Genomic DNA, 144,179 nt, shown 5'->3' with positions numbered 1-144,179 from the left:
GCGCCACAGGAGCATCTCAAAAAAGTGATGCTCCTGTGGTGCTAGGGGCCTATGAATACGCCCCTAAGTCATTTTGAACACAGAAGAATGACTGCATGTAGGAGGGTGTGTATAATGTGCTGGGAGAGCCCATTGGCCAGTGCCTTTCTTTGTGCTGTCTGGAATTATCAACTGAACCATTCATAGCCTCTGGCCTTCAAAACCCTGCCAGGTCTGGGGCGTGGTGCTCAAGTACTTTGGCACAGTGCTCCAAGTGCTAATGTTAGGCTCTAAATTCGGTGCACTACCTTCGGCTTGCAGCTTCTTTCATTTTATTCTTTCAAATCTATGAGAGGAATCGGGCATAGGATCTGAATGCCAGTGGTTTTATTTGGTGCTCTCCGATCCTAATACTTTCACAGTGCAAGTCGGGTCTTTAAAGGTCCCAAAAATGCACCACCCACATTCCCTACATTCTGTGCAAACTGGCAAACGCTGTTTCTGCAGCGTAACAATGGGCGGTGGTGCCTTTGTCTGTGGTGTTTGTAAATATGATTTGAGAAGTGAAGTGTAAGCAAGCAAATGTATATTTAACTGACAGTTCATAAGTAGTACACTAATTATTAGCTTGAATAGTCTGTCATGCTATGTCACCCCTAAGCGCTGTAATTGATGAGTGTTATGATAACTCAAGTCACATGGTAAACACACTTGCTTGAGTCACAGTTGTGTGTGATGTTAGAACTGGAATGCAGGTCAACTACTTTTACTTTAAGTGCGCAACATGTTCTACTTTATTCTGTTGGGTGTTTTTTGCTGTCTTACAGCCAACAGAGGCAGAGTCACATCGTAGGAAAGACACTACCCAGATTTACTAACACTTCATGCCAACTAGGCATCACAAAAGGGCCACAAAACTGGTGCAATGTGTTGTGATGTGATTTACTTTTTAATGCATATTATGATTTGCATTTGAAAGTTGCCTGGAGTAACGCAAAGCAACGCAATGCACAACGTTGTGCTACTTTGCATCAACACGGTGTACCATTGCTTGTATATTGAGCATTCCCATGCAACAGTCCTTAGGTTGTGACACAAAGTCCTCTCTACAAACAGTTGTAGACAGGGGTTTGTGCCAAAACAACATACCTTCTCTTGGCAGGCATTAAAGTGTAGTAAGTTTAAAACGCTCCAAATTGTACTGCTTTGTATGTGTGCTGAATTGTTGAGTAAGCAAAAAAAAGAGGGAAAGCATTAAAGTTTAGTTTTTGTACTGTAAGGGTTACCTTTTAGTACAAAAACATTGCTTTACAGAACGCATGCACACTTACACTATGGTGCAAGTATGTGTGCATTGGCACACGGGAGCCTAAAATGCATCAGCTCTAGAAAACCAGCACCATATCTTAATAGATATGGTATTGTTATTTTCTCACTGTTTAACACAGTGCAGTAACTTTAGTTGTTGTGCAACGTTGTAACAAACTTTGGTAAATCTGCTTCCCCTTCATGTTTATTGGTTTCAGTACCTCCTGTTACTCGAGTATGACTCCCTCAGTGAACAAAAGCCAATGATCCCAATTATTTTGCAGTATAGGGACTCTCCATGGTGTTAGGTGATGGTGCTGCTCCATCAAAGTGATTTAGGGCCTTATTTATACTTTTTGGTGCAAAACAGCACTAAGGCAGTTTTGCCCCAAAATGTTTTGCACCGGCTTGCACCATTTTTTAGCACCAGCTGGGCACCATATTTATGGAATGGTGCAAGCCGGTGCAAAGGCTAGGCTAGCTAAAAAAAAAATGACGTTAGGCAGTTTTGAGTCAAAATAAATGATTCTGACCAGATTAGCATCATTTTTTTACGCTAAGGGGCATATTTATACTCTGCATTGACTTAGCTTCATTTTTTTTTACTCTAATTCAGTGCAAAACTAACTCCATATTTATATTTATGGAGTTAAAGTCATTTTTTGAAAGTGGAAACCTAACTTGCCTTAATGAGATGTAAGGTAGGCGTTCCCGTGCAAAAAAATGACTCTATGGCCTTAACACCATATTTATACTCCCATGTAAAAATGGTGCAAGGGAGGGGGGAGGGGTCAACAAATGGGGCAAAGCTTGCTTTGCCCCATTATTTAAGACCTGGGTCAGGGCAGGCGTTAGGGGACCTGTGGCCCTATTTCCATGGTGGAACACCATGGAATAAGCCCAGAGGTGTCCTCCCTAGGCCCTAGGGGCACCCCCACCCACACTAGAGGGACTGCGAGGATGGGGGACCCCATCCCAGGTAAGTACAGGTAAGTGCATTTTATTTTTGAAAGTGCCATAGGGGGCCCTGGAATGGGACCCATACATGGCACAGGGTGCAATGGCCATGCCCAGGGGACCCCTGTCCTCTGTGCTGGCCATTGGGGTGGTGGGCATGACTCCTGCCTTTTCTAAGGCAGGAGTCATGTGGCATGGTAGGTTTAGCACCATAAAATGACGCTAATCTGGTTAGAGTCATTTTTTTTTACTCTAACCTGCCTAAAGCCATTTTTTAGTGCTAAACCCTCTTCTTCTACACTGCCAGCCCCACCCGACTAAAGTAATTTTTTAAAACTCTAGCCTACCCTTTGCACCGGCTTGCACCATTCCATAAATATGGTGCCCGGCTGGTGCACAGAAATGGTGCAAGCCGGTGCTAAACTTTTTGGTGCAAAACTGAGTTTTGGAGCAAAAAGTATAAATAAGGGCCAATATTACGTTAATGCGGTGCAAAAAAAAAGTTTAAATCAGGGCCTTGGTGCTAGATGGGTCTAGCACCAAAGTATAAATATGGAGTTAGATTTGCAACGAGTTAGAGTAAAAAAAATGACGCTAATTCGGTGCAGAGTATAAATATGCCGCTGAGTATAAATATGCCCTAAATATGGCGTTAAGGCCATAGAGTCATTTTTTGCACGGGAACACCTACCTTGCATCTCATTAAGGCAAAGTAGGTCTCCACTTTAAAAAAATTACTTTAACTCCATAAATTTGGTGCTAGAGGGGTCTAGCACCAAAGTATAAATATGGAGTTAGTTTTGCACTGAATTAGAGTAAAAAAAATGACACTAATTTGGTGCAAACAGAGTATAAATATGCCCCTTAATGTTTTATGTTTCCCAGGAGAAAGATGTGGTAAGCATACAAAGTCACATATTTTTTTTTCCTCTCAGCATGTGCGCAAGCAGAGCAACTCCAAGCGCATCAGAATCAAAGTAATTTCCACACATCAATCTACATGTGGATCCATATGTGCACAGGTGTAAACATACACATGCATGCATTCACCTATGCACCATAAGCATACACAAAAACCACACAAAGTACAATTAGGCCACCCAGGCACACATACACTGATAGTTAGACCGGTCAGCCTTAGGGCTGTCTTCCCCATAACTTTTACCTTCACCCTGGCACTTTACTAAATTTGTTTTAGTTGGCTTTAGGACTCTGCACTTTACCATTGCTAACCACTGCTAAAGTGCTTGTGCGCACGCCATAAAACATTTTAAAATTGTGTTACAGTTAATTGACATATTTAATTTAATGTTTAGTAAAGTGCTATACCATAAACTGAGGGCTTTGAAATTAAATGTGACTAGTGGTCCTATAGTACTTATCATGCCAACTACTTAAGTAGCCCTTTAAAACATCTCCCAGGTGTTCCATTGTAGCCTGAACGGAGTTTTAAACTGATAAATTGATTCGGCAAGATAACCCCCTTGCCAAGTCTTAAATGCCCTTTCTACTACATAAACATCATCCTTACGATAGGCCCTGGGAAGCCCATATGGTGAAGCCTCAGGTGGCTAAGGTGACCGCAACATGTTTAGCTGTGCTTAAGTGGCTGAAAAATATTATCTGGGTGATTCTCTTTGCCCAAAGGGCAGTGATTCAAGCCCTAATCTTTTCTATATTGGACTATGGCAATGTCTTTTATTTAGGAATTGATCAAGCATCCATCCGTCACCTTCAGACAGTTTAGAATGCTGTGGTGAGACTTCTGTTCCGGCTCCCTAAGTCTGTCTCAATTTCTCACCTTTTCAAAGAGCTTCATTGGCTCAGGGTTATAAAGCAGGTTCAATTTAAAGCGTTGTGCTATATCTTTAAAGCCAGAATTGGAACAGGCCATGTTAAATACAGGATCTGGTGGTGCCCTATTAGTCCTCATGTGTACTGAGATCACAGAATCCTGCCTTTTGCACTGTGCCCGGGTTTGGCTTGGCTCACACGTGGGGCTGCTCTTGCTCAATTCTGGGTCTGAAACTATGGAATTCCCTCCAAGTCTTCCAGAGAGACTGCACTTATCCTACTTGTGTTCCGTAAAGGCTGGAAGACCTGGCTGTTTTAAACTGATAATCTGTCATTGTTTCCGTTTGCTCAGAACTCTGAACCCTGTTTGGGTAGCTGTGTGCTCTATAAGATTATATAATAATAATAGGGCCAAGTGCGTAGGTTTTAAAATATTGGACATTTATTTTTAAGTTTAACATATTGTGGTAGTGAAGAACTTACAAATTTGTTTTTCACTACTGTGAAGCCTAGCTTTCCCATTGGATAACATTGTGTTAATTTATTACAATTAATATGTACTAACTTTTGTGTGGGAGCAAAAAGAAATACCATGTTTGGTGTCTAAAGAATAATAAGTTAAAATCCTCTTATGATAAAGTTGGATTTTAGGTCAAAATTTGGAAAATGACACTGATAGCAAGTTGCAGTTTTCATGCTCTAACAATTTGGTGCCTGCAGCCTGCTTCCTGGGTCAACTGTATTCATGTTTTTGATATTAGACTTTGTTTATTCCTCCCAGGCAGCCGTACAATAGAGCGATTAGGTGTGCCTGGATGGGCCATCACTGGCAGAATGGAGTGGGGGCAGAGCTGGGCACCACCACACTTGCAATTCAATATCTTTACACGAGGGACTTCACACTACCTCATTGCTCATGCACTCAGGCTGTTGATAGGGCAGGAGAGTCAGGAAACTCCAAGTACTTCGAAGGGAATCCTCTAGAAACTTCTCCTACTTCAAAGAAAGTACCAAGTATAAAATAAGACTTTCAGGCCAATTCTTCAGTTCACTTCCTGGACCTGCGGAACTACTCTCAGAGGACTGCTTGTTGCTGTGGCCTGCTGTGTAATTCAGAAGACTGCTTTGCCGCACCTAAAAGGATTGTTCTGCTGCCTGAAGTCTAGTTTGAATCCTCAGAGGTCTGCCCTGCTGCTTGAGCCCTGTTCCACTGCTTCAACCCAGGACTTCCGGAATGATTTTCAGTGACTAGTTGTCTGGCCTCCTGAACAGAGCCTGGGGGACAGAAAAGGCTCCTTCCTTGTTGAACCCACACCTGGATCCAGTCTGAGTGATTCCATACTATTCAAGTGATGCCTCCTCATTCTTAGACTCTTGGAAGTGGTGCTAAAGGTGCCCAGATATCCATAATCCAAACTTGGGATTAAAAATTGCTCTGAGAACTGAAAGATGATTGAGACCTACCTGTGCATCGATTCCCCAAGGTGCATTGCCAGTCACCCTGACTTCATGCCAGTATCCACTACATTCTTCTCTGCTGCATACAATCTTGTTTAGCAGTCCTTTGATGAAGGGGTATCTGGGCTCATGGAGCCCTTTTTGGCGCCAATTTGCAACTGTGTTCCATTGCGTATTTTTGACATCCAAAAAAGACTAGGCCTGAATGTAGAAATGTTCACCCCAACATTGTCCAGTGGATCAATGACTCCTTGAATTCTGCTTGCAGCCTTTCCCTGCTAGAACTTTACCTTTTCAGTAAATTTTTGTTGAGATTTCTTTTGAGTCCAAGGGGAAGTTCCACCCAGGCCCAATCTACTTTTTGTATCCAATCTGTGCTCCATCCTGGTCTGTCATATTATTTTTACTTTGACCCAGTCCTGCATAACTAAATATCAGTGGTTGGCACTTTTGTTTTAGGACACTCCATTGTACCTTAAACTTTAATAAATCATAATTCTGGTTCTACTTATTGGATTTTTGTCATTTTGGTGTCATCAAGTTTATTAAAAAGTACTCTATTTTAGTGTGGGATTTTGTTGTGTTGTGTTTTTATTCTGTTGCTGCATAAATACTTTACACATTGCCTCTAAGTTAAGTCTGACTGCTTTTGTGCCAAGAGACAGAGGTTTAAGCACAGGTTGATTTAGTGACTGTTGTGGTTCACCCTGACAGGGATTGTGCCTGCTGCTTACGAAGGGTTAACACCTCACTTAACGAAAAAACCTACAAACAGAGAGGGAGGGTTGCATGAAGTTGGTGTGTTGTACGCCTTTCTGTGAAGATAAAAATTTAGAGCAGCTGATACACATGGTGTATCTATTCAGTAAGGGAAGAAAACATGCCTTGCTGATGTCCAGCTGTACATATTGTTGATGGACACTTGCTGTGCTGATGGTGTGTTTACTCCTATTATGAGACTTAGGAAAACCTACACTGACGTTCACTTCAATTGTCTCAGAAGCATTAGGAACATGAAGAACATGAACATATTCAGGGTATATCTGCCCACTAGGGCCAAGGATTAGCATCTGAGTATTGGTTCTAAACAGGTGAACTTGTTCTTCTTTTACTTGAAGACAGGTAGGAAGGGTTGCCACTTTTCTCAGAGAACAGCAGCAGATATTTTGTGTTTTGGGGTTCTGGAAGGGCCTGGACACGGTACTTAAAAAATATCTAGTATAAAATTATCCAATTTCTTTTTTCAACATATCAATTTGCAATAAACCAATTTAAAATCATTAGCTTCAAAGTACGTATGACTTCTTTTCATCTTGCAGTTGCCTCTTCAGATGTAAATGCAATATCTGGATTGGCATGAATATACTGGCTTGGTGCCGCTCTGGTCAAAATTCAAACTTCATAAACCAGTTTTGTGGGCTAATGTGCCTGCAACACAGGCTTAGTAGGTTATTGGTTTTGTTACTGAGATTCTTGTGTAAAATAGCTTAGTGAATTAAGCGCCTACTATAAAAAAGCTGCATCTTTCAATCAAGGTGTAAGTTTAGATCCTGCAAGGTTCTACCCTATTTTTTCATTCTTTGTAGATTTAAAATAATTGATTCAATTGGGTATTCATGAACATTAAGGGGGTCATTACATTAAAAGCCGCTTACCGCCGTGCAGAAGACCGCCAACACACCGCCGCAGAAATCCGCCACAGCTATCATGACCCACAACTCGGAATCCGTCAATATTCAGACACCCACACAAGTCCGCCACACCAAATGTCAGTGATAAACTGGCGAAAACAAAACCTCCACCGTCACGCCAACAGAAATACGGCCACACCATCACGACCCACGAACCCACGCGGCGGTCTTTCAACCGCGGTATTCCATTGGCGGTACACACCGCCGCGCTCAAAATACACACACATCTCCAAAACCCAGCCACATTGGACGAATTGAAAAACGCACACCTGATACACATACACACACCACTCCCACACACCCAATACAATATAAAACACACACCCACATCACCCACAACCCCCTACGACCATAATTACTGAGAGAAGGCCAGAGAGAGACACCACCATCAACAATACTAGCATCCACAGGCACACAACACCATCACCCACATAACTTGTACGCACCTCACACTACACACCACTACATATCAGCACACTTATCACCCCACACCCCACCCCACACATCACCTACACCACCCCATGGCACGGCAAAGACACCCCAGGTTCTCAGAGGAGGAGCTCAGGGTCATGGTGGAGGAAATCATCCGGGTGGAGCCACAGCTATTCGGACCGCAGGTGCAGCACACCTCCATTGCAAGGAAGATGGAGCTATGGCGAAGAATAGTGGACAGGGTCAATGCATTGGGACAGCACCCATGAAATTGGGAGGACATCAGGAAGAGGTGGAACGACCTACGGGGGAAGGTGCGTTCCGTGGTCTCAAGACACCACCTTGCGGTTCAGCAGACTGACGGCGGACCCCCACCTCCTCCCCCACAACTAACAACATGGGAGGAGCAGGTCTTGGCGATTCTGCATCCTGATTGCCTCACAGGAGTAGGTGGAGGAATGGACTCTGGTAAGTCAAATCTTAACTATTACATCCCCCACCCTACCTGCATGCCAGCACATACCCCCACCCTCACCTCACCCCATCACTCTAACTCCTCACAAATGTCCCAACACCACAAACCACACATCCTAACACCAAGCCCTGCATGCAACAACAAAGCATGGACACCCATCACTAAAGCATGGCCACTGCACATACCCATGCACCCCCCTAAACCATCATCACACAAGGTCCCACACAGGAGTGCAAGCACTGGGGTACACGGTCACCCACCCATTGTACACCATGCCACACACAGATGTAATAAACATCCTTTTATACCCCTGTAGAACCCCTACCCAATGTCAACGGACAGGACGGTCCACACGTGTCCACACCACCAACAGAAGAGGCCCACAGGGATGGCAGCACCTCTGTCCAACTGGATCTAGATGACCAGCCCGGCCCATCGGGGACCTCAGGACAGTCGGTTCCCCTTACACTGGCACAGGCCACCACAGAGCTTCCCCCCTCTGGAAACACCAGCACAGCACCCACCCAGCGGGCCCATACCTCCGTCCCCAGGACACGTCAAGCAGCAGTGTGTCCACCACTACAGGGAACCCAGGCTAACCCACCACCCCAACAACAACAGGGACCTGGGGGCAGTGGTAGTGGGCACACAGTCCAGGGGACGGTGGCCCAGGAACACAGGGGAACTGGGAAGGCTGCTGTGCGACAGGGGGAAGACTGGCCAAGGGAACCCACTCTCCATGAGGCCCTCTCCAACATCATGGGAGCCTACCACCACTCCCAGGAGACGATGGCAACGGTACTGGCCAAGTTTCAGGAGACCCAGCACCTGCAGGAGGAACAGTATTTGGGATTCAGGGAGGAACTCAGAGCCATCAATTCCACCATCGGCACCATCGTAGGGGTGCTGAAGGAAGTAGTCAACACCAGGAGGGACACTGTGGCACTACAAGGGGCCCCTGACACTATCCTGGACGATGAACTGCCCACCACCTCCGCCGACGCTAGTGGACAGGAGGCACCGCCACAGGACCACCACACCAGCACCCCACCCCCTGCAGAGGGAGAACCACCTCACAAACGATCCCTGACATCCGGTACAAAGACAGAGAACGATGCCAAGACCCCCGCCAAGAAATGAGACCACCCTGAATGTCATCCTTCTGTCCCACTTTGTCACCCTGTCCATCCTTAAACTGCCCCAGCCCCACTTCCTATGCCCATATGGGCAATGCACCTGTGAGACTAATAGACTGGACTCTGCCATGGCCATTCCTCCGCCATCACCCCTCACCATTTTGCTACCCCCTCCAATATTGAGCACTAAAATAAACACCCTTAAAGCACAAAACAATCTGGAGTCAGTCTGTGATTTCGAAATAGTGTATTAGCAATTACTGTGGCAAAAAGCTCTTTCATTTGTAATGTCAACATACCTATGTCACACAGCTCTAGTCCATGATGAATCAAAGCAGAAGTCACACTGTGGGACACACATCTGTGAAATCGTAAGGGAAAGTGACAACTCAGTGACGATATACTGGGTGAAAATGACAGACAGTAGAGAGGTAGTACTGTTAAAGTACATGTAGTAGGTAGGTTTGTATTCTTACCTGTGTTTCACTGGACATATTGCTGGATCACTGAGTCCCTGTTGTGCATGTCTTCTTCTTCCGCTTCCTCGTCTTCATTGTCCACAGGCTCCACAGCTGCAACAACACCGCCATCTGGACCATCCTCCTGCAGAAAAGGCACATGTCGTCTCAAAGCCAAGTTGTGAAGCATACAGCAGGCCACGACGATCTGGCACACCTTCTTTGGTGAGTAGAATAGGGATTCACCTGTCATATGGAGGCACCTGAACCTGGCCTTCAGGAGGCCGAAGGTCCGTTCGATCACCCTCCTAGTTCACCCATGGGCCTCATTGTAGCGTTCCTCTGCCCTTGTCCTGGGATTCCTCACTGGGGTCAGTAGCCATGACAGGTTTGGGTAACCAGAGTCACCTGCAAATGGTGAGGGACAACTGTTAGACACACACTAACCTGTAGGAATATCCCCAGACCCAGACAACCATTCCCACTGTCTTGCTTCCAGGTGCTCACCTAATAGCCACACACAGAGCCTCTGGAGTTGACCCATCACATAAGGAATGCTGCTATTCCGCAGGATGTAGGCATCATGCACTGAGCCAGGGAACTTGACATTCACATGGGAGATGTACTGGTCGGCCAAACATACCATCTGTACATTCATCGAATGATAACTCTTCCGGTTTATGTACACCTGTTTACTCCTGTGGGGGGAGGGGGGGGCAAAGCCACATGGGACCCATCAATGGCACCTATGATGTTGGGGATATGTTCCAGGGCATAGAAATCACCTTTCACTGTAGGCAAATCCTCCATCTGAGGGAAAACGATGTAGCTCCGCATGTGTTTCAGCAGGGCAGACAACACTCTGGACAACACGTTGGAAAACATAGGCTGGGACATTCCTGATGCTATGGCCACTGTTGTTTGAAATGACCCACTTGCAAGGAAATGGAGCACTGATAGCACCTGCACTTGAGGGGGGATTCCTGTGGGATGGCAGATAGCTGACATCAGGTCTGGCTCCAGGTGGGTACACAGTTCCTGGATTGTGGCACAGTCAAGCCTGTAGGTGATGATCACATGTCTTTCCTCCATTGTCGACAGGTCCACCAACGGTCGGTACACCGGAGGATGCTGCCATCGCCTCACATGTCCCAACGGACGGTGCCTATGAAGGACAACAGCGAGCACAGAGTCAAACAACTCAGAGGTACGTACCCACAGCTTACACAGAACACGAATCATAATCCAAAAAGTGGCCTGTATGTGTGTTGAGTCTAGGCCTAGGTATGTGTGACGCAGTTAAAAATGAAGCCATGTGGGCCCCTGAAATGGCGGCTGCCTGACCTGTAGAGTGGGACAATAGGATGTGAGGTAACTGCGCTGGCATTGTACACTGCAATGCTGCATTGGTTAACATTGGACCCTATGGGTCCCAGGAGGCAATGACGATCTACGCCGGCGGTGACGGTACGCACCGCCGCGGACATGACCGCCATTTTCAATCTGTTCAATCACTCGATACCTGATCTTCGACAGGAGAGGACCTACACTGAAGTGCTGCTGTGACCTCGGTCGGGAAGAGACAATGGCTCCAGTGTCTGGGGAAAGGGCCCCTGCCTTCACATCAGAGGAGTTGGAGAAACTCGTGGATGGGGTCCTCCCCCAATACACACTACTCTACGGTCCTCCAGACAAACAGGTAAGTGCTCTGGGAAAGGGGTGGATGTAAGAAGGAAGGGGGTGGAGTGCGGCGTGCATGAAACAACGGTGAGTGCATGTGCCACATGCCAATGGTAGGGATGGGGGCCAATAACTGTGACGGTGCAGTTGGTAATAAGTTTCTCTTTCCCCTGTACAAATCATGTAGGTCAGCGCCCACCAGAAAAAATATATTTTGCGTGCCATCGCCAAGGACGTCCGGACCCTGGGGGTCTACCACAGATGGAGCACCCACTGCCGGAAAAGAGGGGAGGACATTCGCCGCTGGAGCAAGAAGACGGCGGAGGCTCAGCTGGGGATGGCCTCCCAACGTGGAGGGGTGCCCGTCGCACCATGACTCCCCCGATGTTCAGGATCCTGGCGGTGGCGTACCCGGAGTTGGATGGGTGCTTTAGGGCATCACAGCAGCCACAAGGGGGTGAGTCCACTCTCATCCTGCTGATTAAGCGTGCATTGGAGGTGTCTGGGTGGGGGAGGTGGGCTGTGGGTTTCCCTAGGCCAGGGCGAGTTTAGTAGGCAAGGTCCCTCCATAAGGCAGGCCATGTGGCACCCCACACCACCTCTGTAGAGTTCCAAGTACACCTAGTCATGCCCCTGTGTCATCCATGTGTGCAGATGTCGTCCATAGCCTAGTAGGCCATTTCCCTGGAATTGAACAGTGGAGCCCAAGAGCGCGGCGTAGTGCAGGGGGTTTCTGTGTCTAATGTGTCCGCCAACGGTAGCAGTAATGCATGCACTCAACATGTCTTTCTTCTGTCGTCGTCCCCCCTTTTTGTGGTCTCCCTGTTCTTGTGTGCATTAGCATCATCAGGCAAAGGAGCAGTGGCACCGGAGCACGAGGGGGCTGCATCCCACATGGCCCTGGAGGGCAAAACTACAGACTCGGAGTTCACCAGTGGGACAGAGGGCGAGGGGAGCTCCACGGCAGGGACAGGAGCTGACACCAGCGACACGTACTCGTCCTCTGATGGGAGCTCCCTTGTGGTGGTGGTAATATCTGTGCCCCCCGCATCTACAGGTACAGCCGCCAGCCCTCCTACCAGCACTGCCCTCCCAGCAGCCCCTCAGCCTTTGCCCCATGCCCGCTCACCCAGGAGGGTGGGCATCACCTTCACCCCAGGCACCTTAGGCCCTGCCGCAGTCACCCCTGCTGCCCTCAATGAGGAGGCCATTGACCTCCTTAGGTCCCTCACTGTTGGGCAGTCTACCATTTTGAATGCCATCCAGCGTGTAGAAAGGCAGTTGCAACAAACAAATGCATTCCTGGAGGGCATTAATTCTGGTCAGGCGGCCCTTCAGTGAGCTTTTCAGACTCTGGCCTCAGCACTGATGGCAGCCATTGTCCCTGTCTCTATCCTCCCCCCTCCAACTTCCTCCACCCATACCCAATCCCCTGTACCCCAGCCTATCCCAAGCACACCTTCAGACCAGAATGCACACACGTCAACACACAAGGGAAGCTCTGGCAAACATAAGTACCACACATCCCACAGGCACTCACGGAAGCATCACACACATGCAGACACACCAAAAATCCACTGCCTCCACTGTGTCCCCCTCCTCCTCGTCTCCCTCCTCCCTCCCAGTCTCGTCTCCACTCACACCTGCATGCACTACATCAACAGCCACTACTGCCATCACCAGCACACACACCACCACACCCGGCTCACGTGCAGTCACCACCCCCACTACCATTCACACGTCCGCTGTGTCCTCTCCCAGTGTGTCTGTGACGCCCCCTTCCAAGATACACATACGCAGGCACACACCCACCCAACAGCCATCCACCTCACGACAGCCTCCAGCGCAAGCACCTTCACCCAAAGTCAGCAAACGAACACCTCCTACAACCACAACCTCTTCCTCTTACTCAACTCCCAAACCCCCTCCAGGTTTCCGTCCCAGTGTCTCCAAAAAACTTTTCCTGTCCAACCTTGACCTCTTTCCCACACCTCCCCCACCCCGTCTCCTAGGTCCCGAACTAGCACCTCAGCCACAACATCTCCGGGACCAGTGGTGCCTGTAGTCACCGGAATCTGGAGTGCACCGGCCACTAGGGCAGCCAGTATGGCACGGAGCCACAGCACAGACAGTCCCCCACCTGTGAAGCATCAAAGGTCGGCCAGTGCCCGGCGGGAGAGGGGGAAGACTCCAGCCACCAAAGCCGCTCCCAGGGGTCCTGGTGGGAGTGTGGAGTCAGCTGCGACACCTTCCAAGATGGGGAAGGGACACAAGAAACCAGGAAAGTCTGGGAAGAGCAGCACGGCGGAGGAGACAGCCATCATCCCCGCTCCCCAGGAGGCCACAGCCGTCATCCCCGCTGGCCAGGAGGCTACAGCCATCATCGACGCTGCCCAGGAGGCCACAGCCATCATCCCCGCTGCCCAGGAGGTCACCGCCATCATCCCCGCTGGGCCAGAGAGGACCGCCAACACAAGCCCTGCTGGGCTAGAGAGGACCGCCAGCACAAGCCCCGCTGGGCTAGAGAGGACTGCCAGCAGCTGAGTCACTGCAAAGGAGCCCGCCACTCCAAGCACCGCTGAACAGGGCACCGCCGCTCCAAGCACCGCTGAACAGGGCAGCGCTGCGTCAAGCCCCACTGAACAGGGCACCACCGCCTCAAGCACCGCTGAACAGAGCACTGCCGCTCCAAGCACCGCTGAACAGGGCACCGCCGCCTCAAGCACCGCTGAACAGGGCACCGCCGCCTCAAGCACCGCTGAACAGGGCACCGCCGCTCCAAGCACCGCTGAACAGGGCACCGCCGCCTCAAGCACCGTTGAACAGGGCACCGCCGCCTCAAGCACCGCTGGCCCATGAGCGCCAAGGGCACTGGCGCTACTGAGTCCGTCACGGGCAGGATGAAGCACTCTGGGCACAAAGCCCCCTCCAGAACCAGTGGAGAGATACATCCACTACCTCTGTCCTTAGCAGGATGAAGCACTCTGGGCACAAAGCCCCCTCCAGAACCAGTGGAGAGATACATCCACTACCTCTGTCCTTAGCGGGATGAAGTACGCTGGGCACAATGCCTCCTCCAGAACCAGTGGAGACTACTGTTAACCACTTGAGAGACTGCGGCTTTGCACTCCCCAGGATGCAGAAGACCAACGTTTGGTAGGTGTTACTGTTGGATTTAGGGTGGACACCACGAGGTGTATGGCAACTTTTGTTTTGTAAATTTTACACATTATTTTTACTAGCTGTCTTTGTTTGTGTTACACATGCAAACAAGAGTGATTGTAATTCACCTATTATATTTACAGAGCCTTTTTCTTATTTGGTCACGATCTTCGGGATATTTATTTTTCCTGTGTTATAACTATATAGGTATGTTTTGGATTTTTATGCCTTATCTTGGGTCACTTGGTTTTGAATTGTGGATATTGTACATTTATTGTCCTTGTGTGAGAACACAGTTCGGTTGAAGGGTTCCTTTCTTCTTTTTACACAATATGGAGTCCACTTTTCACTCTCTTTGCGGTTTATGCCCTTTACTTTTTTCCCTCCCTTTATTTCCAGACCAGTTGGCGTTATACTTTGGGTTCACTATGATATTGTATTATTACTTTCACTTGGATATTGGCATTTCAGTTTAACTTTTAATGTGGGGATTATACAATTACAGGTTCATTTTTTATTTATGGCTTTTGGACATTGGATTGTGTGTGGGTTGTGGTTCATATATATACTGATCCATGTGTGTCAATATGTTTGTCTATATTTGTTTTTTGGTATTCTTTACAGCCTTGAAAAAGTGACGGGGATTATTCACTCCCAAGACGAATTACGCGTTGGCTGGTTTCTGACACATTAAAGATGAATTCTTCACCTAAAGGACTTTTTCGGAACTTACTTATTTGATGTTCTTATTTCAATGGGATCATTGAGTGATTAAGGGCCAGATGTAGCAAAAAGCTAAATTGCGACTTGCAATTTGCGAGTCCATCCGACTCGCAAATTGCAAGTCGCAATTTGCTATGCAGTACGGTGTCTCAGACACCGACTGCGACTCGCAATGGGGTCGCAATGACCCACCTCATGAATATTCATGAGGTGGGTCGCAAATTGAGGCCCCATTGCGAGTATAGGCACTCGCTAACATGGAGGCCTGCTGACGTCAGCAGACCTCCATGTTCGCGACCTGCTTTTAAATAAAGCAGTTGTTTTTTTTTTTAAGTGTAGCCCGTTTTCCTGACAGGAAAACGAGCTGTACTGCAAAAAAAACGAAACCTTTTGTTTCGGTATTTTTTCAGGGCAGGGAGTGGTCCCTTGGACCACTCCCTGCCCTGAAAAAATATTTTGGGGTCAAGTCACAAACTGGAAGGGGTCCCATGGGGACCCCTTCCAATTTGCGAGTGGGTTACCATCCACTTGAAGTGGATCGTAACTGCGATGCCATTTGCGACCGCGTACGAGGTCGTAAATGGTATTGCATCCCACAGCGACTCGCAAATAGGAAGGGAACACCCCTTCCTATTTGCGAGTCGCAAATGAATATTGCGAGTCGGTAACGACTCGCAATATGCATTTCTGCATGCCAAACCCACGTTTGCGACTTGCAAACGGCGAATTTCGCCGTTTGCGACTAGCAAACGGGTTGCTACATGTGGCCCTAAATCTTTAGTTACGCATACAGTTTTTGAATTATCTGTTATATTACGTGTGCCTTGGTCTTTGGATATATATATTTTTGCCTTCTTGATTTTAATATATTACAATGGTTCCACTAATTTGCTTTTGTCCTTGCATTCTTCCAAGGGGTTTGGGGGGTGTGACTATCATGTATCAATATGTATTAGTGTGTGTGTTGTAGTGGGTGAGGGTGGGGGTGGGGGTGTTGCGTGTGTGTATCCCTGTTTTTTCCCTCCCCCCTTCCCTGTGTCGTAGGTGCAGTACTCACCGTGGTCTTCGCCGTTGGCGTTCGTGCTCCTGATAGAGGAGCAGGAAGACTATCTCAGGGAGAATTTGGAGTTCCGGCTCCATGGTGTCCTAATTCCTTGTGGAGTGTGTAGAGGTGAGTGTTTTCCCTTCAGAATCTTGTTTCCGCCGTGTTTTTATCCACGGTGAATCTGCCCCGGAAAAGGTGGCGGAATGGCCTGTTGTGATACTTTGGGCGGTATTTCTGCTTGTCTGTTGGCGGTGACCGCCAAGCTGTTTGTTTGTACCGCTGTGGTGGTCGGAGTGTTAAAGTGTCTGTCTTTGTTGGCGGTTTCCGCCACGGTCGTAATTGCACATTTTATACGGCCTGCCTGTTGGCGGTCTTACCACCGCTTTAACACCGACCGCCAGGGTTGTAATGACCACCTAAGTGTATTAAATATCAGTTTGTATAAGGCTATATAATAGACAGTTGTTGTTAAAAACGGATACATATGTTTTAACAAGGGCTATTGGGTTATGTTCCTAGCCTGGCCTGTCAATGTTTTTATCATGCGTCCCTTATGTCCTGTCATATATGTGCAAAGCAAGGCCTGCCCCATGTTTCATTTCCCTTGCTTACACCTGTGGCGTGGAGATCAGTGGTCTGCTTCTTTTCTGACATTTTATCTGGTTGCAGTAGGGTGAGGAGTTATGTTTTAATGCCGTCTACCACACTACCATTGTAGCCTTCCATGAGAAACTGGGTTGAGTGGGATGTGAGCCCTCCTCAGGTGACCGCCTCAATATGTGTCAGAATGAACCATAAACAGTCACTAAATTAACCTATGCTTACCTTTCTGGAAGCTTGCCACAAAATCAGTCAGGTTTAAATTAAAGACCATATATTTTTAATGTATGCAGCATTTAAACCACAATTAAGTAAAAACATATCATAATAAAATACCCACAGCAATTTAGAAAAATATAGTAAAAGTTATTAAATTATTTGCTCTAAAAGGATGAAAATCCAGTCACTAAAGTCAGAGAAATGTTATTTCAAAGATTTCAGGTAAATATAGCAACTAATGGCACACAGCTCCATTCCACTCATGTTTATCTGGTTGTGTGAGACTGGATGAAAGTCACAATACAGGGATCAGGTTAATATTGCTGAAAAAGCTATGTTCCTACGTCCACGTCAAAAAATTCAGTTTGTGGTGGATGAGGCTGTGTGGAGCAGGGAGAGCGTTGTGCATGGTCATCGCTGTCATGCAAAGAGCCGGCCTGGTGTTGCAGATGGACGTCACTGTAGCTTAAAGATCCTGCCTGGCATTGTGGAAGGGTGTGACTGCAGAATCACATTGGGGGTCACAGTGGACTGTCAATGCTCATTATAGCATGAAGAGTTTGGTTCACAAGAGCTTTGTGTTGGTGGGCACGCAGACAGCTGTGAAGAGCACAAAGCTTCACTATATCCCCTTTCCTTCAAATAGATGCTCAACTGAGGTGACAACAAGGGTCCACAAACAGGGAGGCACCTCTTGGGGATAATGAACTCCCTTCAGCAGAGGTCAGCAGTGCTCAGGCAGTTCCATTTTCAGATCTAGGCAGGACCGGTTGCAGCAGGTCAGTTGAGCAGTTGCAGAGAAGCCTCTGAGGCTTGTGGTGTTCCTGTAGATCGGACACTTAGAGTCACTTCCGCCTAGGATGAAGGGTTCAGGTCCATTCTTCATTGTCAGAAGACAGAGCAGGTCTCAAGCAGCAGGACAGCAAGGCGTCCTTCTATAATCCACAGGTCCAGGAGTGTACTGAAATGTAGGGGTGAGAGTCTCCTATTATACCTGGTGCCCACCTTGAAGCGCCAGAAGCTTCTGGAGATTCCCCCCTTAGAGGTGTCTGGAATTTCGTCTCTTTCCCTGACCTGGCCCCAGCCTTTGTAGTGCAAGTGTGGTAGGTGACAGCTATGGCCCACATTAAGGCAGGATGGCCCATTCAGGCAAAACCCAGTCCCATATTTTGATGTTGTTCAAGAGGACACAAAGGCCAACTGCTAACTTCATCTAGTCATGTGACATAAGAATAGCCTTCGGGTATGAAATGGTTAGGATAAAACATGCTAACTTCTAAAGGTGCTATTTTCTGAATTGTGACTTTAAACCAAACTTTACCTTTAAAGACTGTTATAAATTACAATTAGTCAGATGACAGCATGCCTTACTTACCTGCTCCCAATCAAATGCTATCACTTATTAAGTGTAGTAAGGTAACCCAATGTTATCCTGTGGCAGACATATACCTTGCAGTAGTGAGGAACTAATTTAGTAGTTTTTCACTACCAGGACAGATAAAATCTAAAATATAGAATGCACCATGTCCTAAGGGTTGTTTAGGGCCTACTCTAGGGGTGACCTATACTTATTTAAAAAGGAAGGTTTTGGTCTGACAAAATGTTGATTTTACGAGGAGGAAATGACAGTTTAAAACTGCAATGGCAGGCCTGAGGGATGCTTAAAATGGCTTAAAAGGCTCATTTAGTAGGTGGCACAGTATGTGCTGCAGGCCCATTGGTAGCATTTAATTTACAGGTCCTGGGTACACACTTCTGAGGGTTACAAGTAAAATTAAATTGGCCAATTGGGTGCAAGCCAAATTTACCATGTTTACTGGAGAGAGCACAAGCACTTTAGCATGTGTCAGAGTCCTAAAGACAACAAAAGCATGTTGAAGGCTAAACGTTTGGAGGTGACCCTGTAGAGAGCCAGGTCCACCACCTTTCTTTACTCTCTACGTAAGGACTCATCTACTTGGCATTTGGTGGTATGGGTGGAAGGGGGTTGACTTGAACTCAGTGCCATCTATCTTCTTTCCACCTCTGCCACATCTAGCCTTTTCTCCTTTAAAGGAGTGTTCTTATGAATAGTCTGAAGAATAGCTTATTTAAGGCTTGCTTTATTGCTTTGAAATGAGAAATCCCAATTTTTGGAGCCATTTCGCTGGCTCAGTGTTTCTTTCCTGAAGGGAAAATCCATATCAAAATATATTTGCATGTCACCTTACATGATTAATAGATATTACACTCCACTACCAGTTTCATCAGGTGAACAAATTGCTTGTGGCCACACAACTGGCTATGTCTTTACTACTTCAACAGCACATCCAGGTTAGGCCACACATACACATTGTGCTGTAACAAATGTACACATTAGACTCAGGTTTTGTCACCATAATATGTACAATACCACTCCAAGCCATCAGTAAGCTAACAGTTGTTTGCCTTAATAGTATGTCCTTCCAAATTATAACCTTTCACCAATCTATACACCACACTACTATGAATGTGTGATAATTACTATATACATTTCTACTGAAATTGAAAAAGAAATAGAGGAGTCACTGGTTCCTTGTTGTGTAGATCCCCACAGTGTAAAAAGATATCTGGCTCAGGTAGCATAAACCTTTCTTCTATTGGAGTCCCTCTTTTCTTTCAGACATAGCCTGTTGCTGGGTCTGGGCTCTTACAAGGCCTCCATAAGCCTGTTTTGCTGATGCCAAATCTGGGTTGGCAACTAGTCTTACTTTTAATTAACCAATAAATAATGTTTCCAGCTATATCCTTAAACCCATACAGCAGCCCCACCCACTTTCTAGTTAGTAGGATGCACCATGATTCTTGTTGGGAAACCTCCATCTCATACCACACCCCAACATTATTTACTAAGCTATGGCCCTGTGCATTGCTATACTTTTTCTGCTCAATGATCTAGACTCTTGAAGTCCTCCCGAAACTTCCTAACTCAATTAAGGCCTGATTTGGATTTTGACAGCAATAGTCCTGACACTGATTTTTCAATAGAAAACCCATCCGCCTACTAGGCGGTCCACCCTCCTGATTTAGATCCTGGTGGGACCATGGGCAAAGGATTACCTGAGTCCTGCTGACTCCGCTGAGAATCTCCAGCTACCTCGACAGTGGCATTGAGACTAAGGGTTGACTGTGGTACTCCAGCCAACTGCTGAGCAGATTTGGATGTGCCTTAACACAAAGCCAAATGTGGCAGGCCGACCTCCACACCTGAGTTGGCGGATTGGAGCGGGAAGTGGTACAAAAACCTATCTCTTTCCATGTTTCCACTTTCTTTTTGTACTGGACCCAACTGGACATCACCTGCTGTCACTGGTGCTACTGGACAACAGAGGACACAGTACCCCGCCGTTGTCAGAATCAAAGTCAGGGATACTGCATGTACTGTGTATGTTGTGTGGGCACTGCACACAAGCTTGTGACCTCTTCAGAAATATACATGCCACAGGTATATTCCTACGTCTGGAACAGACTTATGTCAGTAATTGATGGGGACACACTGATGCAAGCCCAACCTTGGCTCCTCACTGCAATGCTGGGATATTATGACGGCCAGGGACGATATGGCAAAATTCCTTGACATGCTGAGAAAAAGGACCAGGCACTGCGTTGATCTAGTAGGCGATGCAGCAGATTTATAGCCACGAGGCAAGAGATGAGTTGATTTCTGCAGGTGTTGCATTGATTTTCCGACACACTGGGATTTCTCTAGGTTGAAGACTTTGTGGCCCTGTGACTTCAGACAGGAAGCAAGCTCAATCCAAGTCCTTGGAGAACACTTGTGGGGAAGATAGAGTCCTTCCAAGTGAATCAGAGGCCAGCGGGCAGCAGGGCAACAACCAGGGCAGAAGTCCTTCTCAGCAAAGCAGTCCAGAGGAGTCTTCTGGGCAGGCACGCAATCCCTCTGACAGAGTCCAGGTGTAGTTCCAGAAGTGTCTTATTTGGTGGGGTCAGAGACCCAGTATATATACCCAAAATTCCTTAAAAGTGGGGGAAACCTCAAAGAGTGGTTTTGAAGTGCACAAGTTCCTCTTTCAGCCCAGTCCTGTCTGCCAGGAACCCTGGTGGGGGGTTATCAATCCTGTGAGTGAGGACAGGCCACAGACCTTTGAAGTGTAAGAGCGCCCCTTCACCCTTCGTGCCCAGTGAGACCCATTCAGTATGCAGATGAATGCAGATATGACTGAGTCTTCTGTGTTTATAGCTGTCTGGATGGAATGCATAAGGGGAGCTGTCAACCAGCACAGACGAGAGGTGGATTGGAGACAGGCTGTAAGGCACAGATGGCAGTAAGCACAGAGAAATGCCCACTTTCTATAATTGTAATATTAAACCCAATATCACCAGTATGCAGGATCTTCAATTATCATTCTGGCCATACTAAACATGACAGGGCTTCTCCTTCCAGATTAGAATATACCACTTAAAAGTATTTGAGGACAGTTCTAATGCTAGTCTGTGAGAGGAGCAGGCCTCACAGTAGTGGAAATTGAATTTGTGAGCTTTGCGCTACCAGGACATTTTAAACACATAAGACCATATCCTGACATTTACTTACATAGCACCCTGCCGTATGGGTTACCTAGGTTACAGGAGAGAAGAATAAATAAAAGGCAATTTAGAAGGCACTGTTCCTGATGTCCTGAGAAGGCCAGATTTATAAAGGCCGAAACGCGTCGACTATATCTGTGGAGGAATGTACATTTGAATTTCTGAAAAAACTAGATGATATAAATTAGACTGTATCGGATGTGTACATCAGCATAGAAGTTTGGCTGATGGACGATACATTACTTACATTACCTCAATGTAATACTGCTCGCCAATGAATGGCTAAGCAGCTTACAGATTAAAGCACAACAGTGCATAAAGGAACTACTCAGTTATTGTTTCTTCAATGTTTTTTAATATTGTATTGTTTTGTATGTGTAGAGCATTTTTATCATTTGTTAATAGTCTTTTTGTTTTATGTTTGTACTATGGTCTTAAATACACCTGGTAGCATTACTATTTGTTAGTTTGGCACACAGCCCATGAGAGTGGGACCTGGAGACACTAAGCATAATTTAATAGATTTAATTGTGAATAAAGAAATAATTTTCCAGTGATTAATTTATGTTTTCACTATGTTATTTTGTTTTAAATTCATCCCCACTGTATATTTGTATTCAGTTTGTGTTTTCGGCCCTGATACAGTGGGGTTAAAGGGCTTCCCCTCATAGTTTATATATTCTATGGGTTACCTAGGGCCTATCTTAGTGGTGACTTATGTGTAAAAAAGGGCAGTTTAAGGCTTGGCAAGCCAAGTAATTTTAAATGCCAAGTTGAAGTGACAGTGAAACTGCACACACAGCCCTTCCAACATGGTTAAGGGGCTACTTATGTGGGTGGCACAATCAGTGCTGCAGGCCCATGCCACATGTAGTGCACTTTACTAGGGACTTACAGGTAAATTAAATATGTCAATTGGGTAGGAGCCAATGTTATAAAGTTTAGGGGAGAGATCACATGCCCTTAATCACTGGTCAGCAGTGATGAAGTGTGCCGAGTCCTATAACCAGCTATAACAGTGTCAGAGATATGGAGGGAGGCAGGAAAAAAGTTGGGGGATGACCACCCTAATGCTGTCAGGTCTAACAAGATGGGTTTGTTCGTATGTATGCATACTCCTTTAATTATCAAAAATATTACAATTGTTTTAAAAGATGTTCCTGTGTTCCACTTTGATTACCTTTATCCTGATGTACAGTGAACTAAGATATTTTCCCATTTAAAAGCATTAAATTGCTTGGTGAAAGTTTATTTAAGAGTTGGAATTTTTGCTGGTATTTCCCGTAATGCTTTTGATATTATTTTTATGATTAACTGTATGAAATACAGCAGCCATTTAGAATTGTATTTCTTCTCCACAGATCGCTTTCTGTCTATGTCCAGCATTGTTTTGAGGTTGGGTCTAAGACCCTGTATTTTTATGCGAGGTTTCAATATTCTTCCAGAGTGCCAGCTTGCACTTTTTTGTGAGTCTCATTGCCTAATGAATATTTTAACCATTTTTGTTGATGTTCAGGTTTAGTTTTTTTTTCAGAAACTCGAAAGAAACAATACTTAAGAAGCTTTAAAATGTGTTTATCTTCATCTTCAAAGTCTACTTTGTCTCTTCGCTCTTGGGCTAGAAACAAAAAAAAAAAAGTTGCCAGGAAAGTCCTCTGCCTTCCAGAGGTCAAGAGTTCTGAAGCAGAATCATCCACATTGATACATTACAATACAATGCTTTCAATCATCCTTGTGCTCTTCTCGTGAATTACTTTAACAGCTCCAAAGGTGAGACAGCCCTTTCTTCTGCAGCTCTTTGCTAAAATATGGAGTCCCAACATTTCTGAGTGCTGGAAGAGCCACTCCTTTTCACTCTTGTCTCTCTTCAGCCCCAACAAAACAGGACACTGTCATGGGTCCTAGCTCCCTCTCCAGCCACAGCTCTCACAAGGGCCAGTGTAGTTCACTCATAACTGGCCAGCAGCATTTATGTCACAGGATGGAGACCTTCTCTGTTTTATGTCTCTGTAAAGGTGCACAGAAAGCTTGAAGAGTATTTCAAATCCCGGGGTACCAATGTAAAGTTGTTCAGGCATCTTTTCCCACCAATTAGGCAGAATACAACCTATTGTTTTAGGGTCATTTTTATCAGTGTTCTGGCTAGTATCTAAATAATGTCCTGTGACAACAGTGACAAATTTCTTAAATAAACTCAGGCTTCTTTGTAAGCCCTTCCTCGTTCATCTTATTGTGAAACCGTTACTGAGTTTCTCACTCAGTCTGGCAGTAGACAGGTTCCCCTGTCAGAACCTCTGTTTCAACTTTCATGTTGACCATCTAGAAATGAGAGAACTCCTGACTCTCGATCTTAAAATCGCTTCCACTTCTGCCATTGGCAGAGATTAATGTCTGAGAGACCTCTGGCTGAAAAGAGATATGGTCTTGCTACACCTGGATGGCTCACTGCAGCTGTAGCTGGGTGGTTTTCTTGCATTTCCCACCAAAACAGATTGTTGATTACATCCATGAGAAGAAAGGCAAAAATAAAAAATAAAAATACTTTTCCACTATGGTCACCAAAAAGGTACTTGCACCACTGAGTTAGATTTTTGACAACAAGTGGAAAATAGCTTTCATTGAAATTTCTATCACTGTCTCAGTCTAAAGTTTAAAACGTGACTTTTATTTGCAACTAGACCTTCTCATTGAATATATAACTTTGCCTAACAAGTGACAAAAACGTTTGGCAATTTTTCACTGTAGGGACTTTCTTATCTGTAATATTTAGTAACCCCGACTTTTGTAAAATAATCAATCTATGCTTTGGGGTTACCAACCATGAAAAATCTATAAAAAAAGGGTTACTACGTGACAGACCACTTTTGACCAAATGTTCTCTGTAGCCATATATTTGAATCATATACCTGTGTGTAGTGTAAATACATACAGCTACACATAGATCATCTAAATTCCACTTTACTGGACCATTTCATATGCCAACTAATATGCACAGTGGGGAATGCCTCTGAACAAGGGCTTACCCACCGGAAGGGAGGGGGAGACCTTTATTTGGAAAAATGGGCCAAAGGGATAATCTCTCTAGAGTACACTACAGGGAAACCTATGGGCTATCCCTTATCTAACATAGACCTTTTTCTGTCCTGTCACACTTCAAGAAAAGGAAAGAAGAAATATTTTATTAGGACCTTCACCCACTCTAGTAGTGGCTTGCTTCATCGTCGGGTCTCATCCTGGCCCCTAAAAGCCAGGATGGGCTCAACTGTTTTAGGGTGCATTTTGGATATAATATAAACATATATCCCCCAGACCCAGGTATCCCTTTATTAGTGCTCTTGGGGGACATAGATAAAAACATATCTCCAAGGGGTTTTAGGATGTAATGGTCCTATGACCCTGTGTTCATTGTTGACATGTTTCAGACCCTATCATATGGCTTCTTTGGTCCAGGACTTTCATCAGGACATTCTCTGCATACAGTGCCCCAGTGAGGAATATTGCTTTTCTGTTGGCATGCACCACTACTTTGCATGCAAAGTGAGTGTATTTATTCACCAAGTTATAAACCACTGCTCTCACTTTTCAGTAACAGTCCCACTACTCAGGGGGCAGGGTGATCATCCATGTAGTCATACAGTCGTCATGGATATGGAGACACTGATTACTTAATCATTACACTCACACCGTTGATAACTGTGACTACAGGGATGAGCCCCACACCCCCTGGGTAGGAGGGCTTTTATCTATATCACCCCACACCATTAATAAGGAGATACCTGGGTCTGGTGGTGATAATTTTAGCTTTCTGGATCCCCAGGGTCACATAAGATATCCAAAGTGCTTCCTGTAATACCTTTGAGACCATTTTGAAGTGTGAAAGGACATCCACAATGAATAAGGACTACATAAGGCAAGGGATAACCTGTAGGTTTCCTTGCATTTCATATAGCAACCTGTCATGGCGTTAGTGGAAAGCTAAGTTAACAAATTGGTTGAACCAGTTTTAAAGTCCATTTTTAATGTAAAGTCACACACTGGACTAGTGTACTTAATCGCTACAACAGCACTATTATGTTATGTTATGTTATGTTATGTTATGTTATATTGATTTATATAGTGCCTGACTGCCCAGGGGCCTCGCAGCACTCAGAACCGCCGAACAGTAACATCACACAACAATACCCTGGAAATCAGGCTCTGAACAGCCATGTATTTATGGCCTTCCTGAAAGAGAGTTCTTGTGTCATTGCTTGAATGTTGAGAGGGAGGGAATTGCTCAGTTTCACTCCCTGATACGCCAATGATCTTCCACCCCATCTTGCTTTCTTCACTTTTAGAATCACTGCTAGCAATGCTGAGGAGGATCTAAGTGGTCTGTTAGGGGAATAGAAAGAAGCTAGGGATCTGAGCATCTCAGGACCTCGATTATGCAGTGCTCTGTATATATGGCATAGTGCCTTAAATTGCATCCTCTTGGCTACCGAGAGCCAATGTAGCGAGGAGATTCCGGCCTTTATAAATTCTTTCTTAGGGATATTCAATAGCAGACGAGCCGAAGCATTCCTAACCCTTTGCAGTCTTTTGATAACATAGTTTGGTGAGCCAATGAACAAGGCATTACCATAATCAATCCGAGACCCAATCAATGCCTGAACAATTAATCTTTTAGCAGCGAAGGAAAGGACAGTGAAAGCCTTCCTCAACATCCTAAGAAGGGCAAAGGAGGCTCCCGCTATCCTATTCGCGTGTTGAGACATTGAAAGTTGAGGATCCAGCCAGACCCCCAAACTTTTCATGAGTTCATTAGGAGGCGGGAAAGCACCCATGCCATCTATTGTTGCTGGAATTACAAAGGGCTTTGCAGGTATGCCCAAAGAACATCACCTCCGTTTTGTCATCATTGAGTTTTAGTTTGCTTTTAGTCATCCAGGCAGCAACTGCTTGAAGGCAGGGCTCAAGTGTTGTCCCTGAGTCCTGCAAATATTTTGTGAATGAGACAATTAGTTGTGTATCGTCTGCATATGACACCACTTTCAAGCCAAAGGATTGAACAATTTCAGCCAAAAGCAACATATGGATATTAAAAAGTGTGGGGCTAAGGGAAGACCCCTGTGGGACTCCACAGCAGCCCATGGTGCGTTTCGACAGGTGGGCTATATCTAAAACCTGAAATGACCTGCCATTAATAAATGAGGTGATCCTCATCCATTCTAAGGCTGGCCCAGAGATTCCAATCTCTTGTACCCTATTCTTTAGGATGTCCAGGCCACCGTGTCAAAAACCGCACTAAGGTCCAAGAGGATAACCGCTGTTTGTATCCCACTATTTAGCTGCTTTTTTGCCTCTTCCGTAACAGCAATTAGCACAGTCTCAGTGCCATTAAATGATCTGAAACCCATCTGAGTGGGGTGCAGAATCTTGTTCTCCTCAATAAACTGATCAGTGCTAAAGTGCATGTGCTCCCTGTCTAAATTGTATTGGTGATTGATTTATCCATAATTGGCATATTTGATTTACTAGTAAGTCCCTAGTAATGTCCACTATGCATGCCCAGGGCCTGTAAATCAAATGCTACTAGTGGGCCAGCAGCATTGATTGTGCCACCCACAGGAGTAGCAATATAAACTTGTCTCGGACCTGCCACTGCAGTGTCTGACTGTGTAGTTTTAAACTGTCATTTTGACTTAGCAAGTGCACCCACTTGCAAGGTCCAAACCTTCCCTTTTACTACATGTGAGTCACCCCTCAAGTAGGCCCAAGACAGCTCCATGGGCAAGGTGCAGTGCATTTGAAAGGTAGGACATTAACTGGTGTGCTTTACATGCCATCATAGTGAAATATTGCTAAACTCATTTTTCACTATTGCAAGGCAAATCTCTCCCGTAGGGTTACATGGGGATTGCCTTGAAATATATTTTAGGTGTAATTTGTCATTGGGAGCAGATAGAGATGTGGAGTTTGGATGTCTGAACTCACAATTAAAAAATGCATCTTTTGGTGAAGTTGGTTTCTGAACTGTGAGTTTGAAAGTGCCACCTTTAGAAAGTGGAGATTTTCCTGCTAAACCACTCTATGCCTCTGCCTGTCTGCTGAATACACGTTTAGTATGACAGTTGGGCTGTTTGTGCATTCACTCTAGGCAGTCACACGGAGAGGTGGTATGCCCTGCATATCCTGATGGCCCATCACCAGGCTAATGGATCCTCATGAGCTACATTGGTGGGAGGAGCTGGCACTTGCATCTTAATAGGGCTATGCCTGTCTTCACACAAAGCAGTCTGAAACCCCATGGAGTGTGCCTGGGGCAAGGGCAGAGAATAGCAGGGTCTTGTGGACTGCAAAGACTTCTGTTTGAAGTTTGCCTGCTTCAAAGGCAAAAATGTGTATAAGTACTGGACCTCTGACACCACATAGTTAGATTCCTTCTGAACTGAGGAAATTCTGCTATGAAGAAGGGCTGGATGCTGAAGGACAAGCTGCCACTCTCTATTGCTTTGCTGTACTGGCCTGCTGCTTGCTGCTTCTGTCCAGGGAGTGAAAGACTGGACTTAGCTTTCTACATCCTGCTTCCATAGGTTCTCCAAGGGCTTGGACTGAAAGGATTGGGGATGAGCTTGCCTCCAGTTAAGAAGTCTCAGGGACATCAAAGGCTTCACCTTCCAGCACCTGAGCTCTCTTGTTGAGAGTCCTGACTTGCCATGTGGTGCCAAATCCAGTTCCTGGGCCCTTGGGAGTGAGTTCTGGTGCAAAAAGGAAGAAATAAATGCATCGACTTCCAGAATGACTTCAGAACTGGTGCCACTCTCTGACCCCATGCCGTTGCCTGCACTGGTGCTGTGGTCCCCACTGAGTGCAACGACTGCAACCTACAATGTAGGCAAATTGCCACCCTACAACTCTGAAGTCTTGCCACAGTCCAAAAGCTGTGCCATTGATGTCCATGACAACCGACTGACTCTGCCACAGGGCCATGTGATCGTGACACTGCAAAGTCGATGCCTGATATCTTGACCTGCTGGATTCTTTGACCCTGCCTCGTCGTAATGAACCGCTGCCTCGCCACCAATGCCACATCACCTTTTCTGCAACCATAAGGAATGGACGCCTCACCTCTCCTGTCTAGCAATAAAGAACCAATGCCTCATCTCCCCGTTGGCAGTAAGGAACCAACTCCAAACCAGCTATAGCAACGCTGCACCTCTCTGACTCTGTGCAACCTTGGTTTCCTCATCATTTTCCGAGGTACTGTAACCAGGGTCTGTACGACTCTGTGGCGGACCGCGCTTCCTTGCGGGTGGTGCTGGGCTGTTGGAAGTGACTCTGTCAAGTCATTTTAATAGCCCTAGTTAGAGCTATTGTGTTTCTAAGTGCTATACCACACTAAGGGGGTCATTCTGACCCTGGAGGTAAATACCGCCAGGGCGGAGGTTGGCGGTAGCACCGCCAACAGGCTGGCGGTGCTCCGCCGGGCATTCTGACCGCGGCGGTACAGCCGCGGCCAGAAGCGGAAAGCCGGCGGTGTACCGCCGACTTTCCGCTGCCCATGGGAATCCTCCATGGCGGCGCAGCTTGCTGCGCCGCCATGGGGATTCTGACACCCCATACCACCATCCTGTTCCTGGCGGTTCGCCCGCCAGGAACAGGATGGCGGTATGGGGTGCCGTGGGGCCCCTGGGGGCCCCTGCAGTGCCCAGGCCAATGGCATGGGCACTGCAGGGGCCCCCGTAAGAGGGCCCCACAAAGGATTTCAGTGTCTGCTTTGCAGACACTGAAATTCGCGACGGGTGCAACTGCACCCGTCGCACCTTCCCACTCCGCCGGCTCCATTCTGAGCCGGTGTCCTCGTGGGAAGGGTGTTTCCCGCTGGGCTGGCGGGCGGACTTTCGGCGGTCGCCCGCCAGCCCAGTGGGAAACCCAGAATGACCGCTGCGGTCTTTTGACCGCGGTACGGTCTTCTGGCGGTTCCCGCTTGGCGGGCGGCTACCGCCGCCCGCCAAGCTTAGAATCAGGGCCTAAATCTTTGAAAATTCATATCTTTACTTGTATGTATTGGATGTTTGTCATTTTGGTTTTGTTTTACTAAGATAAATATTGGCTATTTTCCTAAACTGGTGTGGAATACTTTTGTGGTGTTTTCTCTGTATTTTAGTGTGTGCTGTGCATTCAAATACCTTACACATTATTTCTGAGATAAGCATTACCATGTCTGGAGTGAGGGTCCTTGCTTGGACAAGGTGCAAACTGCTGCCAACTAGAAACCCCATTTCTTACTTCCATTGATATAAATACAATGTGGACATTTATATCAAGGCTTTGTGTTGCCCTTACGCCACATAGGTGATATTTATGAAGCCACTCATTGTCTCCTTGCATGGCCATGCATGGATTGATAAATCTAGAGTAATGCAAGGCACTGCAATCACTGTCTTGCATTATGTCCCCAGGAGACGTCCCATGGGTGGAGTATGAGTGTTCCCACAAATCCACCCAATGATTTTGGCATATTTCCAGATTTACCATTAGTGGTAGAACTGGGAGTGTGTCAAAATGCTACGCCTCCCCATGTGAGGCGTAACATGAAAAATTTTCCATATTTTTCTTTCATTCCACAGCACACATAGAAAGAGGAAACTGCCTCTCAGGATTGTTTTTGTGCTAGAAGGTGCAGGCACCCTGGTAACATGACACAAATGTGCCTGCATTGGAGCTAGTCATCCAAGGTGCGCCCGTGCTAGGTAAGGATAGAGATGCACCATATAATGTTAAATACAGCTCATTCCTGTGCTTTCCCTTCCACGCAGCAAAATGCAAGAAGATGGCTTGCTGTTTTGAGCTGCTTGAAAGATTGTTACATTCGTCCCAGTGTTTGTACATTTATGGCTTCCTGTGGAAAACACTCAAACGTTTTCTTCTGCATCAAGTCTGCCAGATTTTTCAGTTTTTTTAAGTAGCAGCTGGAGAGAAATGTAAAATAAAGACACCACGAGGTAAGTTGGGGCAGAACTGCATTATGCCTGAGAGAAGGCATGATAGCGTCCTCACGTACCCTGTGCCAGGGTGCCACCCATTTTCAACTAGAAGGGCAATGATGAGTAGTGGATGTGAGAAAATAGAGATCAGAGTGCTCTCCTGGTTGTGAGTGATCTACGAAAGTGTGTCTCCTTTGTTTATTTCCAGAGGAGGAATTTGTATCACAGACTTCTAACAGTCAAGAGCAGTGCTTCCCAGAAGCTTCAGGTGCTGCAAGAGGGTCACTTCCCTTGGAATGCTCACAGTGCACAACACAATGCCACTGTATAAAAGTCAATGTGCAACATTAAAGTGTACTGTGAAGATATTAAACCTATGAGAATTTGGAATTACACTCCCTCACCAAAATAGGTTTATGACAATTTATTTAATGGTGTTGTTTTAAGGCTACCTGCATTCACAAAATGACTAATAGCTATGGGTTCTAGGCTGAGGTTATCATGGAATAAAAAGAATTAATAAATAATTCCTAAATATTTTGCGAGGTCTAGACATTACTCTAGTAAGGAGGCAAAGGCCACCTTTTCCACCCTGAAAAGAAGCTTCACCGAAACTATTGTAGCAGCCACATTTTCTCCAAGCAAAAACTATCATTTTAATGTTGACTTCACCTAAAGTGTAAATATAAGTTAGCATAGGCTTTGGTTTGTTTTAAAAAAAGAATTTTTTTTTATTGCTGCTAAATTTATTTGTCATTAATTCATAAAATGTAATTGCCATTCAGCAGATTATATCAAATATGTGCAATTTGGCCACAGGCCATTGGTCAAGGACTAAAAGTATGAATGAAGTAATCATAATTTGTGTATGTCCTGAAAATATTGTTTTTCTTCCTTTAAAACTATAATGTTCTCTATGATCCATAATGCTCATGATACGCATTTTATACGTGCTTATATATCTAGTGGGAGGGCAATATAAAGATTACTGTATGCACCCTCTCATTAAGAATTAATGAGGTCCCATCAACATGTAACAACATCTAAGATGGGAGAGAAGAGACAGGATGCCAGACACCAATGCAACTTCACACCTTTGGTTGCCCAACAAGTACCACAAATAATAGGCAGTGAGGAAGGTCAAGATTTAGGAGCCTTTCAGAGGCATGCTTATGTACAAATGTTCCTGTTACTTACCAGTAATCTTCATTACTCGGAGTCCAAGTCTTCCCAGAAACAGCCCTCACCTGTGAGATACCATTTTTGTTCCGCAAAACATTTACCCTAGCTGATTAGCGGCTGGGTACTGGCTTCTGTGCCACAAACTCATTCAATACCTGAATCTTTTACATTTATCTTCCTCCTTTTGAACATTTAAAGTCAGTGTCTCTCAAACTGTTGACACAAAAAGTACTTCTTTTGGTTGCCATATGTTCATGAAGGCAAGTGCAGGAGTTAGGTGCTTTCCTGTCAGTTTCCATTTTATAAAAAAAAATTCCAGACACATGGTCCTTGGTCCCAGTCATTCCTTTTTGCTTAAAGTCCTATTTTATTTTTAATGATTTCAGGACATTGTCCTGCCTGTATTTTTTCCAGAACCTTCTTCGGCTGAGGAAGAAGTCTTCATACCCTGGACTTGCATTGAGCCCTAAAGGTGTATTTGTTCAGGACAGCTGATTTTTGCAAAGTGGATTCTCTATTTGTGACCTTTGGGTTACCAAATAAAGGGTCTCATCCTTCTCAGTTAACTCTCCCTAGGTGGATTAAATCCACCATTGCCCACTGCTATGAAATAATTCAGGTTCCTCTTCCATTTGTCATTGAGTGGAAACCCACTAGAGGGTTGTCGGCTTCTTGGGCTTCTTTTAAAGGGGCTTCTTTGAGGGACATGCGTTGTGCTGCTAAGTGGCAATCTCCCCAAACTTTCCTTTCCTACTATCAGTTTCAGTTGGATGAGGGCTCTATGAGTGTAGGACAGTGCCCTCTTTCTAACATGGTTACCCCCACTTTCGGCCTGTTTGTCAGTGTGTTTGCCTGTGTCTGCTGGGATCCTGCTAATCATTACTCCAGTAGTTATGCTCTTTCCCTTAAATTATGGTTATTGTATACTGGTAATCCAGTATTTCACCCACAATTGCCATACTGGTGCCCCCTTATAAGTCCCTAGTATATGGTACATAGGTACCCAGGGCACTGGGGTTCCAGGGGATCCCCAAGGGCTGCAGCATTTATTTTGCCACCCATAGGGAGCCCATGCAAAGGCTTCTGCAGGACTTCCTATTGCAGCCTGCGTGAAAAGGTGCATGCACTGCCATTCACACTGCACCAAGTCACTTATAAGTTGCCCCTATAGCAGTCCCTCCAGCCCTGAGGGCAAGGTGCAGAGTAACCATGTGTGAGGGCACCACTACACAACCATTTTACATGTGTACTGGACATAGGTCAATACCTATGTCCAGCTACATAATGGTAACTCCGAATATAGGCATGTTTGGTATCAAACATGCTGGAGTCATACCCCAATGATTTTGCAAAGATTTGTTGTATGATTCCATGCACTCTGGGGGCTCCTTAGTGAATCCCCTATGTTGCCATTTCAGCCTTCTCAGGTTTTCCTGTCAGCCCCAGCTGCTGCCACCTCTCAGACAGGTTTCTTCTCTCCTGCTGCTTGAGCAGCTCGAGCCCATGAAGGCAGAACAAAGGATTTCCTTTGGGAGAGGTGTGTTACACTCTTTCCATTTGGAAATAGGTGTTACAGGCTTGGGAGGGGTAGCCTCCTCAAGCTTCTGGAAATGCTTTGAAGGGCACAGATTGTGCCCTCCTTGCATAATCCAGTCTACACCTGTTCAGGGACCCCCAGTCCCTGCTGTGGCATGAAACAGGACAAAGGAAAGAAGAGTGACCACTCCCCTGTCCATCACCACCCAAGGGGTGGTGCTCAGGGCTCCTCCAGAGGGTCCCTGGGTTTTGTTATCTTGGATACCAAGTTGGCAGGGCACTCTGGGAGCATCTGAGGGGCCAGTGCCAGCAGGTGACGTCAGAGCCCTCCCCTGATAGGTGCTTACCCGTTTAGCTGACCAATCCCCCTTTCAGGACTATTTAGGGTCTCTCTCTTGAGTGGTTTTGGTGTGTGTGTGTTGTGTGTCTGTGTGTGGGTGTGTGAGTGTGTATATATATATATATATATATATATATATATATTTTTATATATATATATATATATATATCTGTGTCTGTGTCTGTGTGTGTCTGAGTCTGGTTTTGTGTGTGTGTGTGTGTGTGTTAACTTAGTTGTGAGGATCCCTACTTGGACAGGTTGCAAATGACTGCCAACTACAGATCCCACTTTTAACATCTAGTGTCAGTGGTTTCTGACTTGGACACAGAACTAGTGGGGTGTAGCAGGGTGGTGGCCAAGATGCTGTTTACTAATTCTTTGGTTTCTTGTCTCCCTAAAGCTGAATGCTTTGCTCAGGCCCTCACTGCAGAGAAATGACTGCCTGCACCAGTCTTCAGTTCTTGTGGACAAGGATGGAAAACAGTGTTAGGGAACTCTGGGAGCATCTTCAGATCCTGCCGGCAACTGCAACTGTTTCCCTATTGTGCATCCTCAGAGGACAGCCTGTCTTCAGTCTGCATCAGAAGAACGAAGAATCTCCCTTGGAGTGAAGGAGTCACTTCCCCTGATTCAGCAGGCACCTCTCTGCATCGATGACCGGCGGCATGGGTCCCCTCTATTGACAAGTTGCACAGATCCAGCATTGCAGGTGGTGGACTGAAGTGGTCCAGACAGTCCTGAAATCCAACAGTCCAACTTTGGTGTAGTTAAGAGCTTCCCTCCCCACGCAAGACAGTCTGTTTTTTGCAGTTGCCAAGGATTGTTGGCATCCTTCCATGATGTTCTTCATGCACCATGCAGGCCCCAGCACTCCTTCCTGCTATGCACAGCTTCTCGCGTGGTTCTCCGGCAGCATGGCACCCTTGTAGTGCTACGTGAGCCTCCTTTTGCACCTTCTTTGTCCCCATGCTGTGGGACTCCTGGGCCGGCTGCCTTGTCTTCTGAGGGCTCTCTGAGTTGCTGAGAACCCCCTGTGTCTCCCCCTCCTGAGTAGAGTCCACCAGGTCCCTCATGGTCCTGGGCAGCACCATTTTCCACTAATCGCAAGCTTTGCATGTGCCAAGGTTTGTTGGTGGAATCCTGCAACACAAACCAGACTGCAATCATCCAAAGGGCGTGGGACATCTTCTGCACTAACCAGGAACCTACATCCATCTTATTGGGTGCAGTACTGACTGCTCTTCTTCACCGGTGGTTCTTCTTTCGCACCTTCATCTGGGTTAGCAGGGGCTCCTGTTCTCCTTGGACGCTTCAGTGCTTTTTGGACTTGGTCCCTTTCTTTCACAGGTCTTCAAGTCCAGGAATCCATCGTAGGTATCTTGCGGTCTCTTCTAGTTCTTGCAAAATCTTCTTTCTCGTGTTCTTGTGTGTTCTAGGAAAGTTACTGTGATTTACTCCTGCTTTCCTGGGCTCTGGGGTGGGTTCCATTACTAACCTTTGGTGTTTTCTAATACTCCCAGTGCCCCTCCACACACTACACTTGCATAGGTGTGAATCCGACTTTCACATTCCACTTTCTTACTATATGGTTTTTGTTCTCCCTAGGCCCATTTCTAACTATTGTGATTTTCACTATTTGCACTGTTTTCTAACTGTTTTATAGCAATTTCTGAAGACTAGTGTATATAATTTGTTCATTACTTACCTACTAAGATAGTATAGTCTCTATGGTATTTTATTTTTCTAACATTGAGTATTTTCTTTCATGTGTGTGAGTACTGTGTGACTACAGTGGTATTGCATGAGCTTTGCATGTCTCCTAGATAAGCCTTGGCTGCTCAGCTACAGCTACCCCTAGAGAGCCAGGCTTCTAGACACTGCCTACATTTCATTAATAAAGGATAACTGGACCTTGTAAAGGTGTAAGCACCTTTGTTACCCACTACAAACCAGGCCAGCCTCCTACAAAGAGGATTTTTCAACTTTTTCGGGGGATTGTGTTTTGTCAGCTGTTTCAAACATCTAAATTGAGCTATTATATATATGTAAAAAAAAAAAATGTCTGATATTTTGCATTCACGTGGTGTGTGATGTGATCTTCTATAATCAATCCTGTGCTGTTTGGGTATTCTCTAACAGATAAGGACTGTATTGAGGAAGATGGACATGGTGGTAATTCCCTGGTTACTTACTGTAAACTTCATTACTTCTGGTCCAAGTCTTCACTGATTCAGTCCTAGTTTCCCATCGTCCCTCCTGTGTGTGAGGTTGATTATGAAGTGGCTTGATTTTTTTCATTCTAGTAAGCTGGAATATAAACAGAAAAACATGTTGTTGTACCTCCCTTTTCTACTGACTGCTGGGTAATGACAGCTATGTTGGGAGGTATTTTTTCTTTAATCAGCTAGGAAATAGGTTCTGCAGGATGGAGATATCATCTTTTGCAGGTAAGGACTGTTTCGGGGAAAATGGACGAGGAGGTAAGGGCAAGTGAAAGTGAGAGGCAATAGGGCATGGACGCCATTTAGGGGTTGCCTTGGGTCGCAGACGTGACCCCTGGCTTGCTGTTTGCGACCTTTGGCAATGCCTTTGCAATCCCTGGCCTCAGAGGTGGCAATTAGTTGTAGCTCACTTTATCAGCATCAGACACCAGCCTCCTTCTCTGCTCATTGTTTATTACATTAAAAGTGAAAAGTAATCTATCATTTACTATTAATGTAATAAAGAGGATCAGCAGGACCAGGAATGGAACCTCCACTGGTAACTTAAGTGGCTTAAAATACTTTTCAGTATATTTTATAGGCATGCATGGGGGTGAGAGAGAGTTCATGTATATGTGTGAGCATGAATGTTAGTATGTGGGATAGTGTGTGTGAGGGAGAACGTATAAGTGGTTTAAAGTAAGAGTAAGTAGAGTGATAATGAATGAGTTAGGTTGAGTTATGTTAGGAGTGAGTGCAATTATTGTGATGTCATTGGGGTTAAGGTCGTGTGACATCACTTCCTGTGACATCATTAAGGTCAAAGGGTGTATGATGTCACTAACCCTGGCATTTTGATGAATCACCATCCACGCAAGAGGATAGTAGTTGAGCCTCAACACAATCTCCTTCCTCTGGCATTTCTCTACACATAATGATGTCAAGGGCAAGTGGGGCAAGTGGGGCAAAGAGGCATAAGGCCATTGTCCATCCTGGCATTACTCCGTTCCCTTGATGAACCTTTTATCTATTGTGCGTTGGAACATGGGAAACTGAGCCTCTAGCTCTCCAGTGGGACCCTGAAATACCAGCATGGAAAGCTGCTGCAGGGTTAACCCGTCAAAGCAAGCAGTTCTTTGCAAACCATTGTCCTAAGTCATCAGTGCACAGTGCACAACCAATCAAGCAACAATATAATGGCAAAATTTACATAGTTCAGAGATATGCTTAATTTGTAAAATAAGCGTTGGTGTCCGAGGCTTTATCCAAATGCCTGCGGCCATGCAATTAAAGGTGGCAATCAAATGCATAGTTCTGAATCCACCTAATTCCTCTTAAACCCACTGCCAGACACACACCAGCCTACTTTCTCCCTTTGTGACAGTTCTTCTGTCTTTGCCCTCCTTCTTCTTTCCCCTGTTTGTTTTTCTCTCGTGCTCTGTCAGTTTCAGATGAGCTGAAATATGGGCCGGTTTAAAAAAATGACATGAACATTGGAAAACCTATGAACGTTTCCATTACTTTTGTTAGTTAAACAATACGTGGATGAGCAAACTAGTTTGATGTCAAACATAGATCCATCTCTTGTTTATGAAAAATGGAGAACATGTATTTTCTCTGCCTTTTGCAATGTGAATACAGTAAAATATGCCAAATCTGTTGCCGTAGTTTGCCTATTACAAAACAGTACAAATGGGTTTGCGCTACGTCCCGTGTTGTTATCTCTCTTTGGGCTTCAAACCACGCCCATCTCACGTCAGTGTCTTTCATTGGTTCGTGGGCTTGCCTTTTAAAATCTGCTTGCTTTCATTAGTGGAAGGCATGCATACGTCATGCTTTTTCCGGTGTTTAGCACTCCTTGAGCGCAGCGACCAAGTACTGGAAACCTACGAAGCTTGCTGTTTTCCGTCGGGTTTCTGGACTACTTTTTCTCTTTTTTCGCAGTGCGATCTCGCTGGGCAGAAGTTGAGCGCTTTATATGACATCGATCCTGTTACATAGTTAATTGCACTTTTGCAGGTTACATGAATAATTTAACTTTTGCCGACAAGTTTAACTACGAGTGAACTTTCATTTCCGTTTGTGTGTCTGCTTTGCACTGATGGCAGCCAGCAGCTCACTTATGTGAAACTTTTACTTTTCAGTTTATATGGCAAGAAAAGTCCAGTTAGTTAAGTGAAACTGTTTTATTTTCATTTTCAATTTATGTGGCAAGAAAAGTCCGGTTAGGAGTTTACAATGCTAATTTCTCGAGCTCAAGCAAACGCGAGACTGGTTGCATTGCAAATGCTTGTTTTTCTTGTGCTAGTAATGTTGCCATTTCCTTAATGTTAGCACACACTTACCAAGGGTCCCTAGTTGCTAGACAAATGCATGGACCATTTGTTAGAATTTCACTGTGCTGTACGTGCTTCGGGTGTGCAATGCTCTACAGCCCGTGAAAGAAATACCATTTTAATCTTGTGAAAAGGCAGACGAAAGAGCTATTAGACATGTATAATATTATTTTAAACTGTTTCTCTTTCAAATCGTTATTTATTTTTTAAATTTCACCACATCTGCTTTGCTGACTAATATTTTATCATACTTTTAAGATAAGATTTCTACTGACAATTTTTCATGTCTGGGAGACAACTGCAGATCCAGACAGGATCAGGATCAAGGCACAACCTCAATATTTTTTTGTATTTTTTCTTACATGTTGAATATTTTCGTTACAGCCATATTCTTAGGTATTCATTCTCACCATTTTACCTAAGCGAATAAACGGCATTTCTAAGCAGCATCTTATTCTGAGGTTGCATCCATGAATAAAACAGTGTTTTGCTGTCTTGCATTTTTTAAGTTTGAACACCTCGGTTGCTTTTGCCCTTTCCATCCTCAAATGTAAAATAACAGGTTTGTTTGTAATTTATGTGCATATAATAATGCTACCAATTAGAGCTGCTATACATTTAAAATGTCTTACAGAGATGCATTTCCTAAGAAACAAGTGAGGAAAATGTAAGAGAATAGGCGTGTGTGTAGGAAATTGGGTTGTTGGCTGACTGGGGTGTGGTCCTGGTCAAGCAGCAACCCCAATCCTTATTAGAGTAGGCACAAGCCAACCCCAAATTAACCTGTGCTCAATCCTCTGGTAGCTTGGCAAAGAACAGTCAGGTTTAACTTAGAGACAATATGTAAAGTTTCTGTGCAACACTCCACACTGTACTAAGGTGAAAAAAACACCACACAAAAAGGACCCCCACACCAAGGGCCAGATGTATCAGTCTTCACAATAGAGATTACCTAATTGTGATTTTTATGAATCACAATTAAGTAATCGCTATTGCAATGTATGAAACTCCATGAGTTTCATACTGAGATTCGCAAGGGCTCACAAATGGACCTACCTCATTAATATTCATGAGGTAGGTCGCAATTTGCGAGCCATTGCAAATGGCTACAATCATAAGGATGGTTACCTGCTCGGCTCAGCAGACCACCATTTCTGTGATTGCTTTTCAATAAAGCAATCTTTTTCTTTTTTTTTTAAAATGCAGCCCTTTTTCCTTGAAGGAAAACGGGAAGCGTTTAAAAATGAAAAATGAAAAGTTTTATTTTTATTTTTTAAGAGTAGGCAGTGGTCCGTGGGACCACTGCCTGCTTTTAATTTTTTTTTCCGCATGCATTCACAAAGGAGAAAGGGGTCCCTTGGGGACCCCTTCCTCTTTGCGAATGGGTTACCACCAATTTCAAATTGGTGGTAACTGCGATTGTTTTGCGACAGCCACAAAACAATCATACATATCTCTGCAATTCGGTATTAAGAAGGGATGCCCTTGACACGCCCCTTCCTATAACCGAATTGGTATGTGGTCGCAAATCCAATTTGCGAATCGGATACAAGTGACTGAATCGCAAATTGGATGTTTGCGATCACAAAAATGTTTGATACATCTGGCCCGAGTTAGCAAAATAGTGATGTTTAACACATAAAATAAGACCAATACAACAGAAATGTAATCAGTAGAACTGGGGATATGCATGCTTTAAGATTTCAGTGAAAATAGTGACTACAAATACAAGGCCCCAACTGTGGCTATCAGGTCGTGCCAGGCCGGGACAAAGTCACAAGATCAGGCCTTAAATCCTGATTTGTGGAGCATTGTCAGTATCAGGGTTAAAGATGCATTGCACAGCCGAAGCGATGCGCCGGTTCCCAGTTGCACCAAGTCTGTAATGCCGAGGTCCTAAGTCTTCGTCATAGATCCCATTCATTTGAGATTGCAATGCAAAGCCCAGCATTAAAGATGCATTCTGCAGTCAGGCCATTCATCGGTTCTGTGGAGCTGCCAGTCTGCCATGTAGAATCCAGCTTCTTGGTTTAGGCTATATTTGAAGAATGTGAGGAAGGATGCATTATGCAGCATCAATTCCACTGGGGTGATGGGCTGCGATGTGGGCCTTTGGGGTGGCACAGATCCACAAAGCAGCGGCGATGCATTGATGCTGCTTGGTGTTACGCAGCATAGCAGAATATCCAAAGAGGCTGCCAGTGCACCTTAGGCCTACATATAAGCGACTAGGACTATTTTGGCACCACTTGACAGGGTAGGACTAACAGATGGCAGGGTTCAGGTGTTGGGTTCAAAGATGTTGGACCCTTCTGTCCCTGAGGGTTAAGACAGGAGGCCAGCTAACTCTGCTTGGAGTATTTTTTGAGTTGGGGGTCCATCCTTCTCACCAAGGGTAGAAGGCAGAAGGGCAGCGCAGCAGGGCAGCAGGCTTTCAGATTAGCAGTCCAGCAAAGTGGCAGTCCATTCTGCAGCATCTTTCCTTCTTCCTGTCAGTGTCCACAGATCCAGAAATGTACTGAAGAGTTGGTGTCTGAGGTTCAGTATTTATAGCCAGATGTGGCTTCGAAGTGGGAAGAAGCTTCTAGAGGCATGACTTTGTAGTGCACAGGTGCCCTTCTGTCCTTGCCCTGGCTCTAGACTAACTACAGGAGGTATGCAGCCCTTGGTGTGGAAGCAGGGCACAGTCTATTCAAGTGTAAGTGGGGCTATGCCCAGCTTCCCCCTCTCATCCTGCAAGTGACGGCCTGCACAGACACACTTAAGCTCCTTATCAAGCCCCTATTTTGTGTGGCTGTGTAAGAGGACTATATATAGTCCAACTGTCAACTACATCTTGTCATGTAACCCAGAGACAGGCTGCAGGCACCAAATGGCTAAGTCAGGAAAATGCCAACATTGTAAAATTGACTTTTTCCAAATTGTAATTTAAAATCCGACCTTATTAGAAGTTAGGATTTCTTGTTACAATTCCCAAGACAGCAAACATAAATGAGTCACCTATTTTCAATTAGAAGTTGCAGCAACTTATTTAATTTAATAAGGTAAATCCACTGTTATTCTATAGAGAGGTATGCCTTGCAGTAGTGAAAAACTAATTTAAACGTTTTTCACCACCAGGACATGTACAACTTAAAGGAAACTGTCCTACTCTTTATAAAATGCATTGCAGCCTGCCCTCTGGGCTGTCCAGGGCCTATCCTCAGGGTGACATGTATGTATTAAAAAACAAGGTTTAGACCTGGGAAACATTTCGCTGTGGTAGGTCGAAATCGCTGCTTAAAAACTGCACATACAGGTTGCAATGGCAGACCTGAGATATGTTTAAAGTGTTACCTAGTTAGGTGGCACAAGCAGTGCTGCAGGCCTACTACTATATATATTTTTTTAATTTGCAGGCCATCTGCATAGTTAGTGCCACTTTACTAGGGACTTATAGGCACATTAAATGCGCCAATTGGGTTTAAGCGAATCCTACCATGTTTTAAGGAGAGAATACAAGCACTTTAGAACTGCCTAGGAGTGGTAACATGCTCAGAGCCTTAACAGCTACTCATCAGCTGTTGTTCTCTGAAGCACTAGCACATGACAAGAAACTCGCACTGGAACTGCAATTTTCTTGACAGACCTTACATTGGACAAAATCCTGCAAGAAATTTAAACATATTGCATTACAACGGGAAATATTTAGGCGAAAGTTACTGAGGATTTCCATAAAAATAAAAACAACTAGAATGGACATAACCACTTTTCATACTTGTCTACAAATGGCTGAACATAGGATACTAGGTGTGGAATACAGAATGATCAACAACCTGGATTGGGGGCAAGACATATTATACCCGTTAGAAACTGGGTTGGCAGAGATATGCAGCCTGTCCAATTAGGTACCATAACCCTAGTCAGGAAATGTCTGTTATGCCCATTCTGTAGCTGAGAGCAAGGCAGTCAGGCTTAACTTAGGATGCAATGCATAAAGTATTTGTCTAACACTTAAAGCAGCAAAACAATGTAAACATGACACTGAAAGGGACCACACCAGGGTAGAAAAATTGATCTTAATTTAATGTACCAAACAAGACCATAACAACAAAAATCCAATTTCAAGATATCAATTTTTAAAGAATATCTGCAATTATACTACTTAGAACCATAAAGCACCAACCAGGGATATCTGGTCACACTAGACTTCGGTAAAGGGAAAAGTTTAGGCTGGCTGCGATAGAGCACAGGTTGTCTACAGGGACTAACCTTGTCCCACTGACACAGTCCCTTGTGTGTGGAGAGTTACATCGACAATCCCATGCGAGGAGTAGGGGAGATGATGAGACGGCAATGCATTGGTTATGATCTGCACAGTCAGGGATACTTCTTTGTTGAGCTGCATAGTAGTTGTTGCAATATCCTTGAGGTGTGGCATCGAACCCTTTACAGAGAAGGCACTGGGTTGTCGTGAAGCAGTGCAGCAGGAGATGCAAAGGCAATGCCTCGGGCCAGGGGTGATGCATTGATTCTGAGCCACGCAGTTGGTGCTGTGATGTCCTTGTCCTCAGCTGCGACGGGTCAATGTCAAGGAGAGATGAGTTGGTTCTAATTGGCGCAGTGACAACGATGCATGGATTTCTGTAGAGGGCAGCTGCAGAACTCACATCCAAGGGTCCAGGACTGGATTAGCAGCATTTGGCAGGGTAGGACTCAGTTTGTCGGATTTGACATCGAAAGTCTGTATACCACAAAACACAACCCTAGAGTCAATTGGAGGTATACTTTTCAGAGAAAATTGGAAGTACAACGCGTAATGTTCCAAACTAGCACTGATGGAAATCTTTTTTTGAGTTTGAAGGCTGTCTGTTTCTCCAGACCCAGGGGACTTGGATAGGCAGCATATTTGCCCCTAGCTCAGCAGGTCTGTATGTCATCAGTTTTGAAGAAACTTACATCCTGGGTGTCTCTAAACCTTTTAAACAGAGGATACTCTTTTGGAAATGGTATATCAATGATATAATCATCATCGGGAAAGAGACTGAAGAAACAGTTTAACATTCTGAGCTGGCTGAACACACAGGATAACTATTTAAAATTCACTTGCTCCAAACACAGGAACCAACACGCTTTTTAGATGTGACCATCTTCTCAGATAGATCAGGACTAAGTACTAAGACGTAATATAAACCAAAAGACAGAAACAGTTTGCATTCATTTAACAGCTTTCATATTTAACAGCTTTCGCCCACACCCCCTGAGGAAGAATGTACCCTACAACCACATTTCAGGAATCCATTGCATTTGTAGTAGCACCCAAGACTCTAGCAACCAAACATGAGACCTCACAAAGAAATTAAAGGATGAGAATATCCAGAACACATCATAAGTAAGTGTAAATAACTTGCCAAGAATCAGAATCCAACAGATGTCCGGGGAATAATGTCCTACATGCATTACTACATACTGCACGGCATATAACCACATACAAAGTAATCAACAAGCACAAATGTTGTCACATCAGGCACTTTGAACTGGCCAAAACCCAGATTTGCTTACACATGAGGGAAAACCATCCAGGACTACCTAGTGCACACACGACTTCCCAGAGCACAAAAAAACATTAATTCTATGTCCACAGCTTGAGGCCTTCATCCAGTTACCAGTCATTACCCAGGTTGCACCTATTCAGTGTGTCACCTGACACAGATAGTTAAAAACCTAGGCCTTAATGCAAATCTAAAATGGACCTGGAGGTAGCACAATAATAGCAATTCGAGACATAAAATCTACATGATCAAATGTCCTTGCCATCTGAAACAGATGGGCATGATGTATAGAAAAATCAAAACCCAAATTGAGGAACATCATAGCAACATCAAGTGCTGTAAGATAACCTGGATGAGTCCTTACAAGTAAACACACAGAAAAGGAATTGGAATGGGTTGCCGTAAATACATTAGATTACACCAACAAGAACCCTGAAAGAGTCCTCTTTCAAAAGGGACAAAGCTTTATCAACTTAAACTTTCCACACAGGCCTAAACGATATTATCCCGTGGTTGCTGCACTGAACCAATAGCTACAAAATAACACTGCCTCATAATCTGAACCTTAAAACCCAGTGGAGCATAGAGATATTACTCTTCAACCCACAACTATCATGAGAGTTTAAAATGGCCAATTTGAGAGACACTGAGGGCCTGATTCTAACCGCGGCGGGCGGCGGTCGCCGCCCGCCATGCGGTTCCCGCCAAATGACCGCACCGCGGTCACAAGACCGCGGCGGCCATTCTGGCTTTCCCGCTGTGCTGGCGGGCGACCGCCAAAAGGCCGCCCGCCAGCACAGCGGGAAAGACCCAGCAACGATGAAGCCGGCTCCGAATGGAGCCGGCGGAGTTGCTGGAGTGCGACGGGTGCAGTAGCACCTGTCGCGAATTTCAGTGTCTGCTAGGCAGACACTGAAATTCTTTTTGGGGCCCTCTTACGGGGGCCCCTGCAGTGCCCATGCCAATGAGCTTTTCATTGTGGATGGTAAAATTCGTAATGGGGAACTCGTAAGGGCACGACGTAACTGCAGTATGGATGACGAGTTTTTAGACCATGTTGATGATATGGGTAGGAGATTTAGAGCACAAGGCTACTCGAACAAGGTAGTTAAAAGAGCCCAGTCTAAAGCTAAACAATTGGATAGGGGAGATACCTTGAGAGGTAAAAAACGAGATAATGTGGTGGATGAATCCAACAAGGTTCGATTTATAACAGACTTTAAAGATGCATCTTTGATTTTACAAAAATTTATGAGTAAACATTGGAACACACTACTTCAGGACGAATCACTTAAAAATGTAATATCAGAAAGAGTACCTACAGCATATCGGAAGGGTAGAACTTTGAAAAGTATTTTGAGTCCTAGTTTTACCACTACTTCCTCCGTCAAAACTTGGTTATCTACACGAGGAACAGGATTTTTCAAATGTGGCTGCTGTGGAGTATGTCTTTGGGCATGCCATAATACTAAGGAATTCTCCATTGGTGGGAGAGTTTTTACAATTTATCCAACGATTGACTGTAATACCACTTATGTCATATACATAATACAATGAAAATGTACTCGAACCTATGTAGGGAGCACCATACGTCCACTTAAAGTCAGAATTGGAGAACATGTTAGAGTGCTCAAAAACTGTGATGTAAGGTATCCAATAGTGGCACATATGTAACCTGTGATTCTCAACCAACTCACAAAAGTTTCGATTTTTTGGACTTGTACATGTTCCTAGAGCTCCGAGGGGAGGTAATAGGGAATTATCTCTACGAAAGAAAGAGGCACTATGGATCATGAGATTGAGGGCCGTAGAATCGGGTCTCAACTCTGATAGAGAATAGGAGTTCTTCCTGGGTGATTGATAATTTGGAATGTATCTATATATAACTTGGATCTTTCATGTATTAGACTGAATTCATTGGATATTTATGTTAAGTTGCCTATTTGATTTGCTATCATTACTTTGTTGACTCAAAGAAACTACTTTAATGATGAGAGTTAACAACTAAAATTCTCAAACACACACTAATGCTTTTTGGACAAAGGGGATTTGATGCATCCAAAATATCTTTTCACGTATATTTTGAATTTGTTGTATGTGTTAGTCAATTGGTTGACTTTCTTGGTTTGATTTGTTCCTCTTGATATGATTTTTAGAGGGATATTCAGGGCTGTGGTTTAAACAAATGATGGTTATCATTAGACTACGTGTCTGGATTTTGACTAATGCAGATTGTTATGTGGATATTTTTGACAATTTATTTGATTGCACTTGAGTGGTTTTTTCACCCTGTATATGGAATTCGTTAATGTTTGTGATCAGATATCAGGGGTTTTATATGTGAAGTATGGCGTTCGGCACCTGGACTATATTTGAGCTCTATCAGACCGTTTGTGTATAGGGGTTTCGGTTATTCTACACGAACCTTTGGTCCTTTTTCTATATTGATGTGCTATTGTCCTTTTTCACTGTTGTTGGCAGTAATCCGTGCCGTGACCCCGGGAGTTCTTTTTAGCTTCCGGGAACACGTGCGCAAGGAGCGTACTCGCCATTTGGGCGCTCTAATATGAAGACGCCGTTTCTCTGCTTGAAGAGTTTTTAACTGGGGTAAGTGGTTGAGGATGATGAATTTTCACAACAATTGTGTTTTGTTCTGTAAAGATATGATTTGAACTAAGTATCCTGATGATTAGAGAGTATATACACTATGAACTTGTTTCTCTTTTGTAGTCTGTGGACGGAGTCGGGTTTGACCATTAAACAAGTTTTGCATTAGCATTTACCACTGGACCATATACAGAAGGTATTTATTTGATGTTACTTTAGCAGCTACATATGGGACTGTGGACATTTCATGTTTGTATTGGATTTGTTTGTAATAAAATGCTTTTTTATATATTCATTTGGTTTCTCTTTTCTGATCAGACTTGGACAACCATGAGTTAGTTGTTGTATGCATTGGCAACAACTGTAGATGGATAGGATTATCCATTTACCTTGGATTTCGGTGGACAATAAGGTACTGCTATGAGCTGTATGGCACTGGTCTTACACAATTATTGGGACAGCACTATTAATTGACTGGTTTTTGTGCACATGATCTTGCATGAGATGTTATTGATCTTAGGATATTGATTTGCATTTATTACTAACTTGAATAGTGTGACCAGTGTGTGTGTTTACAAATAAGTGGTGATAATGTGGCACTATACAGTTGTGTGAGCAGGTGAAAATCAAGGATTTTATTTGGTCACTGCTCAGTTTTAAGGGTTGTTAATTTTCTTTCGAGTGGATTTCAGAGTTTTTTTTTTATTCACAACATATTGAAACTTCTTTCCTCTCACTTGTTTTGGGTGATTTGACTATCGATTTGGAAATTTTAAATTTGGGGTATTTTACACAACACTTATTCATTGACGTTTGAGCATTTTGGTTTGTAACTCAAACAATTTGTTTGCGATTTCTAGCCCTGAAGAAGTCGTTTGGGATGAATGAATTTCCCATGACGAAACACGTGTTGGCTTGAAATGTATTCTCATGGATTAATTGCTGAGTGATGTGAAGATTTGACTCAATAAATCATTGGATTGCACTGGACATTGCGGAATTCTGTCAAAGTTTACATGAAGTGTCTGTCTTTATCACTGCTCATTTGTAGTCATTATATAATTTTGATTGCTATAATCATAACATTGTGTGGGGTGCCTCATATTGTTTCTATTATTTTTGGGGGGTTTATTCTAAACCTGTAAGGGATGGGTGTTTTCCCTTGTGAGGGCACCTCTTAGGTCATCATAATTGGACTGACTTGAATCCAGAGCGCCTATTATTCCCTCATCATTACACCCCATAAGTTAAACTAATTAGTTTCGAGGGGGCTTCTTGGATTTTGACCCTAATATTCAATTACTCCATCATGGATAGATCTAGATTAGCTGAGGAATTGTTTGATAGTTTAGCCAAGGGGGGTACGGTTCACAATACGTTACGTAATAAGGCACACTCACAGAAGGAAGGTTTAAGAAGTAAATTTATTAGACTAGAGAAAATGAAGAAGAGTGAATTATCTAAATGGTGGGATGGGGCGACATTAAAACAATATAAGAAACTTAACCGCATCCCCCATGGCTTGAGATCTCAGATATTTCCTACTTATGACGACTTGGACGTAGATTTGTTGGCTTTATGGGATAATGAGTTAACTGCTAGCTCAATGAAACTCATGGATATTTTAATTACAAATGCTGAGAGGAAATTAAGTCAATTACAAGCTGAGATTGGGGTTCTAGAAAAGGAAATTGAAGTCTTAAATTTAAAAGAAGCTACTGACAAAAAGTATAACATTTTGGAGGAAGTACTACTTAAATTCCAGGAAGAAATTACGCAGAGGAAAGCACGAAAATTAAAACGGGATGAGAAACACTACCTGATGGGTAGAGTTTTTACTTTTTCCAGCAAATATGATCATTTAATTCATACTAATTTGGTTCCTAGAGCATCCAGTATATCTAATCTTTCAGATCCAACATCCATTAGTACTTCGATCACAAGTGATAATGAGGTGGAAGGTGGTGCAAGTACTTCTTCCTAAGGGTGTGACACTCCGAGTGGAAATGCTTTTTTACAAGAACTACTGAGGATGAAACGTGGCAAATACGCTCAAAACAGAGGGACAACATATACAAAAAAAACAGGAGGGGTAGGGGAGGAGCAGGTGGTCAAGGCAAAAGATCAAGATGGAGTCAAAACGAGATCTCGGGACAGGAAAAATTTAAGTTGGATGGATCATCATCCATCAATGTGATTAATCTTTCCAAGGTTGAATTGACCCCAGGGATCAAGAGACTATTGGCCAAAGGTTTGAATTTTTTTCCTAACATCTTTGGTGATCCCTGTAGGTCCAAAATTGATTTATTTAGGTTTGTTCGCAAACTTAAACTTAAAAAACATTTTCAATTGAACCCACTTGACAGTTGAATTCCGGATGCAACTGCATCTGTTTTAAGCACATTATCTATTGAAGAGGTTTATGATACAGCACTCTTATTATCTATAGCTGAACGAGATGAGGATCCCGATATTTTTTCAAGAGTACTACAGGATTTGGATGTAGTTTCTAGCAAAAGTATCTCTAGTAGTTTAAAAAGGAAATCATGTTGGACTCCGAGATCTTTAGGTATGAATTCTTTTGACAAATTCTTTGATTTGGTCTGTCAAGACTATGACAATTATTTAGGTAAGAACAAATATCGAAATTTTTCGAAAAATATAAGTTCAGATGAATTAGCTGCATTGGAAATACTTAGACATGATAAAGATATTATTATCAGGCAAGCGAATAATGGGGGGAATGTTGTCATCATGAATAAGATTGACTATGACAACGAGATTTTATCGCAACTGAATGATGACACATGTTATGAAAAGATCACTGGTAATCCCATTCCCAACCTTATGCACATGATCAACAAGAGGCTATTTGTCTGGCAACAACAGGGTCTACTTAATAAGGATGAGTTTCTTTATTTAAAGGTGGACCATCCTAGGTATCCTTGTCTTTATACACTACCTAAAGTACACAAGGGATTACCTTTCCCACCGGGTAGACCAATGGTTTCTGGTATACTAGGCCCCACTGAGAGACTTTCGGAATTTGTGGATTGTTTTTTGCAATCTATGGTTTACAATCTTCCATCTTTTATTAAAGACACTACACATATTCTTAGTATTTTGAATGATGTGGAGTGGGAGATTAATATGTTATTAGTCACATTGTACGTGGTATCTTTACATACCTGCATCAATCATGAGTTAGGACAGGAAGCCATAAGATATTTCTTGAAAGATCAGCGAGCCTTTGGGAACATACCGCAATGGTAATTGAGATGATTAATTTGATTCTTACCAACAATTTTTTCCTGTTTAATAAAGATTGGTATCGACAAAAACGGGGTGTAGCAATGGGCTCCAAATTCTCTCCCTCCTATGCGAATCTCTTCATGGTGTGGTTTGAACACAAATGGGTTTGGGGTCTCGAATCTACTCAATTGCAAACTCATTTACTATTTTGGGGTCGTTACATAGACAATTGTTACTTGATTTGGACCGGTGGGGAAGAGAAATTGGTGGAATTTTGTAGCTTTCTAAATTCAAATTCTATGAATGTTAAATTCACTTATCAATTCAGTTCTGTGAGTATTGAATTCTTGGGTGTAAAGCTTTTCATTGCGGATGGTAAAATTCAAAGTAGACTTTTTCGTAAAGCTACAGCATGTAACTCTATTCTTCATGCCAAGAGTGCACACCCTAGACATCAGGTGGGATCAATTCCTTTTGGGGAACTCGTAAGGGCACGACGTAACTGCAGTATGGATGACAAGTTTTTAGACATTGTTGATGATATGGGTAAGAGATTTAGAGCACTAGGGTACTCGAACAAGGTAGTTAAAAGAGCCCAGTTTAAAGCTAAACAATTGGATAGGGGAGATACCTTGAGAGGTAAATAACGAGATAATGTGGTGGATGTATCCAACAAGGTTCGATTTATAACAGACTTTAATGATGCATCTTTGATTTTACAAAGATTTATGAGTAAACATTGGAACATACTACTTCAGGACGAATCACTTAAAAATTTAATATCAGAAAGAGTACCTACAGCATATCGGAAGGGTAGAACTTTGAAAAGTATTTTGAGTCGTAGTTTTACTACTACTTCCTCCGTCAAAACTTGGTTATCTACACTAGGAACAGGTTTTTTCAAATGTGGCTGCTTTGGAGTATGTCGTTCGGCATGCCATAATACTAAGGAATTCTCCATTGGTGGGAGAGTTTTTACAATTTATTCAACGATTGACTGTAATACCACTTATGTCATATACATAATACGAAGCAAATGTACTCGAATCTATGTAGGGAGCACCATACATCCACTTAAAGTCAGAATTGGAGAACATGTTAGAATGCTCAAAATCGGTGAAGTAAGGTATTCAATAGTGGCACATATTGAAACCGGTGATTCTCAACCAACTCACAAAAGTTTCAAATTTTTTGCCTTGAACATGTTCCTAGAGATCCGAGGGGAGGTAATAGGGAATTATCTCTACGAAAGAAAGAGGCACTATGGATCATGAGATTGAGGGCCGTAGAATCGGGTCTTAACTCTGATAGAGAATTGGAGTTCTTCCTGGGTGATTGATAATTTGGAATGTATCTATATATAACTTGGATCTTTCATGTATTAGACTGAATTCATCGGATATTTATGTTAAGTTGCCTATTTGATTTGCTATCATTACTTTGTTGACTCAAAGAAACTACTTTAATGATGAGAGTTAACAACTAAAATTCTCAAACATACACTAATGCTATTTGGACAAAGGGGATTTGATGCATCCATAATATCTTTTCACGTATATTTTGAATTTGTTGTATGTGTTAGTCAATTAGTTGACTTTCTTGGTTTGATTTGTTCCTCTTGATATGATTTTTAGAGGGATATTCAGGGCTCTGGTTTAAACAAGTGATGGTTATCATTAGAATACGTGTCTGGATTTTGACTAATGCGGATTGTTATGTGGATATTTTTGACAATTTATTTGATTGCAATTGAGTGTTTTTTTCGCCCTGTATATGGAATTCGTTAATGTTTGTGATCAGATATCAGGGGTTTTAAATGTGAAGTATGGCGTTCGGCACCTGGACTATATTTGAGCTGTATCAGACCGTTTGTGTATAGGGGTTTCGGTTATTCTACATGAACCTTTGGCCCTTTTTCTATATTGATGTGAACTTGTAATTTTTCACTATTGGCAGTAATCCGTGCCGTGACCCCGGGAGTTCTTTTTAGCTTCCGGTAACACATGCACGAGGAGCGTACTCGCCATTTGGGCGCTCTAATATGAAGACGCCGTTTCTCTGCTTGAAGAGTTTTTACCTGGGCTAAGTGGTTGAGGATGATGAATTTTCGCAACGATTGCGTTTTGTTCTGTAAAGATATGATTTGAACTAAGTATCCTGATGATTAGAGAGTATATACACTATGAACTTGTTTCTCTTTTGTAGTCTGTGGACGGAGTCAGGTTTGACCATTAAACAAGTTTTGCATTAGCATTTACCACTGGACCATATACAAAAGGTATTTAGTTGATGTTACTTTAACAGCTACATATGGTACTGTGGGCATTTCATGTTTGTATTGGATTTGTTTGTAATAAAATGCTTTTTTATATATTCATTTGGTTTCTCTTTTCTGATCAGACTTGGACAACCATGAGTTAGTTGTTGAATGCATTGGCAATGACTTTAGATGGATAGGATTATCCATTTACATTGGATTTCGGTGGACAATAAGGTACTGCTATGAGCTGTATGCCACTGGTCTTACACAGTTATTGTGACAGCACTATTAATTGACTGGTTTTTCTGCACATGATCTTGCATGAGATGTTATTGATCTTAGGATATTGAGTTGCATTTATTACTAACTTGAATAGTGTGACCAGGGTGTGTGTTCACAAATAAGTGGTGATAATGTGGCACTATACAGTTGTGTGAGCAGGTGAAAATCAAGGAATTTATTTGGTCACTGGTCAGTTGTAAGGGTAGTTCATTTTCTTTCGAGTGGATTTCTGAGGTTTTTTTTATTCACTACATATTGAAACATCTTTCCTCTCACTTGTTTTGGGTGCTTTGACTATCGATTTGGAAATGTTAAATTTGGGGTATTTTACACAACACTTATTCATTGACGTTTGAGCATTTTGGTTTGTAATTCAAACAATTTGTTTGCGATTTCTAGCCCTGAAGAAGTCGTTTGGGATGAATGACTTTCCTATGACGAAACACGTGTTGGCTTGAAATGTATTCTCATGGACTAATTGCTGAGTGATGTGAAGATTTGACTCAATAAATCATTGGATTGCACTGGACATTGCGGAATTCTGTCAAAGTTTACATGAAGTGTCTGTCTTTATCACTACTCATTTGTAGTCATTATATAATTTTGATTGCTGTAATCATAACATTGTGTGGGGTGCCTCATATTGTTTCTATTAATTTTTTGGGGTTTATTCTAAACCTGTAAGGGATGGGTGTTTTCCCTTGTGAGGGCACCTCTTAGGTCATCATAATTGGGCTGACTTGAATTCAGAGCGCCTATTATTCCCTCATCATTACACCCCATTAGTTAAACTAATTAGTTTCGAGGGGGCTGCTTATATTTTAACACTAATATTCAATTACTCCATCATGGATAGAACTAGATTAGCTGAGGAATTGTTTGATAGTTTAGCCCAGGGGGGTACGGTTCACAATACGTTATGTAATAATGCACACTCACAGAAGGAAGGTTTAAGAAGTAAATTTATTAGACTAGAGAAAATGAAGAAGAGTGAATTATCTAAATGGTGGGATGGGGCGACATTAAAACAATATAAGAAACTTAACCGCATCCCCCGTGGCTTGAGATCTCAGATATTTCCTACTTATGACGACTTGGACGTAGATTTGTTGGCTTTATGGGATAATGAGTTAACTGCTAGCTCAATGAAACTCATGGATATTTTAATTACAAATGCTGAGAGGAAAGTAAGTCAATTACAAGCTGAGATTGGGGTTCTAGAAAAGGAAATTGAAGACTTAAATTTAAAAGAAGCTACTGACAAAAAGTATAACATTTTGGAGGAAGTACTACTTAAATTCCAGGAAGAAATTATGCAGAGGAAAGCACGAAAATTTAAACGGAATGAGAAAGACTACCTGCCCGGTAGAGTTTTTACTTTTTCCAGAAAATATGATCATTTAATTCATACTAATTTGGTTCCTAGAGCATCCAGTATGTCTAATCTTTCAGATTCAACATCCATTAGTACTTCGATCACAAGTGATAGTGAGGTGGAAGGCGGTGCAAGTACTTCTGCCCAAGGGTGTGACACTCCGGCTGGAAATGCTTTTTTACAAGAACTAATGAGTATGAAACGTGGCAAATATACTCAAAACAGAGGGACAACATATACAAAAAAAACAGGGGGGGTAGGAGAGGAGCAGGTGGTCAAGACAAAAGATCAAGATGGAGTCAAAACGAGATCTCGGGACAGGAACATTTTGAGCTTTATGGATCATCATCAATCAATGTGATTAATCGTTCCAAGGTTGAATTGACCCCAGGGATCAAGAGTCTGTTGGCCAAAGGTTTGAATTTTTGTCCTAACATCTTTGGTGATCCCTGTAGGTCCAAAATTTATTTATTTAGGTTTGTTCGCAAACTTAAACTTAAAAAACATTTTCAATTGAACCCAATTGACAGTTCAATTCCGGATGCAACTGCATCTGTTTTAAGCACATTATCTATTGAAGAGGTTTATGATACAGCACTCTTATTATCTATGGCTGAACAAGATGAGGATCCCGATATTTTTTCAAGAGTACTACAGGATTTGGATGTAGTTTCTAGCAAAAGTATCTCTAGTGGTTTAAAAAGGAAATCATGTTGGACTCCGAGATCTTTAGGTTTGAATTCTTTTGACAAATTCTTTGATTTGGTCTGTCATGACTATGACAATTATTTAGCTAAGAACAAATATCGACATTTTTCGAAAAATATAAGTTCAGATGAATTAGCTGCATTGGAAACACTTAGACATGATAAAGATATTATTATCAGGCAAGCGGATAAGGGGGGAATCTTGTCATCATGAATAAGATTGACTATGACAACGAGATTTTATCGCAACTGAATGATGACACATATTATGAAAAGATCACTGGTAATCCCATTCCCAACCTTATGCACATGATCAACAAGAGGCTATTTGTCTGGCAACAACGGGGTCTACTTAATAAGGACGAGTTTCTTTAATTAAAGGTGGACCATCCTAGGTATCCTTGTCTTTATACACTACCTAAAGTACACAAGGGGTTACCTTTTCCACCGGGTAGACCAATTGTTTCTGGTATACTAGGCCCCACTGAGAAACTTTCGGAATTTGTGGATTGTTTTTTGCAACCTATGGTTTACAATCTTCCATCTTTTATTAAAGACACTACACATATTCTTAGTATTTTGAATGATGTGGAGTGGGAGAGTAATATGTTATTAGTCACATTGGACGTGGTATCTTTATATACCTGCATCAATCATGAGTTAGGACAGGAAGCCATAAGATATTTCTTGAACAAAAGATCAGTGAGCCTTTGGGAACATACCGCAATGGTAATTGAGATGATTAATTTGATTCTTACCAACAATTTTTTCCTGTTTAATAAAGATTGGTATGGACAAAAACGGGGTGTAGCAATGGGCTCCAAATTCTCTCCCTCCTATGCGAATCTCTTCATGGGGTGGTTTGAACACAAATGTGTTTGGGGTCCCGAATCTACTCAATGGCAAACTCATATACTATTTTGGGGTCGTTACATAGACGATTGTTTCTTGATTTGGACCGGTGGGGAAGAGAAATTGGTGGAATTTTGTAGCTTTCTAAATTCTAATTCTATGAATGTTAAATTCACTTATCAATTCAGTTCTGTGAGTATTGAATTCTTGGATGTAGAGCTTTTCATTGCGGATGGTAAAATTCAAAGTAGACTTTTTCGTAAAGCTAGAGCATGTAACTCTATTCTTCATGCCAAGAGTGCACACCCTAGACATCAGGTGGGATAAATTCCTTTTGGGGAACTCATAAGGGCACGACATAACTGCAGTATGGATGACGAGTTTTTGGACCATGATGATGATATGGGTAGGAGATTTAGAGCACTAGGCTACTCGAACAAGGTAGTTAAAAGAGCAGAGTCTAAAGCTAAACAATTGGATAGGGGAGATACCTTGAGAGGAAAAAAATGAGATAATGTGGTGGATGAATCCAGCAAGGTTCGATTTATAACAGACTTTAATGATTCATCTTTGATTTTACAAAGATTTATGAGTAAACATTGGAACATACTACTTCAGGATGAATCACATAAAAATTTAATATCAGAAAGAGTACCTACAGCATATCGGAAGGGTAGAACTTTGAAAAGTATTTTGAGTCCTAGTTTTACTACTTCTTCCTCCGTCAAAACTTGGTTATCTACACGAGGAACAGGTTTTTTCAAATGTGGCTGCTGTGGAGTATGTCGTTGGGCATGCCATAATACTAAGGAATTCTCCATTGGTGGGTGAGTTTTTACAATTTATTCAACAATTGACTGTAATACCACTTATGTCATATACATAATACGATGCAAATGTACTCGAATCTATGTAGGGAGCACCATACGTCCACTTAAAGTCAGAATTGGAGAACATGTTAGAATGCTCAAAAACTGTGATGTAAGGTATACAATAGTGGCACATATTGTAACCTGTGATTCCCAAACAACTCACAAAAGTTTTGAATTTTTTGGACTTGAACATGTTCCTAGAGATCCGAGGGGAGGAAATAGGGAATTATCTCTACGAAAGAAATAGGCACTATGGATCATGAGATTGAGGGCCGTAGAATCGGGTCTCAACTCTGATAGAGAATTGGAGTTCTTCCTGGGTGATTGATAATTTGGAATGTATCTATATATAACTTGGATCTTTCATGTATTAGACTGAATTCATCGGATATTTATGTTAAGTTGCCTATTTGATTTGCTGTCATTACTTTGTTGACTCAAAGAAACTACTTTAATGATGAGAGTTAACAACTAAAATTCTCAAACATACACTAATGCTATTTGGACAAAGGGGATTTGATGTGTCCAAAATATCTTTTCACGTATATTTTGAATATGTTGTATGTGTTAGTCAATTGGTTGACTTTCTTGGTTTGATTTGTTCCTCTTGATATGATTTTTAGAGGGATATTCAGGGCTGTGGTTTAAACAAGTGATGGTTATCATTAGAACACGTGTCTGGATTTTGACTAATACGTATTGTTATGTGGATATTTTTTACAATTTATTTGATTGCACTTGAGTGGTTTTTTTGCCCTGTATATGGAATTCGTTAATGTTTGTGATCAGATATCAGGGGTTTTATATGTGAAGTATGGCGTTCGGCACCTGGACTATATTTGAGCTGTATCAGACCGTTTGTGTATAGGGGTTTCGGTTATTCTACACAAACCTTTGGCCCTTTTTCTATATTGATGTGAACTTGTAATTTTTCACTGTTGGCAGTAATCCGTGCCGTGACCCCGGGAGTTCTTTTTAGCTTCCGGGAACACGTGCGCGAGGAGCGTACTCGCCATTTGGGCGCTCTAATATGAAGACGCCGTTTCTCTGCTTGAAGAGTTTTTAACTGGGGTAAGTGGTTGAGGATGATGAATTTTCACAACGATTGCGTTTTGTTCTGTAAAGATTTGATTTGAACTAAGTATCCTGATGATTAGAGAGTATATACACTATGAACTTGTTTCTCTTTTGTAGTCTGTGGACGGAGTCGGGTTTGACCATTAAACAAGTTTTGCATTAGCATTTAGCTCTGGACCATATACAAAAGGTATTTAGTTGATGTTACTTTATCAGCTACATATGGGACTGTGGGCATTTTATGTTTGTATTGGATTTGTTTGTAATAAAATGCTTTTTTATATATTCATTTGGTTTCTCTTTTCTGATCAGACTTGGACAACCATGAGTTAGTTGTTGTATGCATTGGCAACTACTGTAGATGGATAGGATAATCCATTTACATTGGATTTCGGTGGACAATAAGGTACTGCTATGAGCTGTATGGCACTGGTCTTACACAATTATTGTGACAGCACTATTAATTGACTGGTTTTTGTGCACATGATCTTGCATGAGATGTTATTGATCTTAGGATAATGATTTGCATTTATTACTAACTTGAAAAATGTGACTAGGGTGTGTGTTCACAAATAAGTGGTGATAATGTGGCACTGTACAGTTGTGTGAGCAGGTGAAAATCAAGGATTTTATTTGGTCACTGGTCAGTTTGTAAGGGCAGTTCATTTTCTTTCGAGTGGATTTCAGAGTTTTTTTTTATTCACAACATATTGAAACATCTTTCCTCTCACTTGTTTTGGGTGCTTTGACTATCGATTTGGAAATTTTAAATTTGGGGTATTTTACACAACACTTATTCATTGACGTTTGAGCATTTTGGTTTGTAACTCAAATTTCAGGGCGATTTCTAGCCCTGAAGAAGTCGTTTGGGATGAATGACTTTCCCATGACGAAACACGTGTTGGCTTGAAATGTATTCTCATGGACTAATTGCTGAGTGATGTGAAGATTTGACTCAATAAATCATTGGATTGCACTGGACATTGCGGAATTCTGTCAAAGTTTACATGAAGTGTCTGTCTTTATCACTACTCATTTGAAGTCATTATATCATTTTGATTGCTGTAATCATAACATTGTGTGGGGTGCCTCATGTTGTTTCTATTAATTTTTTGGGGTTTATTCTAAACCTGTAAGGGATGGGTGTTTTCCCTTGTGAGGGCACCTCTTAGGTCATCATAATTGGGCTGACTTGAATCCAGAGCACCTATTATTCCCTCATCATTACACCCCATTAGTTAAACTAATTAGTTTTGAGGGGGCTGCTTGGATTTTGACCCTAATATTCAATTACTCCATCATGGATAGAACTAGATTAGCTGAGGAATTGTTTGATAGTTTAGCCCAGGGGGGTACGGTTGACAATACGTTACGTAATAAGGCACACTCACAGAAGGAAGGTTTAAGAAGTAAATTTATTAGACTAGAGAAAATGAAGAAGAGTGAATTATCTAAATGGTGGGATGGGGCGACATTAAAACAATATAAGAAACTTAACCGCATCCCCCGTGGCTTGAGATCTCAGATATTTCCTACTTATGACGACTTGGACGTAGATTTGTTGCCTTTATGGGATAATGAGTTAACTGCTAGCTCAATGAAACTCATGGATATTTTAATTACAAATGCTGAGAGGAAAGTAAGTCAATTACAAGCTGAGATTGGGGTTCTAGAAAAGGAAATTGAAGACTTAAATTTAAAAGAAGCTACTGACAAAAAGTATAACATTTTGGAGGAAGTACTACTTAAATTCCAGGAAGAAATTACGCAGAGGAAAGCACGAAAATTAAAACGGGATGAGAAAGACTACCTGACCGGTAGAGTTTTTACTTTTTCCAGAAAATATGATCATTTAATTCATACTAATTTGGTTCCTAGAGCATCCAGTATGTCTAATCTTTCAGATTCAACATCCATTAGTACTTCGATCACAAGTGATAGTGAGGTGGAAGGCGGTGCAAGTACTTCTGCCCAAGGGTGTGACACTCTGGGTGGAAATGCTTTTTTACAAGAACCAATGAGTATGAAACGTGGCAAATATACTCAAAACAGAGGGACAACATATACAAAAAAAACAGGGGGGGTAGGAGAGGAGCAGGTGGTCAAGACAAAAGATCAAGATGGAGTCAAAACGAGATCTCGGGACAGGAACATTTTGAGCTTTATGGATCATCATCAATCAATGTGATTAATCGTTCCAAGGTTGAATTGACCCCAGGGATCAAGAGTCTTTTGGCCAAAGGTTTGAATTTTTGTCCTAACATCTTTGGTGATCCCTGTAGGTCCAAAATTTATTTATTTAGGTTTGTTCGCAAACTTAAACTTAAAAAACATTTTCAATTGAACCCAATTGACAGTTCAATTCCGGATGCAACTTCATCTGTTTTAAGCACATTATCTATTGAATAGGTTTATGATACAGCACTCTTATTATCTATAGCTGAACGAGATGAGGATCCCGATATTTTTTCAAGAGTACTACATGATTTGGATGTAGTTTCTAGCAAAAGTATCTCTAGTGGTTTAAAAAGGAAATCATGTTGGACTCCGAGATCTTTAGGTATGAATTCTTTTGACAAATTCTTTGATTTGGTCTGTCAAGACTATGACAATTATTTAGCTAAGAACAAATATTGACATTTTTCGAAAAAATATAAGTTCAGATGAATTAGCTGCATTGGAAACACTTAGACATGATAAAGATATTATTATCAGGCAAGCGGATAAGGGGGGAATGTTGTCATCATGAATAAGATTGACTATGACAACGAGATTTTATCGCAACTGAATGATGACACATGCTATGAAAAGATCACTGGTAATCCCATTCCCAACCTTATGCACATGATCAACAAGAGGCTATTTGTCTGGCAACAACGGGGTCTACTTAATAAGGATGAGTTTCTTTATTTAAAGGTGGACCATCCTAGGTATCCTTGTCTTTATACACTACCTAAAGTACACAAGGGATTACCTTTCCCACAGGGTAGACCAATTGTTTCTGGTATACTAAGCCCCACTGAGAGACTTTCGGAATTTGTGGATTGTTTTTTACAACCTATGGTTTACAGTCTTCCATCTTTTAATAAAGGCACTACACATATTCTTAGTATTTTGAATGATGTGGAGTGGGAGAGTAATATGTTATTAGTCACATTGGACGTGGTATCTTTATATACCTGCATCAATCATGAGTTAGGACAGGAAGCCATAAGATATTTCTTGAACAAAAGATCAGCGAGCCTTTGGGAACATACCGCAATGGTAATTGAGATGATTAATTTGATTCTTACCAAAATTTTTTTCCTGTTTAATAAAGATTGGTATCGACAAAAACGGGGTGTAGGAATGGGCTCCAAATTCTCTCCCTCCTATGCGAATCTCTTCATGGGGTGGTTTGAACACAACTGGGTTTGGGGTCCTGAATCTACTCAATGGCAAACTCATATACTATTTTGGGGTTGTTATATAGACGATTGTTTCTTGATTTGGACCGGTGGGGAAGAGAAATTGGTGGAATTTTGTAGCTTTCTAAATTCAAATTCTATGAATGTTAAATTCACTTATCAATTCAGTTCTGTGAGTATTGAATTCTTGGATGTAGAGCTTTTCATTGAGGATGGTAAAATTCAAAGTAGACTTTTTCGTAAAGCTACAGCATGTAACTCTATTCTTCATGCCAAGAGTGCACACCCTAGACATCAGGTGGGATCAATTCCTTTTGGGGAACTCGTAAGGGCACGACATAACTGCAGTATGGATGACGAGTTTTTAGACCATGTTGATGATATGGGTAGGAGATATAGAGCACGAGGCTACTCGAACAAGGTAGTTAAAAGAGCACAGTCTAAAGCTAAACAATTGGATAGGGGAGATAACTTGAGAGGTAAAAAACGAGATAATGTGGTGGATGAGTCCAACAAGGTTCGATTTATAACAGACTTTAATGATTCATCTTTGATTTTACAAAGATTTATGAGTAAACATAGGAACATACTACTTCAGGACGAATCACTTAAAAATGTAATATCAGAAAGAGTACCTACAGCATATCGGAAGGGTAGAACTTTGAAAAGTATTTTGAGTCCTAGTTTTACTACTTCTTCCTTCGTCAAAACTTGGTTATCTACACGAGGAACAGGTTTTTTCAAATGTGGCTGCTGTGGAGTATGTCGTTGGGCATGCCATAATACTAAGGAATTCTCCATTGGTGGGAGAGTTTTTACAATTTATTCAACGATTGACTGTAATACCACTTATGTCATATACATAATACGATGCAAATGTACTCGAATCTATGTAGGGAGCACAATACGTCCACTTAAAGTCAGAATTGGAGAACATGTTAGAATGCTCAAAAACTGTGATGTAAGGTATCCAATAGTGGCACATATTGTAACCTGTGATTCTCAAACAACTCACAAAAGTTTTGAATTTTTGGGACTTGAACATGTTCCTAGAGATCCGAGGGGAGGTAATAGGGAATTATCTCTACGAAAGACATAGGCACTATGGATCATGAGATTGAGGGCCGTAGAATCGGGTCTCAACTCTGATAGAGAATTGGAGTTCTTCCTGGGTGATTGATAATTTGGAATGCATCTATATATAACTTGGATCTTTCATGTATTAGACTGAATTTATCGGATATTTATGTTAAGTTGCCTATTTCATTTGCTATCATTACTTTGTTGACTCAAAGAAACTACTTTAATGATGAGAGTTAACAACTAAAATTCTCAAACATACACTAATGCTATTTGGACAAAGGGGATTTGATGCCTCCATAATATCTTTTCACGTATATTTTGACTTTGTTGTATGTGTTAGTCAATTGGTTGACTTTCTTGGTTTGATTTGTTCCTCTTGATATGATTTTTAGAGGGATATTCAGGGCTGTGGTTTAACCAAGTGATGGTTATCATTAGAACACGTGTCTGGATTTTGACTAATGCGGATTGTTATGTGGATATTTTTTACAATTTATTTGATTGCACTTGAGTGGTTTTTTCGTCCTGTATATGGAATTCGTTAATGTTTGTGATCAGATATCAGGGGTTTTATATGTGAAGTATGGCGTTCGGCACCTGGACTATATTTGAGCTGTATCAGACCGTTTGTGTATAGGGGTTTCATTTATTCTACACAAACCTTTGGCCCTTTTTCTATATTGATGTGAACTTGTAATTTTTCACTGTTGGCAGTAATCTGTGCCGTGACACCGGGAGTTCTTTTTAGCTTCCGGGAACACGTGCGCGTGGAGCGTACTCGCCATTTGGGCACTCTAATATGAAGACGCCGTTTCTCTGCTTGGGGTAAGTGGTTGAGGATGATGAATTTTCGCAACAATTGCGTTTTGTGATGTAAAGATATGATTTGAACTAAGTATCCTGATGATTAGAGAGTATATACACTATGAACTTGTTTCTCTTTTGTAGTCTGTGGACGGAGTCGGGTTTGACCATTAAACGAGTTTTGCATTAGCATTTACCACTGGACCATATACAAAAGGTATTTAGTTGATGTTACTTTATCAGCTACATATGGGACTGTGGGCATTTTATGTTTGTATTGGATTTGTTTGTAATAAAATGCTTTTTTATATATTCATTTGGTTTCTCTTTTCTGATCAGACTTGGACAACCATGAGTTAGTTGTTGTATGCATTGGCAACCACTGTAGTTGGATAGGATTATCCATTTACATTGGATTTCGGTGGACAATAAGGTACTGCTATGAGCTGTATGCCACTGGTCTTACACAATTATTGGGACAGCACTATTAATTGACTGGTTTTTGTGCACTTGATCTTGCATGAGATGTTATTGATCTTAGGATATTGATTTGCATTTATTACTAACTTGAATAGTGTGACCAGGGTGTGTGTTCACAAATAAGTGGTGATAATGTGACACTATACAGTTGTGTGAGCAGGTGAAAATCAAGGATTTTATTTGGTCACTGGTCAGTTGTAAGGGTAGTTCATTTTCTTTCGAGTGGATTTCGGAGTTTTTTTTTATTCACAACATATTGAAACTTCTTTCCTCTCACTTGTTTTGGGTGCTTTGACTATCGATTTGGAAATTTTAAATTTGGGGTATTTTACACGACACTTATTCATTGACGTTTAAGCATTTTGGTTTGTAACTCAAACAATTTGTTTACGATTTCTAGCCCTGAAGAAGTCGTTTGGGATGGATGAATTTCCCATGACGAAACAAGTGTTGGCTTGAAATGTATTCTCATGGATTAACTGCTGAGTGATGTGAAGGTTTGACTCAATAAATCATTGGATTGCACTGGACATTGCGGAATTCTGTCAAAGTTTACATGAAGTGTCTGTCTTTATCACTACTCATTTGTAGTCATGATATCATTTTGATTGTTGTAATCCTAACATTGTGTGGGGTGCCTCATATTGTTTCTATTAATTTTATGGGGTTTATTCTAAACCTGTAAGGGATGGGGGTTTTCCCTTTTGAGGCCACCTCTTAGGTCATCATAATTGGGCAGACTTGAATCCAGAGCGCCTATTATTCCCTCATCATTACACCCCATTAGTTAAACCTTTGAGGCAGTAGTTTGCCTGCCAAAAGGTACTTTTTAATCATCTTCCCATTACGAATGCTATTTAGGTACCATTATCTCTAGGTCCTTATAACCTATGAACGGAGCACTATTTAGCAGAAATGAATACAAATTGAGCAGAGTGGGACGCCAGGGGGCCACCTCAATTTTTAATCTTCCTTAACCAATTTTTTATCTTATTTAACCACTTTTGATCATCTTGTTTGGAAAGACCAACACACAGACACTACAACCAAATGTACTCTCCCACCCAATATAATGGATTGCATGTGACCCTTCATAAGACAACCCAAGTGCAGTTTTTTGTATCCTGCACAACCAGGGTGTAACTGCATGCATCAAAACAGTCACACATCAGGATAAGATGGAGATAGCCACAGATAATAGGAACTGTATGTGTCTGCTTTTCTGTATTGTATCTCCCTTTGTTTCTCTCAAGGTGTAGGCAACAATCACATCTGCAACAACAACCCATTATACTGCAATAAGGAAGACCTGTAAGTTAATATACTTACCTTACTTTAACAACAATTGACAACTACAAAAATATATATCTGATCTATATAAGTCCTAATGAAGGCCATGGGCCCTGTGGTTCACTCCTTTTTCATATAAAAGGACATTCTCTAGGAGCCAAATTAACCCTTCATACACTGCTGCCTCCACTTTTGATTGATGGTGATCTTGGTGAAGGTCCAAGCATTAAGACAGAGCAAAGGGATTCCAGAACCTATTCAAAACACTCAAATAGAGTTAGTAAAAGGTAGGATGTCCCGGAATAATGTAATACTGCTATGCCATCTATAATGGGAAATGAACAATAAGGTATTAGCAGTTCCATTGGGTGTGGAAAAAACCTTAGGGTTGAAGAGGATTATCTCTTTCATACTTTCAGGAGGGACGACCTGTAATTTAATAGCGAAAAAAAAATCAATTTGCAACACTCCAGCAGCATGCATTGATTGTTGTGGCTATCAGAAAGGCCCATATTCACCAAAAGGTATATGTCAAATATATCCCCTTCCCTCTCCTTTTTCCATTTCACATCAAGCAAGCCAGCAGTAGTGCTATGAAGATTCATTGCTGTAGATGGAATAAACAACTTGAAGGGACAACTTAAATGTTTTCTTGTACAGATGTTAATTGATTGACTTTATCAGACTATAGGCCTGAATTAGATCTTGGCAGTGTTACCGCCAAGCCATGTTGATGGTGGATCCAAAAAGATTGTCAAGCCAACTGTGTTCCACCTGCTATATTTAGACGTTACAGTCCTGCAAGTGGATTGGATGGTGACATATGAATGACAGGGGGAGACAGGGGCAGAACCCAAAGCACCTTGCACAATGGCAGAGGCTATAGAAGAGAAGTAAGTGACGCACACACACTGTCCCTTAGCCATATGTGTACCCCTGCATTACACACTACACAACCCACCACGTACACACAATAACTCATTGTCATTCCACCACAACACAACCCATACACGTCGAAAAAAACACACTGACATACATCCATGATACACACATACACAATCCATTGATGCTGCATCCACAAGCAACACAACTACACACAGATACACAAACACATTAACAAACAAGGCCAACTGCACACAACATGACTGTGGGGGTGGGTTCAGTGGTACAGAGGACTCGGACTCGGATTTAGGCCCTATAAGGGCGTAAACGCCATTTATTTTTTATAGTAAGGTGATTGTAGAAATAATGACTTTACTTCTTTATAGTCTCTCTTTGGTGTTTCTCTGTTGTTGGTTTGGGTTGACTTGTATGTCTCTTTAATGTTCTTTCCTTCTCTTTTAGGTGGCGAACTCCAGGTAACTTCTTCTTGGTTCCCGTGGGCTCTTGTTCAGCCACGACCCTCCTGGGTCGTGGCAGGATTTCTCTCCTCCTCGCGATTTCTCTTCAGCCCCACCGCTTGGGCTGGGGTTCCTCTCCTCGACACTCCGTTCGGTCACCGTGGCCTCTGGTTCTCGTGGTTCCTCTGACTTCCTCTTTCCACCAGCGTCTTCGCATTGCTCCTCGGCGTCCTCTCTTGTCTCGGCGTTCTTTTCTCCTCCCGCTGCGGCAACCCGGAAGTCCGGTGCTGGGCAAGAGCCCCGCCCCCACGCGTCTCCTTGACGACGCGGGTCGGGGACGGAGGAGGTGCGCGTCCGGTGCCATGACCTCGCGTCGGTAGGCGAGGTGGATGATACCCGCCTACAATGACAATGTCCGCTACACAGCAACACTCATATGAAAGTGTCACACAGCAACACAAGATACACAACAACACTGGTCTCACATGTAAGTGACACATCAGCTCCAGCTCTCTCACCTCAAAATGCCAATCCACACACACACAAACATACATAGATATACTGACTCACATTCACAACAGATAGCACAAACCTCCCAGATCCTCTTGCAATATGTATACATGGACACCATTGCCCAGTGTGAGTGTACTGTCAATGTGGTGCCAGCATTAATTTTGCAATGAATGACACCACAGTGACAATTGTGTATGGATACAATATGCATGTTATGCCCGTGTGTCCCCAGCCACATGTGACAAAATTATCACTCTGACATATGGACGTCAGTGATTAAAAAAATAAATTACTCTGACATATATATGCCTACAGCGGTCCCGACCTACCCTTCAATGCCCACCCAATGTACCCTGCAATGCGGCGCACACATTTTCGAGTCTGGAGATTGGGGAGGTGGGTGGTGTTTTCTCCTTGGGGCAGTGGCAGCAGTGACGCCAGGTGTTGTCCAGTCATGTCTGGTCAAGAACAGGTGCAGAATGATGAAAAATATGAGTTTTCTCCCACTTTGCCCCAATACACCAACTCAAACATGGAGGCTGGACTGCCACTTTTTTCTTGGTGGCATGGCAATCTAAATCTGCATGGTGAAAAAGATGTCAGGAGTCCTGCAGTCAGACACTTTTTCTTCTCCTGCTATCGAGAGGGGCTATGTTTCTTGAGGGAAACAGCAGTTTGAATGCTGGCTTTCCTTACGGGACTCCCAACATCAAAATATGGCTAATGGACTGTTGCTGTCCCGAACAGGTCTTCAGTTGAAAATTCAAAGGTAGGATTGTTACTGACAAGATCTAAATCAGGCCCTAAGACACCTCCTTTTGACAAAAGTTCTACCTGATAGACTCATTTGACCAGTTTCCTTGGGGAAAAATGGAACTGCAGCAAAAGCGAGGTTTTAACCATCTGTGCACACACACGTGACTATAATCCATAGCTTTGATTCAACGTGGCGCCCAAATGCTTAAAGTACATGGTAGTACTTATAAATAGGGAACTGGAAGGGATGTTAGACAAGAATTTGAGCCCATTTATTAAGAAGATGAAAATCAACAGTGTATACACTTTAATCTGCCCTTATGGAAGCAGATGCAAGCCTTAAAGATTGTTGTGGGACTGCAACTTAATTATGTTTTTGCCATATTACCACTTTCGAGATATAGATCTCTCTTGGGGAATATAAGGAGGAACTTCAAGAAATCCATGTGGAGAAGCTTCATCCATCATTGAACTTAGGTAAATTACATTATAACTGTCCTTCTGGGAAAATTAGGTTGCCCCACAGAGTCCTATTATCAAGCGCAAAAACTATCTCAACTGGCAGACCTTTAAGAAGGTTGACCACTAAGGGCAGTCTCAGAACAGCACTTACTGAACAGCACACAGGGAAACAAAAGTGACATGAAAACGTGTACATAATATGTTAGGACTTAATTGATGAATATATCTGTTGGGCCTCTTATGGCTCAGTTCGGGGATCCCAAAAGACTGCATCACAGTATTCAGGAATGTAGGAAAGTACCATCTTGCATGGCATGTTACCCCCATATTTCACTGTATATATGTTGTTTTAGTCTATGTGTCACTGGGACACTGCCAGGCAGGGCCCCAGTGCTCACAAGTATGTGCCCTGTATGTGTTCCCTGTGTGATGCCTAACTGTCTCACTGAGGCTCTGCTAACCAGAACCTCAGTGGTTATGCTCTCTCTGCTTTCCAAATTTGTCACTAAACAGGCTAGTGACTAAATTTACCAATTCACATTGGCATACTGGTACACCCATATAATTCCCTAGTATATGGTACTGAGATACCCAGGGTATTGGGGTTCCAGGAGATCCCTATGGGCTGCAGCATGTCTTTTGCCACCCATAGGGAGCTCTGACAATTCTTGCACAGGCCTGCCAGTGCATCCTGAGTGAAATAAAGTCCACGTTATTTCACAGCCATTTACCACTGCACTTAAGTAACTTATAAGTCACCTATATGTCTAACCTTCACCTGGTGAAGGCTGGGTGCAAAGTTACTTAGTGTGTGGGCACCCTGGCACTAGCCAAGGTGCCCCCACATCGTTCAGGGCAAATCCCCCAGACTTTGTGAGTGTGGGGACACCATTACACGCGTGCACTATACATAGATCACTACCTATGTATAACGTCACAATGGTAACTCCGAACATGGCCATGTAACATGTCTAAGATTATGGAATTGTCCCCCAGATCATGGAATTGTCCCCCAATACAATTCTGGTATTGGGGGGACAATTCCATGATCCTCCGGGTCTCTAGCACAGTATCCGGGTACTGCCAAACTTCCTTTCCGGGGTCTCCACTGCAGCTGCTGCTGCTGCCAACCCCTCAGACAGGTTTCTGCCCTCCTGGGGTCCAGGCAGCCCTGGCCCAGGAAGGCAGAACAAAGGATTTCCTCTGAGAGAGGGTGTTACACCCTCTCCCTTTGGAAATAGGTGTAAAGGCTGGGGAGGAGTAGCCTCCCCCAGCCTCTGGAAATGCTTTGATGGGCACAGATGGTGCCCATCTCTGCATAAGCCAGTCTTCACCGGTTCAGGGATCCCCCAGCCCTGCTCTGGCGTGAAACTGGACAAAGGAAAGGGGAGTGATCACTCCCCTGACCTGCACCTCCCAGGGGAGGTGCCCAGAGCTCCTCCAGTGTGTCCCAGGCCTCTGCCATCTTGGAAACAGAGGTGTTGGGGGCACACTGGACTGCTCTGAGTGGCCAGTGCCAGCAGGTGACGTCAGAGGCTCCTTCTGATAGGCTCTTACCTCTCTTGGTAGCCAATCCTCCTTCCTTGGTAGCCAAACCTCCTTTTCTGACTATTTAGGGTCTCTGCTTTGGGGAATTCTTTTTATAACGAATGCAAGAGCTCACCAGAGTTCCTCTGCATCTCCCTCTTCACCTTCTACCAAAGGATCGACCGCTGACTGCTCAGGACGCCTGCAAAACCGCAACAAAATAGCAAGACGACTACTAGCAACATTGTAGCGCCTCATCGTACCGGCTTTCTTGACTGTTTCCAGGTGGTCCATGCTCTGGGGGTAGTCTGCCTTCACCCTGCACCAGAAGCTCCAAAGAAATCTCCCGTGGGTCCACGGAACCTTCCCCCTGCTAACGCAGGCACCGAAAGACTGCATCACTGGTCCTCTGTGTCCCCTCTCATCCTGACGAGCATGGTCCCTGGAACTCAGCAACTCTGTCCAAGTGACTCCCACAGTCCAGTGACTCTTCAGTCCAAGTTTGGTGGAGGTAAGTCCTTGCCTCCCCACGCTAGACTGGATTGCTGGGTGCCGCATGATTTGCAGCTGCTCCAGCTCCTGTGCACTCTAGCAGGATTTCCTTCATGCACAGCCAAGCATGGGTCCCCGGCACTCCTTCCTGCAGTGCACAACCTTCTGAGTTGTCCTCCGGCATCGTGGGACTCCCTTTTGGGACTTCACATGGACTCCGATTTACTTTCCTTCCAAGTGCCTGTTTAGGTACTTTTGCGGGTGCTGTCTGCTTCTGTGAGGTCTCCCTGGGTTGCTGGGCACCCCCTCTGTCTCCTCCTCTAAGTAGTGACATCCTGGTCCCTCCTGGGCCACAGCAGCACCCAAAAACCTCTACCAGGACCCTTGCAGCTAGCAAGGCTTGTTTGTGGTCTTTCTGCGTGGGAACACATCTGTAAGATTCATCGTTACATGGGACATCCATCCTCCAAAGGAGAAGTTCCTAGTCCTCTTCTTCCTTGTAGAACTCCAAGCTTCTCCCAACTGGTGGCAGCTTCCTTGCACCCTCAGCTGGCATTTCTTGGGCTCCTGCCCACTCTCGACACTGTTGCGACTATTGGACTTAGTCTTCTTGTCTTACAGGTACTCAGGTCTGGAAATCCACTGTTGTTGCATTGCTGGTGTTTGTTCTTCTTGCAGAATTCCCCCTATCACGACTTCTGTTCTCTCTGGGTGTAGTAGGTGCACTTTACAGGGTCTTGGGGTGGGCTATTTTTCTAACCCTCACTGTTTTCTTACAGTCACAGCGACCCTCTACAAGCTCACATAGGTCTGGGGTCCATTCGTGGTTCGCATTCCACTTTTGGAGTATATGGTTTGTGTTGCCCCTATATCTATGTGCTCCTGTATCAATCTATTGTAATTCTACACTGTTTGCATTACTTTTCTTGCTATTATTTACCTAATTTTGGTTTGTGTACATATATCTTGTGTATATAACTTATCCTCATACTTAGGGTACTCACTGAGATACTTTTGGTATATTGTCATAAAAATAAAGTACCTCTATTTTTAGTATATCTGTGTATTGTGTTTTCTTATGATATTGTGCATAGACACCAGTGGTATAGTAGGAGCTTTACATGTCTCCTAGTTCAGCCTCATCTGCTTTGCCATAGCTACCTTCTATTGGTCTAAGCTGCTAGAAACACCTCTTCTACACTAATAAGGGATAACTGGACCTGGCACAAGGTGTAAGTACCTCTGGTACCCACTACAAGCCAGGCCAGCCTCCTACATTGGTTGTGCAGCAGTGGGATAAGTACTTGTAACTACTTACCACTTTGTCATTGTGTACTTTTCATAAGAGAATAATATACAAAACAGTTCAGTGTTTGTACACCTAACCAAAAGGTTTTGCTTTTCTCCTCTTAAACTTTTTACAAAGTTCTGAAAAGTTTTCTACAACTTCAAAAAGTTTTCTAAAGTTAGAACGTTTTTTTCTCTGTTCTTTAAAAAGTTTGGAAACTTTTTCATCCTTCTCACTATCTCTAAACCTTTTGCTATCACATCTGTAGAAGATTCAACTCTTAAAATGGTCAATACTACTTATGACAATTTGAATTACAAGAGCCTAAGGAGTCTCTGCTTAGATAGTGGTTTAGTGATAGGAAAGAACCCTACAAAAGAGTTTCTATTTAACATGCTTATTGTAAATGATGAGTCCCAAGCAGGCACATCAAATGAGAGGTTAATAGAAGGTTCCCATTCTGACTCAGGGGATCTCCTTGAGGGAGGTGGGGAGGGTTCTGAAAAGGATCTGCCACCTAGCAGGACACCCAGTAATGTTGGTAGTAATAGAGGTTCCCATCACAGTAGGGAAGTCTTTATTCCTAGAGGCCAAGTTGCTAGGGTCCAGTCAGTTAGGGACAGATCCCCTCTGTTGTTTCCAATTTGTCATCTGTGTCTAAGCATTCCCAACCCACCCACCCTGAGGATAACTTGTTAGAAAGGGAACTCAAAAGGTTGAGGGTTGAAGAGACCGGACTGAAGCTTAAACAGCAACAGCTGGCCTTAGATAGAGAACCCCTAGACCTGGAGAAGGAAAAACAGAGATTGGGGTTTGGACCCCATGGTGGCAGCAGCAGTATTCCTAATAGTAATCCTGTTAGAGAGCATGATTCCAGGAATCTGCACAAGATAGTCCCCCCTTACAAGGAGGGGGATGACATCAAAGAGTGGTTTGCTGCACGTGAGAGGGCCTGTATGGTACAGGGGGTCCCTCAAAGGCTGTGGGCTGCTATTTTGTGGCTATCTTTCAATGGAAAGGGTAGGGATAGGCTCTTTACTGTTAGAGAAAGTGAAGCTAACAATTTTACAGTTTTGAAGGATGCACTCTTGGATGGATTTGGTTTAACCACTGAACAATACAGGATTCAGTTCAGAGACACCAGAAAAGAGTCCTCACAAGACTGGACAGACTTTGTAGACTGTTCAGTGAAGGCCTTGGAGGGTTGGTTACATGGCAGTAAAGTATCTGACTATGAAAGCCTGAATAATCATATTCTGAGAGAGCATATTCTGAATAACTGTGTGTCTGACTTGTTACAGCAATATCTAGTGGACTCAGATCTGACCTCTCCCCAAGAATTGGGAAAGAAGGCGGACAAATGGGTCAGAACAAGCGTGAACAGAAACATTCATACAGGGGGTGACAAGGATGGCAAGAAGAAGGATGATAAGTCTTCTGACAAGGGTGGGGACAAAAGTAAAACTGAGTCTTCATCAGGCCCACAAAAATCCTCTGGTGGGGGTGGTGGGTCTAAATCCTCTTCCAATAATCAACCTAAAAAGCCTTGGTGTTATTTGTGTAAAGTCAAAGGCCATTGGACAACTGATGCCAGTTGTCCAAAGAAAAACACCAAACCTCCCACTACCACAACCCCTATTGCAAATTCTAGTGCCCCTAGTAATAGCAGTGGTGGTGGGAGCAAACTTACAAATAGCCAATCCAAGGGAGTAGCTAGGCTCACTATTGGTAATGTAGTTGGGGTTGGTCTTGTTAGGGAGACCACAGAGGATGTGTTAGTCTCTGAAGGTGCCATTGATTTGGCCACCTTGGTTGCTTGTCCCCTTAATATGGATACGTTCAAGCAACTTCCCCTAAGTAGATGGTGTTGAGTTTCAGGCCTACAGGGACACAGGTGCCAGTGTTACCATGGTAATAGAGAAACTGGTCCACCCTGAACTACACCTACTTGGTCAGCAGTACCAAGTGACAGACGCTCATAACAACACTCTTAGCCACCCCATGGCTGTTGTGAATCTCAACTGGGGGGGGGGGTTGCTGGTCCAAAGAAAGTTGTGGTTGCCTCAGATTTACCTGTAGACTGTCTACTAGGAAATGATTTAGAGACATCAGCTTGGGCAGAAGTGGAGTTGGAGGCTCATGCAGCAATGCTGGGCATTCCTTGGCATAATTTTGCTTTGACAAGGGCTCAGGCCAAAAAGCAAAAAGGAGAGGGTAACTTGGATCCTGGAACAATGGACCAAGAGCTCCCTAAAGCTAGGGGTAGCAAGGGTAAATCCCTACCCACTATCCCTCCCTCTAAAGATGATTCTCCTTCTAAGGAAAAATAATTTCCTCCCTGTGCAGAACCTTCACCAGATGAGCTGGCAGCAGACACTGCTGAGCTTTTGGGTGGAGGGGGGCCTGCCAGGGAAGAGCTGAGTGTGGCACAGAAAACCTGTCCCACATTAGAGGGTCTCAGACAGCAAGCTGTCAAGCAGCAAAATGGGGATGTCAGTGACTCACATAGAGTTTACTGGGAGGACAACCTCTTGTATACCGACACAAGGGACCCAAAACCTGGAGCAGCCAGGAGATTGGTCATTCCCCTGAAGTACAGAGAGTTCCTCCTAACTCTTGCACATGACATTCCTTTGGCTGGGCATTTGGGCCAGATCAAAACAAGGGAAACGCTTGTCCCCCTGTTTCACTGGCGTAGGATGTCAGAGGACACTGATGATTTTTGCAAGTCTTGTATGACCTGCCAAACCAGTGGTAAGACTGGTGGCACTCCAAAGGCTCCCCTTATTCCACTGCCTGTGGTTGGGTTGCCCTTTGAAAGGGTAGGGGTTGACATAGTTGGCCCCCTTGACCCTCCTACTGGTTCAGGCAATAGGTTTATCTTGGTGGTTGTGGACCGTGCCACAAGATATCCTGAAGCAATTCCTCTAAGGACCACTACAGCTCCTGCAGTGGCAAAGGCCCTCCTGTGAATCTTTTCCAGGGTGAGTTTCCCTAAAGAGGTTGTATCATACAGGGGTAGCAACTTCATGTCTGCATACTTGAAAAGCAATGTGGAAGGAGTGTGATGTTACCTACAGGTTCACAACTCCTTATCATCCACAGACTAATGGACTGGTAGAGAGGTTTAATAATACTCTCAAAGGTATGATAATGGGACTCCCTAAAAAAATCAGCAGGAGATGGGATGACCTGTTACCTTGCCTCCTTTTTGCTTACAGGGAGGTACCCCAGAAAGGAGTGGGCTTCAGCCCCTTTGAACTCCTCTTTGGTCAACCTGTAAGAGGTCCACTAACACTTGTGAAGGAGGGTTGGGAACAACATTTAATAGCTCCCAAACAGGACATAGTGGACTATGTACTTGGCCTAAGATCCAGAATGGCTGAGTGCATGAAAAAGGCTAGTAAAAACCTTCAGGCCAGCCAAGAGCTTCAGAAGCAATGGCATGACCAGAAGGCTGTTCTGATCCAGTACCAACCAGGACAGAAGGTGTGGGTATTGGAGTCTGTGGCCCCAAGAGCACTCAAAGATAAATGGAGTGGACCCCATCTCATTGTTGAAAAGAAGGGTGAGGTTACCTATCTGGTAGACCTGGGCACTGACAGGAGTCCCCTTAGGGTGATTCATGTCAACCGCCTACTATGACAGGGCTGATCTCACCCTGCTCATGGCAACAGATGAGGGACAGGAAAAAGAGAGTGACCCTCTCCCTGATCTCTTTTCCACCACTGAATCTGATGCTTTATTGGAGGGAGTAGTTTTGGCAGATTGTCTGACTGCAGAATAGAAAGACAACTGCATAAATCTCCTTGGACAGTTTTCTGACCTCTTTTCAATTGTGCCAGGAACAACTTCCTGGTGTGAACACACAATTGATACTGGAGACAGCTTGCCTGTCAAAAGTAAAATCTATAGGCAGCCTGAACATGTCAGGGACTGCATAAAACAAGAGGTGCAGAAAATGCTTGATCTAGGAGGGGTTGAACCTTCTGAAAGCCTCTGGGCGAGTCCTGTGGTGCTTGTACCAAAGCCTTACTCAAAAGATTGAAAAATGGAGATGAGGTTTTGTGTAGATTACAGAGGTGTCAATCAGGTAACAAAAACTGATGCTCACCCTATGCCCAGGGCAGATGAGCTCACAGATACACTGGCATCTGCCAAGTATCTTAGCACCTTTGATTTGACTGCAGTGTATTGGCAGATCAAACTGGCTGAGGATGCTAAACCCAAAACTGCATTTTCAACTATAGGAAGGCACTACCAATTTACAGTGATGCCCTTTGGTTTTTAAAAATGCACCTGCCACTTTTCAGAGGTTGGTGAACACAGTCCTGCAAAGGTTGGAGGCTTTTAGTGCAGCATATCTAGATGATATTGCTGTCTTTAGCTCCACCTGGGATGAGCTCCTGGTCCACCTTTGGAAAGTTTTGGAGGCCCTGCAAAAGGAAGGACTCTCTATCAAGGCCTCAAAGTGCCAGATAGGGCTGTGTAAGGTGGTTTATCTGGGACACCTGGTAGGTGGAGAACAGATTGCACAACTTCAGGGGAAAATCCAGACAATCATGGATTGGGTTCCCCCTACAACTCAGATCCAGGTGAGAGCCTTCCTAGGCCTCACAGGGTATTACAGGAAATTAATTCAAAACTATGGCTCCATAGCAGCCCCTCTTCATGATCTCACTAGTACGAAGATGCCTAAAAAGGTATTATGGACAGCGAGCTGTCAGAAAGCTTTTGAGGAGCTCACACAGGCCATGTGCTCTGCACCTGTTCTAAAAAGCCCATGTTACTCCAAGAAATTCATTGTTCAAACTGATGCATCTGAATTAGGGGTTGGGGCAGTCTTTTCACAACTGAATTCTGGGGCCAGGATCAACCAGTTGCTTTTATCAGCAGAAGGTGGACCCCTAGAGAAAAGCGTTGTTCTGCCATAGAGAGGGAGGCCTTTGCTGTGGTCTGGGCACTGAAAAAGTTGAGGCTATACCTGTTTGGCACTCACTTTATTGTTCAAACAGACCACAAACCTCTACTTTGGCTAAAACAAATGGAAGGTGAAAACCCTAAATTGTTGAGTTGGTCCATATCTCTACAGGGAATGGACTATACAGTGGAACATAGACCTGGGAGTACCCACTCCAATGCAGATGGACTCTCCAGATATTTCCACTTAGACAATGAAGACACATCAGGTCATGGCTAGTCTTATTGTCTTTTGTTTGGGGGGTTGTGTAGGAAAGTACCATTTTGCCTGGCATGTTACCCCCATGTTTCACTGTATGTATGTTGTTTTAGTCTATGTGTCACTGGCCCCAGTGCTCATAAGTATGTGCCCTGTATGTGTTCCCTGTGTGATACCTAACTGTCTCACTGAGGCCCTGCTAACCAGAACCTCAGTGGTTATGCTCTCTCTGCTTTCCAAATGTGTCACTAAACAGGCTAGTGACTAAATTTACCAATTCACATTGGCATACTGGTACACCCATATACTTCCCTAGTATATGGTACTGAGGCACCCAGGGTATTGGGGTTCCAGGAGATCCCTATGGGCTGCAGCATGTCTTTTGACACCCATAGGGAGCTCTGACAATTCTTACACAGGCCTGCCAGTGCAGCCTGAGTGAAATAACGTCCACGTTATTTCACAGCCATTTACCACTGCACTTAAGTAACTTATAAGTCACCTATATGTCTAACCTTCACCTGGTGAAGGCTGGGTGCAAAGTTACTTAGTGTGTGGGCACCCTGGCATTATAGCGTCACAATGGTAACTCCAAACATGGCCATGTAACATGTCTAAGATCATGGAATTGTCCCCCAGATCATGGAATTGTCCCCCAATACCATTCTGGTATTGGGGGGACAATTCCATGATCACCCGGGTCTCTAGCACAGTACCCAGGTACTGCCAAACTGCCTTTCCGGGGTCTCCACTGCAGCAGCTGCTGCTGCCATCCCCTCAGACAGGTTTCTGCCCTCCTGGGGTCCAGGCAGCCCTGGCCCAGGAAGGCAGAACAAAGGATTTCCTCTGAGAGAGGGTGTTACACCCTCTCCGTTTGGAAATAAGTGTGAAGGCTGGGGAGGAGTAGCCTCCCCCAGCCTCTCGAAATGCTTTGATGGGCACAGATGGTGCCCATCTCTGCATAAGCCAGTCTACACCGATTCAGGGATCCCCCAGTCCTCCTAGTTCAGCCTAAGCTGCTTTGCCATAGCTACCTTCTATCAGTCTAAGCTGCTAGAAACACTTTTACACTAATAAGGGATAACTGGACCTGGCACAAGGTGTAAGTACCTCTGGTACCCACTACAAGCCAGGCTAGCCTCCTACAAGGAAGAGGTGGAAAGATAGAATGGTGATGACTCAAGATAACAACAGACAACTGGTCGATCTTCTTTTTGGTGAAGTCTGAATACAATGTGTCTCTAACTCACATTTGGCAGTAGTGACAATTACAGCATTGCATACAGTGTTGATAGAGTCCAAGCCTGATGAGCACTGTTAGACTTGTCTGCTTTAGGGTGGTCTTACTTCAAACGTTTTGGCTTTCTCCTCCATTTTTGTTGATCTCTTTTTTATTGAAAATAGGATTCTGTGCACTTTACCTAACCAGTGCTTGTGCTCTCACCTTTAAACATGGTAAACTTGCATTACACCCAATTGGCACAATCTACTTGTAAGTCTCAGGTAATGTGGTACTACATGTACCCAGGGCCTGTAAACGAAATGCTAACTGTGGGCCTGCAGCATTTATTGTGCCACCCACTTAAGTGCAGGGCATATCGCTCCCACAGTATAACACTGGAGTTCTCTTATTACATTTTATAAGTGCAATTTCCAACTGGTTCATGTTTGGTGTCTTTAGATGTGGGGTGAAAAGCTGTATTTAGTGGTGAAGACAGGCTTTTGATCTCAATTTTAACAATGCCATATTTAGAAAGTTGGCATTTTTTGCCCTTAACCCTTTTGTCTCTATAGCGTAGGCTGGGTGACACGATTGGGTGTAACTGTCAGTTAGACTTTGTGAATTCCTCCCAGACAGTCACACAATAGAGGGATTAGGTGTACCTGAAACGGCCATCCGCTGATAGGATGAGGGGATGGAGCTGAGTATAACCCCACTTACACCTGAATAGCCTGTGCTCTGCCTTCACAACTCTACATTGCCACTTAAGCCAGCTTGGAACAAGGTCAGGGAAGGCAGGAAACTCTCTGCACTTTAAAGTCACTGTTTAGAAGCTATTTCCACATTCTAGAGCCAGGAAAACAGGGTATAAATGAAGAACCTCAGACACCAACTCTTCAGTATACTTCTGACCTCTAGATACTCTGCCAGGAAGGTCTGGTGTGCTGCTACAAGGACACTCTACTGGACCTCTGCCCTAAAGGAACTGTTGCCCTACTGTGCTAGTCTGCTGCCCTCTTGTCTGGGGAAGAACTGGACCTGCAACTTCATCTTCAATCCTGGACCCCTGAGTGATTCAAAAGGCTAGCCTGCTGGCCTCACCCTGAGCCCCAGGAACATAAAAGGCTCCCAATTCAACTCCTGGGCTCAGCTGCAGCAAGTTCCTGCCTCCACCACCCCAGTGTTGCCTCTCCAGTCCTGGACCCTTGGTGCAGCTCAATGGCTTTTGAAATCAAGCTCTTGGGCTTGTTGCAACTGCGAACAGGCCTGTTTATATGGGAACCGCAATGCTCACACCAAAATTCAGCACAAACTGCTGCCAGCCCATCTCTTTGCACAGCAAGCATTGATGGACCGCAGAGAATCGCCACCAAGGAGCTCCAGCCCACCCATCCATGAGACCCGGCCTGCGCCTTGTGCCATGCCAACCAGCACCTGCAATGCTCTCCTTGCTCCCTGTGACCCTCTCCAACATAAAGAGGACTCTTGGCACAAAATGTGAGAAGGTAAAAATTCAGCTATACTTATCTGTGACTGTATCCGACCTCTGCTACTGCATAGTTGTACTAGGTTTGTGACTTTGACCCGGTCCAGCATGACCAGATAGCCACAGTTTATGTTGTTATGCTTTTAGTTCCTATAGTTTATTTTTTTTTAATTCATAACTCTTGTTCAACCTATAGGTTTTTTTAAATTTATCTTGTTTTATTTATTCTATTTTGTTCTATTTTCTAACTTGGTGTGGAATCTTTTTTGTGGCATTTTTACTATTTTACTGTTTGAAGTATTGCACAAATACGTTATACATTGGCTGGCTGTTCTGTGCCAAGGTACCAGGGTGTTGACCACAGGCTAGTTTAAGGTTTGATTGTGCCAGGGCTCACAAACCAGTCAAACAGTAACTCCATTTCTAAAACCCTACCTTTTCCTAACAACCCCCCTCACATTTTCCAACATATTTTAAGCACTATAACAAATGTAGCTTTTGTCTTACAGCCTAGGTCTGCAGAGACCTCTAGTAGTTGGTTCCATGGCTGCATTTTGAGTAGCTTATAAGTGTACAAGAAAGACTCAGATTTATTTTATTTTCAATTTAAATGCTTTATTGATAGTTTAATACTTTGGGATTCTGTAGTCTTTGTATAAACAGCAGTCTCTAATTTCTTTATTTATCGGAGACTTATGGTGCACATTTCACTAATTATAAAAAGAAGATGCCAGAACTCAACAAATATAAGTATTCACAGTTGAATTCTTACTTCACAATGCCTGCTGCCAGAGCTGCAGTCCAAGTGAAAGGAAGGTCAGGTCATGGAGCATAGTTGAAACAGATGTTTAAGACAGCTAAAATGGAGAGTTGCTTTTGTTTCCTCTGCTCTATTTTAATAGCTCACAATGACATGAGAAAAAATATATTTAATGTTTGCACTACTTAGAGTAAAACAAGAATATTTTGGTATGTTTCTACACATTTCGAGCCACTGCAGCTTTTTTTTTTTTCTAAATGACTTGTATATAATTGTTTCTAATATCTGTTTACAACACATATCTAACAGTTTATATTTATTCTTCATGTTTGCAAACATGTTGGCTCTTTCATATGAAAGAGCTATGCACCAAAGTTTTAGGTGGTTTGTAGGAAAAGTGATGTTGTGGTCATGTATTATATGAGATAAACTACTCCCTGGCGTACATGATAAGGATCACCTTGGAGTTCCATAACCTTATAAAGGAACTTATTGATGACTTTCAATACCCTTATGATGTACAGTAGGTGGTACTTTATCCCTTAAATATTATTCAGTTCTGCTATTCAAAACTCAGCATCTGACAGACCATGTTCACACATACAGACCCCCAGACATGTTCATTATCTCAGCACTGAACATGTTTTATTCTCTTCTGATCTATGCCAGTAGCACTCCCCCCTCCCACCTGGCTCAATCCATCAGTCATTTTGTTTGTACTAATGGGAGGGGGTAGGAACAACTTTAAGGTTCCACCGCTTCAGCTTTAAAGCAACTCAGAGTTATGCAAGTATTGTCACATGATCGTCATCTCCTAACAAGTGGCCACTTAGTGGAAAAGGACAGTAACATTGCTTAACCCCAGCTGAATGGGGAATTATTCAGGATAATGAAGCCTTAGCATTAAACAAGTACATGTCTCATCTGGTCTCTTTCTGGCTATGCACCTCTGTGATTATTGTAGTTACATTAGGTGTGTGTTCAGATGGTTTTCTCCACTGTCACTTTTCAGAGAAACAACAAAGTTAATCAAGTAGCAACCTGGAACCCCTGAGCACCTAGGTTTATGTATGTCTAAAAACAATGGTTCCCTTTCGAGAAGCATGGTGCACCTATGCTTCTATGGTAAGAAACAGATCCAATTCAATATATTAAAACAGATTACTGCAAGAATATTACTGAAATACAAAGCATGATGCAAAAGGTGCTCTAAAAACATAACAGTGAAAGTGATGCAATTAAAGTTTTGTTTATTTTTAGGTTGAGGATAGCAGTGCACAAGCGCTGCTCTTCTCAGCATGTTATAATCTATTCAGTGGGCTTTATCACCCATCATTTTCATTTGTTCCTTGGCCTACCTTTAAAAAAAACCTTGATACCATTGTTAAATGTGTTATGTTTCCCTAGCCTTGAGGCTGTTTTGTTACCACCTTGGAGACTGACCCGTTAACATGGATTTTTTCATGATCAGACATGTACCTTAGTGTGGTGCACTATTTGTTCCTTTGCCTTGCTGTTTTTTGCTCATAACTGTATGTTGTTTCTTCCTCATACTTGTTTTTGGGCCACTTGCTGTTTCTGATGCCTGCGGTGTCTTTTTTTTTGGCAGTTTTATGTAGCGTGTACTCAACACAAAGGTATTAGAGCGCTTTTTTTGGCAGTTTTATATAGCGCAAACTTAATATAAAGTTATGACAGCGCTTTACATGAGCACCAGTTACATTACACAAGAACACATTCATTTTTGATAGCAAGGGGAAATTAAGTGATTTGCCCAGAATCGCAGAATGTTGAGCCGGTGCCAAAACTCAAACCGTGTTTCCCATCTCCAGAGTCAGAAGCTCTGACCCTTACACCACATCCTCTCCCCTAGGGTTCTTTTTCTGATCCGTGTTGGGGAAGTCTAGGAATAACTCTTTTTCTTTATGTAACGCTTGGTAAAACAGGTTCTGCCATTTCATACCTCTACAAAGCAGGTGCCGTTATTAACAGAGATGAAGAGATCAAAAACCTATGTTGAGATTGCAATCTGTGACATTCTCGTTCTGTCAAGACCTCTGCAGTGGGTGCATTAAGCAACTGAATTGAGTAGAGCTTAAAACTAAGTGATAGCACTTGTTGTTCATAACCTTCACAGGGTCACTAACCAAGCACAAAGGTTAGTTCTAGGCAAGAAGATTGTGAAAGGTGTTGTCTCAAAAATGGTGTTAGATGAGTCATGACTCTGGACCCACGCACTTCACAGCCTCGAGCTTGATTGCAAAAAACATTTAGCCTTTGGATGCAAATTGAGCCTCTTTGAATAGAGTTCAGTTAGTAGAAGCAGCCATTTTCCTAATCCTGTAGCTTAAAGAAGCTAATACAAGGGTGCCACAATTTATCATAGGGCAAAAGAGAGGAGCAAACTCCATCACTTCCTCCTGTCAGAATTCACTGGTGTTATGGCTGACAGTCCCCTCACAACTACTGTGATCTTGCAGATGCCACCTCCAAAAAAGCTGTCTAAAACAGTGCTCTAATAGCACTGGATCCTGTTTGAAGAGGCCCCACCTGAGTACCCACTACAGTGGCTATCACAGTTGCAGAACACTTCCCCATCACCTTCTGGACTCCTGTGTATAATGATCCATTCATCGTATGTCACAGTCCAGTAAGGTTTAACCTGCTCTCCTCTTCTCTAACCCCAGGCTTCATCTAAACACTCCACTAAGTTCTCATGCATCACTTGATGTAAACTTTATGCATAATTTCTGATTGCCATGGTTGCAAAATACATGGAAAATGAATGTCAAGAAAATATCTTTCTGACCTATGAAGTGGCCTTTTTCTCATCATGCTTCTACTGGTGTTGCTCTCAGTGCTTCACAACAGCTCCCTGTGTCTATAGGAATATATGTGTTTGTTTATATGGGTACACACCCCAAGGCCTACATCTCAAAGTCAATCCTGGACAGTAACCGTAAAGACTCTATGAGCAGGAGATGTTTTAAGCAGGAGAACTGTTTTTTTTCACAAACTGTGGCTACCAGGATCAACTACTTGTACTTATGTAACCCAAATGCATTGTTGTGATTTAAGTCTCTTTCTGTAAGACAACAAAGAAAGACTACAGATAGGCGCTATGATGAGTCCAGATTTGTAGCTGCCACAACACTGATAAGTTAATATAAAATGGCTGCAACAGGGTCATGGTGGAAACACCCTAGACAATTGAAATAGTGTACATCAAGTGTTTTTTTTTACATAATTACATCACACATTTTGTTCACATTACAAATATTTGAAATTTGAGGTCATGGCATTTAAGTGAAGGTAGCCTCAATATGGGTTAAGGTAGCCCACAGCCCTAATGTGTCCTCAGCAAAGATCTGTGTGGCAGAAAGGATTAAGGCCCTCATTACGACCCTGGTGGTCGGTGGAGAAGTGGCGGTAATACCAACAGGACAAATTGAAATTATGTTCATGGCTGTTATCGCCATGGACAACCGCCACTTCTCCACTCCGACTGCCAGGGTGGTGACGACCGCTCGGCTGGAGACTTCAGTCTCCAGCCCAGCGGCCATCACCAGACCGCCGGTGGTATCAGGACTCTGCATACCGCCATGGATTTCGTAGGGTTTGGAACTGCCACGAAATTCATGGCGGTAGGCACTATCATTGCCAGGGAATTTGTTCCCTGGCACTGATAGGGGTCTCCCCTACCACCCTCCCCAGAGTCCTCCCCCACACCCATTACCCCCCTACCCCCCCACAAAGGTGGCGGGACCCTCCATTGACATACACCCCCCCACCCCACTACATGCACACTCACACACCAACTACACAAACACACTGACATACACACACACACATACACACAGCCATATACACAGACATATGCGCACACATTTCCCATGCACACAACACCCCCTCACATGCATACATGCACTCACATACCCCCTCTACACACTCACACGCACACCCCCATGCACACACACAACACACAACACCCCCCTCCCCTAATGGACGATCACCTTACCTGGTCCAGAGATCCTCCAGGAGGGAACGGGATCCATGGGGGTTCCTCTGCTGCCAGCTTCCTGTCACCAGAACAACACCACACCAAATCCTGAGTTGTGATTCGGTGGGCGGTGTTCTGATGACGTGGTGGTGGAGCAGCCTCCACTTCTCTGCCGACCGGCAGTATGGCTGCTGGTGGCTCTCCATTCGGAAAAGGGTGGGGAGCTGCCAGCAGTCATAATACGCTATGTGGAAAACCGCCTGCACCGGCGGTCTTCAGCACGGCGTTACCTCAGCAGTCTTCAAAAAAGACAGCCGAGGTCCAAATGAGGGCCTAAATGTTTGATTCCCAGAAGGGCTAGCTTGGCTTTTCATCATCCAGGGTGATAAATCCTGAACCTGTGAATATATATTACACTATCACTGCATAGAAGAGACCAGCCATCACTGAACTAATAAACTGAGCTCAGACCACCACTATCCAAGTTAGTGAGAACTTTCAGAACCCAGTGGGAGGGGTGCCACAGCTTCAGATGATGCCATACTGAAGGCAAGGGTATACAAAACAAACGGTGAGAAGGTACTATATATTTTTTTATCTTGCTCCTTTCCATGTCCTGAGTCATGTCTTGTCATGGTTTTGTGTGTGATGCCACGTGGTTCCTCAGAATTTTGTATGCCAGAGAAATAGAAGCTATTAAGTGAATAAGGTGATAAAATCACGCTGCTGGTGGGACAATTCCACATACATGACTGATCACCTACCTTCTGTACTGATTTTCATGTTAATATATGCTTCAACACATGTATTTGCCTGCCATATGTGCTGTGAATCTGTGTCTTCTCTCCAGATCACCTATTATCAGGGCCACCAGAATTATGAAGCAAATGGCGGGCAAAATTATGTGCAAAGGTGCCTGAATTCTGTGGCTAGAAAGTAAAAATTATGCTCCTTAATGCTGCACATTCAGTGGCAACATTATTTTTTTGTTTTATCATTTAACACCCAATAGTACAGTCTGAGCAAACATTTCTCTTTATTGGTGCCTGTTTAACGCCTGATCAAAAGAGTCAGCAACTAAAAAGTGACCAGATAACGTCTACAAAGATCTGTCTCTCTGCAGAATATGTCAGAGTCACAGAATGGCATAATTCCAGTTACCCTTCCTTTACTAACATGCACCAAGAGGAGGCACTGCATGTTTAATGTGAGCTACATAAATAATCATGTGATGAGGTCATAAAGAGGAATGCATCCTTACAACTGCACTACGTATACATAATGCAGTCTAGGTTTGCAACACAGGAGTTAATATTTTCTCTAAAGTAATACAGGATTCCTATTTCTGAATCGAGAGGCACTGAGAATTTGTGGATGGCGCAACATCTCTTAATGCTTCACAGACTTGCACACATCCACTCCCAGCATGACGACAACATTGATCTATTTCAGAGCAGCGGGTCATGGCATCTTCAATACACACAAATATTCCTGTCATGTGACCAGACTATTTCTGGACATCATAATTGCATTTAAGAGAGCTGAGCCACTGCCTGAGAGGGACATGACTATCTTAGCTTATTCTCATTTTGTGTTATCCGACTACACACCAGAAGTACACAAATTCTGTTTGCTTTATATTTGTTTTTTTGGAGGATGCACAAGTTCCCCTTCACAGGGTATATGGTTTAACCAAGTGCTGTGCTTGAAGGAGGGTGCCTTATGGCATCACCAGTGATTAGGTGAAATAATTGCTAATTTACCCTAAAAACCTACATGGGGACTGCACCAATGGCAGAGTTCTATTTTTCCAGAGCAGCTGAAAATTGCACCACTCCCTGACCCAGCTGTCCCAACAGAACTTCCATTGAATGGCTGGGGCAAATTAATTCTCACATGGTTTGTTGCACCCTGTAATGGCCCAGACAACCTGAAAACAATGGAGTGGAATGTGCCTCATTGTGTCTCAGAATATTGTATTTGATATTACAATTCACACAGGACTGCTTGTCAGATGGAAAAGGTCATTTATGGGTGTGCCACACAACCAAACTGTGTCAAAACTGGAAAGGGGACCAAGCATCAGAGTGATACAACACAAGGCACAACCACTGTAGTATCCAGTTTCACAACAGTTATGAGGACAGTGGCCACCCTTGGCTCGATCAATGTCCACATCCTTTTCTGCAACTATATTTTGAATGGAAACCTTTGCCCAGCACATAACTGGGCACTGTTAGACCTGGCAGCTTTTGACGTGGTTTCCCTTTACTTTTTGCTTCTGACCCCCTGTTTTTGGATCCTGTGCTGTAATTCGTTGTTGCTGGTTTTAATAGTCTGGGCACTTTACTACTGCTAATCAGTGATAAAGTGCAAGTGCTCTCTAATAAAAGATATTGGTAATTGGTTTTCTATAATTGTCACATTTGATTTACTGGTAAGACCCTAGTTAAATGCATAATGGGTGTCCAGGACCTGTAAATCAAATGCTACTAATGGGCCTGTATCATTTATTGTTCCACCCACACGAGTAGCCCTGAAAACATGTCTCAAACCTGCCACTGCAGTGTCTGTGTGTGTAGTTGTGCATTGCAAATTCAACCTGGTAAGTGTACCCACTTTCGAGGCCCAAACCTTCCCTTTCACTACATGTAAGTCACCCCCAAGTTAGGCCCTAGGTAGCCCCATGGTCAGGGTGCAATGTATTTAAAAGGTAGGACATGTACTGGTGTGTTTTACATGTCCTGGTTTTCACTATTGCAAAGCCTATCTCATCTCTCCTATAGGTTAATATGGGGAATGCCTTTAAATACCTTACCTGCAGTTTCCCATTGGGAGTAGATAGAGATATAGAATTTAGGGAATTTAGGGTCTCAGAACTCACAATTTAAAAATGCATCTTTTGGTAGAGTTGGCTCTTAGATTGTCTGTTTGAAAATGCCACTTTTAGAAAGTGGGCATTTTCTTGCAGAACCATTCTATACCTCTGCCTTCCTCTGGAATCCACTGCTGGGTCAGACTGACAGTTGGGCTGTTTGTGAATTTCCTCTAGATAGTGACACAAAGGGAGCTGGGGTATAGCCTGCATATACTGATGAGTTTCCTGGGTGATAGTGGGGATGAAGGAGCTGACACATACACATGAAGATCTGTGCCTGTCCTCACACAATGCAGTCTCCAACCCCCTGGTGTCTGGGGCCAGGCCTGGGAAAGGCGAGATCTTGTAAACAACAGTGACCTTCCTTTGAAGGCAGAAAGGAGATTAAGAAGTAGATGCAAAACCCCAGACTTTTAGATTAGTTCTCAAGAGGAACCGCCGCCAAGGAGAAGAGCATGATGCTTGAGGGGGACCTGCCCCTCTGCCTGTTGCTTCGCTGTGCTGGTCTGCTGCTGTTTCTATCTGAAGAGGTGCAGAAAAGGACTTTGCTTTCTGAAATCATGTTTTTGAAGTTTCTCCTAGCGCTTGGACTGAGCTTGCCCCCTGTTCTGAAGTCTCAGGGACATCAAAGACTTGGGCCCTCATTACAATCCTGGCGGTCTGTGATAAAGCGGCGGTAATACCGCCAACAGGGCGACGGAAAACAAATGGAATTTTGACCACGGCAGAAACAGCCAACACAGACAGGCACTTTAACACATCGACCATGGCGACAGTAGCAACAAGCACCGCAGCGGTAACCGCCAACAGCCAGGCAGAAGACAATGTACCATCCACTGTATTACAAGACACCAATCCGACATCTTTTCCGGGGAGGTACCAACACCATCAAAAGCATGGCAGAAACAGTACACGGAAGGGAAAAGACTCACCTCTCGACACCCAAGGAAGAACCACAACGCCATGGAGCCCAAACTGCAGATCTTCCCTATGCTGGTATACCTCCTACTACACCAGGAACACGAACGGCAGCGAAGACGACCACGGAGAGTCCCGCACCTAGCACACAAGGGAGGGGGGAGGAAAAAGAGAGTGACAAACACACACAACACGCAACACCCCCAAAACCATACACACAAACAGATGCAACATTACATATCCACCCCGTAACCCTCATGAACAAGGCAAGGACGAAAGGAAGGATGTCAGTAAAGCCAGTGTAATAATATAAATGTAGATAAATACGTCCTTAAAGCACAAAACCGTATCTACAATGTATACAAATGGAGGGACAATGCCCAGTCCAAAATGTCCATGGCCCACAGAGCCAATACACATAGTCAAGGGCCACACTTGACTCTTGCCACTATACGGAGAGAACACTGCTGGGGCATCAGGTTGAAGATACACAGACACCTCAAGGGGAAGGGGAACCAGGGCACATCAACTGGAAGATGATACAACACCACTGCTCCTGAAGGGGGCTACATCTCCTCTGCGATCTCCAAGGGAGTGCAAAGCCACAGTCGCTCTAGTGGGTGGTTTGCCCACTGCTTGGTCCTGGCAGTGCAAAGCCACAGTATCTCAAGTGGGTGGTTTGCCCACTGCTTGGTCCTGGGGAGTGAAAAGCCACAGTCTCTCAAGTGGGTGGTTTGTCCACTGCTTGGTCCTGGGGAGTGCAAAGCCACAGTCTCTCTAGTGGGTGGTTTGCCCACTGCTTTGTCCTGGGAGTGCAAACCCACAGTCTCTCTAGTGGGTGGCTTCTCCACTGGTTCTGGAGGGAGCGTTGTGCCCAGTGTGCTTCATCCTGGCAAGGAGGGGGTGAGTGGATGCCTTCTTCCTCTGGTTCTGGAGGGGGCTTTGTGCCCAGTGTGCTTCATCCTGGCAAGGAGGGGGTGAGTGGATGCCTTCTTCCACTGGTTCTGGAGGGAGCCTTGTGCCCAGTGTGCTTCATCCTGGCATGGCGTGGGTGAGTGGATGCCTTCCTCCACTGGTTCTGGAGGGGGCCTTGTGCCCAGTGATGCAGATCCTGCATGGTGCAAGGTCACAGTCTCTCACTTGGGTGTCACACCTACAGTTGTTGCATGGGCCAGGATGCACTACAGCCCATGTAGGCATGACTACACACTGCTCGCCGGCGGTGACAGCTGCTCAGTGGTGGCAGATGCGGGGCTGTCGGCGTTGGTGTCAGTGGTGGGAGGAAGCTCCAGCCCTTCCCCTGCAGGCTCGGACAGCTGCCCACTGGGGCTGCTGCTGCTGGCAGTGGTGCAGGTGGCAGTGCAGGTGGCGGTGCTGACGGTGGTGCAGGTGGCGGTGCTGACAGGGGTGGGGGGAGGCTCCAGCCCTTCCTCTGCAGCCTCGGGCGGCTGCCCACTAGGGCTGCTGCTGATGGCAGTGGTGCAGGTGGAGGTGCAGGTGGCGGTGCAGGTGGCGGTGCTGACGGTGGTGCTGACAGTGGTGGGGGGAGGTTCCAGCCCTTCCCATGCAGCCTCGTACAGCTGAAGTGCCATGGCTGGTGTTGTTTGCCCAGATGCAGCTCCAGGCACCAGATCCATCCTGCCTGCGATGTCTGTGTCTTTTACATTGCCCTTGGCAGCTGGTGGTGTCTCCTTGCTTCTGCCAGTTGGTGTTCCCTTTCTGCCCTTGCTAGCTGGCAGGGCCTCCTTGCCCTTGCTAGCTGTTGGTGCCTCCTTGCACTTGTTAGCTGGTGGGACCTTCTTGCCTTGGAAGGTGGTGCAGGCACACTGGCAGTGCTGATGGGTGCCTCCTTGGAGCTTTTCACACCTGCAGTAGCTGCAGAAACTACAGTGGCCGTAGACTGGGTGGCTGAGGTGCTGGCCTGGGTTCTGCCCACCCTGACCCAAAGTGAAGGACGGAGGGGGTGAGGGGTGGGGAATGGGTCAAGGGTGGAAAGGAAAATCCTTTTAGGGACACTGGGGCTGGAAGAGTGTGAAGGTTTGGGAGTGGAGGAAGAGGGAGTGGTTGTAGGAGGTGTCTATCTGCTGTGTTTGGGTAGAGGCGCATCGGATGGATGCTGTTCTGAGGTGGATGGCTGTTGGGTGTCTGAGTGCTTGCGTTTGTGTACTTTGGGAGGAGGGGGCACAGACACAGTGGGAGAGGACACAGGGGACATGTGCATGAATATGGGAGTGGTAACTGCCAGTGAGTGGCGTGTAGTGATAGGCATGCTGGTGATGGAGGTAGTGGATGAGGATGTAGTGCATGCAGGTGTGAGTGGAGATGCTACTGGGAGGGAGGTTGACAATGAGCAGGAGGGGGACCGGTGGAGGGAGTGGATGTTGGTGTGTCTGCATTTGGATGGTGCTAGTGTGAGTGCCTGTAGGATGAAGTGTTGTGCCTGTTTTTGCCAGAGCCACTTCTGTGTGTTGATTTGGGTGCATGCTGGTCTGAAGGTGTGCTTGGGATAGGCTGAAGTTGAGGGGATTGGGACTGGGTAAAGAAAGTTGGAGGTGGGAGGTTAGAGACAGGGACAATGGCTGCTATCAGTGAGTTGGCCAGAGTCTGGAATGATCTCTGTTGGGCCGCCACACCGAAGTGAATGCCCTCCAGGAATGCATTTGTTTGTTGGAAAGGCCCTGCCAGACCCTGGATGGCATTCAGTATGGTTGACAGCCCAACAGTGAGGGATCTCAGGAGGTCAATAGCCTCCTCACTGAGGGCAGCAGGGCTGACTGGGGCAGGGCCTGAGGTGCCTGGGGCGAAGGAGATGCTCACCCTCCTGGGTGAGTGGGTATGGGAAATACGCTGAGGGGCTGCTGGGAGGGCGGTGCTGGTATGGGGTGGCGGCTGTACCTGTAGTTAGGGTGGAAACAGAGGTGTCCGCCACCGCCAGGGAGCTTCCATCGGAGGAGGTGTTGCTGTCCGAACTTTCCCCTCCATTCTCTGCCGTGGAGCTCCCCTCACCCTCGGTCCCACTGGTGCCCTCACTGTTGGTGGATTCGGCCTCATGGGCCATGTGGGATGCAGCTCCCTCTGTCGCCGGTGCCTCTGCTCCTCCACCAGATGATTCTAATGCACACAAGGACAGGGTGACAAAACAAAAAGGGGGGGAAGAGACTGAGGATGCACTTGGTCAATGCCAGCAATAACACCACCGTTGGCGTACACAACTCACAGGGAACAGCCCTATGGACTAGGCCTAAACTACCAGTTAGAATGCCAGCCACCAGGCTATGGGGTACAAGCCTAACGCCAATAGCAGCACACCTGAAACCCACAGGACCCTGCCCAGTAGTAGATGCGCAATAGCATTATTGGGGTTGGAGTGCAACAGAGCCTGCCCATCATGGAACCTACCCTGCCATGTCTGTCCTGGCCTAAGGGCAACCACAGAACCACATCCTCCACCCAGATAACACCTCAACATGCGCAATTTCATGATTCTGAAACTGTACTCACCTGCTTGTGGCTGCGGTGAAGCCCTCAAGCGCCCATCCAACTCCGGATAGGCCACCACCAGGATGCGGATCATCAGGGGGGGTCAAGGTACGACAGGCACACCTTCTTTGTTGGGAGGCCATCTCCAGCTGGGCCTCCACCGTCTTCCTTACCCAGCGGCGCAGGTCCTCCCACCGGTTGCGACACTGGATGCTCTGCCTGTCAAGGACCCCCAGGGTCCGCTCCTCCTTGGCGATGGCACACCAAATACCCTTTTTCTGATGGCCGCTGACCTGCAGAAAAAGATACATAGGAAAATGTATTAGTCATACCGTCCGCCCTGTTACTCTCCTGGCCTACCATATCCCTCCCATCCACAGACATTGTCCACCAAACATGCAGCACTCTGCTCAGTACCTCTCAGCCCCCCACACAAAGCTTACACACGCAGCGCTCCATACATTCATGCCCCACGCATCATGCTCACAGTGTACTCACCTGTTGGTCTGGAGGACCATAAAGTAAAGGGTACTGGGGTAGGACCCCATCCACCAGTCTCTCCAACTCCTATGAAGTGAAGGCAGGGGCCCTTTCCCCAGACACTCGAGCCATGGTCGCTTCCAGACACATGTCACAGCAGCACTTGCAGTGTAGGTCCTCTCCTGTTAAAGGTCAGGTAGCAAGTGAGTGAACAGATGGAAAATGGCAGTCACGTCCACAGCGGTGCGTACCGTCACCGCCGGCCTACATCACCATTGTCTCCTGGAACACGTAGGCCCCAATGATAACCAATGAGGTGTTGCATGGCGGTCATCGACCACCTCTCACTACGGCACACAGCGTCAGCGGAATTCCACTTATCCCTCCAAACAAGTCAGACGGCTGCCATTTCAGGGAGGAACAGGCCATGGCATCAAACTGTGTCACAGCAGACATAGGCACCTCAACGGACCTGCACATTCACATACTGTTTCTGTAAACAAATGCAAGGCATTTACATCTGAGGATATCTATGAATATGACCATATTAGCACCGTTTTGCACCCTAGGGTTCAACCGCTGAGGATGAATAGGAGATGGAGACATCCCCCTGTGTACAGACCCCTGGTGGACCTGGCCACAATGGAGGACAGGCACATTAGCCTAACCTACAGACTTGATATGGCCACAATCCAAGAGCTGTGTGCCCAATTGGAGCCAGACCTGATCATAGCTATCCGCCACCCCATTGGTATCCCCACTCTTGTGCAGGTCCGGTCAGGGCTCCATTTCTTTGCAAGTGACAGTGGCCATGGCAGCAGCAATGTCACAGCCTATGTTCTCAAACGTGTTGACCAGAGTGTTGTCAGCCATGATGAACACATGCACAGCTATATCCCATCCCCCCAGGTGGAGGATTTGGCCACAGTGAAGGCTGACTTCTATACACTGGGACATATCCCCAACATCATTGGTGATATTGATGGTACACATACTGACTTTGTCCCCCCCTGGAAAAATGAACAGGTGTTCAGAAATCGAAAGAGATTTCACTCTGAATGTGCAGATAGTGTGCCTGGCAGACAAGTACACCTCCCATGTTAATGCAAAGTATCCTGGGTCTGTGCATGATGCCTTTATTTTGAGGAAGAGCAGCATTCCACATTTGATGTCTCAACTCCAGAGGCACAGGGTGTGGCTAATTGGTGAGCCCATGGTCCCCACCCAGAGTCTGATGGTATATGGGTGTGGATTTTCCCCAAAGTGCGAGTGTCTGGCTAACAGGTATCCCTCTATATTTACAGGTGACTCTGGTTAACCCAACCTCTCATGGCTACTGACCCCAGTGAGGAATGCCAGGACAAGGGCAAAAGAACGTTACAATGAGGCACATGGGTGAACAAGGAGGATAATTGAGCACACATTTGGCCTCCTGAAAGATAGATTCTGGTGCCTCCATCTGACAGGTCGATCCCTGTGCTATTCACCCAAGAAGGTGTGTCAGATCATCATTGCATGTTGCATGTTGCACAACCTGGCCTTGAGACACCAGGTGCCTTTTCTGCAGGAGGATGAGGCTGGAGATGGTTGTGTGGTATCTCTATTTTCAGATATCTGTGCCCCACTCTGGCTCCTGGTGTGTTTACTGCTGCCGACTACAGGTCAATACCTATGTATATATAACTGTACAGTCGAATTGCAATGTTTACAGCTTGTTAAACAAATACATATATCAATCAATTTACAGACTCCATATTTGTATTAGTCCCAAGGGTGTTTATTTATGTGCTAATAAGTGTAGGGGGTATTGCAATGGGCTGGGTTGCTGATGGAGGAAAGTCCTGATAGAGTCCAGTCTATTGGTATCACAGGTAAACTGTCCAAGGGGCATAGGGAGTGGGGCAATGGCAGTTCATGGTGGACAGGGTGACATAGTGGGGCACAAGGGTGACATTCAGGTGAGTCTTATTTCCTGGCGGGGGTCTTGGCAATGGTCTATGGCTTCTGCCTGGATCGCAGGGACCTTTTGCGTGGTGTTCTCCTTCTGCAGGGGGAGGGGTGCTGGTGGACTGTTGTTCCTGTGGCGGCGCCTCCTGTCCCCTAGTATTGGCGGAGGTGGAGGTCTATTCATTGGTGTGGCTAATGTCAGGGGCCTGCTAGTGTGCCACTGCCTCCTTCATGGTGTTGGCCATGTGTACCAGCACCCCTGCAATGATCCCCAGGTACTGTCCCTCCTGCAGCCGCTGGGTCTCCTGCAACTTGGCCAGTATCTGTCCCATGGTCTCCTGGGAAAGGTGGTAGGCTCCCAGGATATTGAAAGTAGTGAAGATTTGACTTACCAGAGTACAGTCCTCCTGCTGCTCCTGCCAGGCCCTCAGGATGCATGATTGCCAAGACTTCTTCCTCCTATGTTGTTAGTTGTGGGGAAGGAGGTGGGGTCCACCGCCAGTCCTCTGTTCAACTATCTGGTGTATTGCAAACACAGAACGTACTTTCTCCCATAGGTTGTTCCGAATCTTCCTGGTATCATCCCTTGTTCTTGGGTGCTGTCCCACGGTGTTGACACAGTACACAACTCTCCAGCATAACTCCATCTTCCTAGCAATGGATGTCTGCTGCACCTGTGTTCCAAATAGCTGTGGCTCTACCCAGATTATTTCCTCCACCATGACCCTTAGCTCCATCCATGAGAACCTGGGGTGTCGTTGTGGTGCCATGGTGTAGTGTGATTGGTGTGTGTGAGGGTGTGTGGGGTGATGTGTTAGGGTGTGTGCTCTGAGGTGCATGGATGGTGTATGGGTGAGGTTGTTCTGTGGCTCTGGTTCTGTGGGTGCTCCTGGCATGTCTCTCTCTCAGTAGTAAATTGTTTGTAGTGGTAAAGGGTTGTAGGTAGTGTGGGTGTGTGTTTTATAGTAGTTTGTGGGTGTGGTGTGTGTATGTGTGTCAGGTGTGCTGTTTGATTTGCCCAATGTGGTGTAGTTTTTTTATGTCTGTGTGTATTTTGAGCGCGGCGGTATGTACCGCCAATGGTTTACCGCGGCTGAATGTCAGCCACGGTGACTCGTGGGTCATAATGCTGTGGGCGTATTTCTGTTGGTGTAATGGTGTGGGTTTTGCTATCGCCATTTTATCACTGACCTTTGGGTGGGGGACTTGTGTGTGTGTGTCTGTATAGTGTCAGATTTCTATGTCTGGGTCATAATACGCGTAGCGGTATACCGCCACGGTCGCGGTGTGTTGGCGCAGTCAGCATGGCGGTAAGCGGCACTTACCGCCAATGTCTTAATGAGGGCCATAATCTGCCAGTGCCTGGGCTCTTCTGCTGGGAGTCCGGACTTGCGAAGTGGTGCCACATCCATTCCCTGGGCCCTTAGAAGTGGAAACTGTTAACCTGCGGAGTAAAATCCAAGCACTGCTATGTGCATGTCAGAAAAATTGAAGCACCGCCCATCCCGTGTCTGAAAACTTGAAGCATCGCCTGCCTCGCGGCTGGAGAACCAATGCAGCACCTGTTCTCAATGTCGACTCTTTTCACAGTTTGTCGGAAATTTCCACTCACAGATCCTGGGTGTCAAAATCTGCAAACATCACCACACAGACCAGAGATGGCGCACTCAGAATGGACACATGGGCGTACTTGTGAGTAAAGAATCGACACACAGCCTCACTTGTGAGTAAGGAATCAATGCATCACTTGCTTTTCTGATGCACCATCTCCCTTGCTGCTTTATTTTTGATGCATACCAGGTACTTTGTGCTAAAATAAAGCCTCCATTGATTTCTATGGAGTAAGACTCTTTTTACCTTCAAAATCAAAATCTTGGCCTGCGTATGGTGCATTTTGTAGTTTTGGTCTTGTTTGATTTAAATAAATATTGGCTATTTTTCTAACCTGGTGTGGATTCCTTTTGTGGTGTTTTCGCTGTTACTGTGTGTGTTGGTAGAAATACTTTACATGTTGCCTCTGAGATAAGCCGGACTGCTTACGCAAAGCCACCAAGGGAGTGAGCAGGGGTTATCTGAGTTGTGTATCTCCCTTACCCTGACTAGAGTAAGGGTCCCTACTTTGACAGGGTGTAAACTAATTGCCAAATAGAGACTATTTGTAACATCTGGTGATCAGCGGTGAGGATAGGACTTATGTTTGTACTTGACATACAGTGATTGGTGTACACTTTTTTTTATTGCAGAACATTACACAACCACATACTGTTTTTCTCTAGATTTTTTTTTTTCTTTTTCAGATTTCCCATGCCTTTAGAAACTCTGCACATTTATTTAGCCTCATGTCTCCGTCTAGTGAGTCCTCTGAAGGAGCTGCAAAAGTAGTGCTTAAGCAGCAGAGGCTCCATACAGCGCCTCAGCTCAAAATGTTCTACAGAGAATTCAAGTGTCCTATTAAAAACCTCACTAAAAAGGGGGAATTGCAAAAGGTGATCAGGGCCTAACTGGCAGCAAAGGAGGCTGATGGTCCCAGAGAAGGAGAACATTGCTGGGGATGTTGAGGTGCAGAGCATCCATGATGATTTGTTGGATAACCAAGGCCTGCCTTGAGGGCAGACCTCCAGTGCAGGCAGCAGTGTTTCTTCCAAAGCCCTTGAGGACAGGTAGGAAAAATTGAGGCACCAATTGGAAATGGAAAAGCTTAAGCTACAGCATGAAAGGGAGCTTCAGCTGGATCAGGCAAAGATGAGAAGGGATGAAGAAAAATATAAAATTGCTATGGAAAAAGAGAGTTGACATGGAGAAGGAGAAAATGTGTTTAGCTCAGGAGCTGAGCTTGAAGAAGCTGTATTGTAGGAGCAGGTCCAGCACAGATGGTAGCATCATTTCCTCAGTGTATTCAGAGAGGAGAATGCACCTTCCCAAGAGCAGAGGGAAAGAGTGCACTAAGGAGGATGACATCCACAGGTAATTTCATGGCTATGAGGTAGCTCTCCACATGCATGGGATCCCTGAGAGAGAGTGGAGAGGCAGGCCTGTCTACTTCACAGAACATGGGAGGGACACCTTGATAACACTAGGAACATCTAGTGATCTCACCTACTCTAACATGAAGGATGCCCTTATCACTAGGTATGGCCTGACCCCAGAAATGTACAGAAAGGGGTTCAGGGAGATTAGAGAACTTGATTCCCAGACCTGGCTTGTATATATGTATTCATTTTGCACAGGACTGGATAGTTGGGTGAAAGGCAGTGAAGTAACAGATTACCAAGGACTATACAATTTGTTTGTATGGGAGCACTTGTCTAGTCTGTGTTTTCCAGAGCTGTGCCAGCATTTGATTGACAGCAGGCTTACTGAACCCAGGAATCTTGCTCAGGAGGGAGGCCATTGGTGAGTACCAGGGTCCACAAGAAGCTGTATGGGGGAGACTCCTCTAAGGGTGGGCATGGTTCCCAACAAAAGGAAAGAGGGACAAGGATAAAAGTAAGGAGTTCTCTAAAGGGCTTCAAAGTAGTTCCCAGGGGAAGGATTCACATCCTCCTGTTGAGAAGAAGAGTTGGTTTTCTTCAGTTAAGCCCATAGGAAAGGGACCCATCAAGTGATTTTCCTGTGGTTAGGAAGGGTATATCAGAGGGAGTCCCAAGTGTCCTAAGCGGGAACAGCCCCATACCGGTGGGCAGTCACTTGGGGTGGCCAGTGTAATACTTCGGGAGCAGTTGGTCCCATTCAGTGGTGCTGATCAAACAAAGAAGTACAGGCAGTGGGTGACCATCAATGGGAAGTTGGTGGAGGCTCTTAGAAACACAGGAGCCAGTATGAAAATAGTCCACTGTTATATGATATCTCAAGAGCAGGTCAATTCTAATGTGGTCCACCAAGTTGTAGCAGTAGATAACAGTGAGCGCCAATGCTTGGTAGGTATGGTTTTCTTTGAATGGGGGGGATTTTATGTTCCTCGGGGGTAGCTGTGAGTCCATCCGCGCCTGTTGACTGTCTGTTAGGGAACAAATTAGAACATAATGCCTGGAAAGAGATGGAGCTCAGTTCCCATTTGGAAATATTGGGATTGCCGGAGTGGACGTGCATGGCCACACGGTCCATGGCCGCCAGAGAGGGTAGCCAAGAGGACCTGGAGCCTAAAACAGCGGCCCAGTTGCCTGCCAGGAAAGGTGGGAACAAGGGACGCAGGACACCCACTCCTGAAATTCTGGTCTGGGTGGAAGCTGAACCTGAGGGGAAAGATCCAGAACCTACAGGGAAAGAAGTGGCTGAACTGGAGGACTGGCTGGAGCTGAGCCATTGGCAGCAGGAAGTCAGGGAAGAGTTCTGTACAGCACATATAGCATGCCCCATCCTTGAGGGTCTTTGGAAACAGGCTGAGGCCCAGGCAGCTGGTGAACCCTCTGGAACACACCTGGTTTGCTGAGAAAATTATTTCCTGTTTAGTGAGCCTAAGGTTGCTGAGCCTAGGACGGCCCATCTGCTGTTTGTACCCCAGTGTTTCAGAGCCTTCCTACTGAGACTGGTTCATGATGTGGCCCCGGAAGGTTATTTGGGGCAGGGCAAGACCTTTGACATGCTTGTCACCCACTTTTACTAGACTCAAATAAGAAAGAACTCAAATGCATTCTTCAGGGCTTTTCAGACCTGCAAGGTGAGTGGCAAATCTGGGAAGAGGTGCAAGGCTCTTCTTCAATCCTTTCCTGTTGTGAGCACCCCTTTTGAGTAGGTGGGCATTGACATTGTGGGACCTTTGGGGCCCAAGACAGCCATGGGCAACAGGTTCATCTTGGTCTTGGCGGACCATGCCACCCGGTATCCAGTTGCTTCCCCCCAAGGACAGTGACTGCGCCCACAGTGGCCAGTGCACTGATGGGGATATTTCCCCAAGGAGGGGGTACCAATTTCATACCACTATACATGAAGGCCATGTGGAAGGCATGTGGTGTAACATTGAAGTTCATCATGCCTTACCACCCCCCAATCAATGGGTTGGTTGAGAGATTCAAACATACCCTGAAGGGCAGGATAATGGGTCTCTGAACCCATGATGCATAAGTGGGACATCTTGTTACCATGCCTGCCTGCTTACAGGGAGATACCACAAAAGGGGGTTGGCTTCTGCCCCTTTGAGCTTCTGGATGGGCACCCTGTGGGAGGGCCTCTCAGTCATTTGAAGGGGTGCTGGGAGCAAGCTCCCAAGAATCCCCCCCAGGATGTATTTAGTTACATGCGGGCCTTCAGGAACCAGACATGAAATGCTGGTATGAGAAGACCAATACTCTGATTGAGTTTCAGCCTGGCCAGAAAGTTTGGGTGATGGGCCCAGTAGAGCCTCATGCTCTATCTGACTGCTGATCTTGGCCATTTGAGGTGAAGGACTGCAAAAGTGATGTCATCTACGTGGTGGACATGCACACTCATAGAAACCCTTTGAGAGTGTTACACGTGAACCGCCTCAAACCCCACTTCGAGAGTCTGAGTTGACCATGCTCTTTTTTACGGCTGATGGGGTGGAAGAGGAAAGTGAGCCTCTCCACAACCTACTGTCTGCCAAAGAGCAGGGTAGGTCAGTGGAGGGTGTAAACCTCTCCCCTAAACTGATCCTAGATCAGCTGAGGGATTGTCTCTAGTTGATGGAACAGTTTGCCTCTTTCTCAGTTACCCATAGGGCCATCCACTAGTGCACCAATGACATTGATGCTGGTGACAGTCTGCCTGTTAAGCACAAGACTTGCAGGTTAACAGACAAAGTGAGTGTTAGCAATGCGGTCTCTGGTTGACAGTCAGATAGCACTCTGTCCAAGCAGGGACCATCACTATAGTCATGGTAAGGGAGTTACACTCCTAAGACAATCCCTGCTCACCCACTTGGTACCTTGGCACAAGCAGTTAGCCTATCTCAAAGACAATGTGTAAAGTATTTGTACCAACAAACACAGTAATGCAATGTAAACACTACAAAAAGGATAGAACCTGCCATATATCATAAAAGGTCTTAAAACAATATTGTAATGATTGAAGGGTCTTATATCGTCTTGTATCTTGGGGAGATTGATTGACCTTAGAAAAAACAGTAGATCAACTGAAGATTCTTTGACCTATGAGACCAGATTTATACTTTTTTGTCAGGAGTCAAATTTATGGAATGCCAGAAGCAGGTGCTCAGGTTAGGCTAGCGTCAGAAAAAATGATGTTAGCCGGGTGGGGATGGCGGTGAAGGTGAAAGGGGTTTTGTCTAAAAAAATGACACTAGGCTGGTCAGAGGCAAAAATAAATCTGTTAACCTGCCCAGCGTAATTTCCTGATGCACAACTATTCTAACACATGACTCCTGTCTTAGGAAAGACAGGAGTCATGCCCATAACCCCAATGGCCAGCACAGGCAACAAGGGTCCCCTGGGCATGGCCACTGCAGATGCCTACTTTGCATCACATTGACACAAGGTAGGTGCACACATCCAAAAATGGTGCAAACTCCAATATTTTGACACTAGACATGTCTAGCATCAAAATATAAATATGGATTTTAAGTTTGCGCTGAATTTTCCTTTTAGAACAATTACACAAATTCAGCCATAGTATAAATATTCCTCTTAATGTTATGAGGAAATCATCATATGCCTTGAGCTCAGAAGACATACAAATGCATTGTCAAGCAGAGCAGCCTAATAGTGCATCTGACAATGAGGCAAAGCCAGGCCTCCCTGACCTTTATCTAGTTGAAGCACTACCAACATAACTCTTGAGCGCTTGTAATTCCACAAGAATGTTTGAGACAGCTGATGTAGCTCATTGAAATGACACCTTGATCCTGATGGGGAGATTGGCCAGCAGAAATAATATTAAAGGAAGAATTGTCATTTTGATCAGAGCACTACAACAAATAAGTGAGAAAGGAAGAGAAGCCCATCATCTAACAAACACTTCACCTTAAAAACATTGCCTGATAATTCAGTTGTAATAATTGTGAATAATAATGGGTTACGAAAACGCCCTGATACCTGACCTGTCGCTGCAGTGTATATAGATATCACAACCCAGCAAGATGATCTGCGTGGGGAGAATTGAATAACAAGATTTCCGTCTTCACTTGGTTAATCTTATATCCCCCACCCTGGTATATTCCTCAATTCTATTCAGCATCCTTTGGATATTAACCTGATCAGCTCTTAAAAAAAAATTATGTTCTATGCAAAAAGCTTAATTTTTGACATTCCTTGTAATGGAGGAACGATCCATTGGTTTTCTCGTATTTTCAATACTAAATAATTCTGTAAAGAAGGCAAAAAGTATGGGGAACATAGGGCACCTCTGACAGATACTCCTGTTGATTTTTACCACACCTGCCTCCCTAGAGTTGACTATAAACTTTGGCTTCAGTTCCTTGATAAAGATGCCCCAACATTTTAAGGAATAGATCTGAAAAAAACAATGTTCCCTAAAATAAAGAAAAATGCCCCCCAGGTGACCAAATTAAAGGACGTTTCTGCATCCATCATTAAAATGGCAGCCTTCTCCCAATTCTTTAAGAAATAGTCAATTAGTTAAATTAGATTTGTATGGGCAGAGATGATTTGACTTGGTGAAAAAACACATTGATCTTTGTGGATCACACTCTGTGCCAGTGAGGTAATTCGTAATGCTCTTACTTTAGTAAACCGTGTATAGTCAGCATTTAAAAGACTAATAGGCCTACAGGAGTTCATAGTTGTTGATAATTATCTTTTTTTTAAACAACTGACTATAATTGATTCTTTAAACACTTTTGAAATGTTCAGACCACTTCTATATTGACTGAACAAATCCGCTAAGAAGGGGAGAAACTCTTTAGCACACATTTTATAGACCTCTGTGGGAAACCCATTACTGTTGCAGGCCTTTGCATTAGGCATATTTATCAAAACATTGGAAACGTAATCAATCTAAATTTTCCCTAACACGTCATCTTTCATTTGTCTGATGAACTGGGTTAGAGTAAAAGTACTAAACGGATCCAGCTTGGATTGATGACTTTCTCTTTTGTTCCATATACATATTTGTAATGGTTTTAAAAAAAGAAAACCTCAGCTATTGCAAAGCCTCCTCTACCTCTGCCTGAGTAGCTGGATTTTGAACTTGTCTTATTTCCTGTTTGTTCTTCCTAAGTGTTGATGCCCTTGTTCAAAACTTGCCAATATGTTAACTTTGTTAGTAAGCTCGAGGACCACAAGTCTCCTTAGTAAAAAAGAAATTGTGATGCTCTTGCTTAGCTATGTTGAACTGTTGCTTGTTCAAACCCCCTCTTGCACAGTTTCGGGCAGGTCTGATCAAGATTCTGGTTGTGGCACCCCTTGAGGTCACAGAATATCCCAAAGAGGTAGTGTACTGGGGCGGAAGAGCAGCTAAAGGCATACGCCGGAAAGGACAGCTAAGGACAGGCACAATAAACAGGAAAGTAAAAGCAGAGCAACCTTAGTGTGAACAAACAGGAAACGGATCACTAATGGACAAACACACTGGGGTTACCACCAAGGTTGTACACAGGGTAAGGCTCAGAACTTCCCACAGCAACAGGGAATGCCAATGCTTATGTGCATATTGCTTTTACAGATAGTCACCCCGCAAGCCCCATTGAAAGGAGGCAGCAGAAGTGATTCTGTCTCTGGACCCTTAGAGCACAAACAAGGATTGTACTTACATACACAAGACAAGCCCTTATAGGTCCAGCTGGAAACACAGTGGCAATTCCTGAAAAAACAGCAACAGCACACTGTCACTGTTAGGCACTAAAGACTACTTATAACACTAGACAAAGGATGGGGGCTGGAATTGCCTCCTGGAAACCAGGAGCCAACCCCAGTACAAAGGAAAACACTAATACACAGGTGAAGACTGATAATACACTTACCAGACACAAATACCCAAGAGGAAACAGAATCAGTATCGATCAATCAATTAATCAAAAAAATATATAAAGCGCGCTACTCACCTGTGAGCATCTCAAGGCGCTTGGGGGGGGGAGGGGGCTAAGGGGGGGGGGGGCAGGAAGGTCACTATTCGAACAACCATGTCTTGAGGTTCTTTCTGAAGAGCAGGAGGTCTTTGGTTTTCCGAAGGTTAGTGGGGAGGGAGTTCCAGGTTTTGGGGGCGAGGTAGGAGAAGGACCTGCCTCCTGTGGTGGTGCGTAGGATGCGGGTGACTTTGCGTGCGTGGATGAAGATCTTGAATGTGATTCTCTTGTTTATGGGGAGCCAGTGAAGGGTTTTGGGGTGTGGTGAGATTCATTCGTGGCGGGGGAGGCCAAGGGCGAGGCGTGCGACTGTGTTCTGGATTCTCTGGAATTTGCGTTTGAGTTTGAGTGTGGTGCCGGTGTAGAGGGCGTTACAGTAGTCTAGTCTGCTGCTGATGAGTGCATGGGTGACTGTCTTACTGGTCTATGAGGGAATCCATTTGAAGGGTTTTTTTAGAGTGCGGAGTGTGTGGAAGCAGGAGGAGATTAGAGCATTGATTTGCTGTGTCATGGAGAGGGAGGGTCCAGGATGATCCTGAGGTTGCGTGCGTGGTTTGCGAGGGTGGGTGCGGGGCCTAGGGCGGTGGGCCACCAGGAGTCATCCCATATGGTTTTGTTGGGGCCGAAGATGATGATCTCGGTTTTGTTGGAGTTAAGCTTGAGGTGGTTAGTTGTCATCCAGTTGGCAGTGTCGAGGAAAGCAGCGTGTAGGTTGGTTTTGGCAGTGGTGGGATTGCGGGTGAGAGAGAGGATGAGTTCGGTGTCATCTGCGTAGGAGAGGATAGTGATTCTCACGGATAGTGAGTCAAACAGAAGGAACAAAGTAGGAGGCAGAAGCAGGAACTGGGAACAGGCTCAGGATAAAGAAAAGGTAGGATTAGGACTGTAAAACAGAGCACAAGCTCTGGCTGGAACAAGCAGAAACAGGAATGGGAAACAGAGCAGGCTCTGGCTGGAACAAGCAAGAACAGGACTGGAATACAGGGAGTTGGAACAAGCAGGAAAAAGGACTGGGAAACTGAGAGCAGGTTCAGGCTCAAACAAGGCAGGAACAGGACTAAGAAACAGGGAGCCGGCTCTGGAAGAAACAAACAGGAACAAGGCTAAGAGACAGGGAGCAGACTCTGTATGGTACAAGCAGAAACAGGGCACAGAAACATAAAGCAGGTTCAAGCTGAAACAGAACAGGAACAAGACAGGAACACCATCCGATAAAGAGTCTAGAAGACAAAGGAATCGAACTCCAATGCACGACGAGGATCTTTAGGAAATGGCTGCTTATAAGCAGTTCCAGGCTGCAGCAAACCCCAGGTGGAATCACATGACTGGGCTGCACAGGAGAGGTCTCAGGTGTGTATAGTTTCAGACACTGGCAAGTCCTGGAGGAGAGAATCCAGTAAAAAGGAGCAACTGGACTTCTCCCATAGAAAACAATGTATAGCAGAATCTAGGCTTTCCTGACTACCAGGCTGTGCATTCTGGGATTTGCAGCCTGTAGGAAGTTGGCTCTGTATGCACTATTTCAAAGTAAGGAATAGTATGCACAGAGTCCAAGGGTTCCCCTTAGAGGTAAGATAGTGGCAAAAAGAGATAATTCTAATGCTCTATTTTGTGGTAGTGTGGTCGAGCAGTAGGGTTATAAAAGGAGTAGTGTTAAGCATTTGTTGTACATACACAAGCAATAAATGAGGAACACACACTTAAAGACAATTCCAGGCCAATAGGTTTTCATATAGAAAAATATCCTTTCTTAGTTTATTTTGAGAACCACAGGTTCAAGATTTACATGTAATACTTCAAATGAAAGGTATTGCAGGTAGGTACTTTAGGAACTTTGAATTAGCAAAATAACATATACAGTTGTCACATAAATGGCATATAGCTATTTTAAAACTAGACACTGCAATTTTCAACAGTTTCTGGGGGAGGTAAGTGTTTGTTAGTTTTTGCAGGTAAGTAAACCACCTACGGGGTTCAAGTTTGGGTCCAAGGTAGCCCACCGTTGGGGGTTCAGAGCAACCCCAAAGTTACCACACCAGCAGCTCAGGGCCGGTCAGGTGCAGAGGTCAAAGTGGTGCCCAAAACGCATAGGCTTCAATGGAGAAGGGGGTGCCCCGGTTCCAGTCTGCCAGCAGGTAAGTAGCCGCGTCTTCGGAGGGCAGACCAGGGGGGTTTTGTAGGGCACTGGGGGGGACACGAGTCCACACAGAAAGTACACCCTCAGCGGCACGGGGGCGGCCGGGTGCAGTGTGCAAACAAGCGTCGGGTTTTCAATAGAAAGCAATGGGAGACCAAGGGGTCTCTTCAGCGATGCAGGCAGGCAAGGGGGGGCTCCTCGGGGTAGCCACCACCTGGGCAAGGGAGAGGGCCACCTGGGGGTCACTCCTGCACTGGAAGTCGGATCCTTCAGGTCCTGGGGGCTGCGGGTGCAGTGCCCTTACCAGGCGTTGGGTTCTTAGAAGCAGGCAGTCGCGGTCAGGGGGAGCCTCGGGATTCCCTCTGCAGGCGTCGCTGTGGAGGTTCAGGGGGGTCAACTCTGGCTACTCACGGTCTCACAGTCGCTGGGGAGTCCTCCCTGAAGTGATTGTTCTCCACAAGTCGAGCCGGGGGCGTCGGGTGCAGAGTGCCAATTCTCACTCTTCCGGCGGGAAACGCGTGTTGTTTCAAAGTTGCTTCTTTGTTGCAAAGTTGCAGTCTTTGGTGAACAGAGCCGCTGTCGTCGGGAGTTCTTGGTCCTTCTAGATGCAGGGCAGTCCTCTGAGGCTTCAGAGGTCGCTGGTCCCTGGGGAAAGCGTTGCTGGAGCAGTTTCCTTAGAAGTGGGGAGACAGGCCGGTAGAGCTGGGGCCAAAGCAGTTGGTGTCTCCGTCTTCTCTGCAGGGTTTTTCAGCTTAGCAGTCCTCTTCTTCTTAGGTTGCCGGAATCTGAGTTCCTAGGTTCTGGGGGGCCCTTAAATACTAATTTTAAGGGTGTGTTTAGGTCTGGGGGGTTAGTAGCCAATGGCTACTCGCCCTGAGGGTGGCTACACCCTCTTTGTGCCTCCTCTCAAGGGGAGGGGGGCACATTCCTATCCCTATTGGGGGAATCCTCCATCTGCAAGATGGAGGATTTCTATAAGTCAGAGTCACCTCAGCTCAGGATGCCTTAGGGGCTGTCCTGACTGGCCAGTGACTCCTCCTTGTTTTTCTCATTATCCCCTCCGGCCTTGCCGCCAAAAGTGGGGCCGTGGCCAGAGGGGGCGGGCAACTCCACTAGCTGGAATGCCCTGTGGTGCTGTAACAAAGGGGGTGAGCCTTTGAGGCTCACCGCCAGGTGTTACAGTTCCTGCAGGGGGAGGTGATAAGCTACTCCACCCAGTACAGGCTTTGTTACTAGCCACAGAGTGACAAAGGCACTCTCCCCATGCTGCCAGCAACATGTCTGGTGTGTGGCAGGCTGTTAAAACCAGTCAGCCTACACGGGTAGTCGGTTCAAGGTTTCAGGGGGCACCTCTAAGGTGCCCTCTGGGGTGTATGTTACAATACAATGTACACTGGCATCAGTGTGCATTTATTGTACTGAGAAGTTTGATACCAAACTTCACAGTTTTCAGTGTAGCCATTATGGTGCTGTGGAGTTCATGCATGACAGACTCCCAGACCATATACTCTTATGGCTACCCTGCACTTACAATGTCTAAGGTTTTGCTTAGACACTGTAGGGGCATAGTGCTCATGCACTTATGCCCTCACCTATGGCATAGTGCACCCTGCCTTAGGGCTGTAAGGCCTGCTGGAGGGGTGACTTATCTATACCTGTAGACAGTGTGAGGATGGCATGGCACCCTGAGGGGAGTGCCATGTCGACTTAGTCTTTTTATCCCCACTAGCACACACAAGCTGGCAAGCAGTGTGTCTGTGCTGAGTGAGGGCTCCCCAGGGTGGCATAAGACATGCTGCAGCCCTTATAGACCTTCCCTGGCATCAGGGCCCTTGGTACCAGGGGTACCAGTTACAAGGGACTTACCTGGATGCCAGGGTGTGCCAATTGTGGAAACAAAAGTACAGGTTAGGGAAAGAACACTGGTGCTGGGGCCTGATTAGCAGGCCTCAGCACACTTTCAAATCAAAACTTAGCATCAGCAAAGGCAAAAAGTCAGGGGGTAACCATGCCAAGGAGGCATTTCCTTACACAGTCCTAGGAAGCAAATGTAATTTCACAAAAGCATACCAAAGCGAAAAGGGAAATAAACGGGAGTCAGCAAGGGACTCTAGATGAGTGTTCAAGGTGATTTCCAGGCTACAGACAGTCACTTTACAGCGCCCCCTAGATAAGGGACGACAGAGTCGTAACACCCCTTGCTCTGGTTCATGCAAATGTTATTAGCTCGGTCAACAGCTCCTTGCAACAAGCAAGCACTTTTATAAAACTCATTGTTTTTGTTAACTTGATATGCTATTTAATGGCCCCTAAAAGGGGCCTTAAAGGCCTCCCATATAACAGTCACTGGCTGAGATTTTATTAATTTTGGCAAAGGCTTTTATAAATACTCTGATGTTATCCAACCAAGCCAAGTCAACAGTTAATTGTCAAAACACAACCTGGGAATTTCTCTTGGTGAGATGATTAATTTCAGTTAGAGGATAATTCTTGAGTGATAAAAATCAAGCTGCTTACAATGAGAAAAGCATGTAAACTGCAAAAGCTGTGGATGACCTGCCCACCAGGGTTCTTCCAGTGAGGCTGCCATCCTTTTCAATGTTTGAGGTTTGAGCTGCCACTTAGTTTTATTAGAAGTATCTTACCTTAAATCTTGTATAAAGTTAAAATGCCCCCCATCAGATTATTGGACCCACTGCTATATTATATAGTTGGACTAGAGGTACTACATCATTGCTAATAGGCCGATAATAGGGCACTAGATTCATGAAATTCTTTTTAACTAGCACCTTAATCCAGAAGTAACTCCCATTCACATCGCAAATTACTTCCTTAAGTTGCCAATCAATCGAACTTGACATGTAAATCACCACTCCCCTACCCATTTCACTGGTTGATGCAAAATAAGCATGGGCAAAATTTCTGGGAATAGCTCCTCTTCCACTGGTCCCATTTAGTGCGTTTCCTGAATAAAGATCACTTGTGGTTTAAATTAGGATAACCAATTGATCATTGTTTTCCACTTATTTAATGGCCCATTCCCGTTACACATTATAATCTTAATTTCTTGGACAATGAAAGTGTGTGATTTGCATTCTTATAAGCCTGCCAATCTTCCCCTTACTCTCAGCCTCATATTGTGCCAAAATTCAATTATCCACAAATATAAGATCATGCTGCTTACCTATATCCTTGCTCATTTTCTCTATAAGTGCCCTATGCTTCCTTTCCCCCAACACCCATCCTCACCCCCACCTTCTTGGGTGCCCCCCCCAAGGAAGGCATACCCAACTTGCTCCCTGTCACCCCTAGCTTCCTGTTGGGTGCCTTGTAACTGCACTGGGCTGTGCTCCAGGCACAACCCCTCCCACAGCTAAATAAAGAGAAAAAAGGAACAGTATTAAAGGAGAACAAAAATAATTGAGGCTCTAGAGCAACCTGATCTCTTCATAAAGTACATGAAAAAGTGCAAGATGCAAGTGCAAGTTAAATTCGACAGGTAAAGCCTGTTGGAGTGCGGTATTAATGTCTTATCTGCCTAAGACCAATATTTTTATTTTTTCCACCTTTAACTCTGCTGAAAAGCTCTAAATTTTAAAATGTTCCTTTAAGTGATCTTTGCATGAATTTTCAAGGGAAAAAATGCAATGTGTATAGCAGATGACAATCTCATTTTAAGAATCAAAACAACCCCTTAGCCTACTAAGCAACGAATCTCTAACACCACAAAAAAGTGCAAAGTGCATATGCCTGATACACACTTAAGTTGTAGTCATGAAAATGCACCTGAACTTGTACACAATCCTAACGATAGAGAATGAAAAATTGGCAATTAGAAAGAAAGAGCTAAGTGAATAGTAACCTTCTATGCTTTACTTGATATGCTTTACGCCAAGGACTAATCAATAGCAGAATTTCACGCTGTGCAAAAACATTGACAAAGTGCACAGTGCAAAATGATCTTAATCACATAGGCTCAACTGAACCCGCCCCCTCAGACTTGAAGTTCCTTAACAATTCTATTAATGGGATCTGGTGTATTACCATTATCACAGCAGCTCCTATAAAATGACCTTCCCACTATGCCTGCTTAACTCCGCGCCCTCTGCAATTGGGATTGTGCCTATTCTAGAGTGCTACATTAATGAAATTGTCTTTTGAGCAAGCCTTTTAGTTTCGATTGCTGTACTAGTGAGGCCTTGCCACTAACAGTTCTAAATTGTCCAATTAACCCCACAAAGTCTCGCCTTCGGCGAGCCGCCACTGCTAACATATCAGAAAAAGCATGAAACTGCACCTCACTGGGCATTAAAAAAAATTCTTCTGGGTTGTTTTTGTAATAATTCGCTCTTGAGGTGGTAGTTGTAGGAGGATGGCTTGGTTTGTAGTGGGTACCTTGGGTACTTACACCTTACCTCAGGTCCAGTTAGCCCTTGTTAGTGAATGTAGTAGTGCTCTAGCAGCTTAGGCTGATAGAGATAGCTATAGCAGAGCAGCTTAGGTTTGACTAGGAGACATGCAAAGCTCATGCAATACCACTTATAGTTACACAGTAATTATACACAAGTAAAGACACTACTCAGTGTTACAAAAAATAAAGGTGTTTATTTGGGTGACACAGTTCCAAAAATATCTTAGAGACAATACTCCTTCTGGAGGTAAGTATTATACACAATATATACACTAGACACCAAAATTAGGCAAGTAAATAGTCATAGAACAATGCAAACAGTAGGAAATCCTATAGAATGCAATGGGAGAAAAGAGGTATGGGAAACACAAACCATATACTAAAAAAGTGAATCACAAATTCCCCCCTAGACAAGTGTAATGTGTGCAGAATCACTGGGAGAGTGAGAATACAGTAAATTACCCTACTCCAGAGCCCAGAAAAGCGTGAGTAAAGTACTGCAAGTTTCCTTAGGACACACTACACTTCGTTTTTGAGATTTTGCAGCAGCCAACCAAGTCTGCAAAGAACAACTGCTTGATTAATGGACCTGAAGACCTGCAAAGGAAGGGGACCAAGTCCAAAAGTCGAAAGAAGTTCCAGGAAGGACATGAGCCCCTGCCAACCCCGAAAAGGGTGCAAAAAAAGAGTCCCTGGTTAGTCGAAGACTGCAGGAATGCACCAAAGGAAGATGCCAGCGGGTTCCTGCATGATGCAAAGGATGTCCCACAGCGGGAAGATTGTTGCAGATGAGATTTCGTGTTGGAAGGCACCAAAAAGCGTTGGCTATGACAAAACAGCATTTTGCGTCACAATGGCGCTGGATGGACCCAGGAGGGACCTGGGGGCCTCAACCATATGTGAGGAGGAAGGGGGGCTCTAAACACTTTAGTGAGCCCTCAGGATACCAGCCAGCACCCCCAGAAGTTGCAGGATCTGTGTTCAAAGGAGGTGTACAATGCAGTTAATGCAGCACAACAAAAGAAGGTCCCACGCCGCCAGAGAACAACTCAGTGAGTTTTGAATTACAGGATGGAGTGCTGGGGAGCTGGGCCAGGATGTGCATGAAAGAATTTTGAAAAAAAGGGCCAGAGGTCTCAGGAGGCAAAGAAGATGCAGTACACAGGAATACCATCGCTCTTGGGGAAGGCAAGGTCTTACCTCCTCCAAATGGCGTCAGCAGGACCTCAGGACAGTCTATGTCGATGATGTCCACCCTCTGTGTCCTTAGGAGCATGTGTATTGCTGTGAGAGGAGTCCCAGGGTACCGGTCGTCACCTTGGAAGGTGCCTGCAAGGAGCAGGGGAGTGACTCCAGCACTCCACTGGAGGTTTCTTCGGTCCTTCTGAGGCAGGATGAAAACAGGGAGTCCCCAGAGCATGCACACCATGGAAATTGTTGCAGTTGCTGACTTGGAGCTGAGGTTGCTGAAGAAAAGTGTCTCTTGTATACACTTTGTTGATGTTACAGCGTTTCTTGGAGCAGGCTGCAGTTGATCAGAGGTCAGAAGTGTCTGAAGTTGTTGCAGAGGATTCCTGAAGGAAACTTGCAAGCAGAACCCGAAGAGAGCCCATAGGAGAGACCCTAAATAGCCCTGAGAGGGGGGATTGGCTACCTTATCAGCTAAGGACCTATCAGGAGGGGTCTCTGATGTCACCTGCTGGCACTGGCCACTCAGAGCCCTCCAGAGTGCCCCCACACCTTGCAAAGCAAGATGGCTGAAGTCTGGGACACACTGGAGGAGCTCTGGGCACCACCCCTGGGTGGTGATGGACAGGGGAGTAGTCACTCCGCTTTCCTTTGTCCAGTTTCCAACCAGAGCAGGGAAGAAGGGGTCCTGAACCGGTGTAGACTGGTTTATGCAAGGACGGCACCATCTGTGCCCTTCAAAGCATTCCCAGAGGCCGGGGGAGGCTACCCCTCCCCAGCCTGTAACACCTATTTCCAAAGGGAGAGGATGTAACACCCTGCTCTCAGAGGAAATGCTTTATTCTGCCCTCCTGGGACTGGGCTGCCCAGACCCCAGGAGGGCAGAACCCAGTCTGTGAGGGGGATGCAGCTGTAGCTGCAGTGCAAGCCTCAGAGAGCTGGTTTGGCAGTACTGGGGGTCTATGGTGGAGCCCCCAGGATGCATGGAATTGGCTTCCCAATACCAGATTTGGAATGGGGGGACAATTCCATGATCTTAGACTTGTTACATGGCCGTATTTGGAGTTACCATTGTGAAGCTACATATTGACCTATATGTAGTGCATGCATGTAATGGCGTCCCCGCACTCACAAAGTCTGGGGAAATGGCCCTGAACTATGTGGGGGCACCTTTGCTAGTGCAAGGGTGCCCTCACACTTAGTAACCTTGCACCTAACCTTCGGCAAATGAAGGTTAGACATATAGGTGATTTATCAGTTACTTAAGTGCAGTGAAAATGGCTATGAAATAACGTGTGCAATGCAGTCCTGTGTAAGGGTTTGTCTCAGCTCCTTATGGGTAGCAAAAGAAATGCTGCATCCCATATGGATCTCCTGGAACCCTAATACCATGGGTACCTAGGTACCATATACCAGGGACTTATAAGGGGGGTCCAGTGTGCCAATTGAAATTGGTAAATGAAGTCACTGGCCTACAGTGACAAAATTAAAAGCAGGGAGAGCAGAAGCACTGAGATTCTGATTAGCAGAGCCTCAGTGACACAGTTAGGCACTACACAGGCCTAAATATTAGGCCGCAAACTATGAGCACTGGGGTCTTGGCTAGCAGGATCTCAGTGAGACAGGCAAAACACACTGACATATAGGATTTTATCTATGAGCACCAGGGTCCTGGCTAGCAGGATCCCAGTGACACAGTAAAAACACACTGACACACACTAACAAACAGGCCAAAAGTGGGGGTAACCATGCTAAAAAGAGGCTACTTTCCTACAGTAATCAGGGGAAATATTCGGAACAACGCGTCTGGAACCACAACTGCGTTGTTCACGCAAGTGGAACAACGCTTGTCTGAACAACGCAGGCATTTTTCTCTGTCTTAACCACGCATGTGCTGAACAAAGCACATGCGTGCTTAAGGCAGAGAAAAAGGAATATCTATTGGGAGAGGACGTGGTCATGTAAGTGGAGCTGGGGTAGGCTTCGGGGTAGTTTTTAGGGGTCGAGCGGGGGTGAAGGGGTTATGGTGCTTAGATTATTATTTTTTTTTTTTAAGGAGTGGTGGTGGGGTGGTCAGTACTATGGTTTTTAGGGTGGGGGTGGGGGTTGGGGTTGTTTTGTTTTTAGGGGCAGGGTGAGGGGGTTGGGGTAATTTTGTATTTAGGGGTGGGGAGGTTGGATTTTTTTTGGGGTCAGAGTAATTTTGTATTTAGGGCGAGTGGGGGGGGGGTTGGGTTTTTAGGTGCCGGGGTGGGGGTTGGGGTAATCTTGTATTTGGGGGTGGGTGGGGGCAGGTTATTAGGAGGGTGGTGGGAGGGTCGGGGTAATTTTGTATTTAGGGCAGTGGCAGGTTTTTAGGGGTTGGAGGTTGGGGTAATTAATGTTTTTAGGGGAGGTGGGGGGTCAGGTTTTTAGGGGTGGGGAGTGGGGGTCAGGGTAATTTTGTATTGGGGTAGGAGTAATTATGTTTTTATGGTGGATGGGGTGGGTTTTTAGGGGCTGGGTGGGGGTTGGGGTCATTTTATATTCAGGGCAGGTAGAGCAGTCGGTGTTTAGGGGCAGGGTTTGGGGTCATTTTGTATTCAGGGCAGGTGGGAGGGTCGGGTTTTAGGGGTGGGGGTGGGAGGTTGGGTTCATTTTATATTCAGGGCAGGTAGAGCAGTCGGGTGTTTAGGTGCAGGGTTTGGGGTAATTTTGTATTCAGGGCAGGTGGGAGGGTCGGGTTTTAGGGGTGGGGTGGGAGGTTGGGGTAATTTTGTATTTAGGTTAAGGTGGGTTTTTAGGGGTGGGGTCGGGGTAATTTTGTACTTACGTTGGATGGGCGTCAGGTTTTTAGGTGTGGGGGGAGGGTTGGGATAATTTTGTATTCAGGGCAGCGGGGGTCGGGTTTTTAGGGGAGGCAGTGGTGGTTTGGGGTAATTTTGTTTTTAGGGGTTGGGTAGTTTTATTTTTGGGGGTTGGAGTCGGTTTTAGGGTTCAGGATGGGTGGGGGTAGCGGGGTAGTTTTTAAAGGTGGGGGTTTGGGTACTTCTGTTTTTAGGGGCAAGGGTGGGGAGGTCAGGGTAATTTTGTTTTTAGGTGTTGGATAGTTTTATTTTTGGGGTGGGGGTCGGTTTTAGGGCTCAGGGTGGGTGGGGTTATCAGGGTAGTTTTTAAAGGTAAGGGTTGGGGTACTTCTATTTTTAAGAGTGGGGTGGGAGGGTCAAGGTAATTATGTTTTTAGTGATTGGGTTGTTTTATTTTTGGAGGTGGGTGTCAGTTTTAGGACTCAGGGTAGTGAGCATCAGGGTAGTTTTTAAGGGTGGGGGGGTCAGGATACGTATTTTTTAAGGTGGGGTGTGTCATACGACAACAACGCATACCGTTTCCACACATGCCTTTACAATGAAAAATCGTTGTAAAGGCATGCGTGGTAAAGGCATGGGTGGAAACAATGCGGTTGTTGTTCCTACCGCGTTGTTCAGGCATGCGTGGTTGCCATATGCAAAGTTCTATCATACAACCGGTAATCAGCAAAGTTGATGATGTTGGCACGGGGATACTATGAGTTGGTTAAGCGCTGGGCAAGAACCCAATGCACCTGTCTAATAGTAAGATATGATGGGGCACCCTCAAGAATAGAAGATCTAATCAAGGATTCCACAAATTGAAGAGTGCTTTTATGGTTCCTTCTGTGGCACCTTCTTGCACCCCCACAAAGCACAGATTGGATCTCCGAGCATAATTCTCCAGTTCTTTAATTGTATTATGTGTGATCGCCAGGTTCTCTTGAATACTGTCTATCTTTTTATCCCATAGAAGCAAGCATTTCAACTTGGTAACTACAAGTTTCTTGTGGAGTAATCAAACAGAAATCAAATTTTGTGTCTTATGCATTTAATTATCTTACTGCAGTGTCAATGATATTGGAATGTTCCTTTTAGGAAACACTAGAGCGTTTATTCACTATTATCACCTATCACTTTCATTGCTCAGTTTTAGAGCACCTATTGCACGGTGTTTTTTATTTAATTTGAATTTCAAGCTGCTCCCAAGGCAACCATTTTTTCCAGTTGTACTTTTCACGCAAAGGCACATATGATCCATATAATACAATAATTGAGTTTGACCTATCTTAAACATACCATCCGCTCATTGCACTATGTCCCAAAATTGTTTTCTTGTACATTTCTGTTCGAAATCGTACGCTAAGTACCAGATACAAGAATTTAATTAAAATACCTGCACGCGAGTGGCTGCATGAACGACGACATAAGCAACTAGTATTCAATAATAGTAGCTGTAGGGCAACAACAAGGAAAAACACATTGCAGAATACTAAATAATTGGCTATATCGCGTATACTGTAGTATGTAAGTATGTGCAATTACATTCAATTGTGGTTTCACTCTGCAAACAAAAAGACTTTTCCTTCTCATAATAACATTGATTATTTAAAACGGTAGAACTTCCGCATGCAATGTAATTATAATTGTTTTGATTCAAAATGAAAGAAACAGCAAGGCAAATGCTACCAATACAATCCCCAATGACCTCGACATCGGTATATTCTTATTAAGAAAAGGAGAAATCGCCTTTACAGAATGTTTCTGTGTGTTTAATTAAATTGGATTACAATGCCTAATTAAATAAATAGAAATTGAGACACCGAAGATGCTGTGAAGAAAAATGGCTGTAAAATATTTTTGTTGTAATCCGAAGTTAGGATTAATATGACTAGGGTGTTTCTATTGACAAACCGTTCGATGACAATGACAAATTATGATCTTTACATGTTAACATTGATTGGTAAAGAGGATCAGGTTGTCTTGGATCAACCTCGGTGCAATAAGTGAAAGTGAACATTATTGGGAACACGTCAATGAGAGGAATTTCAGACAGGTCATTTTATGCACGAATTTGCTGTGTCCACTGCAAAGCACAATGGCTTCTGATTAGAAATAAAGTGAGCTGCAGGACTACTGTAAATTCATGTTGAGTATTCAGTTGTAAAAACCTGTTACAGTCACACTCAATCAATGGTGTGAGGATTAAAAAGTTAACAGTTTTAAAGTATTTGAAGATTGCAACAGAATTTCATTGCGAAGTGGCATTTTCCTCTTTTTCATCTTTACTTCTGAGACTGTATGGAGAACGGGCAAAACAGCCCCACCACCTACTGCAGTTCTTTCACCATCCCATCCCCTAAGGGAATATATTTCATTTCTTTTACAAAGTGTCTACGGCATGTGTGTTGCAGTGCGCCACACTCAGCCAATGCACTGATTTTTCTTAGTTTCTCTAGGCATAGGGATGTTTCACCTCTCCACCATGGTGAGGGGCTGTGTATCATACCAGGCAGCCTTTTGTAGATACCAGGAGCAGTCTTCTTTGTAATTATGATGCTGCACTGTTTCCCCCTTTTCACAATGCAGTGCCACAGATTTGTATGCTGTGCTGCAGTGCATGAAAAATACATATTTCTGGGACACTCTCTCTCACACATTGACTCACTTCCTTTTTATTTTTTTATTGCCTTCTTTTTTAAATTTTTTCACAGGCATAGTTTCATGATGCCACTCACCCTCACTTGTTGCCAGTCTCTCCAGTGGGTTTACTGGATGCTCGTTTCTCTACAGCCACAATCACTGCTGCAAACCGACCCCAAACTACCGAAACGTTGCCTGACCCCAAACTACCGAAACTTATGCCACCATTCAGGCCCCAGAGGCCTGAGCCACTGAATACAATAAATGTTACTTTAATTCTACAGGCCCAATGCTTTTTATAATTATTACTAGTTGGTTAGTCTTCAATGAAGTCAGAGTAATTTGTCAATTCTTTTCTTAAACATGCGTTACATTGCAGATTACAAATTACGTTGTGTATTATATAATGCCTGTATTTTCTTTAGAGTAGCTAGTCAGCATTTTACATTTAGAGGTCATGGACTCAAAATAGTATGTTTCATCATCCATGAGTTAGTCTGAAGTGTTAAGAATCAAATGCATAATGCAACATCAGAGGAGATGTGGTCTACTGGCTTACTTGTTGTTGCTGAAACCTGGGCACAGATTTACTAAACCCATGCATTGCCATTGCATCATGAAAGGCGAAGCAAGGTGATTCAAAGCAATGCAAGGGCTTAAGCAATATTTACTAAGCCACATAATGCCATCATGCATGGCTCTGCATGGTTTAGTAAATCCAGAGTAATGCAAGGCAGCACAAATTGTTCCACACTGGGAAGGAGTTCCATCGGTGGACTGTGGGCATTCCCACACATCCACCCATGAATTTTGCCACATCCCCAGATTTCCTAAATATAGTAATCCTGGGAATGTGTCAAAATGCTATGCCACCCCAACAGAGATGTAACAAGGAGACATGTTTATTTCTCCTCATTATTTTCACTTTCTATGTGTGCTGCATTCTACACCACACATTGAGAGATGAAAATACCTCTGAGGATTGTTTTTGTGCAGCAACGGTATCCCTGCCTGCACAAAAGCAATCCTGCCTGTAATGCAGGAACCCTTGCATCATGGTGCAAGCGTGCCTGCACTGGCACTAGGCATTATTTAAAGAACAGCAGAAATGCAACATATCTTAATAAATATGGAACATTCCTGCTTTCTCCATTTGATGCATGTTAGAAATGGGGTTTCTGGTTGGCTAGGGTATGCACCTCAGCCAGGCAGAACTTACCCACTCTAGTCAGGGCAAGGGAGTTACACGTCCAAGATAACCCCTGCTCACCCCCTTGGTAGCTTGGCACGAGCAGTCAGGCTTAACCCACAGGCAATGTGTAAAGCATTTGCACAACACACACAACACATGTGACGCAATATCCCCACCACAAAGGAAACACAACACCAGATTATAAGAAAATACACTGTATTGTACACAACACAATTATCAGACCAAACATCACATATCAGTACTATCCTGCTACCTTAGCAGTTGTCAGAACGTTACACATTAGTTACTCTGCAACCTAGCAGTAGTCACACATAACACACAGGTTACTCAGTATTCTGCAACATAAGCAGTAGTCAGGAAAACACATTATTACATCACAGCACTTGTCATAAGAATATCATAAAATGCCCATAGTAGGAACATTAGAAAACATATGGCAGGTTAGAAAAACATAGTAGCGAGCATGTCCATAAAAGGAACATTTGTATACACATATGTAAAAACATCAAACGCAGGTAGGTAATATATGAATCAAACAAAAGTCTGTAGAAAGAACTTTGGATTGCAACTATATTGGTCTTTTAAACAGTACCTGGTTGGATGAAGGCACCTCCAGTGCCTAGAAGGCGAACAATGGGGCCCCCGGCGCTCCTATGCGCAAAACGGGGGCTTCCCTTATACTCTGGGGTCAGAGGAGGGCGACATGCACCTCCTCTCTTTTCTAGACAGGCCCCTCCGGGGACCGTGATTACTGGGGGCCCCCCAGGGCCTCAACCGGCCCTCACGAGGGGGGGCCAAAGCCAGCAAAAACAACTTAGGGCAGGAGGGGGGCACCACGCACCCCCTCCAGTTTAATGACAGGCCCCTCCTGGGACCTGCGATCTCTTGGTCCCCCCCGGGCCTCCACTGGCCCTTCCACCAAGGGGGTGGCCACAATAATGCCCGTTTTACCTAATAGCAGAAAAGGGGCATTCTGCTCCTAACGCAGAGACCAGGGGGAAGGGGGCACTCCCCGCACCTTCCCCGGTCCTGCCGTGAAGCCACAAGAAGATCGGACCCCTCCTGGGGCCCGAGCAGACACTCGCCTGCACCCGATGCAGTGCGCGAGTGTTCTTTCAGCTTCCCGGGCCGCTGCGGTGATCTTATTTAAAGGGGCACAATGCAGCAAGGAGTCTACGAGCTCCCAAGGCTCCATAAGCGCGCTGCAATCAGCGCTATGGCAGCCACAACCACGGAGAAGCATCCCTCGTGAAGAAATGGATGCAGGGGTCAGGGGCCACTGCACCCTGCCCCTGGGAGCAGAATCTTAAGACAAGGTCCTCAGGTGGAGTGCCCAGCTAACTGCCAGCACAAGGGAAAGGCAGCAAGTGGCAAGTCCTTCACAGTGACCAGGCAGGTCACAGGTCAGCACAGCAGCAGCAGTCCATGGCGGTTCCTGGTGAGTCCTTTCAGCCTTTGGTGTCCAGTTCCAAGATGATTCCAAGAGTCTCCAAATTGTAGGGAAAATTCCCCTGTACTTATAGTCAGTTCTTACAGTGTTTTACAATGGTAGGGAGAGGAGGTTCCAGCCAGTTACAACTGGTTCTGGGAGTGCCCCCTCTCTCCTTTCAGCTCAGGCTCCAAACTTTAGTGGGGGGTTAACGACCCTATTGTGTGAGGCCAGGGCACAGTCTTTACAAATGCAGGTGTGCCCCACCTCTCCTTTCTCTCAGCCCAGGAAGACTATTCAGTATGCAGATGCACCTCTGTGACACCTCCACCCTCCCTGTGTACAGGCTGTCTGAAAAGTATGCACAAAGCCCCAACTGTCACTCTGCCCAGACGTGGATTGGAGTCAAGCTGCAAAACACCAGAGTCATAAGCACAGATAAATGCGCACTTTCTAGAAGTGGCATTTCTGTGATAGTAATAAAAAATACACCCACACCAGTAAGCAGCATTTATTATCACAACCATACCAAACACTCCTACGCTACCCCTCATAAATCAGACAATACCCCTTACACATAAGGCAGGGCATTTCTAATGCAATCCTATGAGAAGGCAGCACTCACAGCAGTGAGACACCAAGTTAGGCTGTTTGTCACTACTAGGACAGGCCATGCAATATGGCACATGTCCGGCCTTTCTACATACATGGCACCCTGCCCATAGGGCTAGCTACGGCATACCTTAGGGGTGACTTACATGTGGTAAAAGGGGAGTTCTGGGCCTGGCAAGTACATTTAGATGCCAGGTCCCTGTGGCAGAAAACTGCGCACACAGGCCCTGCGCTAGCAGGCCTGAGACAGGTTTGAAAGTCTACTTCAGTGGGTGGCGCAAGCAGCGCTGCAGGCCCACTAGTAGTATTTAATTTACAGGCCCTGGGTATAGAGATACCACTGTACAAGGGACTTATAGGTAAATTAAATATGCCAATTAGGTATAAGCCAATCATACCAACTTTAGATGGGAGAGCACCTGCACTTTAGCACTGGTCAGTCGTGATAAAGTGCTCAGAGTCCTAGAGCCAACAGCGAGAGGTCAGAAAAACCAGGAGGAAGGAGGCAAAAAGACTGGGGATGACCCTGCGTAAGTCAAAAAGTCCAACAATGCATTGTGTCAATTGTTAGCAAATCTGGTCCTTGATTTCAAATCACCACTTACCAGCACATTTTTAATTTTCACATACCTGATTGTCATCATTCATGAGCTCTATTTTGGGATATAAAACCATAAAAACCTAATATTCGTTAAGGACACCTGAAAGACCATAAAACATTTCTCTTCTGTTCTAATCGTAAAACAGAAATATTTACAAAAACTTTACAGTTTATATACTTCTGTTGGCCTCTTACTATTGATTATAAAAACTTCCAAAAAGCACCTGCAACATTCAGGATTATACAAGTTGTTAGTCAGCAATTGATAGATGTTATACAACGAACTTGGGTCTTACACAGTATATTTAAGGCCCATATCATAAAGCATATACAAAATAGGTATTCTTCGGGTTCAAAAGACAAAGGGCCAGATGTAGCAACCCGTTTGCGAGTCGCAAACGGCGAAAAATCGCCGTTTGCAAGTCGCAAACGTGGGTTTGGCATGCAGAAATGCATATTGCGAGTCATTAACGACTCGCAATATGCATTTCCGACTCGCAAATAGGAAGGGGTGTTCCCTTCCTATTTGCGAGTCTCTGTGGGATGCAATACCATTTGCGACCGCGTACGCGGTCGCAAATGGCATCGCAGTTACCATCCACTTCAAGTGGATGGTAACCCACTCGCAAATTGGAAGGGGTCCCCATGGGACCCCTTCCAGTTTGTGACTGGACCCCAAAATATTTTTTCAGGGCAAGGAGTGGTCCAAGGGACCACTCCCTGCCCTGAAAAAATACCGAAACAAAAGGTTTCGTTTTTTTTTGCAGTGCAGCTCGTTTTCCTGTCAGGAAAACGGGCTACACTTAAAAAAAAAAACCTGCTTTATTTAAAAGCAGGTCGCCAACATGGAGGTCTGCTGACGTCAGCAGGCCTCCATGTTAGCGAGTGCCCATACTCGCTGTGGGGCCACAATTTCCGACCCACCTCATGAATATTCATGAGGTGGGTCATTGCGACCCCATAGCGAGTTGCAGTCGGTGTCTGAGACACCGTACTGCATTGGGAATTGCGACTTGCAAGTCGCAATTCCCAACTTTCGTACATCTGGCCCAAAATCTGAAGGGATACTAAACAAACAGAGAGCTCTGGTGCCTTTAAAAGCATACCTAAAATACACAAGCAAATCTACTAATTAGAAAGTGCATAATTAGAAGAGAAGAAAGAATGCAATGGGCCTAGATCGTTAACAGAATTATCGTGGAGTTTGTTAAGTTGATCTGATCTAAACTTCCATGCCCAGAATAGATATCTAGAACAAAAACAAGTTGCTCAGTGGTGTCACATCTTATAAGCCTAGCAGCCTCACAGTAATTAGATATGTCTTATAGCCCACAAATGGGGACAATCCACCTTTTCCTTGGAGCCAGGTATCCTGGGCAAAAAAAAACAAAGAATTATCTGACTCCAAAATTGTCAGGCAGAAAGGACAATAGTGGGAAGAAGAAGCACCTTTGGCCCATTTTTACGTGAATGATTAGGAGTGACATTTGGTTGATCTGAACCTGATATATATGTTTATGGCATAACTGGGACTAATTCTATTTAAATAAGGCTCAAAGCTAGGGATACATTTATGTTGGAGACATTTTGCAATGGGACCCCCCTCCTTTTGATAATTTCAAAGTTTAAATAACTTGCACTGCCAAAAGCTTTCCTTCACTCTATGCACTGCATCTTTAACCATTAATGATGGGGTCCGCAATATTTCTTCTATTTTAAAGAAGTGCCAAAGACTGTTAAGTCATGGGTTACAAATCCTTCTGTCTATGAGTTTGATTAAGTCGTAATGATCTGAGATTAATTCAGCTGGTATCCAGATTTGTATTTCAACATCTTTAAGGATACTACAGAGTCAATCCTATTCAATGACAGATCTAAGTGAATCAGGACCAAAGGAGTGTTTAAGGGCAAGTTAAACATAGATCTCATAAACTAATTTTCAGCAAGCACCCATGGAGAGGTCTGCATTACCCCATAGCTTTGTGTTATAAGTTGACCTAGCAAGGTTTACAGACCTATAAACTTCAAGCACTGGTGAGATCACACCACTCGAGTTAAAACTTAAAGTTCCTCAGGGTCACAGCCACCCTATGTTGCAGTATGGATTTGCTTATTTTGATCTATGGTTCCCAAGAGCTATTCTCAGCCAGCCTGATACCGAAATGATCAAAACTTTAAATTGTTCTATAGTCGCACCCTCGGCAAACATCTTGCCCCTAAAGGAGGCAAGGTATCCCTTGCTGCTCAAAAACAATCCTGCCTGTAATGCAAGGACCCTTGCACCATAGTGCAAGCGTGCCTGCATTGGAACTAGGCAGCACTCATTTGATGCAGCAAAGCAAGTTTTCTTGCTGTGTTGCATCAAATGTTAGTAAATCTGCCCCCTGATTTCTAATCATCACGTACCAGCATATTCCTAATTTTCATGTACGTCATTTCATTTAATTGTGCCATACTGGCAAAATATCTTTATCTTCCAGTGCCTCATACCCCACAGACACCCAATATATAGCATGTTAACAACAACCTACACTACCACATTAGATGCTTCAACAGATTATAACATTCTGGCCAAGATGCCCTGTTTTCCTAATATCACTGGAGGTTCCAGAAACCGGAGGTTCATTACCCCACTCCAAAGAAAACAATGCTACTGCTAGTATGAAGTTCCTTCCAAACTGAGCTCTGCTATTGATATTGGAACCTTTGAAGTTTAATAGAAGGGTGTGCTCTACACAGACCACTTTTATTGTGGCACGAGCAACTGCAATATGGCAGTCTGTACCCAAAGCAGTGTGTCTGTGGTACATGTGAGGTTAGGTAACAGAAAACAGCGCAACTGTACATTAAACTGGTAGATCTGTGATGCCAATTGCATCTTGAGTTACAAGTACCTGGTCAGCGAACATTATGCCTACAAATTCAGGCAAAATTCGATTCTTCAGCAAATTTTGAATGCTGAGTATGATGACCGAGGGCTGCTTCATAGGCCTACAGTAAGTCTTCAGTGGAAATATCTTCAGAAACTCACTACATGTCAAATCCAATCAAATCAAATACACTTTATTCGGTTTGGGAAAAAAACAAAAAACAGATCTTTACAAATATTTTGCAATATTAATAGTGAAACCAGTTCATTGTCAAAATACATTGCAATAATTCTAATTTCATTATATTCGTTTAAAGCAAATACAATATATTGGAAATCTACCTAAAGCACTATATATGTATAAATTAAATAATTAATAAATTAATAAGCTCACTAAGGGGGTCATTAAGACCTCGGCGGGACCACCGTATGGAAGACCGCCTGTGTAGGCGGTTTGCCGCTCGGCGTATTATGACTGTTGGCTGCTCTCCGTCGTTAATCCGACGGAGAGCCGCCAACAGCCATACTTGCGGGCGGCGGGGAAGTGGAGGTTGCTCCACCTCCACCACCACGCCAACAGAACACCGCCCAGCGAATCACGTCCTGTGATTCGCTGTGGCGGTGTTCTGTTGGCGTGGCGGTGTCGGCGGAGCTGCCCCCATGGCTCCCGTCCCCTCCCGGAGGATCGACGGAACAGGTAAGTCGATCGTCCGTTAGGGGAGGAGGGTAGGGGGTGTTGTATTTTGTGTGCGTGCATGGGGGTGTGCGTGTGTGTATGTAGAGGGGGTGTGTGAGTGCGTGTATGCTTGTGGGGTGTTTTGTGTACGGGAATGAGTGCGTGTATGGCTGTGGGTATGTCTGTATGGATGTGTACGTGTATGTTTGAATGTGGGTGTGCGTATCTGACTGTGTGTGTGGCTGTGGGCATGTAAGTCGGGCTGTGTGCGTGTGTGTGTTGGTGGTGCCTGCATGCGTGTCGGGTGTGTGTGAGTAATGTTATGTGGGGGGTCGGGTGGGGAGGGGGGGCCCTGTCACCGTTGGGGGGTGGCAGGGGTGGTGGGGGGTGTAGGGGAGGGAGTCGGTGGGGGCCAGGGTGGGGGAGACCCCTATCAGTGCCAGGGAATGAATTCCCTGGCACTGATAGTGCTTACCGCCATGGATTTCATGGTGGTTCAAACCGCTGGAAATCCACGGTGGTAAGCCAGGTCCAAATACCGCCGGCGGTATACTAACGGCCGCAGGGCTGGAGACCCAGGTCTCCAGCCCGGCGGTCGTTTCCGCCCTGGCGGGCGGGACGGAGAACCGGCGGATGACCATGGCGGTAACCGCCATGGTCATAATTCACCAAGGTAAGACCGCCAGCCTGTTGGCAGTCTTACCGCCGGTTCTCCGCCATCCGCCAGGGTTGTAATGACCCCTTAAGTATCTTGTAACATTTTTTCATCATTATTGCATTTTGTACAAAGCGCACTACAGCTAGGAAAATATCAGCCAGATATAGCGGCTGTAAAAAATAACAATGCAGGTTTATGCTGTCTAAAGTGTAGCTTATTATTTAGCAGAGGTTTCTAATACCACAGTCTTGGTAACTTACAATAATTACAAAAAACATAAAGCGAAAGGTACACTGGATAGGACAGCCATCACACAGACATCAAGGAGGAGCCGTGGACTGCGCACCTATTTTGAGGAAGAAAACCAAGAATTTGTCTGAATAATGAGACAAAAACGCATCAGCTTGATCCTACACTATGGGTTCATCACCAATTCTAGGTAAGGTTGCCTTTCGTCTTTTACTATAAATAACAAATGTGCTCTAATAATGGGTGTGCGGTTCTCCCTCAGGGCCCTGCTCCCTTCACAATTTTTTTTTTTAAATGTCTTAATAGCACCTTTGGAGGTTGTAATGATTGATTCTGATTCATACAAAAGTTCACATTTTCCCGAGCACTCATGCATCTTTTTTTTACTGTTGGAAAGTGGATTATTGGTAAGGGCAGGTAGATACCTTCACTTAGCAATAGGCCACAAACCCCCACTAGGTCCGGTCAGGGGCTCAATAAATTAATCCCAGCTCAACCCCTTGGTAGCTTGGCAACAAGCACTTAGACTTAATTTAGGAGACAGGTGTGTAAAACATTTAACAATCACAAAACAATAAACAAGTAAAACACAAAAAACAATAAAAATCCACTCCAATTTATAAAAATACATTATTTATATCTTTATAATGACACTAAAATGACATAAATCCAATAAAGGGAATTGGGGGTATGAATTTTTAAAGAATAAATGTTTTTTAGGCCACAGAAACTAAAAGTGCTAATCTGGACATCTGGTTGCACTTGACTGGGGCAAAGTCAAAATTTGAGGTGACCATGATGGAGCCCTGCTGGACTAAAGTGAGTGGGAGGCCTCTGTCAAAGTTTTACCTTGTGACTTAGGTGGTCATTATTACTTTGGTGGTCTTCCTTGAAGGTTCCCAAAGCTGCGGGCGCCAGAAGACCGCCAGCGCTGGCAGTTTTCTGCCAACATATTACAGGTACTGCTGGATTTCTGCCACACTTTGGGTGGAAATCCAGCAGTAGTTGTGCTGGCAGGCAGAGGCACTGGGGCGGATCCACCACCGGCCCCACCCCACCAGAAGGACACCTCCCACTGTATTTTGGGCAATAATACAGCCTGGTAGTGTCCTGCTGGTGGGGCACAGCCGGAGGTGAAAGCGCCCCTTCCCATTCCCTGCTGCATGACCTCCTCCCCGAATCAGGTAAATTGATTGTCTGATAAGGGGGTGGAGGGGGGGACTCTGTGTGCGTATGTGAGTGTGTGTCATCTGCGTGTGTCAATGAATGTGCATATGTGTGGTTGTATGCATGTCTGAATGTAGAAGTGAGTGCATGTATGCATGTAAGTGTGTATGCGTGTGTGTATGCGAGTATGAGTGTTGTGGTGAATGCATATTTGTCTGCGTGTGAGTATGCATGTTTGCATGTGAGTATGTGTGTTTGGATGAGTGTGAGTATGCATGTTTGCATGTGAGTATGTGTGTTTGGATGGCTGTGAGTATGCATGTTTGCCTGCGTGTGAGTATGCGTGTTTGGATGGGTGTGAGTATGCACGGTTGAATGCATGTATGAGTGCTGAGGTGATTGCGAGTATGTATGCGTGTGAGTGAATGCATGTATCTAAGTGTAGGTGAATGAGTATATGCGTGGTGCGTGTGGGTGTCTGTGTGCTTGTGCATGTATGTGGGGAGGGGGGTGCTGTGTCTGGGGGGTTGGGGGTAGTGGAGTTTGGTGCTGTGTCTGGAGGGGCAAGGGGCAGTCGTCTACCGGTGACAGGAAGCCTTTCTGCCAGGATTTTGGGGTGGTGCTACACTGGTGGAAAGGCAGTTCCTCATATCACCGACGGTCTTCTGTGGACCGCCGGGTCGGAGATGCACATCTCCAGCACAGTGGCACCGACCGCCCTGGCGGTATGAGTGGAGATGTGGTGGGTTGGCAGAGGTCAACCCGCCACACTCATAATATGGTGATCATCACTGACAGCCAGTTGGCGGTGAAATCGCCACCTTTGCCCTGGTGGTGGGGAGACCACCAGGCTCATAATGACCACTTAATTCTTATTCTTGAAGATTCTCGGTCAAGGATTCTACGTTCGGGCTTAGATGATTTTTCATGATTGAACTCTTTATCCAGAACCAACTTGAAATTGAAGCTGACCTCCCTGCAGCCCTCCTCAGATCCTCTGCGTGGGAAACCTCGGTCAACTTTTTACGTTCTGACCTAGAAAATTTTTTGGAGCCTTTTCTCTCTGATGTCAGACGAACCTCCACAGCAAGCTGATTTTGAGTCAACGTTATTGGATTGCCTTTGCCTAAGCCCCCAGTGAAAACTTGGAAGTCTGGGGCTCTGGAGCTTTTAAAGCTAGATGAAATTGCAAGCTAGCTTGAATCACAATGTTGAGTCGGTCCACTTATGGAGCTTTTCTCCAAAGTTGCTCCAAACGTATCCATAATTCTGGATCTTCTACCCGAAGGTAATTGAAGGTAATATATGAGTCCACAACTCACCCCAAGTTTGCAGAAGCTCTGAGTTGCTCTTTGAGGGTTAGGGCAATCAATACTTCCTCTGCCAGCAACTGGATTCTCTTGCTGAGACTCCTGCCCTGCCAAGTGCTGCCCAATCCAGTCCCTGGGCCCTTGAAAGGAGAAGCTGGTGGTACCAAGACTGAAATCAATGCAGCAACTGATTTGCAGCTGAAAATCGACACACCACCTGCATGGAGACTGGAAAATTGACACAACACCCGCTTGTGGCTGCCAAAATCGCTGCATCACCCATGCATCTTGAATCTTCACGTGCTTGAGCCATCATTTCACATACATAATCGCTGGCCATCAAAACTACAGTGAACCTGCACGGACCCGTGGTTGCCCTTCTGGAAATCGATGCATCGGTCTTCTGCAGGAGAGAGAAACTACACATCGCCTACTGGACACGAAAAGAAACAACACGCAGCCTCACTTGCGAGTCAGGAATCAACGCATCATTGACTTTTCTGATGCACGCTTGCCCATGCAGCTTTACTATTGATGCAAACCAGGTATTTTGTGTAAAAAAACTCATCCATTGATTTCTATAGATTAAAACTCTTTTGTAACTTTAGAAATTCATAACTTTGCTTGTATATTTTGGATTTTTGTTGTTTTGGTCTTCTTTGATTTAGATAAATATTGGCTATTTTTCTAAACTGGTGTTGTGTCACTTTTGTGGTGCTGTCACTGTGTTACTTAGTGTGTTTGTACAAATGCTTAAAACATTGCTTCTGAGATAAGCCTGACTGCTTGTGCCAAGCTACCAAGGGTGGTGAGCAGGCATTATCCTAGGTGTGTATCTCCCTTATCCTGACTAGAGGGAGGGACCCTGTTTTGACAGAGTACAAACTGACTGCAAACCAGAGCCTCATTTCTAACATTGGTGATCAGCGGTGAGCACAGGACTTGTATTTGAACTTGACATACAGTGAATGATGTACACTGTTTTCAGTTCAAACCATTATGTGACCACATAATACTTGTTTTCCTCTGTGGATTTTTTCTGCTTCCTTTGTGTTATTTTTCCCTTGGGATCTCTCTGCCTTTTTAGAACTCTTGCATCTTTATTGAACTTCACCCACAAGCATGTCTCAATCTGGGGATGCACCAGCTGTTGGTACAAAAATTGTGTTTGAGTTAGTGAAACTGGAGGAGAATACAGTTGCTCAGCTTCAACAATTTTGAAAAGAACTTCCCTGACCAATCAAAAGCTCCAGCAGGAAGGAGTATCTGCAAAAGCCACAGAGGGCCTTGTTGCCAGCTAAGGAGACTGGGGGGGCACACAGAGTAGGAGAATGTGGATGATGAGGTGCAGATCATAAATCATGTTATGTTGAGTAATCCTTGCCTGTCTGGGTGGAAGGCCTTAAGGGCAGGCAATGGTGTTTCTTCGAAAGGTCTGACACATGAGGAGATGCAGGACAGCCAAGCAGAGAGAATGCACCAATTTGAGTTAGAAAAGCTTAAAATGGAAATTGAAGAGAAAAGATTAGCCAGGAAAGAAACAAATATGCTGTTGGCTCATGAGTTAAGTTTGAGGGAGTTGGACCAAAGGAGCCAGTCCAGCAGAGATGGTGGCAGCAATATCCTAGTGCAGCCTGAAAGGAAGGTACACATTCCAAAGGATTTAGTGAAGGTTTACAAAAGGGAGGATGACCGAAACCTGTGGTTTAAGGGGTATGAATCAGCTCTCCAAATGAACATGGTCCCTGAGGTACACTGGGAGGGGTGGGTCTGTGGAAGCACTTCGAGTAAAAGGGAGGAACACCCTGACATCCTTTGGGGATCCCCATGGACTCACCTATTCTATCATGAAGGACGGCCTTTTCACTAGGTATGGTCTCACCCCTTAGCAGTACAAATAAAAGTACAGATCCTATAAGAATAAGGAATCAAACTTGGTTGGAATATGTAGATTGTTTTTGCAGGTCACTGGATGGTTGGGTGAAGTGCTGTAAGGTGACAACTTATGAGGGGTTGTACAACTTGATTGCATATGAGCACTTGTATAGCCTTTGTTTTCCAGACCTGCACCTGCACCTAATTGACAGCAAGCTGACTGACACCAGGAAGCTTGCCCTGCAAGTGGACTGGTGGGAGGGCACCAGGGCCCAAAAGAGGAATGAGGGAGACTCTGCCAAGGGTGAGCATGGTCCTCATCAGAAGAAAGGGGGTGGGGTAAGAGTAAACAGGGGGAGTTCTCTAAAGGGCCCCAACCTAGTTCCCAGGGTAGGGATTCCCAGCCCTCAGATGAGAAGAAACTATGGGTTTCTACAAGGAAGCTTGCCCAGAAGGGTTCCCACAAGTGTCTTGCATGTGATCAGGTGGGTCACATGAGGGGGACCCCAAAGGTTACAAGTGGACACCAGCACCAATTGGTAGTCAGTCACAGGGTTTGGCCAGTGTTGCACTTTGGGGAGAGTTGGTTCGAGGAGAATGGTGGGAGCCAACTGAGATGACCCTTGTAGGGACAGTGAGATGGTGCGGAGGACCCTTGTGCCTGAGAACACTAAAAGGTATAGGCAGTGGGAGACCATCAATGGACAAAGAGTGGAGGCTCTGAGAATCACAGGAGCCAGTGTGACTACTGTGAGGTGTTAGATGGTGTCTGAAAAGCAGGTAGTTCCTCTTGTACTTCACAAAGTAGTTGCAGTAGACAACTCAGAGTGCCTGTGTAAGGGGCTGCAGGTTCCCTTTGAGTGGAGGGTAGGTCTCAGGTTCCTTGAGGGTAGCTGAGAGTCCAACTATGCCTATTGATTATCTGCTAGACCTGGAAGATTCCTGGAGTGACCTGGAAGATTCCCCTTGGAGTGAGTGGAATGCCTTTCACATTTGAAGATGTTGGGTCTGCCTCCGTGGGTGTGTGTCACCACCCGGTCAATGGCAGCCCGTCAGGCTGATCAGGAGGCCCTGGAGCCTGAATGAGTAGCCCAGGTGCCTGCCAGGAAGAGGAAGGGCAAGGAGTGTGGCTGAACTGGGGGAGGTGCCCGAACTGATCCATTGGCAGTAGGAAGGGGTTCCCACCAGGGAGGAATTCTGTGAGGCAGGAAAGTTATGGCCTACTCTTGAAGGTCTGCGATGACAGGCTGGTGACAGGCCGCTGACCAGGTATCTGGCAAGGAGTCTGTATCACACCAGATCTATTGGGAGGATCGCCTCCTGAACAGTGAGCCTAAGGATGCTGAACCTGGGGCAGCACATGTGCTGGTGGTACCCCAGGACTTCAGAGCCTTTCCTCTCGGTCTGGCTCATGATATGCCTTTAGCAGGACATTTTGGGCAGAACAACACCTCTGAGAGGCTTGTCACCCACTTCTACTGGCCCCAAATGTGCAGGCACTGTAACGCACATTGCAGGTCTTGCCAAACTTGTCAGGTAAATGGCAAGAGGGGAGGAAGTGCAAGACTCCCCTCCAACCTTTTCCTATCATGAGCACCCCTTTTGAGCTGTTGGGCTTTGACATTGTGGGGCCTCTAGATCCCAAGACAGCCATGGGGCACAAGTTTATCCTGGTACTTGGTGGACCATACCATCCAGCACCCAGAAGTAATCCCTCTGAGGTCAATGACAGCCACTGTGGTGGGCGGGGCATTGGCGGGGATTTTTAACCTCATGGGGATCCCCAAGGAGGTGGTATCTGACAGGGGTACCAACTTCATATCTACACATAGGAAGTCTCTGTGGAAGGAGTTTGTGGTAACCTTCAAGTTCACCACTCCTTACCTTCCCCAAGGAAAAGGGTTGGTTGAAAGGTTCAACCGCATCCAGAAGGCCATGATTAGGGGTCTGTCAGAAACTCTGAGGCGTAAGTGGGTCTTGAAATGCCTTACCTTTGCTGACAGGGAGGTACCACAGAAGGAACTTGGTTTTAGCCCCTTTGAGCTGCTGAATGGCCATCCTATGAGGGTACTTCTCAGCCTGGTAAAGGAGGGCTTGGAGAAGACCTCCGGTAAGCCCCCCCATGACATGTTTAGCTACGTGTTCAGAAATCAGACTGCCGGCTTCAGTAAATTCACTCAGGAGAACATAGAAGCAAGCCGGGAGGACATGAAATGCTGGTATTACCACAATGCCACTTTGGTTGAGTTCCAGCCTGGCCAGAAAGTGTGGGTCATGACCCCAGTTGAGTCTTGTGCTCTCCAGGACAAGTGGACTGGGCATTTTGAGGTGTTGGAGCGCAAGAGTGATGTCACCTATCTGGTGAACTTGCAGACTTACAGGAACCCTTTGAGAGATCTGAGCTGACTATGCTCTTGGCAACAGATGATGGGGTGGAGGAGGAGAGTAAGCCTCTTCCTGACCTCCTGTCTACCCAGGAGAAAGATGGGTCTGTGGAAGGTATAAGCCTCTCCCCAACACTGACCCCCGAGCAACAGAAGGAATGTCACCAGTTGCTGGGACCATTTGCCTCCTTGTATTCCTTGGCCCCAGGGGTCACTCACCTGTGTACCCATGATGTGGACACTGGGGACACTCCACCTGTGAAACTCCCCCAGGCCACTTCACACCTCATCAAGGCAGTCTGGCCACTCTGCCAGATGCTGGCAAATCAGAGAAGGGAACTACAGAGCTGAAACTGGTGACTTTTAAAAAGAGTTCTAGTAGTAGTTATATTAAAATTCAACTGTGGAAAGTTGTTGGATTTATTATAACTTTTAATTTGGAGCTACACATGCCATATTTAGCTCCTTTCTATGGAAAATAACAGTTTATTGTTATAAAATAAAGTCTCCCCATGTTAGCCTATGGAGCCCATTCACTACAATAGGGGAAAACAAATGTAGCTATCTTTCCCTCTCCAGGGCTTATAAAACATCCTTTATAAGCTCCCTGCTTATAGTAACACTGCACCAAACTCTGGGGGCACCTAGGGATACTAAATATGGTAGCTTAGGACTTTGGAAGTACTTTTAATTCCAAAGTCGATGTTTAACCTAAAAGCAGCCAGCAGGGCCGTCCTGCATTTAAAATGACACTAGGCACTTCAGCAGTGTACCTATGGATGCACTATATATGCTGGGGCCCCTAAACCTAAATGCCCTACTGTATGCTAGGGACTTGTAGGTAGGTTTATACAGCTAATTATAATTAGCCTAACTTGCATAATCCATTTTACACAGAGCACTGGCCCTGTGACTGGTTAGCAGTACCCAGGGCATAGTTACGGGTCAGTATTCACCAGTATCTGTCAAAAGCGTTTAGGGGTGACCAGGGCGGAAATTAGGACTTTCCCACAATTACATCCTAGCTAAGGGATATGCATGCAGTCATGAGGAACCACCCTCCTAAAAGTTGCATCTGGTTTGGACCAGATCGAGTGCCACACTAAAAGCAGTCTCACTCCAATCAACATATTGTGGTAGCTCATAACCAATTTTATGTAGCATATGGCTAATGCAGCTATGAGGGAAAGCTAACAATGTCCTCAAAAATACATTTTATGCTCTTTGTAGATTTCGAATCTTAAGATAACCCCACATCCCTGAAACATAAGCAGCCACAGAAACACACTTGCTTTTATAAACAATATTCATCTCATCAAGGGTTTCATTCTCAATTTAGCAGTACATTTCAAGACTGCCTCTGTGATCAGATCACATTGGTACTTACTGATGTTTTTTGGTAAGCCTGTTTACCAACTGCATCAAGTTCAATGCCCAAATATAAAAAATATGTACCTTGCTGACCAGCATACCATTATTAGTATGGAGGTGAGGCTTCTTTTACGATCCAACTGATCCATTAAAGACAGCTGTGACGCCATCCAATAATGTATGTAGACTGTTGGCTTTTATTGATATCAAGACATCAGAAAAGCAGGCCCAGGACTGGGTGATCTCCTGGGCAAGTCCTTACCTAAAAAAGTTCAAAATCATTACCATATAAAGCAAATAAAAAGAAATGGCAAGGATACTGCTCTGCCTTACTCCCCTTCGATATCTAAAATATTCAGATGCCCTCACCGTTTGGGCCAAATCACTCCTTTCCTCAGACGTCCATACATAAATGTGTTAGAAACTAAAGTTTCTGCCACCCCCTTTGTGAACACAAAAGACCATAATGTAGAATGACAGGCAATATGATGTGGTCCATGAATTCCAAGGGCCCATTCCCTGGCCATGGTATAATAAGTTATTAAGTGCAGGGTTCGGCATTGTTCCACTATGCCCAGTCATTTTCCGAAAAACTGTTAGGATGGAGTTTTCTTCCACCCAACTCTGTAATCTTGCCAGCAGTATTCTCCTAATTGGGGTGTACTCTATTCAATGTTATTAAAATAGGGATAATAATAGACATTGATCCTGTAGTTAGCACATTACGCCCTACAACAATCCTCAGAATTTTCTTTAGAATGGGGGCAAAAAAATCAGAGTTTTATTTGACTAGTGGGGCCTCATCTGGTCCAGGACCTCTACAACCCTGGCTCATACTAATTGCTGAAAGTACCTTGGAGAATTCAAATGTTAAGTGCCCACTCCCGTGTTCAGACAATGAGAAATAATCACTTGAGGTAACACTGTCAGATAACACCTGAGCATGGATGTTCCTAAAATATTCCACCTCCCTATCTGATGACTCTTACCTCCATAGATGGAACTGAAGCTTCCCTAAAATATGGTAGTTTAATAAACTGTGCTGTTGTATCCTTAGTCTCACAAGCAGCCATGAAGGAAGCCCAAGGCTCTGCATGAATGGCAGCTTTCCCACCAAACATCTCTGCCAACATCTCTGCCAACATCTTAGTACTTCTTCACTGTCTCTTGATGATTTGGAAAGAGCTAGTGAATGGTTGTTATATTCCTACAAAGTGGCCTGATCTAACCAACCTCAATAATTACCCCTCTTTGAGCACTGTCCACTCCTTTGCCCTATCATTAAGACAGACCTTAATGTGTTTCTGATTCTGTCAATAAATCCAACAATAACTGGTCAGGGTTCTCTTTTGACCATTTAATCATTGTTAAATTAGTTCCAATGACCTCTCTGTTCTCTAATGTACCATATAGTTTTTTCAACTTTTTCTCAGACATATTGTAAGTAACAGGATTATAATTGCCTGTACAATTTAGAGATACAAAAAAATAGAGAGCAATTGATCACATTTTGTCTACAAATCATATTAAACAAATAGTGCTGCTCCAACGCCTATCAGTAAATGTAGGTACAGATGGAAGAGAGGAGGGATGGCACATGTCATGCACAAATACAAAAGCACATTTAATGAAAAAGTTGTTTAACACCTCCCTTTTTCTTTTTCTTTCTTTCTTTTTTATTTTGATAGTACACAAGAAAACATATATATAATTTGTCTGAGATCACAATATGCATATCAACAAACATTTAGTCACATATGGAATGCCATCATAGAATCATTACTTATTGGTGAGCCATTTAGCCAAGGTCCCCCGTATTTCTTGCTCTTTTCATCTCCCTTTTTTCCCTTTTCGCTCCTACAGGGCCTGTTCCAACTGATATACTGCGAGGAGGCGATCTAACCAAATTTGATGTGTAGGGGGCATTTGATCGAGCCATACAGAAGCAATACACAATCGATATACTGACAAAACCATAAACAGAAATTTACTAACAGTTGGCTCCCTTTGCTCCGAGACCCCTAACATAACCAACCCCGGTGATAACTCAACTTCTAATCCAGCAACATCTTTGATAAACTGTTCCACTTTCCCTTGAAGGTTCACTAATTTCGTGCAGGTGGGAAACATATGAATTATATCCTCTCTGTGTAACTGGCATCTTGGGCAATACACTCCTTGTTCCCGACCCCATTGTGCTAATTTCCCGGGCGTAATGTACAGGTCAAATATTGTTTTATATTGCTGTGCCTGAAGAGATGCTGAGATCAAAGAGGTCCGACCTAACTCGAGAGATTCGCAAAAAGTCCCCTCTTCCACATTCAACTTAGCACTCCATTTTTGACTATGCTTTGCCAAATCATTGGGTAGGTTATTAGTCAGTTCCGCATATATTGCTCGTATCGTACTCTTATCAGATTAAATCATCATTTCTACTAAGAAGTTCTTAACAAACCCTGCTGGACCCCCAGTTTTCCGAAAGATGAAATCCCTTACCTGCAAATATTTGAAAAAGCTTGTTTAGGCAAGTCCAAATTTCCGATGAAGGCTTCCAAATGTGATTGTGAAGTCCTCAATAAAATCACCTAACCTATGTATTCCCTGTTGATGCCACCTTTCCATAATAATATCATGAAAAATTTCAGGGAGGGACATATTGTCCTTGATCAAGGTATAATAATTGTACCTTCCCAGTCCGCATTTCTTTCGCCACAAACCCGAAACTTGAAAAGCTGCCTGGAGGACTTTAAACTGAACTTTCTTAAAATAGCTAGTTTCCAAAAGCTTGAGCATCGCCCCTTTTGCAGCAGGGCCAAATAATAACTCATAGATGCTAGGGATGCATCCCCCATCACTAGCCAGCCCTCCATTTTCGAACAATGAATGCATATACTGCATTGCAGCTGCTGTCTGATACAGTTTAAAGTTAGGGATGGACCATCCACCCTGTTCCCTTGTTAGTGTCATATATTTGCTTGCTCTACATATCTTGTCATATGACCAAACAAACCGCATTGTCAACTTATCCAATTTCCTAAACCAAGATTTCTCAAATTCTAATGGGATCACACGGAATAGATATAATACTTTGAGTAAAAACATGATTTTTATCATATTACACCGCCCCATAATTGGCATATGCAAGTTGTTCCATCTACTAAAATTATACCGAGCATTCTCTATAATCGGCCAAAGATTAGACCGGACGATCTCCTCCACATGGGGTCGAATATCAATCCCTAGATACACTGCGTGTTCTACCTTTCGTGTATCCATCGATTTACAGTATTCATTCAAAACTATTTGTGTCTTGTCTCTATTAAGGAGATAGCCCGAGACTGCCCCAAACTTTTCTGCCACTCCCCCAATTTCTTTCAGAGCAAGATCCGGGTTTGCGGTTATAACTGCAACATCATCTGCATACGCCAGAATTTTTGTTTCCCACCCATGACGAATAACTGGCTGGATGTTAACACTCATTTCCAAATAACGCAAAAAGGGATCTAGATATAACGCAAATAATAATGGTGAGCATGGACATCCTTGCCGTGTACCCCGTTTAATCCTAAAGGGATAGGAATATTCTCCCCCGATCTGTATACTAGCACTCGGCTCCGTATATAACACTTTAACAGCTGTAATAAATCTTCCTCCTAGGCCATCTATCTTTAATATATCCCACAAATGCTCCCGTTTAACTCTGTCAAACACTTTCTCAGCATTCAAGATCATAGCCATGGACACTGCTGCAACATGCGTAGCATCAAACAATGTTATGACCCTCCTTATATGATCAGTTGTGTCCCTACCAGGGACAAAACCATGTTGGCTACAGCTAACCAGCTTATGAATGCATCCAGACAATCGAGTTGCTAATATTTGAGAGTAAATTTTAGCATCACTATTAATAAGGGTGATAGGGCGGTATGAACTTAAGCTGATCGGGTTTCTTCCTTTCTTTAAAAAAACTACGATATTAGCGGAACCCCAGGACGGGGGGGATTACCCCCAGCTCTACATGAATCACCAATTTCAGCAAGACTGGTAAGAGTACATCCTTAAAATATTTATATACCTCTAATGGAATGCCACCTGGCCCCACAGCCTTCCCATTTGAAAGTGCCTTGAGCGCCTCTGACAATTCCTCCATTGTCACATCCTGCCCCAATCTTATTTGATCTTCCGCTGTAATCTGACTATCCTGGATCGGCATCAACCGATTTTTATCGATATGTTCCTGACCAATATTGGGCGCGTCATATAGATCCATATAATATTCCCGGAAGGCTTCCCTAACATCTGTTCAGTACACCCCAACAGACCAAACCCAAACTTTCTAATATTTTCCTATCAGCCTTTTCTATATGCTTTTCTTGCAAGCAATAAATGTCTGCTTTTAATGTTCTCAAGTCATCTGCAATTTTCTTCCTCTTCCGGGGGGTGTTTAACCCATTTATATTAATAGTTGCTATCCTAATAGCTGACATGTGCACAGACTTAATTGATTACGTTTGGCTAACTCGACTGGCTCGACCTTACTCCCTGCCAATGACCACTTTGCATTTATACTACCATACAAAATTCTGCACACCCTATCCTGCATTGACCCTTCTATACCACAAATGCTTAAGGATGAAATAGTTTGCGCTATCAGGCCATAACTGAATTTCTTTGGGTACAGACTCTTTGAGTACTCTGGGTACAAATTTTCTCTTTCTCCCCCCCGGGATGGGATGTCCCTACTCCCACCCCCGTCACCCCACAATCCCTGATAACCCCCTTCCCCCTCCACCCCCAGGATCCCAATTCTCCCACCCCCTCCCCTTCTTCCCCACCCTCCCCCCCGGAAGCAGTCAGACCACTATTGGCCTGAATGTTGGTGTCACCTAGATACCTGGTACCGCCCACTGCCCCACTCCAGGCTAACCGGCCTCTTGAACTTCCATCAAGACCACCGAGGCTCTCTTTTTGAATTCCTTACATCATACTATTACAGTCCAAGTAAATATTCTTTCGCCTGAACCTCTGAGTTAAACACTCTAACTTTCCCATTGAACACAGTCTTGAGGCGAGCAGGAGCAAGTAAGTACGCTTCACCCCCTTTATCTTGGAAAGGTTTGAACAGCTGCCGCAGCCTCCACCTTCACTCCATAGGGACGTGACAGTAATCGGGTTGAGTAGAGTGTGGAGGCGGGCTTTTTCAAATATAGTTTGTCTTAAAAGATAGTTCCCAAATGTTAGACCTGACAGCCTTAGGGTAGTCACCCCTAACTTTTTGCCTGCCTCCCTCCATTTTTTTGGGCACTGTTTTTGCTGGTTTATAGACTCTGCACACTTTACCACTGCTAACCAGTGCTAAAGTGCATATGCTCTCTCCCTTAAAACATGGTAACCTGGAATCATACCTGATTGGACTATTAATTTACTTATAAGTCCCTAGTAAGGTGCACTTTATGTGCATAGGGCTGGTAAATTAAATGCTACTAGTGGGCCTGCAGCACTGGTTGTGCCACCCACTTAAGTAGCCCCTTTTTCCTTGTCTCAGGCCTGCCATTGCAAGGCCTGTGTGTGCAGTTTCACTGCCACCTCGACTTGGCATTTAAAAGTACTTGCCAAGCCTAGAACTCCCCTTTTTCTACATATAAGTCACCCTTAAGGTGTGCCCAGGTAACCCCTAGGGCAGGGTGCTGTGTAGGTAAAAGGCAGGACATGTACCTGTGTAGTTATATGTCCTGGTAGTGTAAAACTCCTCAAATTCGTTTTCACACTACTGAGAGGCCTGCTCCCTTCATAGGCTAACATTAGGGCTGCCCTCATACACTGTTGACGTGGCAGCTGCTGATCTGAAAGGAGCAGGGAGGTCATATTTAGTATGGCCAGAATGGTAATACAAAGTCCTACTGACTGGTGAAGTCGGATTTAATATTACTATTCTAGAAATGCCACTTTTAGAAAGTGAGCATTTCTTTGCACTTAAGTCCTTCTGTGCCTTACAATCCACGTCTGGCTGGGCTTGGTTGACAGCTCCTTGTGCATTCACTCAGACACACCCCAAACACAGGGTACTCAGCCTCACTTGCATATATCTGCATTTTGAATGGGTCTTCCTGGGCTGGGAGGGTGGAGGGCCTGCTCTCACACAAAGGACTGCCACACCCCCTACTGGGACCCAGGCAGACAGGAGTAAACTGAAAGGGGACCTGGTGCACTTCTTAGCCACTCTTTGAAGTCTCCCCCACTTCAAAGGCACATTTGGGTATAAAACAGGGCCTCTGCCCTACCTCATGAGACACTTGCTGGAGAAGAACCCTGAACCAGAAACTACATCCTGCCAAGAAGAACTGCCTGACTGCTCAAAGGACTCACCTGTCTGCTTTCTACAAAGGACTGCTGCCTTGCTGTTGCCCTGCTGCCTTGCTGAACTCTTGTCTGGCTGTGAAAGTGCTCTCCAAGGGCTTGGATAGAGCTTGCCTCCTGTTCCCTGAAGTCTCAGGACCAAAAAGACTTCTCTCTTTTACTTGGACGCTCCGTGCGCCGAAAATTTTGACGCACAGCTTGTTTCGCGGCGAGAAAAACGCCGCACACCGACGCTGATCGACGCGACGCTCTTGGGACGATCGAAGATCCGACGCACGGCCTCGCAAGGACAACGCCGCCCGACCTCTAGAGGAGAAATCGACGCGACGCCTGCCGTGAGATCGTAATTTCAACGCGCAGCCCCGCAGATCGAAGTCTAGAGGAGAAATCGACGCGACGCCTGCCGTGAGTTCGTAAATTCGACGCGCAGCCCCGCAGATCGACGCACAGCCGGAGAACAAGCAGGAGAATCCACGCACAGACCCGGGACATCTGGTAATCCCCGCGATCCACGGAAAGAGACTGTCCACGCGCCGGAAAATGACGCCCGACTTCCACGCGTGGAAAATAACGACGCAAGTCTGTGTGTGCTGGGGGAGAAATCGACGCACACACCCTTTTTCCATGCACCTCTTCTCTTGTGGCCCTCCGAGGAGATTTTTCCACTCCTAACCAGGTACTTGTGCTTGAAAGAGACTTTTGTTACATTCTAAAGACTTAAGACACTTTTTTGGGGGTTATTCTAACTTTGGAGGAGGTGTTAATCCGTCCCAAAAGTGACGGAAAAGTGACGGATTTACCACCAGCCGTATTACGAGTCCATTATATCCTATGGAACTCGTAATACGGCTGGTGGTATATCCGTCACTTTACCGTCACTTTTGGGACGGATTAACACTCCTCCAAAGTTAGAATAACCCCCTTTATATCACTTCCCTGTGATATTTCTACAATTTTCCATTGCAACTTTATTCTTTTTGACCTACAATTATCCTGATAAATATTATATATTTTTCTAAACACTGTGTGGTGTATTTTTGTGGTGCTATATGGTGGTATTGTATGATTTATTGCACAAATACTTTACACATTGCCTTCTAAGTTAAGCCTGACTGCTCGTGCCAAGCTACCAGAGGGTGGGCACAGGATAATCTTGGATAGTGTGTGACTTACCCTGACTAGAGTGAGGGCTTTTGCTTGGACAGAGGGTAACCTGACTGCCAACCAAAAACCCCATTTCTAACACCAAAGTAGACCAAAATAGCCCTCGGGTGTTTATCCACCTCTCTGCAACCCTCCCGGCAGAGTACTGGGTATCGATCTACCCTTTGAACTTCAGCCTCCCAGTCCCAGCTAGTGAGCTCTGGAAACACCTCCTACAGCGTTTTAATCATATAGGCCCTAATGTTGCTGCCTTCTGCTTCTTCTTTGATACCAAGGAAGCGTAGATTGTTCCTCCTCTGCCTATTTTCTTGATCTTCCACATAATGTCAGCTAATTGTCCTTCATGCGTTGAAGTTTGCACTCTTATAGCCTCAATCTCCCCTTCGACTGCCGTCGTCCCCTCTTCCATCGAACTTAGTTTCCCTTCAATTTCTGCACAGGATTTGACCACCTTACGGACTGTTCCTTGTAGATGTTTTGTAGCCATCCTTGCTCTGCGACTTTCTGCTCCTGTCTCAGTTTGTAGTTCCTTTATCAACTCATAAATAGACTGTAACATTTCTGAGTCTGTATATCGAACACCAATGTTAGGGGCAGAGTCGCATACCCTCCATCGACCTCTTCATCGACCCTCTTTACTGCGTTATCTTGGGCCTTAGAAGTATGGGCCTCTACTGTACTTATAAGATTAGTGCCTGAATAGTCCCACTTGAGTGCTTTCTGGGTCTGGGCTGAGGGCTCCACACCATATCTACTGAGGGCCGGCCCCTTGCTATTCCGCCACCGCTGTCGTACAGTAGACTCTGCGAGGGATAGGAAACTTACGGATTCTGAAGAAATACTATCTCTACTTCCACTTGACCCTTGATCGTTGCTAGTGGAATCTGAGTCCTCTGTTAAAGAGTAAAATGTATCCCCTCTATCCTTAGGCCACTCTGGCCCTTTTTTCCCTTGCAGCGATTATTCCAAGTCCTTGACTAGATGCCTGGGCCATCTGGGCTGAGTTCCCTGCAGAGTCCTTTAATATGCAGATAGCTTCGTGGGTGGCTTGAGATAGGGCACAGCTTTCTCGCTCCTTGAGTCCTAGCTGAGTATTCCCCTCTGGGAGTGTACATGTTTCTGTATCCATTGAAGACCTTGCAAGCTCCTTTTCCCCCTTAAGCACTGCGATCTCAGAGACTACTAAAGCACCAGAAGCTTGCTGCCTTTCCGAAAGAAAGTCATTTCCCTGACTTACAGCCTCAGAGGGTGTTTTTCCTTCACAGTCGGCCTCCTGTTTCCTGCTTGGTATCATTTGCATGCCGTCTTGAGGAGGGGTGATATGCACGGAATTGTCCTCTTGTGTGCCCCCCTTCCAAAAACCCGTAATCATAGGCTGTGTTTTCTTTCTGCCTGGGAAGACAGTAGGGAGGCATTGTTTCTAGCTTCTCTGCTTGTGCTGGCAGCCTGTTTCCCACTTATTTTACCAAGTGTTAGAGTTTGCCGTTTAATACTGAGGGCTATATAACCGCTAGATTTTTTTATCCCATGCAGCTCGTACACCTTCTTCTTTCTCCCCAGGATTACGGATATTTTTAGGTGCCATTATATTAGTAACATCATTGATGATTGAATCACAGTTTTTCCCAAAATGCGCTAGCCAGGATTTCACACTCACTGTTTAATATTTCCCTATTGGGATGAAGATTAAAATTGGACTGATCCTCTGTATATATATTGACCATCCCACAAACCAATTTAGGCAATAACCAGCAAAGATGAGCATTGAAATATCTACCCCAAATAATATACATGAATCCTTAATTCTGGTCTGTGTATAATTCCCTATATTCTTAACCAGGGTGTTAATAATCTACACTGTGATAGTCAACCAACTTACAATATATTATCAAATAAATCACCAAGACTTCAAAACCCTCACTAAACTCCAAGACCAACATATGCACAAATATCATATTTGATAGCCCAGCCTTAGCATTTTGAAGGAACTTCCAGGAATGCAATATTTTATTTGCTTAAGACTCCAGTTGCCTTGTGCAATGGACTTCAGGAATGAGTCTACAAATAAATTTAATTAGAAACAAAGAATCTATCAGAAATTGCTATTTGCTCCTCGTCTTCTCAAAACACAATCAGTGTATCATAAATGGCTTATAAGTCTATGAATGAAGCTACAAAACACTTCTCATATTTTAATCATAGAAAATACTCATGCACATACATCTGAAGCTAAACCAGATTTGGTAGAGAACATAGGTGTTAGAAATGGGGTCTCTGGTGGGTAGTCAGTTTTCACTATGTCCAAGCAGGAGCCCTCACTCTAATCAAGGAAAGGGAGTTACACTCCTAAAACAACCCCTGCTCACCCCCTTGGTAGCTTGGCACAAGCATTCAGGCTCATCTCAAAGGCAATGTGTAAAGTATTTATACCAAAACGCACAGCAATGCAGTAAAAACACTACAAAATGGACACCACACGAGTTTAGAAAAATAGCCAAAATTTATCTAAATCAAAAAGACCAAAATCACAAAAAAATCTAACATACACAAGTCAAGAAATGAATTCTCAAAAGAATAGATTCTTATTCCATAGAAACATGGAAACTTTGTTTTTACACAAAGTAACTGGTTTGTGTCACAAAAAAGCCACACATGCCACTGTGTGTGAGAAAAGTCAGAGATGTGTTGATTTCTTACTCACAAGTGAGGCCGTGTGTCGTTTCTTCTCCGGTCGGGAAGGCAATGTGTCTTTTTTCTATCCTGCAAGAGAGCGACACGTCGTTTTCTGAACGGGGCACTTCGGATCTGCACAAGTTCAGAATGACTTTGAGACCCAGCGATGATGAATGAGAAATCCTGGTCACACAGTGATGAAAGGCAAGTCTGCACAGGGGGTGCATAGTTTTCAGCAGCTCCAAGCAGGTTCCTCCAGCCGCGAAGGAGGTGATGCATCAAAATCAGTCACAAGGTGGGTGGCACATCATTTTTCAGACGTTTTGCATGGAAATTTTCCCCGCACACTTGACAGGACAGGAGTCTCAGCATAGAGTCCAGGTGCTGGCAACGGAAGTCTTTGATGGCCCTGAGACTTCAAAACAGGAGGCAAGCTCAGTCTAAGCCCTTGGAGATTCTTTACAAGGAGGAATATACCTCAAAGTCCAGTCTTTGTCCATTTTCAGGCAGAAGCAGCAACAGCAGGCCAATCCAGCAAAGCAGAGTCGCAGACAGAGGGGCAGTACTCTTCCTCCAGCTCTTCAGCATTTCTACTTGATGAGGTTCCTCTTGGTTCTAGAAGTAATCTAAAAATCAGGGGATTTGGGTTCACTAATTATACCCCTTTCTTCCTTTGAATTCCTCATACTTCAAAGGAAAGTCTATGTTGTTCACAAGATCCTGCCTTGCCCAGGCCTAGTCCCAAACAGGGGTTTGGATACTGCCTTGTGTGAGGGCAGACACATCCCATTCAGGTGTAAATGACCTCTCCTCCCTCAACTATAGCCCAGATGGCCCATCAGGCTATGCAGGCTACACCCCAGCTCCCTTTGTGTCACTGTCTTGTAGAGATTCACAAACAGCCCAACTGGCAGTCTGACCTAGACAGGAAATACACAAGCAGGCAGAGTCACATATTTGTTTAAGCAAGAAAATGGCCACTTTTTAAAAGTGGCATTTTTTAAACTGACAGTTTAAAAACCAGTTTTATCAAAAGATGTTTTTTTAAATTGTGAGTTCAGAAACACCAAACTCCACATTTCGATCTGCTCCCAAAGGGAAACTGACGTGAAAGATATTTAACCCCTTCTGTGCCGTGGACGTAATGGTTACGTCCTGCAGCACAGTGCTCGTGTGCCCAGGATGTAACCATTAAGTCCTGCGCACAGAGCCCAGAGGGAGCCCTAGCGCTCCCTCTGTGGGGTTCCACCCCACCCTCAGGCAGGGATGGAAGGGGAAGCCCATCCCCTTCCACCCCGACAGGCCCCCTGACCCCCGTGACATCAGCTCGCGATCGTGCGCTGACCATCACAGAGGCCTCCTCCTTCCAGCGCGATCGGAAGAGAAATGCTCAGCATTTTTTGTTTTTTTGTTTTTTTTAGATGAGGAGCAACCCATTAGGCAAGGGCAAATTGTATTTAGACCTTTTCTGTCCCCCTTGGGGGCAGATCAGCCGATTTTAGGTCAATCTGCCCCCAAGGGGGGCAGAAACCACTAGGCACCGGGGATCTTTTTTTTGCACCAATGTCACGCAAGGGGAGCGACCCTGTAGGCAATGGTCACTCCCCAGAGGGGTGGGGGGATGGAGGGTCAAATTTATTTTAGGCTATTTCTGCCCCCCCTGGGGGCAGATTGGCCTATTGTTATTAGGACGATCTGCCCCCCTGTGGGCAGAAACCACTTAGGCACCAGGGATTGGTGTGTGTGTATGCGTTTGTTTTCTTTAGGGGGCAGCCCCTTTGGTAAGGGTCACTCCCCATGGGGGCACATTACTGTTACCTATTTTTGGAAGGCCCATCTGCCCCCAAGGGGGGGCAGAAAGCCTACCAGAGGCCAGGGAAGTTTTTTTTTTTCCAAAAATAAGATGGTGGGGGCATGGCCATACCCCCACCCAAAATAAATGGAGCCAAAGATGTTCTGCCCACCAGTGGGCAGATGGGGCAATTACCCCTGATCCACACCCCGGGGGGGGAAGAAAGTCTACTAGATGCCAGGGAATTAAAAAAAATATATATATATATTGGGGTGGTGGCTACCAACCAGTATGGGCCTGGCTACGCCCCTACCTCAACTGAAGGGGGTAACAGTCTTTCAGCTCTCCCCACACTCTAAAACATGTTATCCCACAGCAAGCAAGAAGAAATTTGATTATTTTGGGCTTTCGTTTTACATTTGGCCCATAAGAGCTTGGCTTACTATTAAAATCGTCCCACTTGGAATGGTGAGGGCTGCACTTTATGGACTTTGGGATGCTGCTATGTAGAAAGCACATCTGAAAACTAAACATCTGGGTGATTCCAGGGTGGTGTGTTTCACATGCACCTGCACCATTTTTGTAACCACAATCCCCTGCAAACCTCCAACTATGCTGGAAATCACATATTTTTCCCACGTTTTTGTGATGGAACCTTCGGGAAGCTGCAGGAATCCACAAAATTCCTACCACCCAGCATTGTCTCATTTATACCGATAAACATTC

Source organism: Pleurodeles waltl, chromosome 2_1 (genome assembly GCF_031143425.1).
Source record: "Pleurodeles waltl isolate 20211129_DDA chromosome 2_1, aPleWal1.hap1.20221129, whole genome shotgun sequence".
In the NCBI taxonomy this organism is placed as follows: domain Eukaryota; kingdom Metazoa; phylum Chordata; class Amphibia; order Caudata; family Salamandridae; genus Pleurodeles; species Pleurodeles waltl.
Note: the sequence above shows the minus strand (reverse complement) of the source record.